Below are 123106 nucleotides of genomic sequence, written 5' to 3'. Positions count from 1 at the left end.
AGTCCATTTGTGCACTAGGGATAAATACTGCTTCTACTGCCAAAGACTTCAGACTGCCCAGGCCTCCCAACTGACACCCATGTTCAGGGGCCCTGGTTCAATCTTATGCTGGTTCCCCAGCTGTCAGACTAGGGTCTGTGAACTTCCATTTGCTGAGGTCAGCTGTTTCTGTGGGTTTTCCCAGCATGGTCTTGACCCCTTTGCTTATCACTCCTTCCTCTCTACAACTGGATTTCAGGAGTTCGACTCAGGGCTTGGCTGTGAATCTGTGAATCTTCTGCTTCCATCAGCTACTGGATGAAGGCTCTAGGATGGCATTGAAGGTAGTCATCAATCTCATTTTAGGGGAAGGGTATTTAAGGCAGCCTCTCCACTATTGCTGAGATTCTTAGTTGGAGTCATCCTTGTGGATCCCTGAACATTTCCCCAGTGCCAGATTTCTCTTTAAACCTATTATGGCTCCCTCTATTAAGGCATCTATTTTCCTGCTCTTCTTCTCTCTTCTTCCCACAACTTGATCTTCCTGATCCCTCAAGTTCTCCTCTCCCCCTTTCCCCTCCTTTTTCTCCTACCTCCCTCCTCACTCCCCTCCCCCATGCTCTCAATTTTCTCAGGAGGTCTTGTCCTTTGCCCCTTCTTCAGGGGACATGTATTTCTCTCTTAGCGTCCTCCTTGTTTGCCAGTTTCTCTGGGGTTTTAGTTGTAGGCTGGTTATCCTTTGCTGTATGTCTAATATCCACTTATGAGTGAGCACATACCATGTTTTTTTTTTTCTGGGTCTGGGTTACATCACTCAGGATGGTTTCTTCTACTTCCATCCATTTGCCTTTGAATGTCAGGATATCATTGTTTTTGTTTTTGTTTTGTTTTTCCACTGATTAGTACTCCATTGTGCAAATGTACCACATTTTCTTTGTCAATTCTTCAGTTGAGGGACATCTAGATTGTTTCTAGGTTCTGGCTATTACAAATAATTCTGCTATGAACATCGTTGAACAGATGTCCTTGTGGTATGAATGTACATCCTTTGGGTATATGCCTAAGAGTGGAATTGCTGGATCTTGAGGTATACTGATTTCCTGAGAAACCGCCATACTGATTTCCAAAGTGGCTGTATGAGTTTGCACTTCCACGAGCAATGGAGAAGGGTTCTCCTTTCTCCACATCCTCTCCAGCATAAACTGTCATTGGTGTTTTTGATTTTAGCCATTCTGAGATGTGTAAGTTTTTTCCCAGATGTGTGAAGGCATGCCAAAATGCACAAAGTAACTCAATCTCAAAATCAGAAATGGACTCTAGACTCTGAAGCAAATAACTTCCACATAATCGTGATGATTAATCACCAACTTTGCCTGACTCATTAGGATGATGACCCAACTGGAAGATCTCTCATGAAGCAAAATGCCTTGGTTTTTGCACAATCAATGGCATTAGAAAAGTCTACAGGAGGAAGTAGGAACCTAGAGAGGAGGGTCTCCTTCACTAGGTCAGACCAAAGCTGATAAGAATCTGGACCAGGAAGCAACACCCAGTCAGCTTTCCACCACCTGAGACATGTTACAGAGTTCTTTCCCAAGACCATTGACTTTTCCTGCAGTGAAATTCTGGGGACTTCAGATCTAAAAAGAGATATTCTTTAGCTCTCTGTGACAAAGACTGACCTTTATTGAATGTGGGGACTTAGTAACAGAATCAGTGTCTAGACATGTTCTACTTTGCAAAGACTGATATGGGCTTATGTTCCTATGCTACTTTTATCCAGGAAGAAAATATGGTCTTAAAGAGCACTCTAAAAAGTTCTTTCCCCATCAAGTCCAGTTTTCCTTGGGAGTGGAGCCTGCCCTTATAGTGATGGGAGGATCAGAGAAAGATGAGGTGAGCATGTTCAGTGTTTTGAAAACTAATTGCAAGTTTTTTTTTTAAAGATCCATCCTCTATTTACATTTGACAATAATTCAGTACTATTAATTAGACAGAAATACTGCTTCCAGTTATAGAACACACACACACACACACACACACACACACACACACACACACACACCCCTTGCCCTCCCTAGGCACCTGGTGTTTGAAATCTGGCAAAAAGCCCTGGCACCCTGTTTATAAAGATTTTTTAGCAAGACATGAGAGATATGAATAAACTATTGTCAGAGCCACTGTTTAGTCAAATGACTACTTGTGATTCCAGGGAATTTGGCACACATAGGAAGCAACATCTACAGCTTGCCTACACCTGGGTGTAAACTTCCTGACTTAGGATGACTTTGCAGAAATGATTGGTGAATCTGGGGTGTAGCAAGCCTCACACAAAATCTCAGAAATTTTCCTGAAGTCTGATTTGCTTGTATTATTTCAGTTGCAGGTGACACATCTAAGTGACAATTAATTGATATCATTTCTTTTTCATTGGGGAAGTCTCTAAAGATTCCTATGTATAACTATATGAAATGCAGAGAAAATACCAAAGAAATGACTTAAGTATTAAGATGTTGGCAAGATATGTCGGGGTAGAGTCTCTGAGGATCCAAGTTAATCTGACAAGTTTCCCATACCCATTTATGTACTAGGTTAATGGGCATGCATATTAGAACAGACCTTAGACAATCAGTGGTAAACTGTAGAGGAAGGCCCTGTGCTGGGGATATAAAGCCTAGGAAACCACCATGTACCACTGCAGATCTTCACTGTATGAAGACTCCAGAGGAAGGTAGTTTGGATAAGCTGCTCACTCATACACCAATCACCAATGCTCAAGCCACAATCATGAGATAAGGTCACTACAATATCATGAGAATAACATTCTCCCAAGGATAGCATCATGAACACTGAATTTTACCTTAAACTGGAGCCAAGACAAAAGTCATTTAGACATTTGATCTTTGGAAATCATTACCTATCTTCAGTCATAGATTTTTATTTTAAAATAGTTTAAATAATTATTTTCTTGACTTTAAAAAATATATTTTATTCTTTGAAATTTTCATTTGATCAGATAATCCACCACTATGTCCCTCTGCTGTTCTCTAGGGCCTCCATTCTGTCATTCTCCCAACTTACTATCCTCCCCTTTTTGTTGTTGACAACCTGAGTCCACGTAGTGCTACATATGGGCGTTGGGCTACCCACTGGGACATGAGCAACCTACCATCAGCCATGTCCCCAAAGGAGATGGACTCCACCTCAACAGTCATCAACTGTCAATACCTCTAGGGGTGTGGCCTCAGGGGTCCTCCCCAGTGCACACTGGATTTTGACTGTCTCCATTGAGTACAGGTGACCGTAGCTACTGAGAGGTAACTTGTGAAATAGTTCTCATATTCTTTCTGCCCCTCTTCCATGTTTTCCCGTATCAGCTCTGGAAGACACCATTGCCATGGCATGTGTATTGCTCATAGCAAAGCTCCCTGATTATTTCACATACATTCAATTATTCTCGCCACTGTCCTCTCTCTTTCCCTTCCTCCCTCCCTCCCTCCCACTTAGTCTCTCTCCTCTCTCACTCTTCCTTCCCCATCCCTCTTGCTCTTACTCTAATCTACTTTTGCTCGTATATCACCATACCTTCTATATTAATATATTTTTGTAGTTTTATTTTAATTTTTACTAACACACATTAATTATAAATAATAATGGGTTTCACTGTATTTTCATATGTGTGTATATATGTAAAATGAAGTGTCTTAAGAATCCGCATGCAGTCATTAAGAATCTATATGCCTCTGGGGGAGGAAGAAAAAGAAAAACATTTTCTTCATTGGTGTACCCACTGGCAAGCTACCGTGTTCCTGTAAATAACCCCTCACATATGCTCCTGTAAATAAATCTAATTAAATTGATTTGTAAACAAAAAAAGGTATGAAAGGAGATTTTTTAAGTTCATTAAGCATCTTTTACTTTAATATATTTATTCAAAAGAGGGCATTCATAGGATGTGGACAAAGTGGGAGACATAGATTAAAATAAAGTACACTGAAAGTAAGCTAATAGGATCTGTCTGAAGCTAAAATAATGGCAGAAATAAAAGTGAAATCATGTTATAGAACACATCTGGTTTATGAAATATATGTTAAAAACCTTGATGAAAACGATCATTGCTGTTGATTCAGGAGCATACAGGCAGCAACCACTTTGAGCACTACCACAAACACCAGTCAGGTGACAGTTAGGGGACAGTCAGGTGACAGGGATTAGACTGCTTACTTCATCTCCTTGAGCTTCAGAGAACTTACTTTCTTTTGGGGGGGTGTTCAAAACTGGAATTCTCTCTGTATCCCTGGCTGTCCTATAACTTGCTCTGTAGATCAGGCAGGCCTTGAACTCACAGAGATTCACCTGCTTCTGCCTCCTGAGTGCTGGGATCAAAGGTGTGCACCACTGCCAGGCTCCAGAGAACTTTCTTTATGCTGTCACCCAGATCCTTGTGAAGCAAGTGCACATTCACACATCCTAGGTTTTTGATGCTATACTGTAATAGGGGACTCTGTCTCCCTGGAGTCAATTGTGTTTGAAGATTGATTCAGGGGCAGAGAATTTTGGTCTTCAGTTGAGTTCCAGGAGGGATTGTACTCTCCATAAATACAGCTTACATCCTGAGGGGCAGATACCATTGGCTTTCATTCTAAACACACTAGGAGTCACCCTATAATTGCTAAAGAAGGACCTATTTTTTAGAGTGAGATGAATGATGGTAATTTGCATGATCTCCTGGATCTAGATAGGTGTTGGCAAACTTTGGGTAAATGGTAGAGTTTAAGTAATACCCATGTTGCCATACAGCTTCCATGGCAACTATCTGACTCTGCTATTATGGTGAAAGTGTCCATACAAAAGAAAATGAATATGGCTGTGTTTCAATAAGACTTTATTTTTAAATATAGACAGTAGGCAAGATTTGTCCTATAGACTCTAATTGTCATAGCTTTTCTAGACTATGGAAGACAGTGGAGGGATAGCTGCTAATTGGAATTTGTGTCTCTTTTTAGAGAGATGGAAATGTTATGCAGTTAACAGTCATATGTAACATACTATACATTATTTATATATTGATAATTTGATATATGAGTACATATTTATATCATTTCTACCCATTCTTCTCCCCTCTTCAACATTTCCTGTGATCTATAATGATCCATCATCTAAATATACTTAGGTATAAGTTAGATATGTAAAGATACATGCTTTATGTGAATTGAAGTTTAATAAAGATCTTCAATAGGGTTTTGCATAATGTAGTCCTATTTTATAATATATTATTATTTGAATAGGAAGCATTCTGAATGACTTACATTCTCCTCTTAGGGTGTCTATTGCTGTGATAAAACACCATAGCCAAAAGAAATTTGGGGAGAAAATGATTTATTTAGTCCTACAACTCTCAGGTTATATATTTCCTTGCTATGAGAAACCAGAGCATGGACTCTGGAGGCATGAAGTAAAGCAGAGGTCAAAGAGAAAGGCTGTTTATTTGCTTGTATTTCACATCTTGTTTAGACTGCTTCTTATGCTATCCAGAACCAGCTGTCCAGAGTGACACCATGCCCAGTTAGCTGGGCCCACCTATATCAATTGTTAATGAAGAAAATGTACTACAAACTTTCCTATAGGTAAATCTTATAGAGGCATTTTCTCAATTGAGTGTTCTCCTTCCCAGATTACTTCAGCTTGTGTCAAGCTGACCTAAAACTAGTCAGCACATGTCTTGTTAGTGTGTCTCAGTTGTAAAATTACATTTTATTTATTTGATTTTCTACTGCTATCCATCCTGCCATTTATCTGACGGTATTCCTTGAGCACTCACACGGTAGCAGACCCTGTGCTTGGGGCTGTGTGAAACATCACTGTTCTCAATAAACCATGATCCATGCGAGCGAATCCTCGTGCTCAGTGCAGCTGAGGAGCTGACCCAAAGTCACACTTTCCGAGCTCTTGACCTCCCTGTTTTCTCTTCACTACTGTAGATTTCTTTCTCAGAAGGCTGTGCCTTGCCAAGAGTTACATGGCCTAGGGCTACTGGCATTTAACCAACGTCATGAGATTAGATGCTATAATGCAGCAAGAATGACAATGAGAATTGGGTTTTCTCCAGGCCAGTGCAGAGAGGAGACAGCTGAGGCTTCGCTATACTAGTCTTTCTCTACAGCTAACCAGAATCAATGGCTCTGAGACACTAAGGAACAAGAAGGTTGAAGCCCAAGTACCTTGACTGTGCCTGGACAAGAGAGGCTCTGTGCTCTATAGTTGTCTTTGGGATCCCTGTGAGAAGGAACTAAATGTCTGTTTTGAGTCACCATACATGTTTGGGTAGTAATCCCTGAAAACTGTTTGAACAGACTCCAAACAAGAGCAGTCATTTTCTGTGGTGGTGGGGGGCTTTGTCACTTTTGTCTCTAGTATCTACCTTGATGAGGTTCACAAATACTCACTACCACAGCCACTTTTATAGGATCTAGAATGAAAATGTAAGAGTAGATGTTAGTAGCTGTCCAATATCCTAGATTACACAACCCCGGTGTTCTTGGGTGACTGTCCCTTTCAGTAGCTCTCTCTACTTCAGGAATTTCCCTAAAGTGGAAAAATGTAATCACATTCATGACAGGTGGCAATTCTAGGGAATCCATAGTTCTCCAAGCACTGGAAAAATCCTTAATCAGTGATGATGCAACACAATATATAAGTATCTCAGTTTCCCATATCTCTGCTGGACTGACTTTGAATATACACATTATCTTCTCTGCATTTTTTCTTGGCATTGACTTTTATCACTCAGGATAGTAGCTGACATAAAATTTATCTCTGAATGGGATGATTTCCCATGACTGTTTCTCACATCTCCCAAAATGAACTTCTATTTGAGTCCGTGTGTCAACTGTATCTTTTGTAAAACCTAAGGAAAAATAAAGTTTCCATAGCTCTTTAGTTTCCCATGATTGCCGTGGCTTCACCTGACTATCCACTAGAACTAATTTGTTAAGAGTTCTAACCTTCAGACTTCCTAATAGGACTGTATTTACAGATAGGAGCTTTAAAGAAGTTATAAGGGAACAATAGGTCATTCTGCTAGGCACTAATCCAATCAAATCTAATTGAAGTCATCATCAGAGGAATGAATTTACAACAAATAAGATGACACCACTACAGAGTACCTACTACCTGTAAAGGCAAAATGGGGATACCCTATTAGAAAGAAACAAGACCTGAAAGAAAAGCAGCCATGCTAACAACTTGAACGTGGAGTATCAGGCTCTAGAAACAAATGGAAGAGGGTTTTGGTGTGTACCCAATCCTCCAATTTGTACTGTTGTTGTGGTCTATTGAAGTGGCTCCATTGCATGTTGACTTAAGGTCAGAGAGTTCCAACCTCTCCTTGCCTTTTCAAGAATAAAGGCCTAAGACCTAAAGTTCTAAGGTATGACTACTGAAGGATGGTTAGTCTGAGGTGTCATCATTGGATTTCTTATCCAGATTAAGAATACTTAATCAAAGGTGTGGTTACTAAATATCTTAATCTTCAAGGACACATAACAGGATGTTTAGCAATAGGGTGTGATTACTGGATGCTTTGAGAATTACAGAAGTAATTACTCTTGTTTGTTCTTTGTATCATTGGTAAGGAAGTCCTTTTATTTCTTGCCCCTTTTTGGGTGGTATATTAAGAACTTTGAGCAATAAACTTAGGGAGGATCCCAGTATTCACTGGATGCCCTCCTGACTCTGTCTTCTGTCTCTAGACTGTTTCTTTCCTCAATCTACATTCCCCTTCTCAGGTGCCAACCCACCTGGACCGAACATACAATGTTGTCATAGTAGCCTAAGAAGAGTGACATATGAGCTTAATTCAACATTGTTCTTGTTGCCTAGTGGAGTCTAATTCCCAGATATTCATAGAGGATGTGACATGACACAGCAACTCAATGGAAAAATAAGTGTCAGAATCTGAAACATAACTTTTACTTTATGGAGATTGGTATACACTTATTTTGTTAATTCAGCGGGAAGAGGTCTTCTTATCTGATGGCTTTATCATACAGCAAAAAGATTTGATTTTGTACACAATCATGGTGTCAGTTCTTGTTCCGTCAAAGATTGGGAAGGAAGGGCTGAAGGGTTAGGTGAACCACAAGCAGGGACATAGGGAGGTATGCCCTATTAGGAAGATGGTTTGATAAGTCTGTTATTGTATAGACCAGATTAAGGTTGATAACAGGAAAAGTTGGTCAGTAGCATCCAGGCTTCTCCTATTACTGCAGACACATTCATGTTCTTGTCCAAAGACAGAGTTTTTCCTGCTGTGAAATTTCTGGAGACCAGAATCTCAAAAATGTTTATCAGTACTCATGCTGACAAAGTGTGAGGCCCTATACTTCAGGAGAAGGCTGTAATGTCACAATCAGTTTCTGGAGATGATCTACTTTGCTGAAAAATAACCTGGGCTGGTGTTCTTCCCTTCAATGTATCCAGGGAGGAAATGTGACCTTTCAGAATGCCATAATAAAAGAGTGATCCCTATCTCTACCCATGTAGGCCAATCTGGGTATTCCTTCTAACAAGACAATAAAGCTGTTCCCAATTACTGAGTACAAAGACATACTTTCTCCCCACTAACTATCTTGAAACCTGCCTGACAGCCTTGACACCCAGCCCATGACATTGTATGACACATTTTCAAGAAAACACCCATCAACATATATAAAACATGACTTTGGAACTAAGAAGAATGAATTATTTCCCATCCACTGTTGAGCCACTAGACCACTTGCAATGCCATCCTATTAAGCAAGAAGCCACACCTGGAACTTTTCCGAACCTGGTTGTAGCCTTTAAAGCACTTGCTGGCCCATAGTCACCTTGTAGGAGTGATGGTGAATTTGGGGCCTATGAAGCCTCACACCAGACCTCAGGCCAGGCGGCTAACAAGTCTACTTCCCCTATGTCACTATAACTGTAGGTGTCACATCTTTAGGCTTATGTGTCAGGTGATGGAGATGCTTTCCCCTATGTGGAATCTTTCTGAATATGTGACAGGATGAGTAAAATCCTAGGAAGTGGCCTTAAGTTTCAAAAAGTTGGCATTACATGGCAAAGCAGCTATCTTTGCTGCCTGCAGATTAACTCCATAAGCCTCCCTATACCCACTACTTTATACAACATATTAGTGGTATGCCCTTAAGACTAAGGCTCAAACATGAGCAAGTTATGTACTACTACATCCTACACATAGCTTTACTTACAAGGCCTGGGGCTCATCAGGGCTAGGCCATGTGGAGAACACTAGCCTGGGGAGTCAGAAGACACAGGGAGACTACCTTTGTAGACCTTTTCTGAAAATACGGTATGAGGACAGAGGTATGAGGAAGGCGCTGCTTCATACACTCCCAACTGTGGCTTGTCACTCATTCAATCTAGTGTACAATAACATCTTCCAGTGAAGAGTACATTGCCATGCTTCTGGAGTCTCCACTTTTCTCATATTGTCACATTGTGGTCATTGTGAAAGCTACCTGTACCTAAATTCAGTCACTTGTGTCAAGCCTTAACACAAAGCAAAGTCAGTGGGATTTTAAGAAGGGAATGAAGTTCAATTTTACCTGATACCAAAAAGCATTGCAAGTGAGTCTGTCAAAACAACAGCCTTGTGCAAATGCTACAGTTACAGGCAAAAGAATTCCAAGAGGATGCTAGTCTGGGAACATCCACTCAAACATGGACCAGTGTTACCTTTGGAGCTCCTGTTACTGATCCCTGGAGTCAATGAAAGGTGTTTTAAAACAGCATGTTAACAGTAATCTGGTTGGTTGTGCCTTTAAGCTTGTCTTAGCTAGCCTTCACCATGACATTTTTTTATGTTCTTATTCTACATCACAATGTCCCATGTTTAATCCCAAATAAAAGCCAACATTCTTTAAGCATCTCTCTCCCTCTGTTTTTATTTAAAGGTTGATCCCGATGAACACATCATCTGTACTATTAGTGTCCTGTTAATGCATTGAGTCTTTTTACTATAACATGTTACTTCAATAAGGAGCTTTAATACTATTCCCGTAAATGGGAAAGATATATTAATTACAATAAATTGGAGGATGGCATTGGAAATGTGTCATTTTTTCAAAACCAAAATACTGGTAAAAAATAAAGAAAACCATAATATACAAAATGATGTCTTGTTTACAAAAGGATATATCCAAAAATAATGTATTTGGTATAGAAATTGAATCACTGATAGTCATTTAGTAAAGTGTGACCATCTTTTTTCTTCTCCATCACTGTGACGGACAGTTAGGCAACAAGGGTCATCATCAGTGTCATCTTCTCCGAGGGCTTCAGAGAATGCCTTCTGCTGATATTCAGCTCTTTAGATGGAGTTTGTTTTTGTTTACACCTTCTAGGCTCTATTTAAAAAATTTTTATTCATTTTACATACCAACCACAGTTCCCCCTCCCTCTCCCCCTCTCACTTCCCCAACACTTTCCACTGCCAAACCTTCCTCATCCACTGCTCAGACAGGCTAAGGCCTCCCATGGGGAGTAAACAAAGCCTGACATATTAAGCTGAGGTACTACCAAACCCCCTCCTCCTTCATCAAGATTGAGCAAGGCATCACATCATAGGGAATGTACTCCAAAAAGCCAGCTTTTGTACCAAGGATAGACCCTAGTCCCACTGCCAGGGGCCCCTCAAACTGCCCAAGCCACACAACTATCGCCAATGCAGACTCCTCAGCTGTAGGTCTAGAGTCCTCAGTGAGTTCCCACAAACTGTCTCTGCATTTCTCTTCGTTGTGTGTTGTAGATCAGGGGGCATTCCCCCTGGCATCAGTCTTGTCTAAGGCTGAGTGACAGAGTCCTTTATATATGGATAAGAACCACAAGGAGAGCTCCTCTTTCCATGAACACATGTGCTCAGAGAGTTACTCTTTCCATGAACACATGTGCTCATCTTGAGGGGCACAAAGCACAGGAGGAGATCACCCAAGGACTGATCAGAAAGAAGCTGTTGGTGGAACAAGGACCCCAGGGAACGGAGAGCAACCTAAAGGTCCTTCAGCTTTATAGAATCTCCATGACACAGAATAACATAAAAAGTCTGTAGAGTTCCTGGCAAAGCAACCTGGGAATAAATTTAACCTTGAAGTTGAGAGAATTATAAGCCACTCAAGAAGGAAATTAAAGGACACATTCGAAAATGCAAAGACCGCCAATGTTCACAGAGAAAATTTATATTGTTTGAATGGCCACACAATGCAGAAAGAAATATACAGATCCAAAGTAATACCCAACAAAATCCATATGACATTATTCATGGATCTACAAAGAGAAATTCTGAAGTTCATAAAAAATATAAGAGACACTGAATGGACAAAGCAACAAAGTAAAAACAGGAATGCTAGAGACATGACAAAGCATGATTTTCAAACACCATAGAGCCTTAGTACTGACATCAAAATTGATGCCTAGACCCAGGGAATAGAATGGGAGGACCCTGAAAAAATTCCAAACTGCTACAGACAATCAATTCTTGACAAAGCACAAAAACATACAATGGAGAAAGAAAATCTTCAAGTGGTTCTGGAGAAAATGGCTATTTGTATTTAGGAGGTAGAAATTAGTTGTCTGCCCCATTTATATAGAAGAATAGTTCTACTGAAATATATAAAACTGCAAGTGAAGACATGGGGAAGATACATCAGGTCTGTCTAAAAATATTTCTTAAATAGTACTTGGGAAATAAAAGCAAGAATTGGCACACAAGTTTATATCAAATTGCAAAGGTGTGTACAATAAAATATAGAACCAGCAGATACTAAACAACTCCTATACCTAAGGCCCAGGAACCACCAGGAAGAGGAGGCAGAATGACTGGCAGAGCCAGAGGACCAGGGAGTCTGCTGAGAAGTTGCCTCTCTTAGAAACAACAGGGAAGTACCCATGATACCTCAACAATATGGGTGCTAAAAGGAGGCCTGAACAATGATACTAGCAATAGATGTGCTAACCTGGAAGGGGGAAGTCAAAGGCCTCCAGCTCTAGAGAAAGAAATACAAGAAATTAATGACTGCTAAGAGATAAAGAATGAACTCCCAGGGATGAATTCCTAAGTGCTTATCCATTAGAAAGTTGTCAGTCTCAAATCATATACACACAAGACACACCTAAATGGACTCATGTGTGGGGGTTGTGTGTGTGTGTGTGTGAGAGAGAGAGAGAGAGAGAGAGAGAGAGAGAGAGAGAGAGAGAGACAGAGACAGAGAGAGGGAGAGAGGGAGGGAGGGAGAGACAGAGACAGAGACAGAGACAGAGAGGCACAGAACGAGATTGAGAGATCAGGAGAGAGAGAGAATGGGACAGGAGAGTTGGAGGGTAGGGAGAGAGAGAATAATTCAAAAAAGGCATTCACCAATATGGAAAGGAGGCAGAAGAGGGGTTGCAGGGAAGGGGTTATGATAGGGTTTGAGCAATGAAAGGAAAGGGGGAAGTGATGTAATTATATTCTAATTTTTAAAAGTTTAATGAAAAAAAAAAAAAAACACAGCAAAGACCATGAACAGAAAGTAGAAAATGATTGTCAGCCATTCACCTGATATAAGATAATCAAAGTTGTGATAGCTAATATCAGTTATCAACTTAATTAGCTTGAGAAGACACCAGATTAGTAAAGCACACTTCTGGCTGGGTCTGCAAAGGAAGTGACTCTCCCTGATTGTGGGTGGAACCATCCTGTAGGCTGGAGTCTCAGGTGGAATAAAATGGGAAGAAGGAAGAACCAACTTGGTCCTGACTGCCATGTGCTCCTCAGAAGGGCTTTGCACTCCCTACATAATGGACTGAGATGGAAAAATCATCAATCAAAATAAGAGCCCTTACTTCTAAGTTCTTTATGTATTTGTCATGGTGACAGAAAATCTGGCTAAAAGCATTCACACCAGGCATTGGGCTGTTGATATGACTATTGTATAAAGTCCACATGACTTTAAACAATTAGAGATTTGGAGTAGATGCTGTTGCAGGCAGAACCAGAATGCAGATAAGATTGTGGAGCCTTAGGTTTCATATGACAACGAGACTCCACTGGGAACTGAAGTGCCAGGTATCTAGCCGAGGATAACTGTGAATATGGCACAACAAAATTTTCAGCTTTCTTAAGGCATTGAGATTTTTGTTTTTGTTTGTTTGTTTGTTTGTTTGTTTGTTTGTTTGTTTTTGGTAGCCTGATAGCCTAGTTGTAGAGTGTGAACTCTGTAAATAATACCATATTTTTCTATTTTAATAAATTTTATTTAAATTAGGAACGATCTTATTTTACATATCAATCCCAGTTCCCTCTCCCTCCCATCTTCCCATGCCCCTCACTAACCACCCCAATCCCACTCCCCCATCTACTCCTCAGGGAGCGTGAGGCGTTCCATGAGGGATCATCAAAAATCTGTCAAGCCATTTGGGACAGGGCCTTTTAGGCTAAGAAGTCCATTTGTGCCATGTTTTAATATTAACACATTGGAAATGCCTAGGAGAGGTTACTTTTTAATTAATTACTCTATGTATTGCTTATTGGCAAGGAAGTGTTCACAGTATGAGACTTTGCTTGTGACTGAATTTAAAGGGATTTGATAAAGCTGGTGATGGAAACTTTCAACAGAACAGCATTCAGGCCTGGCTGGTTATTAGTAGATGCTGGTCGCTAGGCTTACAGTGAAACTTAGCATCAATATGCAATAAGATGTGCAGTTTGCTGGCAAAAACTCATTTGATGTTGGAGACAAGGAAATTGTGGTACATGTCCATATTAAAATCTTAAAAATAGGCCACAAATTTTCATCTGAAAAAGAAAAATACCTTGAGAGCATCATGGAAATTATTTAGTTCCTACCCATTGCTCTCAAGAACAAAAACATTTACTTTGAGAAGAGAATTATCCATGGTGTCCTATCACACAAGCCATGGGAGATTCTTCCTACATTCTGACATCTATCTAGGTCCTAAGGGTCTCCTACAACTGTATTCTAAGAGCCTGTGTACCCCACCATTTGGGGACAGACTTTGCCATCATCCATGATGGTGTTTCTGCAGGCACATAATGCAAACTGCTTGTTCATGGAAGCCTTGACATGGATTTCAAAGGAAAAACAGACAATGTATGCCACGGTCCAAATGGCCATCAGCAGCCTATACGAAGGCCATGAATGAAGTTATGAGGGTGAAACCTGAGTTGCTAAGGAGACCCTAGGAGGTCAGGAAAGAAAGGATGTGGAACCAATAACAGAGGACAGCTACAGACAGTGAGCAGGGCCAGTTCAGAAAGGCCATATTCACCATACCTGGCAGGCCTATAGAGTACATTCTAGCCTTCTGGTGCTCTCATATGAACATGATATGCCATAGGTGTAGGTCATGAATATAAAGGACCTAATGTTTGCCCCATTGTCTTTCAGTCTTTTTTATCTGCATTCCTACTCTATGTGCCCCAAATCTAGCATTTTGTAGTGGTAGTGTATATTTTATTCCCACTGTCTCTTACAGTTGTGTAAATTGTTCTTAATTTTGCAAGTGATCACTTGGGTAGAATCATTTCTCTGCTGTCATTCATTCCTGCGCTCTCTGGGATGAGTGGACCTTGTTTGTGTGTATCCAGGAAAAAAGTGGCACAACAAAAATCTCATCTCTTCCACAGCATGATCCTTTGCTTTAGGCAGCAGGACAGTCAATTATCCATTCATCCCCTGGGGAGGTGACATCTCATGATGCTGGATCTCTCTCCTTATGTCCCTTTCTAATGCCCATAGATTCATCTTGAAACAAAGATACACACTCTGGTTTGATTTCCTGGGGGAATGGTTTTGTGTTGTTAAAATGTGAGAGCAGTGACAAATGCCTTTAATCCCAGCAGAGACAGGCAGATCTCGGTGAGTTTGAGGCCAGCCTGGTCTACAGAGTGAGTTACAGGACAGCACCAAAGCTACAGAGTAACCCTGTCTCAAAACAAACAAACAAACAAACAAAAACAAAAAAATTGAGAGCATAAACTCAAACATTTCTCCTTATTGTGTTTGTATAGTGTGCTACACAATTCCATGTCTTTCCTTATTGTATGGCATGCCACATGATTATATGTCCTCAACAATAAGATGCTTTACTTTGGCAACAACTTCTGTGGTATATCCCTTTTCTTGGATCCAGGCTCTCAATCATGGCTGTGCCTCCTGATCAAAGCTCAACGTGTTTCCTCTGGGTTGGTCTCTCTGCAGGTTCCTTGGCTCTGAGCTCAGTCCAAAAGGCCACTTCCTTGTCTTTCAGCCTATGGGCTGCCTGTGTTGGGACTCCAATCTGCAGATAGCCTTCCTTCTGGTCATACTCTGGCCAATGGGGCAGCCCTTCCCCATTGGGATTCCTGTGAACAGAATAAAAAGGGAAAGTCAACAAATCAGCTGTGTTGTTTCCATGGTTCTTGGAGATGTGCAAGAATACCCTGGCTCATCTCTGCCAAGAAACCAGTAACTTGTTGCTGGATTTTCTTTCCTGCCAGCCTGCTCCTGCTGCTGTTTATATAGCCCCATATAAACACATGGACGCTATATTAGTGATAACTCTGTTGGCCAGTGGCTAGGGCTTCTTATTGACTAGCTCTGTCTTAATTATTAACCCATTTCTATTAATCTAAGTATTTCCACATGGTAGTCCCCCTGCCACTTCAGCCCCAAATGAACACAGAGACTTATATTAATTATAAAACTTTTGGCCAGTGGCTAGGGCTACTTATTGGCTAGCTCTGTCTTAATTATTAACCCATTTCTATTAATCTAAGTATTTCCACGTGGTCTTATCTTACCAGAGACGAGTCCGGACCTGTTACTCCTTTGGCAGCCTACATGGTGACTATTCTGGCAGGCCCTACCAGAATTCTGCCTACATTTCCCAGAATTCTTTTGTCTCTTAGTACCGTGTATCTTCCTGCCTCATTGACCAAAGAGTGTTTTATTCATTAACCAATAAGAGAAACATATATACAGAAGTACAACCCCCATCAGCAACCATCCACAGATGGACAGGTCTCTATCTCCTGAGACAATTTGCTTGCTCTCTCTCTCTCCCTGTCTGTCTCTGTCTCTGTCTCAAATCTTGTTATGAGTTAAATCTCAAATCCTCATGTGTATGGTCTGATACCAATCTGGAATCTAGTGGAATAGAGTGTGGAGCATAGTTGGAAAAAGCATATCATGAAGGCCTTAAACAGTGTTGGGATTTCACTCTTCACATCATGGCCTCCTGATGTGCTCCTACCAAGTGCCCCTATCATGATGTTTGACTTAAAAGTCCATGGGAAACTCAGAGCTTAGAGCTCAGTAAAACTTCAATCTTTTTTTTGTTTGTTTGTTTTTTCGAGACAGGGTTTCTCTGTGTAGCTTTGGAGTCTATCCTGGCACTCGCTCTGGAGACGAGGCTGGCCTCGAACTCACAGAGATCTGCCTGCCTCTGCCTCCCGAGTGCTGGGATTAAAGGCATGAGCCACCATCGCCCAGCTTAAACTTCAATTCTTTAAGATGATGAACATTAGTAATTTTGTCAAAGTGTTTGAAGGATAACACCTAAAACTTCCTGAGATGTGGATCACCCTGTGAGTAAATGGATGTTGTGGTTCGGAATACTTTTTAAAGGTTTTTGAAGAAATTTAGAAGTTTGGAGTATGGGCTCTATGGAACTCAGAGTTAGCAAGGGATTTTAGTAGGTTCTAAATGGAAAGAAGACACTGAAGCCAAGGTTATAACATTTCAGATGGGAATGGGCCTCTGTGGGAAATTTGACTAGAGATAATTAGTGTTCATTCTGTCTACATTTGTCCATGCCCAAAGCTTTTTTTGATACACTGATTTCAGAGATGGGGGGCTGTATAACTGATGGACTTGATCAAAAGTATCACAGTTTTCCAGGAAATGTCAGAGTAGTTTTTGTTGATTTTGATTACATTTACAGGGAGATTAAAGGGAAAAATCACAGCAAAAAGACTTGAAAGATTTAGTTTTTCATAATAAGCATCAGTGCCATAGGAAGATGCAAGTTTTCTAAAAGATAAAGAAGAAGTTATCTGAGGATGTCTCAGGAATCTGCAAGATGACCCATCACAAGGTTATCACTTGTTCTGAGACATTGCTTGAAGTATTAGCATTAGGTATCTCTTTGTCTACAGTATGGTATAAAAAGTTGATTCTTTAGGGCTTATTTCCCTGTGTTCAGATACCCAGAGGCTTTACAGCCAATAGCTCATGGTATCTAACTGCATCTCAAGTTACAGTTATATCTTGGCATTATCCTATAACACTGGTTTTGTAGATATGTAAAATACAAGGCTGATGGCATCACAAGGTTGCTACCTAGATTTCAAATGAAAGCATGTGAGGACATCACAGTATGTGGTTTGATATCCCAGGTAGCAAGCCTAAGAGCATGATCCAGGAATCTGTGAGAGTAAAGTGACATTTTGATGGAGATCCTAGCAAATTAGAAATGCCATGACTTGGAGCATCTGCCTAGGAAACATCCAGGACATGAGCAGTGCAAGTCTGTCTCAGTCATTTTTCTATTGCTGTGCAAGAGACACCATGGCCAATCATCTCTTATGAAATAACGCATTTAATCGGGGCCTTTTTTATAGTTTCAAGGATTTAGTCTATTATTATGGCAGTAGCATGGCAGCATGAATAGCACCAGAGTGGTAGGTGAAAAGCTGCACCCTGATCCACACATAGAGACATTGGGCCTGACATGTGCTTTTGAAACTTCAAAGACCTTGTTGGAGGAGTAACATGCTTCCTCCAGTAAGACCGCACCTCCAAATCCTTCTAATCCAAGCAAAGAGTTCCATTCCTTGGTGATTAAGCACTCAGCTATATGAGCCTATGGGGCATATTTTATACCCATATATTAATATGGGTATTATTTTATTTATTTATACACAGAAGCCAAGACAGGGTACAGGCAACAAGACTTTAGGAGAATGCATTTCCAAGCTTTTCAGAGCTCATGTCAGTCAACAGATTGCTGGATGTTTAAAAAGGAAATTTAGGATTTAAATTCTTCTCTATTTTGGATTCTGGACTTGCTTTGGTTTGATTTCTCATTGATATTTTTCTGTCCCTCCCTTTAGAATAGGAATGTTTGGCATCTTGGAATCTGTTACTTCTTTGTTTAAGTGGATTCTCATAGCAATGGTTCACCCGAGACTGGGAAGTCTTTGGACTTTAATATCAAAGCAATATTAAAAGTGGTAAGGCTGGGCATTGGTGGTGCATACCTTTAGTCCCAGCACTTGGGAGGCAGTGGCAGATGGATTTCTGTGAGTTTGAGGCCAGCCTAGCCTACAGAGCAAGTGCCAGGATAGGCTCCAAAGCTACACAGAAAAACCCTGTCTCAAAAAACAAAAACAAACAAACAAAAGTGGTAAGAAGTTGGGAATCTGTGGGGATGACTTTTTGAGATGGGCATGAGAAAGTTATAATTTAGAACTTAATATGGGGCAAGTTATAATTTAGAACTTAATATTATCCCCTCATGGACTGAGGCCTTGATCCCCACCTGATAGCACCATAGGAACGTGGCAGAAACGTAATAAAGAAGGACTTGTTGGAGGAGATGATCATGGGAGACTTGCCTCTGAGGATTGTGTTAGGATCCTGGTCCTTTCCCCCCACTTTACAAACAACAGGAGGTAAGGAATATTGACCTAACATATGCTCCCCACTTGATGTTCTGTTCTGACACAAGAGTTAATAGACACAATAGTCAAAACTTGAGATCTCTCAGTCTGAGTCAAAGTTCAGGTTGTCTACTCAAGCTGAAGTATCACACAAATATCACCACAACTACACACCAGATTAACCCAGCTCTCATTATGAGAATGTTAAGGCCACAGGACAGAAGGATGATCACTCAATCACTAGAAAACTACTCCTCCCTAGTAGGTCTGACCCACTGCACCACTTTAGGTCTGGCATCATTGCCACCAGACTCACCCATTCCGAGCAAAGTTGCCCCAGAATTTCATCACCATCTTGCTGAGATTGATCTCCTCTTCTGAAGCACCCTCTGTGGTGAAAATAACAATTTACCCACTTAAAATGTGGCTAATGAGCAGCAGCAACAGAATCTAAACACCTTTAATACATTTAGTCTTTTTTTTTTTTATGAACACATCATCCTGAAAGGGTCTGATCTACCCTGATTTCTGAAAAACAAATGGGGTCAGGCCTGGTTAATAATTGAAGGGGAGAAATGCACCCTTGGCTTTATTAAACACTCATTAAGCAAAACCTGCCTTTTTAAAAGATCTGGGTGAGTGTGCCCTCGATGTAAAGTTTAGAGGAATATTCCAGATGCTCTCTTCCTTTATCTCTCATGCTAACCTGCCTGGCATCCATCCCCCTTGGAGTCTAATGGCAACAAAAATCAGTTTCCTCATTTTGCTACCAGAGTTGCTGGCCCTTAGGTCTGTGGTCAACATCCTACACATACAGCTCTTCATAGAATCTGGAAACAATCAAAATTCTTAGACATGAGCGACATGCCAGAGGTCACACATTATATGCAATTGTTGAAAATAAGGTATTAAAGACCTCTGTGAAAGGTTCCCTAAGCATTGTATCACTAAGCACATTTAAATTGATGATACATAAGCCTTATTCAAGTTAAAACATTTTCTAACTCCTTGCTCATATTCTAATATTTATAGGAGGAAAAAAATCAAATACTGACACTCTTGTCATCATGTAGATCACGTGAGTGGCCTTCCAATTCTCTCATTAGTGTCAGGATTCTGAGAATGACTATGGCTGGGGACACATTAACACAATCCCATCACATGTACTGAAGAAGCAGAAAGGCTGGGCACTGTCCCATAGCTGAGCCCTGTTACAGAGAGTTGGGAAAGCCAGTTTAAAAGGAAAAATTCCTCAAGGCCATAAAGCCAAAACTCAAACATAGGCCTCAGATCACCAAGGACAAGCTGGTAGAGAGACATTACCTTTTAAAAATGGGGCTCCCCATACAGAGAAGAGATCATCGCCATGGTCTCCTTTCACAGTCTTGGGTCTCATGTCTGATACAAAGCTTGGGAGATATTGAAACTCATACATATAGGTGGGGGCTCCAGCATCTGAGGAGACATGGATTCACGCACAGTTCACATTTCCAGGTACATACCCGGATGGTGTTGATGCCTTATGCCCTGCAGTTGAAACCACTCTTGAGATTCATAGGGAATAGATTAGGAAGGCCCATTGACTTGCTGAGGCTGCGCAGCTGGTAGATGTGGACCCAGGATTTGAAGACGATGCTTACTCAATGAATGGTGAATGGATTCACACAGGCAGTGACTGCACAAGATGAGTGTCAGTCAGGACACCGTGCACCGATTCCAAGATCTAGAGCCTCACAGCTGTCTTTCATCCAGGCTATGTCTGGGCATTCCCAGGGTTTTTCTCAGCTCTCCAGAGAAGAGCAAAGGAAATGATGACACATTAATAAGAATCTTTGATGAGACAGAATGATCTGTTTTAGTTTCCTGTGTTTCATGATACCATAAACTATGAACTATGGTTCATAGTTCATCTCCAACTTCATTGTTAGCTGAGTACAAGTTCTTTTTTTGAAGATGTTTTTGGGACAATATATTCTGATCACAGTTTCCCTCCTACAACTCCACCCTGATCCTCCCCACCAAGTCAAATCCACAGCATCTTTTTCTCCCCCTCATTAGCAAACAAGCAACTGAGCAAACAAACCAGAGTAGGACAGAACAAACAAAAGAGTAGGAAAAAAGAAGATCCAAAGGAAAAGCACAAGGAACACATGCAGGCACAGAGGCACGTTCTCACACAGAAATTCCATGAAAACACAAAATTGAAAATAATAATATAAAAGCAAAAATGGCCAGACAAGTGGGCAGAACTAGAAAATGGGAAGGACTCTAGGGGATAAATGCATGGACCCCAGGAATGGACCTCCTGTGCTAATTGGGAGCATGAGGATAGGGGAGAGGGAGCTGTTAGAATGAGAGCAGGAGAAGAGGAGAGGAGGAAATGGAGGAGCAGAAATATTGAGTTGGGGGAAGAATAGAGGAGAGCAGGATGAGAGATACCATATTAGAGGGAGCCATTTTAGGTCCAAGGAGAGATCTGGCACTAGGGAGATTTCCAGAGACCTACAAGGATGACATGAATGGACAATCCAGGCAATGGTGGAGAGGATAACCTAAACGCCCTTCCCCTAAAATGAGATTGATGACTACTTTTTTAGGCCATCCTAGAGCCCTCATCCAGCGGCTGATGGAAGCAGAGGCAGACATCCACAGATATACACTGAACTGAGCTCTGGAACTTAGTTGCAGAGCCAAGGGGTCGGTACCAGGCTGGGGAAACCCACAGAAACAGCTGGCCTGAACAAGGGGGAACACAGATGCTGTCTGGGAGGCCAGTACAGGGCTGATCCAGACCCCTGAACATGGATGTCAATGAGGAGGCCTCTGCACTCTAGGGGTCCCCTGGTGGTGGATTAGTATTTTTCCCTGGTGTAAGAAAGGACTTTGAGAGCCCATCCCACTGAAGAGAGGCACTCTTGTCCTAGACACATGGAGAAGGGTCTAGGCCCAGCCCAGGATGATATGTTGGACTTTGTGGAGCCCCTGTGGAGAGCCCTACCCTGCCTGGGGAGTAGAGGGTGGATGGGGTGGGGTTAGGTCAGGGTGGGGTAGGTGGGGTGTAGGTGAGGGGAGGGAGAGGGAGAAGGGATTGACATGTGAAACAAGCTTGTTGCTAATTTGAACTAATAAAAAAAAAGGTGACAGAAAGCATTCAAGAGCCCTGATACAGGGAGAACTGCTGTGAAATCCTATCTTCTGGGAATGGCACAGCCATTGTAATTGTGTGCTCACAGCAGCTGCACTTTCGTGTCCTAGGACTTCAAAGGACACCCAATCCTGGAAGGGAAGGGTTTCATGAGGCAGAAAGTTATGTGATCCTTTTTCAATTTAAAATGTTGAAATTTCTAATGAAAAAAGAAAATAGGTATGTGAAAATTCTTATCTCATTACTGGATATTTGTAAGTATCCAAATCAAAAATCATGATGAAGGAAAAATAGAGAGGTAGACCAATGGAATCAAGTTGAAAACCCTGATATTAACACACACACACACACACACACACACACACACACACACACACCTACAAACACCTGATTTTTGACAAAGAAGCTAAAGCTATACAACGGAATAAAGGCAGCATCTTCAGCAAATGGTGCTGGCATAACTGGATGCTGGAGTGTAGAAGACTGCAGCTAGATCCATGTCTATCACCTTGCACAAAACATAAGTCCAAATGCATCAAAGACCTCAACATTAATTCAGCCACAGTGAGCTTGTTAGAAGAGAAAGTAGGAAATACCCTCAAATGAATTGTTACAGGAGACCGCTTCCTGAACATTACACCAGTAGCACAGACACTGAGATCAACAATTAATAAATGGGACCTCCTGAAACTGAGAAGCTTCTGTAAGGCTAAGGACATAGTCAACAAGACAAACGGCAGCCCACAGACTGGGAAAAGAAATTCACTAACCATATACCCGACAGAGGGCTGATCTCCAAAATTTACAAAGAAATCAAGAAGCTAGTCTCCAAAACACCAAATAATCCAATTAAAAAGTGGGGTACAGAACTAAATAGACAGTTCTCAATAGAGGAATCTAAAATGGCTGAAAGAAACTTAAGAAAATGATCAACATCCTTAGGCATCAGGGAAATGCAAATTAAAACAACTCTGAGGTACCATCTTACTCCCGTCAGAATGGCTAAACTATATGTATATAAAAGGGAATCCTTTAAATACTTTTGTGGTGGATGAACAGTGATGCGGGTCTCCTAAGAGAATGCAAGCAGAGCCACAATATGGCCCAGCAGTGCTACTACCACATGTTTACCTCCAATATTCAGGAGCAGTTTTCTGAGATATCTGCACCCTATGTTCATTGCAGCACCATGAACTACAATCAAGCTATGGAATCATCAGATGACAAGGAAAACACAGATGTGTAGACAGTGGACTTGTCTTTAACCATAAAAAGGAAACTGCTACGTTTATGGTGTGGGGTGAATGGGAGAACATCAAGCCATGTTAAATAGTTGAGCATAGAAAGATAAATGCCCTTGAGCTGGGCATGGGAGAGGGAGGATGGAGGTAGGAGAAAGAGGAGGGGAGAAAGGGAGGAGGGAGGAGAACATGAGGGATCAGGAAGGTCGAGTTGGGAGAGCAAGAAAAGAGATACCTTAATAGAGGAAGCCACTATAGGTTTAAAGAGAAATCTGGCACTAGGGAAATGTTCAGGGATCCACAGGATGACCCTAACTAAGAAACTAAGCAATAGTGGAGAGGCTACCTTAAATGCCCTTCCTCTAAAATGAGATTGATGACTATCTTAAATGCCATCATAGAGCCTTCACCAAGTAGCTGATGGAAGCAGAAGCAGAGATCCACAGCTAAGCACAGACCCAAACTTCTGGAATCCAGTTGTAGAGAAGGAGGAGTGATGAGCAAAGAGGTCAAGACTATTCTAGGGAAACCCAAAGAAACAGCTGACCTGAGCAAGTGGGAGCTTACTGACGCCAGACTGACATCTGGGGAAAGAGCATAGGACCAAACTAGGCCCCCTGAACGTAGGTGTCAGTTGGGGAGGCCTGGGAAGTCTATGGGGCCTCTGGCAGTGGAACCAGTGTTTATCTCTAGTGCATGAATGGGCTTTGGGAGCCCATTCCCTATGGAGGGATACTCTCTCAGCCTAGATACACATGGAAGGGCCTAGGTCTTGCCCCAAATTATGTGACAGCCTTTGATAATCCCCCATGGGTGGAGTGAATGGTGGTAGGACAGGTGAGGGGGGGTGTTGGTGGGGGAATGAGAGGACTGGAGGGAAAGGGAACTGGGATTGATATGTAGAATAAGATTCTTAAAATTTAAATAAAAAACAATTTTAAAAAGAAAACTAAATAAGTGCCATGTGTTGCTAGGCATTGTGGGATATAGATTTACTCAGAAGCACGCAGACAAAACTTGGGGTTCAGAGGTTGGAGGTCAAGAAATGAGAAAGATGAAGGAAAAGAGGAATAAAAATATCAGGCAGGAATTAATTCTTTCTCTTTTTAGTCTTCTAACCCACACTGCCATACTAGTGAATAATAAAATTATACATTTTAAAAATAGCTGAGAGGAAATTTCAAGTCTTTTCACTGTAGAAATTGTCGATTATTTGAAGCAATGTGCTAATCCGCTGATAATTATTAGGCATTGCATAATCAAGCATAAAATGTGTGCAGCATCAGTTGGCAAATGTGACTTATCAATTCTCAATTTAAGAAATGATAGGAAGTTTCTCTCTTATAAAATATTTCAATGTGCTATGTTCTCTGTACTTTCTTCACCCCTGCAGTTTCTCACAGATAACTGCAACTTCAGACAATAACTCTGGAAAGACATCTTAACCTCACAGAGGAGCAGTTTTGGCAGATGCAATCGGTGCCGTTGATAGTTGGTCCCAGCAATTTGGTTACGTTAAGAAATGCTTAGAAAACTAGTAAATCACTCTTTTGGGTTTATGAGAGTGTTTCCAGAGACAATTTGATCATTATGGCTAATATTTTATCTGTTGATGCATTCAAAGTTCTAGTACACCACAGAGTGGAAGTCACATTGTGCAAGGTGTGACCAGTTTATAGAAAGTAGGTCACTGAGGCTATACTCATATATAACCTGGGACCGTGTCTGCTGCTCCACACAGCTTCAGTACTTATCTGTCCCCATGATGTGAGGTGCTCAAACTCTCTCATAATTTTACAGGCTGAAAATTATGAGGTTCTGAACTAAAGTAAAGCTTCCTTCCCTGCAGTTTTGATGTTGTCTTTTTTTGTTAAGGAGTGAGAGAAGTAACAATTATACCTTCTTACTAATTGCATATGTTTCTGGGCAGGCCAGCCTGATGACCACATAAAACATCAACAGGACTTGCTGAGCCTTTTTCCAGTCACTAGAAACAACTGTGCTCATGTTTGCAACAGGCAAATATGTCATAAGCCTACCAATCCTTGTGGAAGAGCTCTTAGCCAATCAGAGGTGAGTATATGCAGCTCTTTTGCTGCTGAAAAAGAAAAGCCCTAAGAAAACCATAAGCTGTAGGGACACACTGTAGCCCTGACTCCTAGTAGCCCCTACAGGTGTGCCTGGCCACCCCTGTGAGGGCATGGTCAGGGGAGGTCAAAGATGATGCTAGGACAATTCTTAAGGGACCGCGCACACGTGGATGCCCCTTCTCTCTGGCCACACTAGCTTTCGGCCTCTGGGCATGCTCTGGCTTGCGTTTGGGCTGGTGTTTATCTGAATAAAGAAATCTTAGCCTTACGGACTAGGGATCATCTTTGAGTGCACACAGCAAGCAATACTCGATAATCATCAATAAGCTGCAATATCTAAGGTGGTCACTAGGTTGGCTTCTATCTTTGTTAAGTGTTCCTTTACCCCCTATAATGTTCTATGGGACTATCTCCTAGATTAAACTGCTTGCAAACACTTTTCTCATAGACTCCTCCTGGCAGAAGTGAAACTAAAGATTGCAGGTCATAGGGAACCATTTTTTGAGGCCTGACTTTCAGCAGTGGATGTGTTGGAGGCCTAGCTGGTGAGTCTGTATCTTCCTCCCAAACAACACCAGAGACTCACCTCTGTGGCCACGAGACACAATCACAGATGGTACACCAAACATTACATCTCCCATTAAGTCCAGGAGAAGGTCTTTCTTTCTGATGGGGTTGTCTGTCCCTGATAAATACTTCTCAATGGCTGCTGGAATCAGACTCTCAGAGATGTTCTAAAATGGACCAGAAAGTGATCAGAGAAAAGTATTTTAGGAAAGGGGATGGAAAAGACATGACTCATGAGATTTGCTTGTCAGTAACTTTTTCTTTAGCTTATCAGAGCCCAGAACATCCAGTGACTTACAGAAAGTAGCAGCCCATGTGTCAGAAGGCAATGCACCCCAAATTTGTAAAGATTGTGGTGCCTACCTGTCTGCTTTGCCTCCCAACAATTACCCACAGAACCCCTAGATATGCTGGTCTTTGCTGGGGATAGACTCCAACTTTTGCTAGCTTTCAAAAGGAATCTTTTTCTCAACAATACATCCTGGAAATACTGGAATTCTTAAGCAACAAGTGACAAATGAATTTTTTTCATTGTACTAAAGTATGCAAACCAGAAAACAGGAGCAGAAACACAGATATAAGTACTTTTAGCCACTGAGTTGGTGTGTTTGGAGGCAGGAACCCACAATTCTTTGTTTCTCAGACGAGTCCCATGATTCGCTAAATTCTTACAAGGATCGGGTAAGACTGCCAAAGAAGGGAAGTGGTCCTTTTCTGGTCCAGTTTGTCTTCAGAAAGTGGAAAGCCTATCATCTGTTAAATGCAAGGATTAACATTTGTGAATCATGTGAAATTAACAGGGGGAACCAAAAGTTCAAACAACCAAACTAATATAGAAGTAAGCTCCTTTACCAGGCCTTGTTAGATATGAAATTTCATATTTAAAGAGAATGCACATATCACATATATTATGTATATTAGCTATTATAGAGTGCCATCCATCTAGACTATATATAATTTATATAATACAAACTCACAATAATCTTTCAGAGAATGAGTGGTATTCAGGCTAGGATGGTGTTGGAAGTACTGGAAGGACACAATCCTTGACCTACATCTCAAGTATCTGTGGAAGCCAGAGTCAAGTCAACCATATGTCTGAGTTTCATTGATGACCTCTGCAATTCTTTTGCAGATAGAGCTGCAGAAACTTCTGTGTGTCTAGATCCTATCCAAATGTCTGTTCTTATAAACTTGATCCTATTCTTGTACAGCTTCCAGCAGCTAAAGGCCATCCAGAGCCCTAGCATGACACTAGTGTCTTCTCAGTGCCTACCTGGGAAAGCTCAGGAAACTCAACTGGAGTTAATCTGTCTCTAGCCTGAACTTAGTGATAGGTCGACTGGCCTGAGCCCTCTCTTGTGATCACCAATTCTTTCTCTGCCCCATGAGACAGAGTTTCCTCAGCAACAGTATTTTCTCAAGAACTTGAGAGAAAATTGGCTTGCAATACTTTAACCTTCTGAAAATGTGAACATTTGGACAGATAACACCTGATCTCCTTTTTAGTCACCATGGAAAATGTAGAACTCAATTTGGTGAGGCCCATACTTCAATTTACATCTTTGCATCCTAACATGAGAAGGGAATTTGTTCCTGGTAATTGATTGTGAATTAAATTCAGTAACTGCAGACACCAATTCACTGCTACCACAGTGTCTCTCGGAGCTTATCTCAGCCTTGAAATCTCCTTCAGGAATCTGAACTCACTGCAAAACTCTTTGAAATAATATGCATTTTACTGGTTTAGTCAATGTCTGAGTTTTCCTTTGAGAGAGGAAAAACACCAATCCTTCTTACCTTCTAGAGCCAACTTTAATTCAATCTGAAGTGACTTTTATGGCTCTCAATAATGAAGTACTGGGAACACCCATGGAAATCTATACAACCCAATAGTTCAGGTCCAAGGTGGAAGCTACAGTGCTTCATCTTGATTTTCCAGCTCCTTCTGTTCCCTAGATGCCCCTTGTTAGTCCATCTGCATCACTGTCATCTCTACAGACCCCCCCCCCAGCTTGGCAATTTTAGGATTCCTTAAGGAAAGATAGTATTTAGGGAGAAGGTTTTCCAGGGTCGTTCCCAGAGGACAGTTGGGCTATTCTGGAGAATGTTTCCATGGAAACATGACAGCGGTGACTTTCTCTGGGCTGGTTGGAGACTGTGACTAGAATGAATGCATAGAAACAAAGGTGGGTTGAATGGGCTGAGGCTGCATGGGTACCACTAAGAGACATGTATGTTCTCACCATTGGCATGCTCCAGCCAAACTCTTGCTTGTTGATGCCCACCATGTAGGGGACAGTGTTGAAGCTCTTCTCAGCCAGGATCTCTTCTGGTGTCTTTGGCAGCACCACTCCATCAATCACAGTGGGCAGGAAAGGGTAGCTCTATGGAAGAGAAAAGCACAATGTCTGTGATTACCCTTCTCCAGGTAACATCAGAATCCACTTTCTACTTGTATCAAAGCTTTGGCCAGAACACAGACTCACATGATTGTGGCCCCAGGAAGTCAGAGTCCTAAATTGGGGCGAGTCTATGAGTTGCTGAAAACAGAACTGTGACAGGGGAGCCAAAAACATTACTAGCAGGGGATGGGTATTGGTCTTAAGCAAAGTAAGGTGTGTGTGTGTGTGTGTGTGTGTGTGTGTGTGTGTGTGTGTGTAATAAATTATATGCAAGTTTGCATATGTATACAAATTACATATAATTTGTAATTATATATATTATAATTTGTAAATGATGTACAATTGTGTGTGGGTGGTTTAAGTGTTCTCTAATTGAATACTTTGTCTCCAGTTTGTGGCACTGTTTAGGGAGCTTTAAAAGTTGTGGCCTTGCTGAAGGGAGAACGTCAGCTGCAAGGAGATTTGAGAGCTTAAAGCCTCATCACTTCTAACACTATCTACTTCATGCTTGCATTTCAAGCTGTGAACTCTAAGCTTCAGGCTCCTGCTGCCATACCTACTGCTTATTGCTTCCATCCTGCCATGATCTGAGATAATATACCAGAATCCCTTGCCTATACTGTGGTCACACAGTGGCCACTAGCAGGTCTCAGGGCCTCTCCTGCCTTTCCTCTATAACCTATTGCCACAGGAATCAAAGGGATGTTTGCAAACTCAACACATGTTACTGCTCCATCCAGACCCTTTTGGATAACCCCCTCTCATGCTGAATCACAACCTGAGTCTTTCAACAGCCAACCCCATCTCATACCTCCCTAGATTCAAGCTTGTCTGTGCTGACTTCCTCTACTTCAAACACACTATCCTTCTGCAGCAGGCCTTTGCAGATATAGGGAAAGGTTTCTAGCTTTCAGATAGTTGCTTTTGTTTCCCTCCAGCAGGACTTGACTCTTCAAGCCATAACCTGCATGTGCTCTTTACACAACACACTCACCAACTCTCTCTCCTCTTCCACTGCCAGATACAAAACCCAATTTACTAATTTATTTTCCTGATACCATGTCCCACTAGAAGAAAAGTTTCTAAGAAAGTAGAAAATCTTGTGTATTTCACTGCCATGTCCCAGCTCCTAAACTCTTCCTTCTACATAGTAAGAACAGGGATTTCCCAGGAAGGGAACAGAAAAGACAAGGCTGGAGATGCTACATACCTAATGTCACCAGATCCTGGTCAGTGCTAGGAGGTGGAAGGACAGGGGGATAGGAGGAGCACTGATGGGGGATGTCCTTCTGTATATATGTTTCTCTTACTGGTTGATGAATAAAACACTGTTTGGCTAATAGAGGCAGGAAGATAGGTGGGACAAGGGCATGAAGAGGATTCTGGGAAAGGTAGGCAGAGAGAGACACTGCAAGGAGATACCATGTAGAGACTGGGATGTGCCAGGCATTCTCAGGTAAGATAAGGCCATGTAGAAATGCATAGATTAGTAATTATGGGTTAATAATTAAGAGAGAGCTAGCCAGCAAGAATCCTTAGCCATATGCTAATAGTTTAATACTTTATAGTGTCTCTGTGTGTTTATTTGGGGCTGAAGCAGCAGTGCGACCTGGTGGGACAAGAAATTCCAGCAACTGAGCACCACTAGTGCATTCTGGATGCTGGGAGGAGGGCAGTACTCTCAGCACTGGTCTACTCTCATGCATCAGGCCTTTGTCATCCCATGAAAATTGTGTTCTTCAGTGAAGGCTCCTGGACTCTAAGCGAGTCATCTCAGCCCTTTGAAAGGTCTGGTACATCTTTCTCTCACAGTGTCATATTAGAAGCAGGAAATGTCCGCTGGAGGGTGATAGGTGATTATAGGGGGCACAGTTGCTGATCAGATGCACTGAACTGGGAACCAGGCCACCCTGCCCCTGGTTGCCATGCCTGTATTACCCAAGCAAGTGACTTTCCCTTTCTGAGCCTGAACAGAATACATATAAGGAACAATAGGTTTCTACAAAGGCCAGTTCTTTCCTTGGGGTTCAATGGGGCCTTGCTTAAAATATATACCTTCAAAATAGATCACAGTAAAATTTGGAGCTTAAGAAAATAATTTTTAAATGTATGAAAGTATTGGTCAGACCCAATGTTTATAATATAGAAAGGAAAGGCCCTTACCTCTCTGGGGTCTCCAAGAAAATCAAGAGCACCAAACTTCTGTGGAGAAAACGTCAGAGAAATTGGGTGAGGAACTTCCCTTAAACAAAACTAGATCCTTTGAGTTTCACCCAAAGATAAGAGGTTCTTTCTCCTGATTCTTCACTGGCAGGACCCAGAATTAGAGGACCCTATGGTGGGTCCTCAGGGTCTGGGCAGAGGATGCAGCAGGCTGAGGGGCAGTTACAGTCAAGAGACAGGCCCACTCAGGGTCTCCAGAGCACGGGGAGGACACCTAGAGCCTCTGCCTATGCTTACCATCTCTTCCCCTCTCCCACTCATCTGTTCTTTCCAGATCAGCATGCTGATGTCTCCCCTGGAGTGTACAGTCATCAGGTCAAGGCAGTGGTAGGGGGTACCTAGTGCCCAGAGCAAAGCTAAGACTACAGCTGGGATGGGCAACAGAACAGCATTTTCCCCTCAGTTTCACCTGTACCTTTCTCCCTCTTCACTTCTGCCCCAGGAACTGCATTTGACTCAGAGCATTGTGGCCAGCAGATGCCTTGCCTGGATTAATGCAGTAATGCAACTTCCTAGTTGGTTTTTCTGCTCCTGACATATCCCCTCTCTACAGTTTGCCTCATGTAAATCAGAGTTCTTGGTAAAACTGAGTGGACCTTAAGAATTACTGCTAATTGTTTAGTACAGGTGCCTCCCAAGCATATAGAGTATTAGTCTAGAATTCTAAGGCCTTTAACCTTCTAAGCAAACTAGTTGACAGATAATGTTCCCACACCCTACCTCAAATAAAAACGGGAAGCTAAGGAATGGAGATACTTACATCCCCAACAGTACATCCAGAGCATCTAAATCCAGCCACATTCTAAGCCATTTGTTCCAGGGCATTTCAATTATGCAAAAATTCTGTACAACATATTTCTTTCCTTGAAGGCTGTTCTAATGTGAGATGAGAAAACCCCCAAAACTGCACACTCACTTTTAAACTCATTACACACTGAGAATTTCTTTTTTGTGATCAGAAAAGCATTTGGTTTATATTCTCATGTCTCCCTTCAGGTCCCCTCTGTTTGGACCATAAATGGATGGACACACAGACAGCAGATGGAAGTATAAATGTAGCTAACCAATACAAGATTAGTTTATTTAGTTAGATTCATTTAAAATGCAGATAAAAATAAGAGGTAGGTATAGAACAGGCTATTGTTTTGGAGGTCTGGATGAAGCTATATAGGTAGAGATTGAATGACTCATGGATAATGAATAGATTGAAAAGGGATTAATTGAAAATTTTATATGGATCTCTACTAGACTGATGATAAAGGTGAACAGGATTCACTTATAAAGATGAACAGAGAGTTCACAGATGAATTAGTAGGGAGATTGATGGAAATCCTAGAACTTTAATTATCTTGGGAAATCTAGAAAACTGCATTACGAGTATGCTGTGAATTTAGTCTCTACACCAACCAACATACATTATGTCACTTTCCTTAAACATCTTCTGTTGCATGTCTTATCCCCCAAAATTCAGGTTGATAGTTATACGTGGGAATAGGGAACACTGTATGTCTTAAAAATATGAAAATGATACCATTAAAATGTTATGATGTTTCAGACTTCAGCATAAATCTAGCCACACTGAACCTCTTAAAAGAGAAAGTAGGTGATATCCTGGAAAGAATTGGTACAGGAGACCACTTCCTGAATATAACACCAGTAGCATAGACACTCAGATCCACAATTAATAAATGGGACCTCTTGAAACTGAGACGCTTTTGTCAACAAAACAAAACGGCAGCCCACATAATGGGAAAAGATATTCACCAAACCCACATCTGACTGAGGGCTGATCTTCAAAATATACAAAGGACTCAAGAAGCTAGCCACCAAAACACCAACTAATCTGGGATATAGAACTAAATAGACAATTCTAAATGTAGAAATCTAAAATGGCTTAAATACACGTAAGAAAGTGCTCAACATCCTTGGTCCTCAGGGAAATGCAAATAAAAACAACTCTGAGATAAAATCTTACTCTTGTCAGAATGGCTAAAATCAGAAACACCAATGACAGTTTATGCTGGAGAGGATGTGGAGAAAGGAAAACATTCTATCACAAGATCCAGCAATTCCACTCTTAAGCATATACCCAAAAGATGCACATTCATACAACAAGGACATCTGTTCAACAATGTTCATAGAAGCATTATTTGTTATAGCCAGAACCTGGAAACAACCTAGATGCCCCTCAATTGAAGAATGGATAGAGAAAATGTGGTACATTTACACAGTGGAGTACTACTCAGCAGAAAAAACAATGGAATCTTGAAATTCACAGAAAATGGATGGAACTCGAAGAAACCATCCTGAGTGAGGTAACCCAGTTACAAAAAGACAAAAATGGTATGGACTCACTCATATATGGATTTTAGACATACAGCAAAGGATTACCAGCCTACAATCCACACTGCCAGAGAAGCTAGGAAACAAGGAGGGCCCTATGAGAGACATACATGGTCCCCCAGAGAAGGGGAAAGGGACAAGATCTCCTAAGCTAATTGGGAGCATCGGAGGAGGGGAGAAGGAACTAAAAAAAAGAGAAGGGGAGAAAAGGGGGGAAGAAGAGGACATGAAAGAGCAGGAAGATCTAGTCAGGGGAAGAATAGAGGAGAGCAAGAAAAGAGATACCATAATAGAAGGAGCCATTATAGGTTTAAAGAGAATTCTGGTATTAGGGAAATGTCCAGAGATCTACAAGTTTGACCCCAACTAACAATCTAAGCAATAGTTGAGAGGCTACCTTAAATGCCCTTCTCTGACAATGAGATTGATGACTACCTTATATGCCATCCTAGAGCCTTCATCCAGTAGCTGATGGAAATAACCAGACACCCACAGCTAAATACAGAGCTGAACTCTGGAATCCAGTTGCAGAGAGGGAGGAGTGATGAGCAAATGGGTCAAGACCAGGCTGGAGAGACCCTCAGAAACAGCTCACCTGAAGAAGAGGGAGCTCATGGACCCCACACTGATAGCTGGGAAACCAGCATAGGTGTGATCCAGACCCTCTGAACAAGGATGTCAGTTTGGAGGTCTGAGCAATCTATGGGCCTTCTGGTAGTGGATCAGTATTTATCGATAGTACACAAATGGACTTCAGGCACCCACTACACATAGAGGGTCACTCTCTCAGCCTAGACACATGGGGAATGGCCTAGGCCCTGCTCCAAATGATATGACAGACTTTGAAGATCCCCATGGAAGGCCTCACCCTCCCTGGGGAGCAGAAAGGGGTTGGGATAGGGGTTCAATGGGGAGCAGGGGAGGAGGGGAGGGAGAGGGAACTGGGGTTGACATGTAAAAGAAGCTTGTTTCTTATTTAAAATTGGTCTAATTACAATTATAAAAATAAAAAAGAAGCAACTGCAGAAAATTAAGTTAAAAGAAACAGCTACGAATCTATGTAAAGAATGACAAAGTTAGAAAACAAAGTATTATGGTGTTTTTTGAGAACATATTTTAATGCATCACCACACACAGCAATGTATACGAAAGAACTATGATGGCATTAACACAATGGAAGTAAACATGATCTACACCACTTGTAAGGTGTGTGCAGCAATCAGACTAGCTAGAAAGGAGTACACAGCCCAGTGGCCCCCACACATCATGTAAAGGTTATGTGATCAGAAGTTATGAACACATGGAGAGAATGAACATACCACATGCACACGGATTCTCCTCATTTTACTCAGCTCAAATTCTTGATCTACAACCACTTCTTGCCTAACACTTGACACAGGAAGATCCTAAATCAAATCACTGCAGTGTAAAATCACTAAATGTGAAAACCTCACGCAAACAAACCATTATGGTGCTTTCCATTTAACTGCAACAAATTCTTGAGCTCTATCCACTACCAACTACACTTGTGGTTAAGAATATGGTTAAGTTGTCCTTTCTTACCAATGGGAGGTGTGAAGACCACACTTAGAGTATAAGGAGTCAGTCACTCTCTAGTGAAAGGTGCTCTTGGCTCCAGACAGTCCCCATGGGCAGACTGGTCATTTGACCACTCCCACCTCCCAAAACCCTAACATCTCACTGGTTTTATTATAAACTGCACCCCTCCCAGAACCCAGCTCCAGGGTAAGTCAGTCTGGGATGTCTCACTTGTGAGTTCCTCACACAGTATGCCATTTCTCAAAATATTATGCTTTAATAAGCAGGGGAATCTGTCCTGTAATTTCTAATCATGTTATTATTGGACTTTTTTATATTGGAAGTATTTCATAACAAGAAAGCAATGAAAAATCTCAATGTAGACAGAAGGTTGACAGTTCTATGAGGCAAGAAATTGTTTAAGGGGATATAAAGCCAGAGCATAGTTGAACAAATGAAACCTTGAGCCAGTTATACAGTTATGCAGGACACACCTACCATTTTCTTTGTGATTTCCAAGAGTTCGTCCTCTGTCTTCTGGCGCAGGCAGTGAACCATGGCAGCTGAGGTGGTGGTTTTACAGCCAGCAAGAGCAGCCACTCTCTGTAAGACATCAGGGGGTCAAGAGCATATCCAGTCTCTCCCTCCATGTAGACAGTGGGTTCTTCCATTTCCTAAATCCTAAGGCAACAGATGGCTGCTGACAGTATTCTATACCCCCAAATCCAGGAGCTGAGTCCCAGAGTGTAACAACCCCTGTTACTGAGCAGAACATGGACTGGTTCTTATTATATAATCTCTATGCCTCTGGTGCCCGATCAAATGGATACAGTTTCTATCCCCAGGAACACAAGGAGGACTTCGTGTTCTCAAAGTCAAGTGTGGTTACAGAGGCTGTTTGGATTTCATTATTTGGTTTCAGAACCCAACTCTGACACATTGTTTTCTTAGACAAATCTTTCAACCTCTTCATGCCTTACTCTCTCCACCTGCAATTGAGGGTGATGATCAGGTGATAGGCACAGGAGAGAAAGGACCGTGTCTTCTATACACTAAAACGTGGGCAGAATGGCTGGAGGACTAAATAACATGAAGTGTAGTGGGTCCCTTAAAACAGTAGCCCTTCCCGCACAGCCATTCTCTCCTTCCGGGATCCTTTGAGCATCTCAGCTGAATCCCACAGCAAGAAAGACCCTTGAGATCTCGGGAGAACAGAGTAAAGGGCTCAGGAGCTAAGGTGACACATACCTCAGCTATGGGTCTGGCATCTCTTCCAAACAGGCAAGGATTAAGGATCACACTGCTCTGGGAAATGGCCCTGTGGAAGAGGTTCTTGGCCAGGGGAGATAACACCTGGGAGGACGAAAGTTTACGCACACAGACGAAGTCAGTAACTTACTTGCCCTTAGGGCTCTTTCACATGCTCCTTTTTGCCATTATTTTTTATTTTTTAACTTCATTTCACATTCCAACCACATTTCTCCCTCCCACACCTCCTCCTACCCCGTCTCACCTCCTCCCATTCTACCCCCAGGGTAAGGGCTCCCATGAAGAGTCAACATAGTCTGTCACAATATGTAGGGGAAATGTTAGCCACGCCCTCTTGGGGGCTGGCACAGGTGACACAGACCATGCACACTTGGGCATGGTCAGAGTGATGTAGCAAGACCTTAAATATGAGGGTCACACGCAGGTGGCTCTCTTTGTTCACTGACCTGCCTGGTGGTGCCAGACTGACTCCGTTGCGTGAGTACTTTGATAATAAGCATCTGCTCATCAAAATTTCTCTGACTCCATAGTGATCTGCATTTATTGTGTTTCACTTTAACAATAGGTTGGGGCAGGGCCAAGCCCCTCTCCCATGCATTAAAACTGAGCATGGCATCCCATCATTGGGAGTGAGCTCCAACAGGCTAGCTCATGTACCATGTTTATATCATGGTCCTACTGCCAGGGGCCCCTTTGCTAGTCCAAGCTGCACTACTGTCTCCCACATATGGAGGGCCTGGTTCGGTCCCTTGGAGTCTCCACAGTTGTAGGTCTAGAGTTCATAAGTTTCTACAAGCTTGGTTCACAATGCTCTTTTTTAAAAATCAACTTTTTTTTCATTTATTTTACATACTGACTGCAGTTTCCCCGCCCTCCTCTCTTCCCCCACCCCACTCACCTACTCCTGTCCCATCCACTCTTCTTCTGTCACCATTCAAAAAAGGGCAGATTTCCCATAGGCTTGAACAAAGCATGGCACATCGAGTTAAGGTAGGACCAAGCTCCTCCCTCTGTATCAGGGCTGGGCAAGGTAAACCAGCATAGCAAATAGGTTTCCAAAAGCCAACTAAGTGCCAGAGGCAGATCTTGATCTCACTTCTAGGAGCCTTACAAACAGTGCAAGCTATACAACTGTCACATGCAGAGGGCCATGGTCCGTCCCATGCAGGCTCCCTAACTCATGGTCCAGAGTCCATGAGTTTCCAAGTTCTCAGGTCAGCTGTGTCTGTGGGTTCCCTGTCATGTGCTCTTTTTAAGGCAGCCATTCACCTGGATTATCTGGTGCTCTATGGAGTTAGAAACACTTACAAGAACAGAGACACTTGCACCTCCTGCTGACTCTCCAAAGATGGTCACAGAGCCTGGGTCCCCTCCAAAATTGGCAATGTTGTCTTGAACCCAGTGCAGTGCAGCCACCTGGTCCAAATGACCCCAGTTTCCCCGGCTGTGTTCATCCTGTGTGCTGTAAGACAATGGTAAGTTGGAGCAGAGATGCCATGGCTGTGCTCTGAACACCAGAGGTAAACTAGAGCTCTTAGTGTGTTCTCTGAAATAAGGCTGGACTCGATGCTACCAACAGGAGCATTCACCCGCCACTCACCCTACAATGATGTTCTATAATGGTTCCTGCATTCATAATCCAGGTACTAGGTACTCAGATACCACCTTCTGTGCACACAACTTAGGTCTAAATGCTAAGGCTCATCTGAAAATAAACATATAAAATCCCTAACTGCAGCTGACTCCAGATGAAGTCCATAGACCAATAGAAGAAATGAATATGGGAAAAGCTAGTGTGAAAAATGAAATTAGGTCTAAAATAGGAGATGAGGTGGCAGGGTGGGACTGTAGCATGGTATTTCAGATTGCATAGCCAGAAAAGACCCCATGAGGCAGTGGAATTTAGTAGAGATCTGGATAAAATGAGCATGTGGTCTTGAAAGTATTGGAAGAGGGAGCTGCAGTAGGAGATGCATAGTTACAAAGGCCCCAGGGCCACAGGAACAGAAATGTGAGTGTAGCTGGTGTGGGAGCAGGTGGGATGGTGCTATGGGCACTGGCAAAGACTTTTACAAGTATCATTACAAGCAACACAGAAACATTGTGTAGAGGAATGTCTCACAGAGCATACTGAGCCCTGTGTATTAAAATAGTAAATCTAGACGAGATGGCTATAACAATATTAATCTAGACACATGGTTCTTTGACTAAGGTTGGAGAAGGATTTGTATTGATCATTAGGATTTGCAAATGGCTTGCCTACCAAAGGTTCAGTTCCCATGTCCTGGTCTATGTTGTAGCATTATTAGTCAGTGAAGGGACCTATGAAAGTTGAGGCTCAGTGTAAGGTTATTTGGTCACTGTAGATGCAGTCCTGGAAAGGAATTGATATAGTTCTCTTGTGACCCTGATTGTGCCCCAGAGAATGAGTTAATTTTCTGAAGGAACATTGGTCCCCTCTTTTGGATACTTACCCCACCATGTGAACTGTGACCTTTCTGATTGCTCAGCTTTCATATCTGTTTATGTACCATGTTGTGACACAGCCAAAGTCTCCCAACAATGTCTCATTTGATAAAAAACATACAATCTTGAGCTTGCAGCATCTCAAATTCAAAGCTAGGTGAGTTAGAATTCTATGTAATCCTTCATCCCATGCCTTTTGATACAGTAACAGAAGACAGACTGACACAGGGACTAATGTGTAAGTTACAATGTTGGGTACCTCACCTGAAGAAGCCCCAGATGCCCAGGCGATACTGAATGGTCACTACAACCACGTTTTCATGAGCTGAGAGGGGCAATCCATCATATGTGGATGCCCCATCCACCAGTCCACCTCCATGGATCCACACCATCACCTGGACAAGGAGAAAATAACTACATAAGTCGTAGGTAGCAAAGTGGGGAAGACCATAGAGTTCATTCAGTGTTGACACTGATGTTGAAGTTGTGGCTCAGGAAGGCATCACCCAAAGGACACCAGCACCCATCACACAGCCACAGGAAGGAATTCTTCTCTCCCTCTCTCCCTTCCAGTTTAGGCTCAGCTCAACTTTGGCCTACAAAAGGCAGCTTGTCCCATCACTGGCCTTTCATTTACATGGGAAATTCTAGCTCAGCACTTAACTAAAGACAATTACTGATGGAAATAATCTAAATTAAAAAAATCCAGCATTACTGGCAAAAGACAAAAGAGAGTGCTTATGAGATTGCCCCAGGGTGTTATTCTCACAGCGTTGTCACAGGCCAACAAAAATTGTCACATGTACTGTGGGTACAAAGATGACATTCCAACTGATTTCTAAAGTCAGTATCAAAGAGTACAGGTTTAAAGAACCATGCTATTGCCCGGTCTGTGCATTGTGTGTACTAGCTCCCTGCCTCAGTTTCTCTTATGGTAACTATTGCATGGGTTGAACACACAAACAGCACTAATTTGACTCAGTGCAATGTACTCATGACTTGTTACAGTCTTCTTGTTCAGGTGATGGTATGAACCCACAGAGGGGCACTTTTCATATGTATTATATATGAGGTGGAGCAAGATGTGGAAGAGGATTTGAGAAGACATCAAGGGGTGACTGGGTGTGAGTACAATAAAATACATTGTATCCATGCATGAAAGTCTCAAACAGTCAATCAATACATATTTTTAAAAGGGATCACATGAAAGGTGTTTTGAGACTTAAGAAAAATGCCTGATGTGTATCACATTACGAATCATATGAAGAGCTTGTGTTTCTGTATCAGAAAGCATAGAGCTGTGTGATATATACAATTCCTTACATGATACAAAGTACATTAAAGAAGCCTCACACCTCATGTTGTAGAAGGTACTGGAATATCACCTCTATGCATTGTATGCTTTAGCCAAAATTTTACTTTTTTCACCTGAATTTTCATCATTGCTTTTGAGTGAAAACATCCTAATTTTCTCACTTAGAACCACACTAAAAAGAGGATTTTCACTGCTAGACTGCTGTTTCTAGCTGTGTAATTGTTTGGAACACACTCCATTGTTTATAGGCTCATTTCATTCTAGAGTATGTGTGTGTGTGTGTGTGTGTGTGTAAAGGGAAGGGTTGTGTGAGTAAACGCAGGTGTCTAGAGAGGGAGTTACAGGCCTTCGTGAGCCTCCTGAGGTGGGTGCTGGGCTCCTGCTTCACATCTTCTGAAGAACAGTACATACTATGAACTGCTGAGCCACCTCTCCTGCCTCATTCGATGACTCTTACAAGGCAATGAAGAATCAGTGCCTAAGACAGTCTCTGGGGCTCCTGAAGGTAACCCCATGGTTCTATAGATGTCTTCTAACTCTAAACAGGGAGAACGAGCTTGCACTTCTTCCTGTCTCAGAGCCTTGGGATGTTCCAGGCTCAGGAATGATGTGCTCAAATTTAATGATAAAATTATGTTTTGTTTCTAATATAACATTAGAAACATATTAATCTGACTGTCATTACGAATCATTTCTTAATTGTCATATTTATCAAGAATTGCAAATTCTTGAAGATCAAAAAATTTTCTTTTCTTTGCACACTAACAGTATCTACCAAAGCCCCCTATGTATTAGGACTATATTGAATACGTAATTAAATCAAAGGGATCACATGGACTGATCAATTTTTTTCTTCACATTCAGCTTTGAGCCTCGTGAAAATTAACCTACACCTACTCTGGAGATCAAATTCTTATCATAACGATTCAGACTGATCATTATTACTAGTCACATTACTTTTAGTGTGAGAGAGCTTGGAAGATTAAGATGTATATCTCAAATGCAGGGCAACCGCCATCAAAGTCTGACATCTTTGGGCCTGTGACTCAGTCCTTGTCTGTAGTACTCCTGCCTGCAGCTTCTCTCATCCCCTTCCAGTGACACAGAACAGTTAGATGCTGGAACCCACACGTCTGGACCAGTGGTTTCCATGCTTACCGGCAGCCTGCTGCTCTTTGTCAAGTCGGCAGGAGTGTAAATATTCAGGTAGAGACAGTCTTCAGAAAACGTGAGAGGAATGGTCTCCTTTCTGTTGGTGAAGAGTGCTGAGAGCATCTGCCCTGCTGCTGGGTCTTGGGAGCACCTGGGAAGGAGAGAGAATACCCAAGTTATACCAGGTTGAAGCTGGACATGTTCTCTGAGGGTCAACCTTCCTTGGTATGTGAGTTTGCACTTGCTAATGAAGGATCAGTGCCTACAACAGTCTCTGGGGCTCCTGAAGGTAACCCCATGGTTCTATAGATGCCTTCTAACTGAACAGGGAGAATGAGCTTGCACTTCTTCCTATCTCAGAGAATCGGGGATGTTCTAGGCTCAGGAATGATATGCTTGTGTGCTGAACTTCCCTAAAAGAAGAGAGTTCCTATAGTCTCTAGACAGAATTCTTCTTTATTCTAGGCTTTGTAGAGTGGCGTGCAGGGTGTCCATGTTCTTCAATCAAGTCCTTTCTACACTTTCATCAACCAGAATAACAGGGTGACACAGGTGTCCCCTGACATGGTGGGAAGAGTACATCCAGCACCAATAATTGAGGAAGTTTCCCAAGACCACCAAGAACAAGAGGCATAATATTCATCAGACTAGGAAGAGAAATTCAGAGTTCCAAATGGGTGAAGAGATTAACTTTACTGGTATTTAGAGACATGCCAAGTCACATTTTTTATTGTGATTGCTACTGTGTTTGTTCAATAGACAAAATCATTCTTTCAGTACATTTAATACTTGGCAATGATTTTGGGGTGGCTTTTTTCATATTTCTATGGAAAGAAAATTTATATATATGGGAATTTCTAGAAATAAATTAAATGAAAGTTACATAGATATTCTGGCTCAGAAATGTCACTTCTTAGGATTTGTCCTAGGTCATTTTTCATTGTGTGTAATGATTTACCTATTACACTTTTATTAAAGCATCCTTTATGATGCTGAGATTAAAAAATAACTCAATGTCCACAAATAAGACACTAGATCAGTAAGTTACATACCCAATTAAATATAACTATTAATAAATATTGGGGTAATACTCAATTGTGTAGAGTAGCATTGTATTCATGATTCATTTTAAAGTTGAAGGTATACAACAGATAAAAATGGACATATATCAAAGTGAACAGCTAGGCTACTGAAATGTATGTGATTTTCATTTTTGCCTTTGCTTCCCTGAGTTTTTCTGAAATATGTCCATAGTATTTCATTTGCAATAAGAACATAAAAAGAGCAAATGTTTTAAAAAGAAAAGCAGGTAGGACCCTAAATCCTCAGAAGCATTGTTAAGGAGGAAATACCTGAACTGACACTTGTAGGTACCTTGGGTGCCCTGGAGGTGGCTATGGGACCACCTGTTTCCTTTAGGCTTCTATACTGAATATACTGACAAGGTCAATGCAGACATTGCCCAGGTTGTGTCATAGTAACTAGACACTTATTCTTTATACCCTTACATACTCTGCCCCCAAGTAACGCCATGGTTCAAGAATTAATAACATGAGGAGATATATCCCCTGCCTGATACAGTGAGCATTTATAAAACATTTAGCACATTCTATAATGATATACAATTGCTTTGTTAATTTATTTGCTGTGCCCATGAGAGTAGGAATCATTTTTTGTTTCCTGGTGGGGTTTGAGAATCTAGAATATATCTGGCTCAGTAAGAATCTTCTAAATAACAGGATCCAGAAGGCAGTGACAGTACTGGGATGCCTTTCAGGTACTAGAGTGTTCTTAAGGATGCCATGAGAAAGCACAGCCAAAGAACCTCCAAAGACGTTGTTGAGTTCATATAGGAGACAAAGACTCTCCAAAAGATGCCATTGATTGAGGTCTTCTTCATATATAGGTCCTGTAAGATTAAAATAAAATTTAAAAATCTCTGACAAAAACACTATGAGACAAAGAACCTTGAGTCCATTTGCTGCTGGCCATCTACTATGAGCATGGAGCCTACCCCTAAGACTGCTTTTTCATTTGTAAACAGCTAGTGATTGGAGATAGCTTCAGGGTTAGGGATGGGGTGTGTCCACTTCTCTCAACTGTAGGACCACATCTGGTGTAGGCCTGTTCAGGTCCTGTTCATGCTGCCACAATCTCTGTCAGTTCATATGTGTGTCAGTTTTTGAAAGCCTTGTAGCCTTGGTGTCCTCAGTTCTCTCTGGCTCTTCTACTTTTTCCACCTCCTCTTCCACAGAGTTCCCTGAGCTCTGAGGGGAAGGTTTTGATGGAGACATTCCATTTAGGGTTGAGTGTTCCAAAGTCTCTCACTCTCTGCAAATTGGCTGGCTGTAGGTCTCTGTATTTGTTCCTGTCTGCTACAGGAGGAAGCTTTGCTGATGATGGCTGAGCAAACAGCACTGATCTATGAGTACAACAGAATGCCATTAGGAATAATTTCACTGCTACATTCCTTTAATGGAACAGTAGTATTTGATTTTACCCTAAGTCCCTGGGCTATCTAGTCTCTGGTTCTTGGCCACCCAAGTAGTGTTGGCTATGGGTTCCATCTTATGAGTGAACATTAAATCAAATCAGACCTTGCTTATTCACTCCCACAAGCTTTGTGCCACCTTTGTACCAAAATATCCTGCAGGCAGATCACCACTGTATGGAAGCATTTGTAGCTGGGTTGGTGTTTACGTTTCTCCTTTGAGAGTGTGCAGAGCACCTTCCACTACCAGGAACACTAGTCTGAAAGGGTGTGAGGGCTCTATGTAGGCACCATCTCAACTTCTCCATGTTCAGTGAATTATGTGGGTATTGTGTTCAGCAATAGGGTCTTCTTATCAGCTTGTGGAGAGAAACAAATAGCCTGGGTTGCTTTGCAGTTCACATTGGACCTTTTAGAGAACAACTTGAGTAACTGTAACCTTCTTAGAACTGGAGTCTTTATTTGGTTATGAGAGATGTCTAGTTGGGCTCTGTCTCCCATTACGTGGCAATTTCATTTACATCCCCTTTATATATGTATATACTTTAGGAAGCTTCTGCTCTATTAGGTTTCCATACTACTGTTCAAATGAAATCATATTATAGCTTCCAGTTTTGTTTTTGTTGAATTCCTCTGTATGAACGCGTGTCTCTGTATCTATAGGTGCTACTCAGGTTTTTTCTTTGCCTTTTTTTATTATGTTTGTTTTGTCCTCTTCCAAATTGTTTGTTTCGGTTTTGTCTTACTGTACTTTGCTACTATTCCATAGATGTTTGTTTAGACAGAAAGGCTGTGCATCTAGAGGAAAAAGGAGATGAGGAGTAGCTAGGAGGACTCAGAATAGGGGAAACCATAATCAGAATATATTGAATCAAAATCTATTTTCAATAATAGAAAACTGATTAAAATTTAAAAAGAAAGTATAGCCAATCAGAAGATTGCTTTGAGTCATTCCTACACCACACTGAGAGAGACACCTCCAATTAAAGAGACTAAGGATCACCCCAGAGGCTTACATAGGAGGATAGGAGGTGGCATTCTTCACGAAGCTCCAGGGCTCTGCAGACTGTGGTGGAGCAAACCTCAGAGATCCAAGAGGAGGCTTGGCAAAGGGGACTCCAAGGAAGATGGCCACAGGCTGTGTGAATCCTTCTAAGCTCACATACTTCCCCAGGACTTTGCCATGAACCGTGTCCACTATGGGTGGTGAGGGTGGGTGCCCTGTGTAAGATGGAGAAAATGAGGCCACATCAGAAGAGAAAGGTCATTTCCAGGTAGGGTTTGTCACTTTCTAGGCATGTGACCTTGAATAAGTCAACTGAATCCTATAAGGTTCCATTTAATCTCATGTGAAATAAGGATAAGGACAACTTTTTACAATCATACTCTTTCCAAGTTGCTGACCACCATTGAACCAGTGAACAATCACAGATCTAGCCATTTCTTTCTTTAAGCGAACTGTAATACCATGTGTACTGTCCAAAGTTCTGCCTACTATGGAGATTTCCTTTCACTAGTATCTTTCAGGGTTGTCCCAGATAGGGGCTGTAATACGCTGCATCCGTCCACTTCTGGGTGGCACATGCATCATGTGCAGAACCATCAGTAAACCACGCCCTAGTCTTCTCTTCGTCACTCAACCACACAGGTGTGGATAAGGGAGGCATCACAAAGGCCCACTTCTAGCTGAGGCACCACTGGAAATTGATGACTGTTAGGAGAGGACTAGCCAGGTTTCTCTAGGAATGTGGGTCCTGAGAGGCTGCTACTCATGCTCCCATATATGGTCCTACACCCATGTATGTACTGACAGTAGTTAATGGGACCTAGTGAACTTATTCTTTTTTAGAAGTAAATGAGGCTGGGAAGAAAAATATTCATAGCATTAGAAGAGAAATTGGAAGAGAGGGGATAGGGAATGGAGTCTACCTAAATACCAAATGCATTATATGCATGTATGAAGACTCTCAAACAAAAAAATATGAGAGCCAGGAGGCCTCAACCCTATACAAACAACTACAGGAAACTATGGAATACTAAGAATGGGAGAAATAGTTTTCCCAAGGGAGAGGCACATCAATTGGTTATCAAATATCAAATAGTCAGCTCTAAAAACATACACAACAGTAATATTACACAGACTGATCTAGTTGTACTTATGTATGTAGGAGTGTGTGTGTGCGTGTGTGTGTGTGTGTGTGTGTGTGTGTGTGTGTGTGTGTGTGTGTGTGTGTAGAACAATTAACAAAAAAGAGATTATGAAATTGAAAAAGAACAAGGAGAGTTAAATAGTATGGTTTCAGGGAGGGAAGGGAGAAATTTTGTGATAATTATAATCTCAAAAAAATAAAAGAAATACTTTTAAATGAAATAAAATGGAACATGTGCATGCCTTAGTTTAGTAATAACAAACCTCATGCTTGTTCTCTTTGCTTTTAGGTCACCAGAGATACCTTTCCAGTCACTGAGATACCTTTCCTGTCAAGTGTTTGTGTTGAAATACCCATGGGTAGTAGCATTGCTATTTTGTGTGACTCCAACACATATATACTAGAATGCTATTTTATAATTAGGAAAGAATTATGAAGAGAGCTGGAGGCATTTCAGTACTGGAAAGTGGTCAGTGATGGGCACTTAGTTATCCACCTGAAAGTGAGAGTACGCATCATGGATGCATGCACCCTAGGGAACCAGTGTAGAAATGAAAAAGCTACTGTGAGACTAAGAACCATAGCAGAAGGAAGGACACAGCACTAGAGACACAAGGGAGAAGGGGAGAGAGGTTGCCAAGAATTCTGGAAAGGAGGGTAGAGTCTGAGCTACAGTCACTAGGTGTGGCCTATGTTAACTCAAGATCATTTGCCACCCACTTGAGGTGTGTGGAAACTAGATTGCCCTGAGTAGAAAAGTGGACATATGAGACAGAGGCATAAATGGGGCTGCAGAAGCTGCCAGCTATGTAATACGAAATGTGTGCATAGTGACCACCTAGTGTATAACAGATGTACCTTCCAAATCTTGTACAGTTTTTCTCACCAAAGCCTTGATAGATAGGGGGTCATCAATGCTTTGTTATAAATGAAAATCAGGAATTGTAAACAGCCTGGATGAACTTCCTGAAGATGGAAATGAGGTGGTCATTGCCAAGGAAAACAGCAGCACAGGAATGTTCAACTCTGACTTTGAACCCTTTCTCATTCTGCTTCACACTCTACTCCTAGCCTCTCAAAACGTCACACAACCAGAGAGAAGATAAAGTCTATACATGTCAGTACCTACCACTGCCCTTAATGGGAAAGCGTGCGGTAGATTCTGCAGGAGAGACAGAGCTGGGCATGATTCCAGAAGACGTTGGGTAAGTATATTCCCTTGGAAACCTCAGTCTCTCTCCATAGAGAAGCATAGATGGTTGCTGAAGCCCACATTGGACCCCTGTACCGACCATGGATGTGATTTCTATACCTGTTGCATTGACATTTGAAGCTCTGTTTACACATTGGTGCACCCTTTTCCTCAGTAATAAACCATCCTTTAATTGGCCTGTTGCTCTCAGTATGATTTTTTAATATCAAATTATCTACAAACACACTGCATTTTAAATCAGCCCTTTTCTACATCTCCTCTAGAGAAGGCTACACCCTGGGCTGCTATGGACACAACCACTCATTTCACTTTCATGAAGTTAAATGAGGACCACGTTGTTGTCATCTTTATTTTAGAAGCAGGCAAGTCTGGACACTACAAAATATAGTAGTACCTTTCCCAAGAACCGCACAGCTCAGGACATGGAGCTAGGATTCACCCCGGGAATTTTGTTACTACTGTTTATGCTGTCAATACTTTTGGCTAGTCTTCTCTCCATGCTCCGTGAGACCTAGACTAAGACTAGGAGATAAATTAACTCCGCCTGTAGGGGTAGGAAGTTATCTATGCCCTCCTCTGCCTCTGATCTGGAGTTGAAGGTCTCAGAATGTTGCTGCCCGCCCCGTCCCCCCCCCACCCCCGTACTACGAGGTTTGAAACAGAAAAGACAAACACCTCAGAGAAACTGGGCCTGTTTTGTCATTCCTCATATGCATCTTCATAAAACAGGGTCCAAGACAAAGAATTCAAATGTGTAACTAGTACTTTTATCCGAGCATACTCACCCTGAGTCAGGCAAGCAGTGAGAAAGGTCAGGACAAAAGTGCAGAGCCACATCATGAAAGGACAGCACCTCACTCTCCAGGGTACAGTGAAATGACAGAGCTTGGAGGGAATATGCAGATCCTATCCCACAGCTATAGACCAACCCCGGAAATCCTGCCTCCTCTGCCAATTTGCATAAAATAATCCGGTGAAAACCCCCTGCCAAGAGCTCTCTGGGTGTCTAGTGGGAGGGACCTGTAAGCCACACCCACCTTCTCTGCACTCTAATTTGCACAGTCATTGCCCAACTCTCAGATAACAGAGACCCATAAACTAATCCAAGGACTTCTTACATAAGGTTTGTCCCTGTGCCAGTCAAACCTCAGTGTTCTGTGAGCCTCCCAAAGGCAGAGAGAAGCATAGCAGGCAGATGCCTGCAGGCAGGGGAAGTTTTAATCTGGCATCCCCAGAAAAGGATGGGAGATTTTAGAACAAATCAAAGTCTACAAACATCTCAGCTCCAAAATTAGGATCTATCATGTAACATTCCTGCGTCTGTATTTCCTAGAGTTCTAAGTTCTCGTACTAAAGCAACCTTTTACTCTATCCTGTCTCCTTTGGTGTCTGAATTGCCTTTAATATTCCTGGCAAGAGCTCCTGTGTGCTACTGCACACCACCTCATGAGAGAACACACTACCTTGTAGAGCAGGCACTGGGGGAAGTGTTATTCTTTTGTTTAAAAAGAAGAAAAGAGAAATGCTGAGACATGAGACATAAGACTATAAGTTTATTATAAGGCCCGGCAGAATGGGGAGACTAAGAAGAGGAACAGGGTAAAGGGCTGACCGCCATGGCCGGTCCCCATAGAGAGACAGAGCGAGAGCATAGGTGGGGGACAGAGTAGCACAGAGAGCGGGAACAGAGAGCGGGACAGAGAGTCTAAATGGGCAGAGGCCTATCTTTAAAGGGGTCCTCTGCACCTTCCTGGAGACTTAGTTCCCATGGAACCTTGGGCTGACCAGGGTATTGCCTGTTTCACCAGGTAACAGGGGCAGGCCAGCATAATGCCTGAACCTTTCAGGAAGGGCTGTTCCCACCAGCTCCACCCCTCTAGTATTCTAATCACTCTCCACCCAATTATCCATTCATTCTTAAGCATTTGCTAAAATCTCTGGCATTTCTTTCCACAAGAAACGGGAAAGTAAAAACTACCTCTAGCTGCTGAGGTACCTGAGAGTTTAGTTTTCTTGAGTGGAAGATTGAACTTTTTCTGCTTTCCACGTCTATCAGTGAAAATAAATCAAGAAACACAGCACTATTTCTAATGCTTTAGCTGTTAAAAGCAAGCTTCTTGCTAAGAGTTCTAAGCTGTACAATGTCTTTTGAAAGACATTATTATTATTATTATTATTATTGCATTCCCCACCACCACCACCATGGAGTCACTTTTACTTTTTTATTTTAGAAGCACTCTTATTTACATATCCATCCCCCCATTCCCTTGCCCTACCATCCTCCCCTGCTCCCCACCAACCCCCAACCCTCCCTCCCCCCTCCCCAGGGATAGTGAGGCCCTCCACAGGGCCCCCAAAGTGCATCACATCATTTGGGGGAGGGCCCAAGCTTGAAAGACATTTTTATGCAATGGCATTTTCTTCCATGTGTCACTAGAGTGTCTTAGATGTGTCATTAGAACATCTTAGATGTGTCGCCCCCCCTTGCCCACTCTGTACTTCTTGCCCCACCCCTATAATCCCTATTAGTTCTCTAATTTTCCCAGCTAGTCTCCTCTTCTACTTTCATACTATATATATTCTACCATCCTGCCTCCCTGATGGTCTCTTCCTTAATCAGTGCACCATTTCCTCCCAAAATAGCAACAGATCTGTTATAGTCCTTTGGATATATAAACTCCTTGGGATATAGCCAAAATGTTCTACTACACAGACACATCCTCATTCATGTTCCTGGTTGCTTTATTCACAATAGCTAGGATGTAGAAACAGCTTATATGCCCATCAATTTTGAGTTGATAATGAAAATGAGGTACCTATATACAATGGAATTTTATTCAGCTATAAGAAAATGAAATTTGCAGGTAAATGAATAAAGCAGGAAATAATCATTTTGAGGGAAGTAACCCAGATCCAGAAAGACAAATGTCGCAGGTCGGCACTCATGTGCGTATCTTAGGGTGTTTACCTTGGACTACCTATAGAATTCAGAAAACTAGAAAAATACCCATTGGTGGGAGAGAGAAGGAAGATGGGAGAGGAGATGGTAAAACATAGGTGATATGGGTTGGGGAAGGGGGTAATGGAAGGGGATTAAGTGGGAGAAAAGAATGAGAGCTTAGGGCAGAGATAGGATTGGGAGTAGGGGTAATTAATACTAGACATTTATGGTTCACAGGAGGAAACTCATACCTGCTACTCTAAATCCGACCAAGAACCCATGATTGGGGAGCTCATAGGTTCCAAGGTTAAACCTATTACTATTATCTGATAAATGAAAATAGTATCAAACTGCCTTCTAAATTTTTCTTTGAGGGTTGTTCATTTTTATTTTGTATGTATAAGTTCGTTGTTGTTGTTGTTTTTAACCTGAATGCATTTCTGTGTATCACGTGTCTACAGTGCCTGTAGAGACCAGAAAAGGATATGAATTCTCTAGAACCAAAATTACTATTTTTTGTCACTATGTGGTTGCTGGGAACTGAACACAGGTCTTTTCAAGAGCAACAGGTGCAATGTAAAGAGAACGTGTGTCAGCAGAGTGCTCAGGAACAAATAGACATCAGTATCACCTCCCAAAGCTCAGGGATCATTGTGGAAGAAGAGGAGGGAGGATTGTAGACATATCAGGGAGGTCAGGGAGAAGTCAGCAAATGACTGATTTTGGGGAACCCCCATGGAGGGCCTTACCCTCCCTCAAGCAGAGGGGGGATGAGGTGGGGGGCTGTTGGGGGGTTGGGAGGGGAGGGAGAGGGAGAAGGGATTGACATGTGAAGCAACCTTGTTTCTAATTTGAACTAAAAAAAAAAAAAAAGAAAGAAAAAGAACCAATGCATTCAAGAAGTCACAACAGCTGTAGTTGCTTGCACAAGAACAAACCGGTCAACATTCTAGCATGGAGGGGAGGAATCATAAGCTCCACCACTAGCTTAGACCCTTTTGAAAGTTTTAATTGCTAGGGTAGGAATTGTCAGTTTAAGGGTGTGGTCACTGGCAGGTTGACTATACTCCAATGGATTGCCCACCGCCAGTATGAATTCCAAAACTATAATGGCCTCCTCGCTGGCAGGTAGTCCTATGCTCTATGTTTGGCTTCTAGGTTCCCCAAGGAATTCTGGGAAGGTTTTATGCCTTTGAGTGCTGATGGTTTCATCCTGCCATGAACAACACAGGGAGTATTCTGGGAAAGAGGATTGTCAGTCACAGTTGATGTCCCCTACTCCCCTTGCAGGTATGGCTGGTAGCATGTGGAAGAAGTTACTGTTGTAAGCTCCATAACAGCCACTCCAGGGAAGATGATATTTTTCTGGAATGTTTTATTTACTTCAGTTTTGTGCAGGAAGAAACTGGAAAAAGGTCTTAGAGTAGGTCTTACAAGGAGTATTTTGTGACCTCAGTTACTCTCTCCACTAGACTTCTAAAAGTAAACAATCTGTTCCGGAGGACAGATTGTTGCAAACTGGCAGTAAAACCCACCTGTCAATTTGAAAACAAATAGATTTTTCTAGATGTAACAGTGTCCATGTTTCACTTTTGAAATGTGGGGGATTGATCGTTATCTGAACTGTGTACATCTTTAATACAATAACGAATGTGAACAGAGTATGGTGCAGAGGACACAGGCTTCCAAAACAGATGCATACTCCCTTTCTTCCTTTCTTTCTTTTCTTTAATTGAAAAATAGATTATTTCCATACAGTATATTCTAATTATGAATTCTGACTATCCTCCAAGTTCCTCCCCACCTATGGGTGGGTAGAATTTTAAAGCTCTTCCTTTCTTCATTTGAAATATTTTTTTCTGCCAAAGCTATGGCAATCCCCCATCCCCATGCCCGTGGATAGAGAATCCTGTTTTTTCATGAAGACGGACTGTGAGGTGCTCTGTGTCTGAACTACAGAAATATTCTGTGTACCAGTCTTGCTACCCTGAATACTTGACAGACATCTACAGAGCAAAGCCTACGACGTGCATACATTCTTCTTGGAGTTTGTGCTTCTCAGGGGTTTTCTACTCTCTGGTTAAGGCTGCATTTGGTGTGTATCACTTTAATATAAAGTCTTTAGCCTATCTCCTCACATTCATCAAAACATCTTACACCTAAAGGGAGCAAGTGAGCCAGTGTCCAGAGATCTCTTTAAATGTAACATCGTAATCAGAACAGCTGTGATTACCTATAAAAGACTCACAAAATCCAGCTGTTCATGTTTCCTCATAGGTGATCCTTACCAGAGTCTAGCCACTCCCTTTGTCATCCCATCCTGGTTGTACAATATTCTGTCCAAGTTGTATGTCATCTGACAGTGTGCTAGCATAAACACAGGGTAAAGGGCTGAGGTTGGGGTTCCATCTCAGCAACTACAGGTAGTTGTCAACCATGCTCAGGTAAGACTTTTTCATGATGTAGCTACTTTCTCAGTGAACTGGTAAGAAACCCCCTCACTCATGTAAGTAAGGCCAATAAACTCACTAGTCCAGCAAGCTAGACTTTGGTGGAATCATTATTTTGATCTGTCATTCCTGCCCTATCTTGAATGAATAGCCTTGTTCAGGTTTCCCCAGGAAAAAGTGACACAACACCATCTCAGCTTAGTCTGCTTGTTTCCTTTATGATCCAGGACAGTCAATCATCTATCCACCACCTGTAGAAGTGGCATCTCACAATGCTAGATCTCTCTCCATACTTCCCTCTGGGAGGCACATGAATTCATCTTTATTCAAAGACACAGGCCCTGGTTTGATTTACAGTTATGATTTATACTGTTGCTAAGAACAAACAAAACAAAACAAAACAAACAAACAAAAAACAGAGAGCACAAAGACCAACATCTCCCTCTTATTGTTTGTATAATATATCAAAGAGTTTATATGCTCAATAGTAAGACGGCTAGTTTTGTAGAGTAAACAAACAAACAAACAAGCAAATGTTTCTGTGGAATAGCCCCTTCTTGGCTCCAGGCTTTCAAATCTGGCTGGACTTCCTGATCAGAGCTCAACATGGTCCCTCTGGGTGGGTGTTTTTGCTACTTCCTTAGCCCTGAGCTCAGTCCAAAAGGCAACTTCCTTGTCTTTCAGCTTATAGGCTGCCTGTGTTGGGACTCCAATCTGCAGGTAGCCTTCCTTCTGGTCATATTCTGGCCAATGGGGCAAGCCTTCCCCATTGGGATTCCTGTGAACAGAATAAAAAGAGAAATTCACCAAATCAGCTATGCTGTCCCCATGGTGTCTGGAAATGAGCAAGGATGTCCTAGCTCATCTCTGCCAAGAAACCAGTAACCAGATCGCTGTCTCCTGCCTGGGACAGCCTGTTCATTTTTCTTCCTTCCTTCCTTCCTTCCTTCCTTCCTTCCTTTCTTTCTTTCTTTCTTTCTTTCTTTCTTTCTTTCTTTTTCTTAGTTCAAATTAGGAACGAGCTTCCTTCACATGCCAATCCCTTCTCCCTTCCCTCTCCCTAGCCCCCCCACCAGCCTCCCACCCCCTCCCCCATCCACTCCCCAGGGAGGGAAGAGCCCTCCATGGGGACTCCCCAAAGTCTGCACATCATCCTGGGCTGGGCGTAGGCCCTTCCGCATGTGTCCAGGCCAAGAGTGCATCCCTTCACGTGGGATGGGCTGTCAAATCCCTTCTTACACCAGGGAAAAATACTGATCCACAGGGACATCCACGTTCAGGGGTCTGGATCAGTCCTGTGCTGGCCTCCCAGTCAGCAGTCTGGGGTCACTGTGTTCCCCCTTGTTCAGGCCAGCTGTTTCTGTGGGTTTCACCAGCCTGGTCCCAACCCATTTGATCATCATTCCTCCCTCTCTGCAACGGGGTTCCAGGTTCAGTTCAGTGTATAGCTGTGGGTGCCTGCCTCTGCTTCCATCAGCCACTCGATGAGGGCGCTAGGATCAGCCTGTTCATTTTAAGAACAATCATTTTGTGGTTTGGATATTAAATTTTCCTCATGTGATACTGGCTGATAACAAACTGGGCATAAGTGGAAACTTAAGCAAGTGGTACCTGGTTGGAGGAAGCAGGTCCCTGAAGGACTGGCCATGAGTAGCACCCCTCCCCCACCCTTCTATCTCACTGCTTCCTTCCTGTCAAGAGACAGGAGCTTTTTGCACAAACTTGTCCCTACCATGATGTTCTTCCTCAGCACAGGCCCCAAATAAAAAGTCCAAGTATAACTCAGAGCCTGAAATAAACATTCATCCTTTGAACTGATTGAAAGCTAATACTTGAAGTTGTTACTGAGATGCGGGGCATTATTTAATTTATCTGATGATACAGTTCAGAAGACTTTTTAATTGGCTTGTGACAGAGTTTGGAAATGTTATTGAGTGTGTTGCAGAATATCTAGAATGCAGTTATTAAGGCTTGCAGAATAGTCTAGTGGGAGCTAATGGGCAAAATACAGAGAAGTCAATCGTTCGATCACTCACATGGGAATGCGTCCTCTATAAGGAACTATATTGGAAGCCATCCATCTTCCTTTGTGGAAGTGAATTTATCTTTATTTTGCCCTGAAATTTTATGAGAGGCTGACTTCAGAGTTGATGCGCTGTTTAACTAGTGGGAGAAATTTAGGGAGCACATTATGAAGGCAGTGGCAATGGTATTTTCTGCTGATTGTAATCAGTTTACACTAAGATTTAGGAGCAAAAATTCACACCATAAAGGCTTGAAATTTGAAGTTTTGCCAAACAAGCAGCATGCTTAAAATTATGTACAAGGACAGTTCCGTTGCTCAAGGGATTAGTGCCATGGTATCAAGTCTGTTTTGTATATGAACAAAGGGGAGCTACTTCAAGGATAACTTAGGAAGCCTCCAATCAGCCCATTATAGGCTTTGGATACAAAATTGCTTTGAAGAATATGCTTTGAGAAGAGAACCCTGACCACCACAAAATGACCTAAGTAACTGATTCCCTTGAATTTATTTTCCCATGTTCAGAGAGTTGGAAGATGCTACAGTTAACATTTCATGGAGCCCTGCCAAATCTCAGGCCACAGTTGCATTTTAGCATTGTCTATGTGGTGCTGGTTTTGTAAACATGCAGAATACAAGAGTTACAGAGTCATCAAGGGTTCTTCCTGCTTTCAAATGAAGGTTTGGGAGGCCAGCCAGTGCGTGGAAGGTTTGAAGACCCTGCTGGCAACACTGAGAGAGTGATGCATTGACACTGTGAGAGTGAAGCTGATGGGGCTATGGAGACCCTAGTTAATTAGAACTGGCAGGGCCAGGAACATCTGCCTAGGAAAGGTTTAGGCTTTAAGCATAGCCAGTCCCAGAGAGGTCCTGCCGGTGGAGACATCAGGACCATAGAGGAGAAGTTTCCCAAGCCCATCATCTACCAACAGACTCCTGGATGCTGGACCCAGAGCTTCAACAATTAAGATTTTTCTCTTGTATTTTGGACTTGCTTTGGGACAATTCCTTGGTGCCACTTTCCTGTTCGTTCATGCGTGATAGGAATGTATGGACTTTGTCATTATATCTTGGAAATGTTACTGTTTTGCTGCAATGGAGACTCAAAACTAAGAATTTCTGTAAGACTATGGAAGTCTTTGACTTGGACTTCTAATTAATGTTGGAAATATTGAGATTGTGCGATGGGCATGAGCCTCTGAAGGTCACAGATTATGATTTAGAGCTTAAATTCTTCCAAAACATACATGCTGGTCTTAATTCCCATCTGATGGTGCTATTGGAAGTTGATGGAAAATTTAAGAGCATCCACCGGTTGGGGGAAGTTGGCTGTAGGGAACATGCCTATGAGGAGTATATTGGAACCTTGGTTCTATCCTTTATGTCTACGTCTACTCTCTTATCAGTGGAACATATGGAGCTTTGGTCTACCCTATTTCCCACCATGGTGTTCTGTATTGATGCAAGACCAGAGTGAACAGCCAAGTGCCCAAGAATTGAAACCTCTGTGAGCCAAATTTCACAATCCATCCTTTAAATTGAACTATCTCACAAATAAAGTCATGCCTACAAAACTGACTAACTTGGGTCTCCTTGTAAGAATGCTATGGTCATAGAGAAAAGAGGTCAATCACTCAAGCATTAGATAATACTCATTCCCAAAAGCCATGAGCCTTCACACCATATCTTCAACCTCACCCATTCCGAGCAAAGTTGGCCCAGAATTTCATCACTGTCTTGCTGAAGTTGATCTCTTCTTCTGAGGTGCCCCCTGTGGAGGATAAAGGAAGATGCTTTAACTATATAAGCCTTGGTTTACAAGGCAGAGCAGCAGCAGCACAGGGAGCCTGTAAGAAATACAGTTCTTTGCTTGGCCATAATGCCCTTGGTTCATCCTGTCTCTTCTGATCTTAGAAGCTAAGTGTGGTTGGGCCTGGTTAGTACTTGAATGAAAGAAATGAAAAGTCTTGGCTCTTATCACATAATTGTTGGGTCCAAATCTAATTTTTATGAAGATCCTGCTTGATCAGGCCCACACTTAAGTTCAAATGACTTAATTCCATAAGCTCTCTGCCTTCATCTTCCACATTCAGCTGCCTGGCACTTTCCTCTTGGGATACAATGGCAACAATAGTCCGTTACTTCTAACTTATCAGGGTTGGTGGCTTTTAGAGCTGTTATCACTCTTTTATTTTCACTCCTGTGCACAGACTGTGAAAATGATCAGAACTGCCGAGAGCCTATGGAGTCACATAGCTTGGGCACTCCCAGAGACAGTGATGCACTGTAAGAGATCACTAGTTACATGCAGCTCCTGAGAAATAAGGTGTTGAAGACCTCTGTGAAAGTTTCTCTTAAGCATCATATAATTAAAGATATAAAAGTATATGATGTGTTTTACATATATAGTGTGGCTGCCTGCACCACAACTAAGTCTAAGTATCAGGCGAAAGCCTGGAGATTTTGATGAATGACAAGTCCATTTTCTGAGAGAATGTCTCTCCTTTTATTGTGGAGCAGCCTTATATACAAACTTACAAAACCCCCAGGCGAAAGGGTTCACAACAGGATATCGATGCTAGTGGGGTGAGGTCAGGAAAACAGGGGTTACCTGTGGTTATGCTGGAAAACAACTCTTAGAGACTACATGGGAGCTGGGTATCAACAAATATAGATAGCCAGATAGGAAGAAACTCAATAGGCCATGTTAAGGTTAGCAAAATTTTTAAATTCCCTCCCTTGTTCCAATGTTCTCACAGGAGGAAAATCAAACCATGGAATGTTTGCCTTAAGCAAGGCCTATATGCAACCCATCAGATCTTTTCTGGTGTCACAGGTCAGGATTCTGAGAATGACTATGGTTGGGAACACATTAGCACAATCCTATCACATGTACTGAAGAAGCAGAGAGGCTGGATACTGTTCCATAGCTGAGCCCTGTTATAGAGATTCTGGAAAGCCAGTTTAGAAGGAGAAATTCCTCAAGGTCATAAAGCCAAAACCCAAACCCAGGCCTCAGATCACCAGGGGAAAGCCAGCAGAGAGACATTACCTTTTAAAAATGGGGCTCCCCATACAGAGAAGAGATCATCACCATGGTCTCCTTTCAAGGTCTTGGGTCTCATGTCTGATACAAAGCTTGGCTGATATTGAAACTCATACATGTAGGTGGGAGCGCCAGCATCTGAGGAGACATGGATTCATGCACAGTTCACATTTCCAGGCACATACCTGGATGATATCCAGGCCTTAGGCCCTGTGGTTGAACACACTCCTCGTGTGCAGAGGAGATAAACGCCATTTTAAGAAGGGTGTGACTTGCTTAGGGCTGCACATCTGGTTGATGTGGAATTAGGATCTGAACCAGGTGTTTATTGAATGAACAATTAATGTATCCCTGAATGCAACACACAGGATGTGTGTTAATGATGACATGGCTGCTCCTTGGTTCCAAGACGGTCTAGATCCTTGGGGTTGCCTTTCAGACAGACTGGCTTTGAGCATTCCTAGGAATTTTCTCAGCTCTACAGAGCAGGCTGAAGAAAATCCAGACTGCCTCTGAAAATTATGGTAGTTAGACTTTAAAAATCTATGCAGAAACTGGCAAATTCATATTTCATATCCAGCTGTGTGCTTGGCCCAAGTGTAATATCCTACTGTGAGAAAGTGATGGCAAGACAGAAGTGCCAAGGCAAGATGAACTGGAGTCTCCTCTAACCTCTCTCCCATCCTCTGCCTTCCACACTCACCAACAAAGTTCTGGATGTGAGTCAAATGCCACTTTTCTTACAACATCGGTGGAGCCACCAGTCCTTGCCCCTTATGATATAGCCCAGAAAGCCTCTGCACAGAAGCCTCCTAACTGTGCACTAGGAGTGATTTTAGGGAGGGAAGGGTGAGCATATCAGCCTGGTGGAGAAATTTTGCAACATTGTCCCCATGGATATAGTAAGAGAATTGAAATTTGCAGAAAAAGTAAAAATCAAAACAAAATTAAAATGTATGATTATATCACACAGAGAAGTTCCCACTGTTTTATAGCCTATGAATCTTATATAGATACACATTTATATGTACATATGTATGTATAAACCTTTATGCACTTATAATTTGGTTTTATCATGTATGTCATAAACATTTAAAATAATTTGGTGTATATTTAATACACTGTTGTCATTACTTCACATCATGATATATCCATGGACAGAACTTTCTAATGACATAAGAAGGATGAGGAAGAAAATCACCTTTCATATCTTCCCTTACAGTAACCTTGGCAACCATGTGATTCTGACAGCCATTTATGGAACAGATGCTTCAAGATAAGTAGAACTTGGTGGAAAGGGTTTGCCCTTGTCTCTGCCACTTGGCAATTTTAGAAGGGAACTCAGATCCTAGCTATGCAACAGAGATCTTTTGTGAACAAAAGAATGCATTTTACATAGAACACTGCCCAACATATTTTTATTACCTTTTGTTGAATCTCTGATATTTTTAAATTTCTTATAATCACAATGTGATATTTGGAAGGAAACTAAGACACACATTCTTAGTAGTTACAAGTTGTAAGAAAAACAAACAAACAAATAAACAAACAAAAACCCCCAAAAATGGAAGACAATTAAGTGCTGTCACCAGGCTAAACATTTGAACAAGAGGACTTGTAGAAGGAAGAAAACAGAAGGACGGGGGTTTATTTCAAGAGATTGTGGCTGAAAATGCTGGCCTTTTGGGATAAATTCCCAGCATTAGGTCAGGAAGCACAGCAGCCTCCAGGTGATTTTAGCCAAGAAACAAACAATCACAGCTTTGACAGTGAAAGAGAGGGGAGAACCCCAGGTACATCAGTGCTAAGAGCTCTACAATCAAGGAAGTGTCAAACATACAGCCAGTGTCTTAGAGGAAATCCCAGGGCCTGGGAGAGCTGGTGATCCAGGCAGTGTGCTGAAGGAAAGTAACCCAGCCTAGAGCACTGTGCTCAGGAAAGGGTCTTTCAGGGGTGAGGGAGACATAGCAGTTTTCCTAGACAGAGCTGTGGGACTTGCTGCCTCTGGACCTGCCTCATGGGAGTGGCTGAACAGTGCTTATTAAACCAAAACTTAAAGATAGTGATGAGTAACATGAGACATCAAAGCCATTGGTATGAAGCAAGCCACATGCAGGACACTCCAGAATTATAGTTGAGATGTGGACACACTTTTATTCTGTGTAGTGCAAAGAATCAATAGAAATTAATTACACCAATGATTATAGATGAGACAAATTAATCAACTAGATTTATGATAAGTTATGATGTCTGCCTAGATGATGTAAATCCTGATATCAGAAACATGAAGAAAGTGTGTGTTGAGGGACAGAGATATAGAGTTCTTATACTTAAAGTTACATTGTTATCATCTTGTTATAGATTTTTAGATTATACTACAGGATAGCAAGATGTCTCGGGAGAGAAAGAGCTTGTCACCAAGGCTGAAGACCTGAGTTCAGTTTCTAAAACTCTGTTTCTCAGCTGTAGGAGTTTTCTATCCCCTTTATCTCCTTTTGTTGTCTAATGGAGTCTTTAAGGTCTTTTATACACAGAATCTTATCACAGTAAGAACACTGCCTTCTTCCTCTGCTATTTGTATCCCCTGTATCTCCATCACTCATCTATTGCTTTGGCAAAGACTTCAAGTACTCGTTTAACAAGTTGAGAGGGATCCTACTTGACTTGTTCCCTTTAGGTGGAAATGCTTTGAATTTCTCTCTATTTAGAATAATGTTGGCTGTGGGCTTCCCGAATATTGCCTTTCTCATTTTAATATATGTCTCCTATATCCCTATACTCTCCAGGACTTTTATCATGAATGGATGGTGGATTTTGCCCAAGGCATTTTCTTCATCTAATAAGATGATAGTGTGGTTGCTATCCTTTAGTCTGTTTATGTGGAACATTATGTTTGTTTATTTGTGTATCAACATCCCAGCATCATAAGAGACTACTACAGACACACATATGCACAAGAAATGGATAATGGAAAAACTGTGTCATTTAAGGGGACTTACATGTACCTAGTATACTGGGAAAATTTTTAAGATGGTTAAAACCATCATCAGTGTCAATGATAAGTTCTGTTGGGTATTTTAGGCTCTCCTCTCAGTTTTCCTATCAATAAGCAAATATGGTGAAAGAGGAGCATCTTGACTCTCTAATGTACAACTGTTTGGGTCCTCTTTGCATCCAGGCTTCCTTGGGCTAAGCACCATATGCTATCATTAACCTACTTTAATGCTCACAGACTCTTTGAGACAACTATAGAGTGAGGACTGCTGAAAGCCCTGCTGTCACAACCCTTGGTGAACTCTAGATGATCTTATGGCCATTTCCACCCAGGTCAGAGGAGCGGCAGTTCCCTTGGCCATCTAGCAGATGGCTGCTGTGACTAGTGGTAAAGACACAAGACCTCTTCATGTGAATACCCCTCTTCTGGGTATAAGAAGACTGTTCAGGCTTATTTGATGGTATGACTGAGAGATACGTGCCTGTGTTCCCTCTTCTAGCACTGAAACATCAAGCTTAACATGAGACTTTGGAGTGTTCCTCTCTTGCCTAATTCAGTCATGCAGCCAGCATTGCAGCACAAAGAAAGTGACAATGGATAGCAGTAGCAATGGCAGAGGGAGTAGAACTGTTGACAGGCCAAGCTGCTGAAGTGGAAGCCACTGAACAATTTGAGAACAGCCCAGCCAGGAGGATAGTCAGTGGAAGGAGAGACAGCAGGCGATGGGGGGAACCTAGACTGAAGAAGGGTATAAGCAGTAAGGTGCTAGAAAAGGAAGACTGAAGATCCTGGTTGACAGAAGCTTTTGCAAAGGCTATGGAGTCCTTTCGGTCAAGGGTTTCAGATTAGACCTTGGATCCAGAGCTAGAGCTGTGACACTGACCAGTATTAAGGGCTAAGGAACTTTACACTCATGGGTTCACACAGGAGCTGCAGTACTGGTTGCTGTTAAAAACTAAGGAATGTGGATGGATATGCCCTACTGCTTTCTGCTTTTGCAGATGCTTCAGTGACAGCAGCAAAGGACTGGGGAATCCTGGCTTCCTGGGCCTACACAAGAGCTAAACTGTTTGCAGGACTAAGGACTGCATGTTTCACTTTGTTCCCCAACAGTGACTGGCTGTAAAATGAGAGGCTGCCCTCTACTGTTGACTCAACCTGCCTACACCCACAGTCAAGGGTGCCAAATAAAAGAGCTGCCAAAAATGCTTGAAGAATTTCTCCTTGATTAATATCTGGACAGAGCAAAGCACCACCAACCAGCCAACAATGACTAAAGCAGGTAAATAACTGTACTAGTAAGCTAAATGGAGACAGATACAAGAAGAAATAGTCAATCTGAACAGATCAGTATGGAGTAAGGAGACTGTAATAGTAATTAGAAGTCCCTCATTAATGAAAAAATCAGATTATTACAATTTCACTGATAAACAGAAACACAAATTAAAAGAAAGAGCTTGTGGTATTAATCCTTAGACTCTTTCCAAATATCTGTAAAATTCTTTTACTGAGAGCATCATTATCCTGATATTAAAATAGGACAGGGGCACTACAGGCAAATAAAATTACAGTTCAATATCCTTCATGAACATAGACATAAAAATCGTCAACAGCGTCTTTACCAAATATGATTCAACAACATATTAAAAGTGTAATCCCTGGGGCTATCTATAGATATAGCTTGGGGGACTGTGTACCAGGTTGGTCTCCAGGCCCTGTCTCTCTAGAGTGTTTGCTGGCACCACCTCCTTGACTAAATTGTGAGCCTTTTTCTAACCGATACTTACTGGCAGAAGCAATAGAGAACCTGCCTTTGAGACCTGACCTCAGCAAATTTTATATCTGTTTACACTGAAAGGCAGAGGTTAGAGATCTGTCTGGCTAATTCAAGTTCCTACTCCATTTCAAGACTCACCTCTGTGACTACGGGCCACAGTTACAGATGGGACGCCAAACATGACATCTGCAATCAAGTCCAGGAACAGGTCCTTCTTTTTGACAGGGTCGTCTGTCCCTCCTAAATATTTCTCAGTAGCTGCAGGAATCAGATTCTCAGAGACGTTCTGAAATGGACCAAAAAGTGACCACCTAACCTGCTGCAGTGGGGCCTCTCTAGGTGGTTGTCATGGATCCGTTGATCCTGAGCCACCTAAGTTCAAGGACAAATTCTCCTACTTCTGGTGGTGAGTGGACAAGAAGACAACATTTGGAGAAGAGTATGGCCCAGGGAACACTAATATAAACTGTTTGGATTTATTTGTTTTTTAATAGATTTAAGTTTAATTTTGGAGGTTAGACATCTCAGCAATGTATCATTATTGTCCCACTTGTGGCAAAAGTCCATGTGACTGAAGCCACCTAATGGCTTAAGGACTGCTTTCTAGTGGGTGATTTCTCCATCTCTATTCTGAAGGGAAGGTGCTTTTGCTCTACACACACACATACCCCTGGGTCCTCAAGGGAAAAGCAATTTTTGTTATCTTCCCTTGTTCTCTGGGAAAAGGCACCTTTAGTATCTAATAAATTAACCTCAAATAACATATTCCTGGGAAATGGAATTAAAGAAAAGATACAAATCATAAGATTTGCAGCTGCATAACTTTTCTTTAGCTTTACAGGGCACCCAGGGACCTGCAGCTGACAGTAGCCTATGTGCCAAAAAAGAAGAGAGCCCAAATTCTGTAACCACCCATGATGTCCCCTTCTGCCATGCCTCCTCATAGCAACCTACATAAGTCTTATGCCACCAGTCACTGCCTCCGTCCTATTTGGTTTATCAAGGTAAACTGTTTTCCCTAAGAGCTTGCTTGCAGTCACCAGCAGAGAAGGGTTGGGTTGCAAACCACAAATGTGAATTTCTTATGAGGATTTTGAAGGGAAAAGCAGAAATCTGGAGCTGAGCCCACATCTAAGCACTTTTCAGCCACTGGATACATGTGTGCTCAGGAAAAACATACAGACTTCTGTTTCTCGACCAATTTCCATGATTCCCTCAACTCTTACAAGGATGGAGTAGGCCTGTCGCATAAGGAAAGCAGCTGTCTTCTGGTCCAGTTTGTCTTCGGAGATTGGAAAGCCCTGAAACTGTTGAAGAAACGGTTATGAACATTCATGAATTATGGGGAAATGACAAGACTCAGAACAGCCAAACAATCAAATCAATACAGACGGAAACTTATTTACTGGGTCTTAATGGGTGTTCTTGAGAGTTTGTGTTTGAGAAAAGACCGATGAAATGAAAGAGTAGTAATTTGATGTGTGTGTATGTAATATGTAAAATATAATATGCATCATATACAATATAAATATATATGAATGTGTATTATGTATCTTTTATTTATATTAAATATACACTCACATACAGTATATATTATATACTATTATAACAGTATATATTGTATGTTCATTCATTATATACTGTATATATTAATATAGTATATATTTTATATACATACATATTAAAATATCTTTTTGTAAGGCCTATAGTCTATATATATCTGCCTATAGATACTTCAATATAAAGTGTGCATATATGTATTTACATATATATGCATATAACACATATGCAGCAGTCATCCAAATAGTGAAGTAACATCTAGATAAGAATAATAGAAAAGTTATTGGTCAGGGCAGAGGACTCAAGCCCTTGCCCACAACTTCAGGTGACTGAGGAAGCCAAAGTCAGTCATGTAACTATATACTTTTATGATCTCCAAAGTTCTCCAGAGAAGCTATAGAACCATCAGTATGTTCATACCTTGTTCAAACTTCTGCAGTCAGAGACTTGATACTACTCTAGCAGCTAATGGCCATGTCCTAGCATGGCACCAACTTATGACACTCAGTGGAAGTTACTCTATTTATCAGCATGAACTTGGTGATGGACAGATTGACCCCTGGGCCCTCTCTTTGAGAGTTAAACAGATTGCAGTTACCAGTTCTTTCTTTGTCCTAAGAGTTAATAACATCATGCCAGAATTGCTTTCTCAAGACTTTGTGAGAAAGACTTTGCTTGTGATATTTGGAATGTAAATATCTGGGAGAGATGATGCTTAATTTCTTTTCTGCCACCATGCAGGACAACAGACTCACTTTGGTAAGAGTTTTATTTCAACTTACAGCTTCCAGTCCTGGTGAGAGAGCATGAACTGAATTCAATATCCTTGTACCAGACTCACTAGTCCTTGAGCTCCCAGCCTTGAAACCTCTCTAGGTATTGGAAGTCAGGGACTTGAACTCAGGTCACACCTCTTTTCTGTATTTCAGCCATACTACTAAAAGTGGACTAAAAGTACCCAATTGTATTGCTTTGTGTCTGACTTTATGGCATAGTAAAATTTCAATCCTGTTTGGATTTCAGAACTAAGTCAATGACTTGCCTCTGACTCTTGGCAACAGGACACTTCAGAGACCTGTGGAGGTATATGGGGACCTGAGAGTTCAACTCCAAGGTGGAAGCTTCTGAGCTCCAGCCTGACCTCTGCTCTCTAGCTCCTTCTCCTTTTTAGATGTCCTTGGTTGCTCCATCTGCACAGGTATTATCTCTGGCCCTGCCAGCCTATGAATTTCAGGACTCCTTAAGGAAAGGTAGTGTTTGGGGGAAGGGGTGTCCAGGACTAAAATTGCCAGAGGATAGGTAGGTGGGCTTTCTGGGTAATGTTGCCATGGAAATACCCACTCAATGACAATAGGGACATCTGTTCTGGTCTCAAAGAAAACTCAAGGAGGAAGAAGGCATTTGAGCAACAGGGGGTTCCTGACTGCTGGGACTGTGAGTATACCTGTTTAAGAGGCCATATATTCTCACCATTGGAATGATCCAGCCAAACTCTTGCTTGTTGATGCCCACCATGTAGGGCACAGTGTTGAAATTCTTCTCAGCCAGGATCTCTTCTGGTGCCTTTGGCAGTAGCACTCCGTCAATCACAGTGGGCAGGAAGGGATAGCTCTGGAAAGATGGAAATGCAACGTCTGTGACTGTCCTTCCCAGGCCTGAGTGAGATACATATACCATCCTTGCCAAAGCTTAGGGAGCCTTGTAGAAGATGTTTCAGGAAGTATGGACTATTGGAAGACAGAGTGAAGGCATGGGAAACCACCTTCTCTAGACAACAATTTTTATTAATAATTTATAACCTGCACGAGGCAGGCCCTATCAGCAATAAGTTAAGGGAGTGGGAGGGGCTGACAGGGTCCTGCCCTTTTAACTCTGCATTTAGTTAATAGATGCTAGTGAGGAGGAGCCAGTGTCTTCTTGTACACAAACTGCTGAACCCACCAGGATCTAAGAGTTAGCTCCAAACACATGATTGCACAGAAAGCCATGAATAATCTAAGTGGGTTGCAAAGTAAGAAAATAGTTATGATTGCAAAAGAGAGATTTGTGGGAAGAAAAGGAGCTGGTTGGTTGTAGAGAGGTTAGAGGCAAAAATGGTTGGTATGCATCACATGCATGTACAACATTCAAAATTTTAAAAAACAAATTTAATTCATATTAATTAATTTTGTTAGAAAAATACCATAATGAGACTTAATGTATGCTAATTTAAGAAAATTATAACTGTCCCACCATACCATCCCTATCCCTACTTACCCCACATGCCTGGATCCAGCTTGGGGAAAGCATTCTTAGTACCATAAACCTGGTCAACTACTCACAGCTATAGAGGTCATAGACCTTAGAGGAGAACCTACTACTGATGGTTTCCTAAATCTAATTGCATTCTAAATAGCTATCCATTTACACAGAGGTAAGCGTAGCTCTCATTCCTCATCAAAGCAGCTTTTTTTTTTTTTTTTTTTTGCAGTAAATAGAAGCTACTGGTTGACACTTGGAGTCTAATTGCCTGACCCCATTCAGTGTATCTACAATGCATCACCTATCCCAAGACTCAGAGAAAAAGAAGCAGAAAGATTGTAATAGCTGGAGGATCAGGACACACGCGCGCGCGCGCGCGCACACACACACACACACACACACACACACACACACACACACACACACATGTGTGTGTGTTATACACAATATATAATAATACTTTTAGAAGATGAGATCAGAACTCAAGAAGAATTGGAGAGGGAGAGGATTTGCAGTAGGAGAGGGAGGGGTAGAGATGATATAAATACAGTATATTCATGTATAACATTCTAAAAAAATCCCATAAAAGGACATTTTAAAAACCAACAAATTACTGTTCTTAAAGGCAGCACTAAATAGTCAAAATTGAAGACACTTATGAGTTTGTGAGCATGAGCAAGAAGACAAAGTATTTCCTCTTTGAGCTCAGATGGAACCTGGGCATCACCTGCTTTACACTCACTGTGCAGATAACCAGAATGGTGTCATGCCTTGAGGGTCAGGAGTAATCACACCTCAGACCAGGTCTGTTGTTATTTAGAAAAGACACCTAAGGCCCATGGGATAGTTTAGGCTTCCAGAGATACTTTACTAAGTAAGTGAGTTCTGAAATGCAGAATCCACGATTACAGATGTGGATATGGTAGATGATATCTACCTATGCATATCTAAATTTGTACTGTTAAAAATATAATTAGCCTTAAGAAACACCTAACTTATGACCAAACTGTGACTTGATTCTGCATCTGAGAGATGCAGGTGAGGGCCAGACCCTCCTGGAATAGGTTGACAATGGAGACTAGGACCTACGAACAATTACTTCTGCCATAGAAAAACTGCGGTGTGGAGAAGCCGTCATGGGAGCAGATGGCAGAAGCAGCTTCTCTGAAGAAAAATAGTGCTGGCCACACACAGCAGTTGTATATGCTCTCTGTGAACCAACATTTCCCAAATGATGGGCAGGGAATGACCTTATTGTCGGTGTCCATAAGATGGCTGAGTTCCATCTTGGCTCAAGGGCACAGAGTTCAAAACTGTCCTCAGTAAGTCATAAGACCTAAAGGTCAAAGGCATGGCTACAGTAGAATGTTCGATCTTGGCCTTAGATGTCTTTTCTAAATAACAACAGACCTGGTCTGAGGTGTGATTACTCCTGATCCTCAAGGCCAGGTAGCGAGAAGTTGAATCTAAGGTGTGGTTACTGAATCCTTAGAGAAAAGAGGAAGAAAAGTCTGTTCTGTATATATGAAACCATGTTCCCCTTTTTGGTGAAGGTAAAAGTGGTGAAAAATAAACTTGTGGTGTTACAGTATTGACTGATTTGCCCTTCTGCTTTTATTCTGTGTCTCTGTCTCTTTTCCTTTAATGTCTTTAGCTAGCCTTTCTTCAGTCCACACTCCCCCTCTCAGGTACAAACCTTGAGCTGCTTGGCTGGCTCGGACTGCAGCCCTGCAAAGACAACTTCCAACACCTCATGGATAAAGTATCACTGCTCAGGGCTCTTTGTGAGACTTTCAAATAGTTCTGATTTGGAGGAATACTTAAGCACAGGATACAGGAAGCAAAGTGTGGAGCATATTGTCTGTATAATGTCTGGAACATCCCTGGTACTCAGCAATGTTTTATAGCACCAACTCCGTGGAGGGATATCCCTCTTAAAAGTCAGGAGTTTAAGATGGTGGGTCTCTCTTATTTTCATAAGAGTAAGTCTGGTGACAACAGAGTACATGGAGCTGAGAAGGGAAAACAGTAAAAGTGATGGACATGGAGAAATAACCCAGGTGGAACTGCATCTAAGAGGAGGTACCCCAGTAGTAACTGTGACACTGTGAGCAATTGCTACTGTCCCCTGGGATTCTGTTGCCTGCACTGTGGTGCTGTGTGCATTGCCTGCTTGGGTCCCTTCCTTTGTTTTTATCACACATCCACAGTAAGTCCTGCTCAGATATTCCTTCACAGTTTCCAGATCCAAAACAATATATTGCTGCCTCACTGCCCATGCCCTGGCATATTATAAGTACTATAAAAATGCAGTGCCTTATTGTTACACAGTGGCCTTCCAGCTGGTTTTCCATCTCCCTTCCTTCCTATAGTCTAGTATTATGCTATGGTTAGAGACATTAGTAAACTCACTCTTATTGCTCTCTTCATAGTCCTCCAAACAACTCCCCTCTCATGCTGAATCACAGTCCAAGCCTTTCATTGGCCAGCCCAACTCCTATTTCTACTACCCACCCTTTAATGCTACCTCCCAAAATATGCTAGGCTTCTTCAGCAGAGCCATGCAGAGGCTCTTCACTCTGCCAGGAGCACTTCATCCTCTAGGTTTCCAAATAGATGGTTTCTTTCCCTCCTCTAGAGTTCCACCCAGAGGCCACCAAGTCACCTCCTGACTCTTGTTCACATCAAACCATTGTGCAACTCTCCAACCCCCACTGCTTTTGCTTGGACTCTGTCTGTGGAAGCATAAACTATGTATGTGGTTTATTATTTTCCTGATTGTGAAGAAGAAGTCTCCTTCTTCACAGTATATTGGCCCTGTGTCCTTTCAGGAGACCTGTGCTCCCTACTGATGTCTCCTGAGCATGGAAGGTTCTGGTGTATCCTACTCCTACAGGATCATTTTAAAAGCAGGAAATTTCACTTAGAAGGGGTTAGGTGACTCTGGGGGACACCAAGTTGCTGAGTAGGAGGACTTCACTGGGAATAAAGTCCTCCTGGCCTGGCTCCTCCTGACTGTGTTACCCTCACAAGTAATTTCCCCTTTCTGGACCTCGGCAGTGCACACACAGATTCCTTATTTGTAAGGAATTATTCCTTACAATAATTATTAAAGTTATTCCTTAATTGTAAGTCTCAGTACCTATAATTCAGAAAGCAAAGGACTTTACCTCTCTGGGGTCTCCAAGAAAGTCAACAGTACCAAATTTCTGTGGAAACAAAGGTAGAGAAATTGGGTGAGAAAACTGTTTTGTCCAAAGCTGATCCTATGAGCTTGGCCTGATTCTGCCTTCGCTAGGTCCAAGGTTAAGAGAACCTTCTACTAGGTCTGTAATGGACAGCTTTAATTGTCAACTTGGCACCACCTAGAACTACCTGTGTGGAGAGAGTTTCAATTGGGTAGAGTCTACACTGAGTTGGGATGTGGGGTTGTCTGTTAGAAAGTGTCCTAAGAAATTTAATTGGTGTAAAAAGAACCAGACTACTGTAGGGGGCACCATTCCCTAGGCTGGTTGTAAGATTGTATAACTGAGCACAAGCAAACAAAAGAGCATGTATCCACTGGTTTATTTCTGCTCTTGACTGAGGATGTGATACTACTAGCTGCTTCAATCACCTGCCACTTTGGCTTCCTCACAATGTTGGACTATAGCCAGGAACTGTAAACTAAGATAAACACTTTCTCCCCTGAGTTGCTTTTTTCAACATATTTTATTATAGAAACTAACATGAAACAGGGTCAGAGTCCTCTGGACGTGGGCACAGGTAGGATCCAGATGATGCAGGGGGTAGTGGCAGAAAAGGGACAGGTTTTGGGAACCACTCAAGGTCTTAGGAACTGTGGAAAGGATGTCTTCTGCCTATTCCCACGCTCCTAATCTCAATTCTTCTCACTGGTGACTGTATCCCAATGTCTCCTCTGCAGAGTAGTGGAATTAGGTCAAGGTGGTGGTAGAAGGCATACAGAGGCCAAGTGGGGGCATAAGCCAACAGTTGGGATAGACTAGCAGGAAGGCTCTCCACCATTTTTCCCCTTTCCTTATTCCTGCTTAATGAATTCAGACAACTACACATGATCTAGAGTACCATGTCCTTCAGTATGAGGAGCAGTTAAGGAAGAGTCCAGATTCTAACCTCATCCAACCTTCACTTCTCAAGTACAATCCACAAGGGCCCTTGCATGGTTTAATGCAGCACCATGTCTTCTTCTCAAGTGATGTTTGGGCATCTAACCTGCCTCCACTACAGTTTGCTTCCATGTAAGTCAGAAATCTTGGCTAAACCATGCCATTTCACCTTAGTTTACACTAAGCCTGTGGTTTAAATTAAGGAAAATGCCTTCTAATATATAGGGTATGACTCTGGTATTCTGGGAAAAGAAAAGAACAGAAAACCGAGTAATAGAGTTGGTGCATTCCCAAGTATCTTCAGAACAACTGGATATAGCCATGGGCTAGACCTTTTGTTTCAGAACATTTCAGTGCTGAATGCTTCTATTACAATGCATTCCTTTTTATGCTCAAGGGACACTGAAGAGTGTTGTCATCTGGGCTCAGAAAAATGACACCTCCAAGATCTCTGGAACTCATTGTAATGTGTGTTTTTCTTTGTTGTAAGGATGGCAGTGATTATATCACTGCACTCTAGCTAACTGGGCTCACTTGCATGGGGAAGCAACCATTACAATTCCTCCATTGTGCATTGTAGTCCTACCATCCAAGAGTGTGCTATCTGTGTGTGCACATTCATGCATAAGAGTACATGTACATGCATGCTGGGACCAATATATAATCACTGAATACATCTACAAGAACCTAAGCCTGACAGTGAAAATCCTATGTCTGCACTGGCTCAATCCATGGACAAGCAGAAATAGCAAAGTGCCAGAGAGCTTCTATGGTCTCTAGAGGAATCCATTGTTTTGAGGGTCTGTGTGAAGGCACATAGATACAGGTTGGCTGGATAATTAATAGAGATGAAAAAATTGCAAATAAAAGAATTAAACATTTTAGATGATTTCTACTAGATTAATGAAAAATATTAATAGAATTAGTTAAATGGATGAATAAATAGACAGTAGATGGTTGGAGAAATATATGGTGTACTGGGTAGTTATTGTCGACTTGACACAAACTAGAGTACCTAAGATGGGGGAATGTCAATTGTAGAATTGCCTCTGTTAGACTGGACTGTGGGCACATCTGTGGGAAATTTTCTTGATAAATGATTGATGTGAGAGGGCCCAGTTCACTGTGGGCCTTGCCCTCTGTGGACAGATGGTCCTAGATTATATAGGACACTTTCCTTAGAAGCCTTGTATTGCATGCCCTCACCCATTCAGTTTGGTGTTTATGTGTAGAAATATAACATAAAATATACCCTAAAATAAGAATACCATGCTATTAATCTGAGGATTGTCATGCAATTTCTTATAATGTTCTTACTGAGCAGTTTTACATTCATCTATTTATTTATTTCATGTTAGGGAAGCAGTGCGAATCAATTTTCATCACAAGATTGACACTATCCTGAGAGGGGATAGCTATTTTAGAAGACAGATGAATGAGTCAAGTCTTGAGCCAAGTATATAGCATGGAGACACGAGGATGTGTACACCTACCATTTTCAGAGAGACCTCCAAGAGCTCATCCTCTGTCTTCTGGCGCAAGCAGTGAACCATGGCAGCTGAGGTGGTGGTTTTACAACCAGCAAGAACAGCTACTTTCTGTAAGACACCAGGGGTCAAGAGCATATCCTGTCTCTTCCTCCATGCATTCAGTGGCTTCTAGCCTGTGTCTTTTAAAGATGGTAGAGGGTTGCTGAAAGTAGTCTAAAGGAACAAGTATGGGGGATGGGTAGCAGAGAGTAACTTTTATTACTGACTAGATCAGTGGTTAGAGTTGGTTACACAACTATCTATGTCTCTGTTAACTTGTCCTGATAAAAATGAGCACAATGTCCATTTCCAGGACCACTAAAGGGATGAGGGCTATTCTCAAAGTGAAATATTTCTTAAGAAGCTTTTGGAGATTAAAGGTTTAAAATCCAGAATTTCACTGTCTGGTTTTAAGCCTCACCTCTACCACTTGCCATGCCATTCAATCTTTCTGTGTTTCACTTTCCATCATCCACAGATGGGGATGGTGACTGATGTGACATGCACAGGAAGCGATCATGTCTCCCATACACTAAACTGTGTGCAGAATTGCTGGAGGCCTGGACAGCATATTCAACAGGGAACCTTTAACAAGTGTAGAAGATGGCTTAGATGTGGGTAATAAACCAGCCCTTTCTGTTCATTCATTCTATTTCAGGCATCCCTTGAGCACCTCAGCTGAATCTTGCAGCAAGGAAGACTGGTAAGGATCCAAGGTGGTAGATTAAAGGGTACAGTAGCTGACCTGGATGACACCTACCTTAGCTATGGGCCTAGCATCTCTTCCAAACAGGCAAGGATTGAAGATGACACTGCTCTGAGAGATGGCCCTGTGGAAGAGGTTCTTGGCCAGTGGTGTCAACACCTGTCAGGGGAGAGAAGAAGAGAGTTTGCACTCAAAAGAGTGATCTGAGGCTCACTTGCTCTTTAAGGCTATGTCTGTCTGTTCTGCTGCCATGACCATTCATCTGGGGACCCTGGTGATCTGTGGACAGAAAAGTATCCTGTTCCTAGGATCACCATGGAACCACCTCCTCCAACAGACATTTAGCACAGTAAAGGCAGAGCCCAAAATAAGAACTGAACAAAACACAGCAAGAGCCTTTCTCTATAATCAAACCACTGCAAAGACAATTTGACACTCTTAGTCATAAATTCTGCTTCAGGATTATTTTACTCAGAATAACCCAAGAAAAGTGATCACAGAGGCTCATAAAAATAAGTGTGCTCATCATATTAAAGTTAAAATTATAATATTAAATTAATATTAAAATCATAAACAGTCCAAGTTTCTAACGTGATTGGGTGAACATTTTCATTGAGGAATACTTTGCAATTATCAAAAAAGACAATAGTACAGAAAACTGCTTCTCCTTTAAGGAAACACTTGTTGCCAAATAGCCCAGAATGAGCAAGAATTAGTTCTTTAGTCAAGGTTGACCTTGATATTGTACCCTTTAAACCTCAGCTTTCTGAGTGTTAGGACTATAGACATGTACCACCAGCTTCTCAGAGTTTATTTATCTTTTCCTTTAACTCTACTTTGAAAAGTATGAATGTTTCATTTGACAAACAAAATATGAAATTAATGCATTTGAAAATACAGTAATTGTGCCGATTCTCTCTTCAACTCTGAGGGAGCTAGAGTGGCCCTAGAAGTCACCAGTGCCCCAAATAGCTCCCCTCAATGCCCTCCAGATCTATGTCCCACATTCCACCATATAACTCAGTCCCAGAGACTGCCACCTTCCCTTCTGGGCATGGAAAAACCATCTGATGACACACCTGCCTCTTTTGGGTGCCCAAGATCCTTCACTGTGTAGACCCAGGATGCTAGGTTCCTGAATACTTTCACTGGGTAGACCCAGGCTGCTGGGTGCCCTAGTCTCTTCACTGTCTAGACCCAGGCTATAACAAATTACACTCATGCTCTTACCCTTCCTATTTGAAGTTTACATACAACACTTCTTGATAGAAATCAACCCTAATGTTACTCTAATTAACAAAGAGAATTCAAATAAGTCAAAAGAGGAAAAGTGGCATTGTGCAGTATACAATTGGTATTTGTTATGGCCCATGATACAAAGCTGAGCCCTGAGCTCCTCAGGAGCTCAGGAAATTTAGTCTTTATCATCCTCTATCTGATGCTGATAGATAAGTAGAGTCAATCTGATTCCAAGTTATGAGAGCAAAAATCCCAAGGCTGGACTGACTGGTCTGTAAGTGATCTCATCAACAGACATCCAATCTGGATGTGAGGCCTGATATCAGAAACACTTACAAGAACAGAGACACTTTCACCTCCTGCTGACTCTCCAAAGATGGTCACAGAGCCTGGATTGCCCCCAAAGTTGACAATGTTGTCCTGGATCCAGCGCAGTGCAGCTACCTGGTCCAAGTGACCCCAGTTCCCCCGGCTGTGTTCATCCCCTGTGCTATAAGACAATAGTTGGTAGAGTTAGGAATACTATGACTATGTTCTGAGGGCTAGAGAGAGACTAGAACTCTTCCTGAGTTTTCTGGAATGAGGTCAGCGCCACATCACTGACAAGAGTGTTCACCTACTGTTCATCCCTACATCAATGTTCAGAGTCAGGCTTTATACTCGCTGTCCAGAAACCAGGTAGTGAGGATCCACCCTGCTTATAACCAGGGTTTAAAATGTACAGCTCATCTGAGAAGAAAACACATGAAACTTCTATCTACACTTGGCTCTTACTGTACACTACAGGCCAAAAGATGGAAACAGAATATAATGGCAGAGGGTGGAAAAACATGATTGAGTAAAGAAAATACAGCAGAAAGACTGAGGGTTGGTGCTTTAGATTGCATAGTAAGGAAAGATGGCATCAAGGCAGCATCACTTATGGGAAACCTGAATAAACCATATAAATGGTCATGGTGGTTCTTGTTGCCAACTTAACATAGTCTAGAACCATCTGAGAAGAGGGGAACTCAACTGATGACTGTCTCAGACTATTGGCCTGTGGCTATGTCTGTGAGGTTGTTTGACTGATGATTAATGTAGGAGAGCCCAGCCTCCAATGGATAGCACCGTCCCTAATTACGTGGGTCTGGGCTACATAAGAAAGATGGTTGAGTATGAGGATGTAGAAAGTCAGGAATCAGCACACCTCCTGGATTTTATTTTAGTTCCTGCTTGATTTCCTGCTCTGACTTTCGTCAATGATATTCTAGGACCTGGAAACATAAACCAAATAAACCCTTTCTTTCCCCAAGTTACTTTTGGTCAGTGTTTTTTTCATAGCAACAGAAAGTAAATTAGGGCATGTGTTTGTGCATCTGAAGAAGAGAACTGCAGTTAGGAGGCACAGTAGACACAAAGGCCTCAAGGTCATAGGGACTAAAGTGTAAGTGTACCTGGTATGAGATGCAGTCAGAATGAGTACTATGGGCCTTGGCAAGGACATCTGTATCATTGTAAATAACACAGAAAGATTGTGTAGAGAAACAAAACTACTTAATCAGTCTCAGAGAACATTCTGGCCCAAAGGCTCTCACCAATGGCTCATTGATGCAACCACACAGTCTTGGACTCTCAACATCTCAAATCTAAGCTAAATAAATGATTTTGAACTCTATACAATGTCACAGTGTCACTCTTCTTGTTAACATAACAGAAACAGACCTATTGCAGAACTAGTATGTAGAGAGAAATACTATGTATCACCTGAAGAATCCCCAGATGCCCAGGCGATACTGAATGACCACTACCACCACATTTTCGTGAACAGCAAGGGGCAGTCCATCATAGGTTGATGCTCCATCTATCACCAGTCCACCTCCATGGATCCACACCATCACCTGAACAAAACATAAACACATAGGTCATAGGTAGCAGAATGTCAAAGCCTGCAGAAGTCATCTGGTTTGGTCACCTGCATCTAGGCTGTGACTTAAGGACATCACTCCAAACACCTCAATATTCAGAAAGACTGCAATAGGCAGTCACTCTCCTCTCCAATTATATCAGATCATCCTAAAATGCCTTAACACTGAATATCCCCATCTTTCTCATTTCCATCCTTCAGTGATTTCAAATTGAGAAAACCATCATGAGAACAGCAAGAACTAAGGATGTTGTCTTCTCTCCCACAATCCCATGACCTCATGCCTGGACTGTTCAGCCAACTGAACATAGAAAAAAGAGGAAGCTCTTGGACTGCCACTTCATTTCATACCACTAAGCTTTCAGTGGTAAGTTAAACTTCTGTTGGGAAGTAATTATCTGATGAGGAGCATACCAGCCTGATGGTATTGCTTCTACAGTGCCTCCTCAACACACCCAAATCCTCTCACCCTGCTAAGCCTAGCTCACTGCTACTTCCTCTGGGATGTCTTTAGTACTTTGGCTAACATTATTTAAGAAACTACTGTGTACCAAAGATTGATAAAACTTAAAGGTAAAAGGATGCAAAAATTTGCAATTTGTGTGTGTGTGTGTGTGTGTGTGTGTGTGTTAACCTATAGAGCAGAGGAAAAATGAGAGTTTACAAAATCCTATTTGTTTAAAAGAAATCATAATGTATATTATAAACCAAGAATTGCACTAAGCAGAAGAAATAACATTTACATGGAGTAGAGAATAATTTTCCAGCATCGGCTAAGAAACAAGAGTACTTTGCCTGCTGGAATTCGATAGCTAATAAGATATAATAGCATGGTTTGCCCAAGCCACATGGCCCAACACTGTACACTGAACTCCAAATCCCTGCTACCTATGGCCACAGCATAGTGAGCCAGCAGTTGGAGCAGGAGACAAAGGCAGGATCTGAATTAAACCCCAGACCATAATTTTGGCTCTTGGACCTCTGTCATAAGTAGAGATTCTCCTGCTTCTAGGTTCCCAGAGCCCCTACTCCCTTGTTCACACAACCAAGTTCTTTGCCAGCTCCAGTAGCAAGTAAGTCAAGGCCATCTCATAATGAAAGCTGGAGGCAAGGGCTTGTGAGCAATGGCACACTGAGCAGATTGTAAGACTATGATGGTGAGATGGCCAGGTCCTTCAAGACAGGCTGGGTGAGAATGACATGTCCCTGCTTTCCCTAACTGCATTATGGCTGTGTTTGGAGCACTGCATACAAAAGAAATGGGTGAAGAAATCAGAGTTTGAGTGAAAGAACTTTTGTGTCCACTTTCCTGTACTCTGAAAAGCATGAGTAGGGTCTAATATTACTCCCAATTTCAAAATCTCTTCTCCCCTGTCATGTCCATGGAGACTGACAGAGAGTTGGCATTTGAATTGTTACACCCCAGGGATCGACTCTTTCCCAAAGAGCCCTTTGCCCAAACACTGGCTGACAAACGGCAGCCTGTCCCAACTCAGGTCCCATCATTTATGTGGGAAATGCTGACTCACTGCATCATCAGCCCATGCCAAAGGCAGTTACTGATAACAATGATACAATAAAAACAAGGATTACTGACAAGAGGCAAAAGAGGGCGCTTCTAATTGCCCCCAGCTCCTCCTCTCGCACCTTTGTCACAGGCCAATGTAAATTAACACAGCCACTATGGATAGAAAAGTGACATTCCAGCTACCTTTGCTACTTCTTATGAAACAGCAGTTTTTTTGTTTGTTTTGTTTTGTGTTTTAAAGGTCGAAAAACCCATGCTATTGCCCTGCCTACCCACTGTGGGCCCTAGCTCCCTCCACCAGAACATCAGTTTCTCTCGAGTAAACTATTACATGGAATATTTAAAAATCAAGGTTTTTTTTTTTCAGCTTAAGTTTATTGAAATTACATCTTAGCTGCTCTGGGATCAGGTTCTCACTCTAGTAGCTAACATTTGACATCATTGTCCTTGTTAACGTGAGAGAGCTTGGAAGAATACGATGTGTTCTCTCAGATGCTGGGCAACTGAGGGTCGGGATGTACTCCGACAGACTGGCAAGGAACCTTTGCTTTTCTGGTGGTTAACGGAAGGTTTGGATTCAGTCCTAGACTGTGGTGTTCTTGCTCCCAGATGCCCTCATCCCCTTCCAGTGGTCCCCATGCTTACTGGCAACCTGCTGCTCTTGGTCAAGTCGGCAGGAGTGTAAATATTTAGGTAGAGACAGTCTTCAGAAAACTTGTGAGGAATGGTCTCCTTTCTGTTGGTGAAGTGCTCTGCAATCATCTGTGCTGCCTCTGGGTTTTGGGAGCACCTGCGAGGGAGAGAACACCTGAGTTCCCTTCAACCTTGCACTAGGAGGTTTACACTTGTTAATGAAGCTGGCACCCATGTGTAAGAAAGTCTGTGCTTCCTGGAGTAACTTCTAGATTCTCTAGTGCCTTCGAACTCTGCAGAGTGAGAAGAACTTGACACCTTTCTCCTTCCCTGAGCCTTTGGATATCCTAGGCCCAGGAGAGAAGAGCTCACATGCTGGCCTGTCCTTGAATATATCATCGCCTGCCTGGACCGATGTCATGTTTAAGCCTCTATTGGGCTTCATACATTGGTTGAAGGGTGACATGGCACTCCATGAGGTAAACATCTTCTGATCCTTGGGGCACTTTTATCAACCAATGGTACTACTTCTAATGACAAATACATACACTGTACAGGTCAGGAACTGTGTTTTATGAGTACACTTAGGGAAACTACATGGTTGTGCTTCTTCAATCACTAATATGCTGGGTGACATTAGGTAAATTATTTCCTCCAGTAGGACTCAAAATGCCAGGTCCAGGGAACGGTATTGACTCTAAGGGTCCTACTGCCCTGGCCTGCTAAGATTCTGCCTTTTTCATAGCCCAACAATCACTGTGGCTCCCCTGAAAAGAAAGCTCAAAGGCTCAATGCAGAGTTAAACTGATGGCAATTCTGGAGTCCTTCAAGCATGCAAGCACTTACTCTTTATTGATAAAAGTCATTTAAGGGCCACAACCCAAGACATCTATTATTGTCCCCATTCATAGAATAAAAACCTGAGGCACAGATACTAGACAATCTGTCAGTGTGGTGGTTTAAATGAGAATGGCCCCCATATGTTCACACATTTGAATGCTTGATACCCAGTTATTAAAACTGTTTGGGAAGGACTAGGATGTGTGGCCTTGTTGGAGGGGGTGTGTCTCTGAAGACAGGCTTGAGGTTTCAAAAGCCCACACCATTCCCAGTTAGCTCCCCAGCTCTGCTCTGTGGTTGTTGTTTTAAGATATGAACATTCAGCACTATTCCTGTTGGAGTGCTACCATGTTCCTTGTCATGATGATCATGGACTCATCCTCAGAAACTGTAATCCCTAATAAACTTTTTCTCCTGTGGTAGCCTTGGTCATGATGTCTACACAGCAAACAAAGAGGGAGATAAGACAGTTGGAAAGATATTGCTCATATTTACAAGGACAATGTCCATAAATAGGGCCCCAGTGTCTTACAAAGGAGGGTAGGAGGTGGCATTCTTCACAGAATTCCAGGGCTCTGCAGGCTGTGGTGGAGCAAACCTCAGGGATCCAAGAGGAGGCTTGGCAAAGGGGACTCCCAGGAAGACGGCCACTGGCTGTGAGAATCCTTCTAAGCGGACGTACTCCCCCAGGACTTTACCATGAACAGTGTCCACCACAGGTGGTGAGGACGGGTGTCCTGATGACCATGGGGGAAAATGAGGACAGATTAGAAAAGAAAGGCTGGACTTGGATTCCAGGCAGGCTTTGTCACTTTCTAGGTCTATGGCCTTGAATAAGTCACCTCAACCCTCTAAACAATGGTTTTGTTGCATGTAAAATAAAGAAAATATGAACTGCATGCTGGATGAGACAATGAATGAGGGTGACCATATCCTTGGGAGTCTGACATCATAAGAAAGACAAAGGCACTTAAGTTGGGTAAGAAAAACATTGTAATTTGCGAGAGGGATAGGAAGGAAGTACTAAAATTAGAAGCAACGAGGGAAGGGTATTAAGCAAGATGAAACATTAAGTGCAGAGGCTTGGAGACAGCATAACACAGGACATTTCTGAGACGAGAAGATGGCTTATGAATACCACCAAGTGTAGCTGAAAGGGAGTAGAAAATAGTCTTGTATTATTGGATGCACATCAGGAAGGACATTGAATCTGGCCACAGGGATTTAATTAGTAGACAAATAAATAGAATAAAATAGCTATGGGAGTGAGAACATGACAAGGGTTCTAGAACATCCATTTCGTAACTTTAAGCATGATCATTCAGAGAGAGAAAGATGGGGCATCAGGCTTCTGCACACTCATTGATTCCATCTTGCCCAGCACAGTCCTTCCCCATCTACTTCTTAAATTCTCATTTGTCCTCTTTGTATCCACCAAGGATCTCCAACTTAAGATGTTTTGATTTGTGATACTTTACCTTCAATATCAATAGAATAAGCCTGTCATAACTTTGGGAGCATCTGCTATCAAGAATAGCCAACAGCCAAGAATGCTGAAACTCTATGGAGAATCACACTATAAAATCATGTCCATGCATTGGTTTAGTAAGAGAAAAATCCCTGTCTTGTTCCCTTTGCTTTTAGGTCACTAGTTCCACTGAGATATCTTTCCTGAGCAGCAAGCTTGTTAAAATGTCCATGGGTAGCAGAATTATTATTTCCTGTGAATTCCCAGGGTCTATACTAGAATAAAGTGTTCTATAATCAGGGAACTTAGTTACACAGAAATCTGCAGATGTATATGGGGAACATTAAAAGGCAGACTTGATCCATGACTAGCTATGGGCCCTAAAGAGAAAGAAAACAGAAGAACAAGTGAGTGTTGCTGGCTCCCTATAAAGTAGGTACAGTTGGAGGACCTCTGAGCAGGAAGATGCTGACAGACATGGGAATTTTAATGCTGGAAGAAGGTCAGTGAGGGATGATAGGTGGAATTCATTACCTGAACATGAGGATACACATTGTGGAATATATATATATATATATATATATATATATATATATATATATATTGTAAAAAGCAAGAATGAAGCTCAAGGACAGCTGGGGCTGAGTGAGAACACATAGCAGGGTGGTGGTAGATGGAAGGCCATGTGGAAGGGATGTAGGGACTAGTAAGAGTCCTAAGGAGAGGGAGAAACCAGACAGAAACCACTAGGTGAAGCCTATATAACTCAATGAGTATTTTCTACCCAAATGAAGTGAGAAAAAATCTAGATTGCTTTGGGTAGAAAATAGGATGGATGGGATGGAAGTTCGAACAAAAATATAGCTGTTGCTTAAATAATATAGGATTTGCACATATGGATCACGTACTGTGTGCTACAAGTACATACCAATGCTCCTTTTAAAAAGCCTTGCTAAGGAGGAGTTATCAAGGCTATATTAAAGATGAAGAAACAGCAGTTGCAAGCACACTGGATGAACTTCTTGAAGATAGAATTTAGGTGGTCATTGGGAGGTGCTTGGGCAATCAGCAGCATAGACATGTTCTACTCCAAATTTGAACCCTTTCTCATTCTGCTCATACTGTGTCACTGCCTCTCACAGAGTCACACAGCCAAACAGAAGGAAAGTCTAGAAATTTCAGCAAGACCATGACCCTGAGTGGGGAAAGCACTGCTGTAGATTCTGGAGATAGAGATAGAGAAAGGTATGATTCCAGGAGGCCTTGGGTGAGTACATTCCCCTGAAAGCCTTGGTCTCCCTCCTTCAAGTGACACAGATGGGTAGTAAGGTCCCAGGTTGTCCCCTTGTACTAGCCATGGATCTGTTTCTTATACCTGTTGCTTTGACCCTGTTCATCCCCTAGGGTCCAACAACCCCAGAACCATATCCTCAGAAACCCACTTACCTGGGTACCCTAGCCTGTGCCTCCACTAACCCATCTTGACCACACAAAATTAGGTACAATTAAAATAGACACAGCTTGTAAATCCTCAAATTCCCTGAAACTGCACCAACTATTGAAGGTTACACCACTTTCCCTTGCCTCCTCTCTTCTTGGGGCGGTAAACCATGACAAAGACCCTTCCCATAGCTTCCATCCGGTCTCAGCCTTCTAAATGATCCCGGTGCTTCCTTTTCTATCCTGCTTCAGTGATGTACTCCTTTTCAGGGGAACTCTAAAAAAAATCATCCTTTCAAATGCAGCTCTTTGATGATTCTTTATGTCAAATTTTCTATGGACATGCTCTATTTTAACCCCCCCTTTCTATACTTCCTCTAGACCAACCACCACTCAGAATGCTACAGACACAATTATTCATTTCACACCAACTGCAGCCCAATGGAGAAGGAGCTGCCACTGAGAAGTTAAATTCCTCACTCAAGGACACAAAGCTCCAGGGCACTGTGCTTAGATTCACTCACACTTTCTGTCCATGTCCAAAGGGCAAATACCGCTAAGAAATGGGGCCTGTTTTTCAATTCCCTGCATGAGCCTGCACTCACCAAGGCCTAGGAAAAAGAATTTCAAATATGTACTCATAAGTACTCACCCTGAGTTAGGCAAGCAGTGAAAGAGATCAGGACCAAGGCACAGGGCCACATCATGGAAGGGCAACACTTCTGGGGTCTAGTGAGGTGCCTGGTGCTTGGAGGGAGTGCACTGAACCAGTCTCACAGCTACTGACCAACCCCTGAAATCCTGCCCACTCTGCCAATTTGCTTAAGATAGCCAGCTGAAAATCCCCTGCCAAGAGCTCTCTGGGTGTCTAGTGGGAAGGACCTGTAAGCCACACCCACCTACTCTGCACTCTAATTTGCACAGTCATTGCCCAACTCTCAGATAACAGAGACCCATAAACTAATCCAAGGACTTCTTACATAAGGTTTGTCCCTGTGCCAGTCAAACTTCAGTGTTCTGTGGGCCTCCCAAAGGCAGAGACTAGCATAGCAGGCAGATGCCTTTAGGCAGGGAAAGCTTTGATCTGGCATCCCCGGAAAAAGATGGGAGATTTTAGAACAACTCAAGGCTTCTAAACATCTCTGTTCCAAGATTTGGACACATCTCTCAGCATTGCTGGGCCTGTGCTTCCTAGAGTTCTAGGCCCATATTTGGAACCAACCTTATTTACACTTTATCCAGTGCCCCTAATGTCTACATACTGCCTTTGCAATACTCCTGTTAAATGTTCAACCTCTGTTGGCCTTTAAAGTCAGAGAGATCACTACTTTGAAGGAGACAGACCCTTTCTACAGTAATTATCCCTCCATAGTCTAATTCTGCCTACCCATTATCCATTCATTCTTTGAACATTTACCTAAATGTCTGGCATTTCCTTCTACAGGAATGAAATTAGGAAAGAAACCTTCAGGCCTAGGCCCCAGGTGCCTGTGAGCTTAGTCTTTTCAGGTGAGAGGCTGAACTCTTCCCCACTGCTAACATGTAATGAAGGTGACATATGTATCATTACTTCCTAATTTAACTATTGGCTAAGGCTTCTGTTCTGCCTAAGGGTCTATCTTTAAAAAACTGATTTGTAGAAAGCATATTTCATCTGGCATTTTCACAAATACAGCATTATACATTTTTCTTTTTCATCCATTTCCTACTCTGTCCTCACATTCCCATCTTGCATGTTCTCATGATCCTCCAGCTAGTTCATCCCTGTGCTTTCATGTCACTTGGGTTCCTGAACTGGACCATTAGGTCATTCTTGAGTGACAGGGTCCTGAGGAGGAAGGTCCAGGGGTATCAGAGTTAGGACATAAAAAAGGTGGGTTCAAGATGTCTTACATAAGCTATAACTTATGCCAAGCAAGTTTATTAAGAAGTACAGCATTTTGCTGGGCATTGGTGGCACACGCCTTTAATCCCAGCACTCGGGAGGCAGGGGCAGGCGGATCTCTGTGAGTTCGAGGCCAGCCCGGTCTCCAGAGCGAGTTCCAGGATAGGTTCCAAAGCTACACAGAGGAAACCTGTCTCGAAACTCGCCCCCCCCCCCTGCAAAAAGTACAGCATTTTATGTACTATTTCTAGGAGAGGAATGGAACAGAGCTGACAGAAACTATCATAAAATGAGAAGAAGTTAATTGGAAGTCAATCAAGCAATGTTGCATAAGAGGAACACAGGGTGTCTCAAGAGCTTTATAGATCAAGCACACAGCAGCCTTGGGACTGATAATTATAGCCCTGTGTCGTGGGAAGAGCTGGGTTCCCAGGATCTGAAGCTACAGCTCCCCTGAGGGCCTAGCTCCAGAACATTACTGGCTCTGCTAAGAGTGTTCCTGGTTTTAGATAAGTAACTGTGTTCATTCTCCTGCAAGACAGCCTCAGGGAAAAGCTCCCAAGGTCCTGGATTCAGGCTATTACTGGCTCTGCCAAACACACCCCTGGTTTAGAGAAAGAGTGTCCTAGCTATAGTTTCTCTTCCTGCAACAAAACACCGTGACCAACAAGCAAGTTGGGGAGGAAAGGGTCTATTTGGCTTACACTTCCAGATCATAGTCTATCATTGGGGAAGTCAGGACAGGAACTCAAGCATGGCTAGAACCTGAAGGCAGGAGCTGATGCAGAGGCCATGAAGGGGAGCTACTTAATGGCTGCCTTCCTAGCTTGCTCAGCCTGCTTTCTTATGGAACCCAGGACTGCCAACACAGAGATAGCACCACCCACCATGGGCTGGGCCTTCCACCATTGATCACTAATTGAGAAAATGCCTTATAGCTGGATGTCATGGAGGAATTTCTTCAACTGAGGAATTTCTTCAACAGAAAGGAATTTCTCCTTCCTTTCTGATGACTCATGCTTGTTAATTTGAAACACAAAACCAGCCAGTACAAAGAGCTCTGCTTCTTGTGCATACATCATGCCTAAGAGAAAACCTTGGGTCAGTCCAGGTCACAGGATGTTCTATTAGCTCATCTTTCTGAGGATCTCTTCCTTATTTATCATGGTCCCATATCTACTGTTACTGTCATCTCTCTCTCTCTCTCTCTCTCTCTCTCTCTCTCTCTCTCTCTCTCTCTCACACACACACACATACACACACACACACATTCATGCACACACACTCATGCACATACATACAAAGGCATGTGCAAACAAACAAATCTGGATTCCACACATGAGAGAAAATAACAGTTCTGCATTGTCTTAGGACCAACAGTCCCAGAACTGTGGAAGAGAGAAACCTGTTTTCACTTAGGAGATGTTCTCTCTGCTAGAGTCTGCTAGTGTGGTTTGCTTCTAAAAGTCTTTATTCCATTTTTGTAATGTAACCAGACTGTTTAAAAGCAAAGATGCAACTAAGTCATTTTGAGAGCAGGGGAATAGTATTACCCAGGGAAGAGCACAACATTTGGCTATCCAGACCAAATGATCAGCCCTGAAAACAAAGGAGTAACATTACACAGTCTGAGCAAGTTGTGTTTATGCATTTAGGTATAGGCATATGTGCATATGTATGTAACAAAAATTAATGAAACAAAGGCCATGAATTGGAAAGACATAAGGGAGGCATATATGGAGAAGTTGGAGGCAAGAATGAAAAGGGGGAAACGATATAATTACATTATAATCTAAAAAGATTAAAAGACTTCAGGACATAGAAAAAAAGCCCACTAAAAGCTTACAAAAGAAAGTGTCTACTTACTTAACAAGGCAAACTCATCAAAATTATACCACTCCTCTTAACAGACACTCTGGAAATAAAAAATAAATAAATAAAAATAAACAAGTGAACAAATAAAATAAAAAGCATAGAATGGTATAACTTAAACCCTGAAGCAAATAATTGCTACCTAGGCTTGCCAAATTATCTTTAAAAATTGATGGAGACCCAAAGCCTTCCATAACAAACACAAACTTAAATCATGACAACTATGACAACACTGAAGATCCTGAGAGCAATTCTACACACAGAGGAAGGAAAGGCAGTAAACAAATAAAGCTTTGAGGCATCTCCTCTACATCTCCCAGGGGTTATCACTATTCTAGCATGTTTCTGCAAGGGCTGGTTTCTAGAGAGTTGCCTTGATGTCTTTCTCAACCCTCAACTTCAGACCTGCTCTTCATAGAGGTCTTCTGACTTGATAATTAATATCTGATCACTTAGAGGTGGTACCCAAGAATGGTTGATATAGTGTTAGTCTGACTAAGGAGGGTGTGTTCCTAAATATCAAACATATGGATTTCTCAGTGAATTTGCTCTTCTTTAACAGAGATTGTTTACCATCTCTGCCTAGGACAGTTTCTTACCACTCTCCCATGGGTATAGAAGATGGACATAGATTTTTCTTGTCTTCTCAAGCCACAGTAGCTCTTCACCAGGGCCCTGAAGTAGAGAATGATGTAGTTTCTCCAGTGGTTGAAGGACTGCATTCATCAGAGTACGTGTCTAAGCAGGGCTGCATGTCTACACAGCTGGAGATGGGCTTTCTACAGTCCTAAAACCCGCCTCCAGTATTTCCATGAGCATCTGACAAACACCCATAGAGAAGTTAATGGTGGGAATAAACTCCTCCTTAGGTGTGTGGTTAAACTCTCATGCTAGCCACATATCACCTCTAACAGTTTAGTAAACTCTCATGTGTCCTCCTCCTGGGTTTGATGATGTCTCCCAGCTGGAGGTGGAAAAGGAGCCAAAGCTCACATTTTATTCTTCTTGAAAAATATTTCCTCCACATCTGGAGGTAAGCACTTGTCAAGCCACACCCCTACCTGGAGGCATCTTCCTATGATAATCTCTTTCTATTTGCCTTTCTCAATCTAATGTAGGTGGAGATACAGACACTGAGTTGAACTTAGAATGAATATTTATTCTCCAAATTGAGGCCACAGATTCAACCATTACCCTCCTCATCCCCATAACAAAATTCTCCAATCTTCTCGAGGACTCTCATCTTTGGCCATGAAACATCTTCTATGGGGTAGCTTTATCTTGACTTTGCTGGTCTCCTGAGGCTGGAAGAGCTTCCTATTCATAGCTCAGTATGTGCTCTGTCTGTGGTGGCTTCTTGGCCCTGAGCTTAGTCCAGAAAGTCACTTCCTTATCTTTCAGTCTCTGGGCTTGCTGGGTGGTGACACTAATCTGCAGATAGCCTTCCTTCTTGTCATACTTTGGCCAATAGGGCAGCCCTTTTCCATTGGGGTTCCTGGGAAGAGAATCAACCAGAATTTCTTAAAGTTGTTGTGTGGTCCCACATTCATATGACATTTATAGTGATTTCTAGTTTATCTCTGCCAAAAGCTTGTGCACAACAAGAAATTGGAGCACACCATTGACAGGCCACTGTGGTCACAGGGTGGGATTTGATCACTTATAGCTAAAATCCACCCCTTCCCCATGGTCCCACCTTGCCCAATGCCTTGGCAATGTCAATTGTACTGCTCTCACCCATTCCTGGCAAAGTTGGCCCAGAATTTCATCATCATCTTGCTGAGGTTCACCTCCTCTTCTGAGGTATGACCTGTAGGAAATAGGAAATATATATATATATATATATATATATATATATATATATATATATTCACAAACCACCAATAGCTTGCTATAAATACAGAATATGAGTTCTAACTCAAAAATTACTGTATGTAATTATTCATTGCAAGAAGGTCATAGTTAGCTGGTGTGCACAGTTGATTTGAGAATGAATGATCCAGGACTCAACAATAGTCATGCAGTTCATTTCTAGCTGTCTGGCTTTGTTTTTCCATACCCAGCATCCAGTTTTTCCCTACTGTGAATAAGGATGCTGCAGCTCAGTGATGTCCTTATAGGAAAGTATGTAGGGTATGTGTGTCTTTTTCAAGCTCCTCTTCAAAACTGTATATTCACAGTTTGAAAAAATATTAGAATTGCACATATCTTAAAACATACCTAATTGGGAAATGCTCAGAGTATGTAATCACCAGCTATTGAAATGGACCAAATCACATGAACTGTTGAAAATGAAGGTAACAAAGATGTTCATCAAATGGTTTAAAAAATATTGTACTATTAACTATAAGTAAAAATACAACTTTTAGATAAATAGATATGCATACAGATAGATGGATGCAAATGACATCTGGTTGACAGTCAGCAACAGCTTGAACTCTTCTTAACTCACATTCAGATATGTCATTTTGGGTGGGAAATCAAGCAGTACAATTCTTATCTTCAGGTGGGGGAACTTGGGGGCTGCATTTCTCTTACCACTATTATATTATATTACCACTATTATATTAGTGGTCAGCATCCTGATGGAAAGCATTGCTGGCTTCCCATGAGTATATGCCTTTCCTAGTGTGTGCTGGAGCGGGAGAAAGCTAGCTCATTCCTGTTACCCTGAGTTGGGGAAATAATTATTAAGATCACAGGCAAAAAAGCACCATTACCTCTTAAAATTGGGGCACCGAAGACAGAGTAGACTTCATCTGCATGGTCTCCAATCACCGTCTTGGGTTTCATTTCTGATGAGAAGCTTGGACGATATTGAAATTCATACATGTAGGTGGGGGCTCCAGCATCTGGGAAGAGAGTTCATGTTATCAGGTATGTACTTGGATGGTAACAAAAGTCTCTATGTATGAAGGAACCCATGGTTGTCAGCAAAGCAGACAAACTCTGATAATTCATCACCTGGATGTCCTTGGGCTGTTTAGAAGGGAAAGTGGAGGTGGTACTTGAATCAGGCATCCATGAACTCTAAAAATAATGAATAAGATGCAACACCCCTTCCCCCCAAAGCAGATAGATGTTCATGGTAATGCTCTGGTGAACATTCATTCCAAGAAGATCTACAACCTACTAAGCATCTTCTATTCAGACTGGTGTTGAGCATTTCCCCATGTTTTCTCACTCATTTTCAGGAGTGTGAAGAAAATACAAATGCTTGCCTAAAAGTGTTATTTATGTGTTTAATTACTATCTTAAGTTAGTGAAAAAATAATGGGTTTCATTATAATATTTCATCATACATATTTTGTTTTATTTGTTTCCTTACCCCACTGCCCTTCATGCCCATTCCACCCAGTTGCTGTGCCTTTCCTTCTAACAATAGCCCTTATTCTACTTTTTGGACACATGCATAACATTTTTCCTCTACCTGCTCCCTGAAGATCTCCTCTTTTCTCATTGTTTTTTTTTCTAGTTTCTCTCCTCCATGCCCATATACATTCAAATTTACATCTAGACTCCACAGATGAGGGGATACACATAATATTTATTGTCCCAAATCAAGTTTATTTTACTTAAACAGGATGATATTCTTGCACATATCATAAGTAATTTCTATACAAAGTCCCACTTTGTAGAACCACAGCTTATTCACAGCATTCATCCATTTGTGAACTTAGCTGGTTCTACTTCTTCACCGTTGTGAATAGTGTGGTAATATTAGAACATGGGTATGCAAGAATCTTTGTGGTAGAATTTATTAAAATTTAAATATATGCAGACAGGGAATAATCATTCTTTCAAGTCTCAGGAATACCACAGCATATAAAGGTACCACTCAAAAATAAAAGAACTAAACAAAAACACATGGAATTGAGCACCAGTAGACATATCTTATAGAAATTAGAGGAGTTTTAAGATGAAGTAAAGAGATACTAATAAACAACATGAAACCCGTTAGCACAAATGTCAAAGATATAAATAGAATTTAGGACACTCCAGGGCTGTAATGATCATACATGTGGCAAGTGGATTCCAAGTCCTAAATTTAAAAGACAAAAATAGCACTAACAACTATAACTAAAACAATTATTCTATGGCTAAAATGAAGTGTCCTTACAAAAGATGTGATTTCTGATATAAAAGACATAAAGTATGAGGAGAACAGACCAAGCCTAAAGCTAGAGAAGAGAGAAAATGAAGGTCACTGAGAGATGACTAGTGAGGGCTGGGAATGCAGCACAGTGGCAGAATTCAAACAAGATTGGTTTGGAACTCAATTAAATAGCCAGGGAGAAAAGTGAGGGTGAGAGAGAGAGAGAGAGAGAGAGAGAGAGAGAGAGAGAGAGAGAGAGAGAGAGATGTGAGAGTATAAAGGCATAAAAATTTTGAGGATAAAGATTATCAACAAAATTTATCTAGATCCAATAGGAAACAAATCAATAAATAATCAAATAGATAAAATCATAAATGAAAGATCTTATACTAGAAGCCACAGAAATTCAAAGGCTCATAAGAGATTATTATAAACAACTGTATGAATGCAGATTAGACCACCTGGAAGAAGGAAATGACTATTAGTCCAATTAATTCTACCAAAGATGAACTACGAAGAAACAGGACCATCCTGAGGTCAATAGTGAGTGAACTTGAGTTAGTGATTAAAGATTTCATCCAAGAAAAGTGACGATTTTCCTGAAGAATCACAACTAATATTTAAAGAACTGGGAACCATATATCTCAAATTCTTGCCAGATTTCCTCAAAATCAAATGGAACATCTCTAGTTTTTCTCCCATGAGGACAGTCACACAGATATGAACATAAGATGAGATGCTACAAGAAAAGAAAACCACATCAAAGTCCTTTATGAACACGGATGGAAAAATACTCAACAGAACACCAGAAAACCAATCCAATGTCATATTGGGTTATTGGGCAGATAATTTATCATGGTCAAACAGGACTTACATTTGTCATTCATAGCAGTTTAAAACACATGGGGACTATGCTATATCATGTTACAGGTAAAGAACAGAAACAGTCATCTTGTTATATCCAGAAACATTATTTGATAAAATTCAACTTTTATGATGTCCTGAGGTGGGTACCCGAGCCTCAGGTGAGTCTGGGAGCTGTTCTGCACCCCAACCTCCCCAATCAACCCCTGCTTGCTTCTGCCTGAGACCCCCCTGCCCAGATAAGAGTGGACCTGCCGAGACCAGAAGGCCCACCCTGAGTCTGGATATACCTCACCCCTGTCCACATTCTGCCCTCTGTCCTGTGGCTGGCGCCGGAGCCTCAGGTGGTCTGGGCTCTGCTCTGCCCCACCAACCTTCCCCATCAACCCCTGCTCGCTTCTGCCTGAGCCCACCCGGACAAGAGTGGACCTGCTCAGACCGGAAGGCCCATCCTGAGTCTGGACACACCTTACCCCTGTCTACACTCTGCCCTCTGTCCTGTAGCGGGTACCCTAGCCTCAGGTTCATCTGGGCGCTACTCTACACCCCAAACCTCTCCCATCAACCCTTGCTCACTTCTGCCTGAAACCACCCCTCCTCAGACGAAAGTGGACCTGCCCAGATGGAAGGCCCAAACTGAGTATGGACACATCTCACCCCTGTCTACACTCTGCCCTCTGTCCTGAAGTGGGTACCTGAGCCTCAGGTGAGTCTGGTCATCGCTCTGCCCCCCCCACCTCCCCCATCAACCCCTGCTTGCTTCTGCCTGAGTCCACCTGGACAAGGTGGACCTGCCCAGACCAGGAAGTCCCACCCTGAGTCTGAGCACACCTCACCCTTGTCCACGCACCACCCTAGGCAATCCAGCTGCTGCCAGAGGCTGAGCCCTCTGCCTGCCACCAGAGAGAGGGAGAGACCCCACCTGCACTCACTGGAAGAAGGCATAGGAAGAAGACAGAGTAAGAACACACTCAACAACAGAAAAACCAATATGACACCAACAGAATCTAGGGAATCCACACCAGCAAGATCTGAAAAGCCCAACACAGAGGATGAAGAAGAGATAGACCTCAAAAATGATCTTAGGAAGGTGATAGAGACCTTTAAAGAGGAAACAAGAAAATCCTTTAAAGGAATAGAAGAAAAAACAAGCAAAAATGTACATGAAATGGAGGAAAAGACAAACCAAAAAATTCAAGAAGAAAACAAATCTCTTAAAAATGTAAAGAAAGCCAAGAAATAAACAACCAAACAAGTGAAGGAAGCACTCGAAACAGTTCAAGGCATGAAAGCTGAAATAGACACAGTAAAGAAAACACAGAATGAGGCAATGCTGGAAATAGAAAGGCTGCATAAACGATCAGGAACTAAAGATGTGAGTATAACCAATATAATATAAGAGATGAAAGAGAGAAATTCAGTTGTTGAAGATTCTCTAGAGGATATACAGACATCAACCAAAGAAAATCTCAAGACCAACAAATCCTTAACACAAAATATCCAAGAAATATGGGACACTGTGAAAAGGCCAAACCTAAGAATAATAGGTATAGAAGAAGGTGAAGAAATACAGCTCAAAGTACAGAAAACATATTCAACAAAATCATAGAAGAAAACTTCCCCAACCTACACAAGGATATACCTATGAAAGTACAAGAAGCTTACAGAACACCAAACAGACTGGACCGCAAAAAGAAGTCCCCTCGACACCTAATAATCAAAACACCAAAACTACAGAATAAAGAGAAAATATTAAGAGCAACAAAGGAAAAAGGCCAAGTAACATATAAAGGAAGACCTATCAGAATCACACCTGACTTCTCAATGGAAACTTTGAAAGCCAGAAGGTCCTGGATAGATATCCTACAAACACTAAGGGAGCATGGATGCCAACCCAGACTACTGTACCCAGCAAAATTTTCAATCACTATAGATGGAGAAAACAAGATATTCCATGACAAAACCAGACTTAAACAATACATATCCACACATCCAACACTACAGAAAGTTCTGGAAGGAAAACTCCAACCCAATGAAGATAACTACACTCACAAAAACATAGGCAATAGATAATCCAATTGTACCAAACATGAAAAGAAACAGGAGGGCAAAATCCACACGGAATGATACAAACAACAATTAAACCAAAACAAACAAGAACCAACAATCATTGGGCATTAATATCCCTCAGTGTCAATGGTCTTAACCTGCCCATAAAAAGATACAGGCTAACAGAATGGATAAGAAGACAGAATTCATCCTTTTGCTGTATACAAGAAACACACCTCAACTTCAAAGACAGGCGTTACCTCAGAGTAAAGGGTTGGGAAAAGATTTTCCAGTCCAATGGGCCCAAGAAACAAGCTGATGTAGTAATCCTAATATCTACCAAATTAGATGTCAAACTAAAATCCATCAAAAGAGATGAAGGGCATTTCATACTCATCACAGGAAAAGTCCATCAAGATGAAATCTCAATCCTGAACATATATGCCCCAAATTCAAAGGCAACCACATTTGTAAGAGAAACATTACTAAAGCTCAAACCACACACACTTATAGTAGGAGACTTCAACACCCTGCTCTCACTACTAGACAGGACCACCAGACAGACACTTAACAAAGAAACAAAGGATCTAACAGAAGTTATGACCCAACTGGGTTTAACAGATATCTATAGAACATTCCGTCCAAACACCAAAGAATATACCTTCTTCTCTGCACCACAGGGAACCTTCTCTAAAATTGACCACATAGTTAGCAACAAAGCAAACCTCCACAGATACAAAAGAATTGAAATAACCCCCTGTATCTTATCAGATCACCATGCTTTAAAGTTAGAATTCAACAGTAATACAAACTGCAGAAAACCTATAAACTTGTGGAAATGGAATAACATCCAATTGCACCATTCCTGGGTTGAGGAAGGAGTAAAAAAAGAAACTAAAGACTTCCTAGAATTTAATGAGAATGTAGACATATCATACCCAAACTTATGGTACACTCTGAAGGCAGTGCTAAGAAGAAAGTTCATAGCACCACATGAAGAAACTGGAGAAAAGTCACACTAGAGAATTGACAGAACACCTGAAAGCTTTAGAGCAAAAAGAAGCAAACTCAATACGGAGGAGTAGACTCCAAGAAATAATCAATCTGAGGGCTGAAATCAATAAAGTAGAAACTAGGAAAACATTACAAAGAATCAATGAAACAAAGAGTTTAAACCAAGAACAGATTAAACAAATTAAACCAAGAACAGATAAGCAGTTTAAATCAACTTATAACCCCTAATGAAATAGAAGCAGTCATTAAAAGTCTTCCAACTTAAAAAAAAAAATCCCAGGGCCAAATGGCAGAATTCTACCAGAAATTCAAACAAGAGCTAATACCAGTACTCCTGAAATTGTTCCACAAAATGGAAGCAGAAGGGACATTGCCAAACTCTTTTGACAAGGCTACAATCACTTTGATACCCAAGTCACACAAAGATACAAATAAAAAAGAGAACTACAGACCAATATCCCTCATGAACATCGATGCAAAAATACTCAACAAAATATTGCCGAATCGAATCCAAGAACACATCAGAAAAATCATCCACTATGATCAAGTAGGCTTCATCCCAGGGATGCAAGGATGGTTCAACATAGAGAAAATCCATCAATGCAATCCACCATATTAACAAACTGAAAAAGAAAAACCACATGATCATCTCACTAGATTCTGAAAAAGCCTTTGACAAAATCCAATACCCCTTCATGATAAAGAACTTGGAGAGAACAGGAATAATAGGAACATATCTAAACATGATAGAAGCAATATACACCAAACCAACAACCAATATCAAAATAAATGGAGAGAAACTCAAAGGATTCCTCTAAAATCAGGAACAAGACAAGGATGTCCACTCTTTCCATATCTCTTCAATACTGTACTTGAAGTTCTAGCTAGACAATAAGACAACAAAAGGAGATTAAAGGGATACAAATTGGAAAGGAAGAAGTCAAACTTTCAATGTGTGCAGATGATATGACAGTCTACAAAAGTGACCCAAAAAATTCTAGCAGGGAACTCATACAGCTGATAAACACGTTCAGCAGAGAGGCAGGATACAAAATTAACTGAAAAAATCTTTAGCCCTATATACAGATGATTACTGCAATGAGAAAGTAATCAGCGAAACGTCACCCTTCACAATATCCACAAGCAACATAAAATATCTTGGGGTAACATTAACCAAAAAAAAAGTGAAAGACCTGTACAGTAAGAACTTTGAGTCTTTAAAGAAAGAAGTTAAAAAGATACCAGAAAATGGAAAGATCGCCCATGCTCTTGGATAGGTAGAATCAACATAGTAAAAATGGCAATCTTGCCAAAAGTAAATCTACAGATTCAACACAATCCCCATCAAAATCCCAACACAGTTCTTCACAGACCTTGAAGGAACAATACTCAACTTTATATGGAATAATAAACAAACAAATAACCAGGATAGCCAAAACAACTCTGTACAATAAAGGATCTTCTGGAGGCATCACCATCCTTGACTTCAAGCTCTATTACAGAGCCATAGTTCTGAAAACAGCTTGGTATTGGCACAAAAATAGACAGACTAAAGGAATCAAATTTAAAACACTGATATTAACCCACACATGTGTGAACACCTTATTTTTGACAAAGATGCTAAATCTAGACAATGGAAGAAAGACAGCATCTTCAACAAATGGTGCTGGCCCAACTGGATTTAGACATGCAGAAGATTGCAGATAGATACATATCCTTCACCATGCACAAAACTTAAATGCAAATGGATCAAAGATCTGAACATAAATCCAGCCACTCTGAATCTTCTAGAAGGGAAAGTGAGAGACACCCTTGAACTAATTGGCACAGGACACCGCTTCCTGAACATTACACCAGTAGCACAGACATGGAGATCTTCAGTTAATGAATGGGACCTCCTGAAGCTAAGAAGTAAGTCAGTCAGACAAAATGACAGCCCACAGAATGGGAAAATATCTTCACCAACCCCACATCAGACAGAGGGCTGATTTCCAAAATATACAATGAACTCAAGAAACTAGCCACGAAAACACAAAACAAGGAAATAAAAAAGTGCGGTGCAGAACTAAATAGAGAATTCTCAACAGTGGAATCTGAAAATGGCTGAAAGACACTTAAGAAAGTGCTCAAAATCATTGACCATCTGAGAAATGCAACTCAAAACAACTCTGAGATACCATCTTACACCAGCCAGAATGGCTAAAATCAAAAACACTAATGACAGTCTATGCTGGAGAGGATGTGGAGAAAAAGGAACACTCCTCCATTGCTGGTGGGAGTGCAAACTTGTAAGACAACTTTGGAAATCAGTATGGTGGTTGTTCAGATATTTGGAATCATTCTACCTCAAGATGCAGCAATTCCTCTCTTGGGCATATACCCACAAAATGCACTTTCATACAAGGACATATGTTCAATCATGTTCATAGCAGCATTGATTGTAATAGTCAGAACCTGGAAGCAACCTAGATGCCACTCAACTGAAGAATGGATAGAGAAAATGTGGTACATTCATACAATGGAGTACTCCTGAGCAGAAAAAAGCAATGGAATCTTGAAATTCTCAGGCAAATGGATGGAACTAGAAGAAACCATCCTCAGTGAGGTAACCCAGTCACAAAAAGACAAACATGGTATGTACTCACTCATTCATGAATTTTAGACAGAGAGCAAAGGATTACCAGCCTACAATCCTCTTCACCAAAGAAACTAGGAAACAAGAAGGACTCTAAGGGAAAAATGCCTGGATCCCAGGAATGGGAAGGGGCAGGAACTCCTAAGCTAATTGGGAGCATGAGGGGAGAGGGAGCTGCCAGAATGAGAGGAGGAGAAGAGGAGAGGAGAGGAGGAAATGGAGAAGCAGAAATATTGAGTTGGGGGAAGAATAGAGGACAGAAGGATGAGAGATACCATAACAGAGGGAGCCATTATAGGTCGAGGAGAGATCTGGCATAGGGAGATTTCCAGAGACCTACAAGGACGAGGTGAACTGACAATCTAGGCAATGGTGGAGAGGATAACCTAAATGCCCTTCCTCTATAATGAGACTAATGATGACTAATTTTTCATGCCATCCTAGAGCCCTCATCCAGTGGCTGATGGAAGCAGAGGCAGACACCTACAGATATACACTGAACTGAACTCTGGAACTTCGTTGCATAGAGGGAGGAATGAAGACCAAAGGGGTTGGTACCAGGCTGGTGAAACCCACAGAAACAGCTGGCCTGAACAAAGGGGAGTACATGGACTCCTGACTGCTGTCTGGGAGGCCAGTAGAGGACTGATCCTGATCTCTTAACATGGATTTCAATTAGGAGGCCTCCACACTCCAGGGGGACCCTGGTAGTGGATTAATATTTTTCCCTGGTGTAAGAAGGGACTTTGAGAGCCCATCCAAAGTGAAGGGATGCACTCTTGCCCTGGACACATGGGGGAGGGCCCAGGCACGGCCCAGGATGATGTGGTGGACTTTGGGGAGCCCCCATCAAGGGCCCTACCCTGCCTGGGGAGTGAAGGGGGGATGGGGAGGACTGGGGGAGGGGAGGGAGAGGGAGAAGGGATTGACATGTGAAGCAAGCTTGTTCCTAATTTGAACTAATAAAAAAAAATTTAAAATTTTTGAAGGACTCAAACTGAAATAAAATTTGAAAAAAGTAAAAAAAAAATCAACTTTTATGAGTAAAAAGATGACCAAATAAGACATAGGTTATGTGTGTGTGTGTGTGTGTGTGTGTGTGTGCTCATGTGTTTGTCAGACAAGGTTTCTCTGTGTAGTTAGCTCTGTCTGTCCTGGAAGTCACTCTGTAGATTGTTGGGAGCTGAATCTCAGGGCTTGGCATGAGATCCTATACCATGCTTGGCAGGACACATAGTTAACCTTTACATAGCAGCTCCTTAGAACCTCAGCTCAAGAAAAGAAACAACATAATGCAGTCCTCCACCCACAGGCTCAGTCACCTAGGCAACTCCTTCCTGGCCCTCTTACTCATGAACTCTTTACCTTGCCAAACATCCTCTTTGTAGTTTCCTAATATCCTGCATATATATATATATAAATTATATAATAATATAATATCTGCCTATACTAACACCTGGTGCACAAACAACCCATTCTGCCCCTCCCCATATCCTGACTATATAAGCTAGCCTGAGAAAAGTAAAGTTTGCCACTTGATCAGAATCCTGTCTTGTGGTTGTTCTTTCTGTGTCTCTTGTCCCTATTCCCTATCCCTGACTCTCTTGCCCCAGGTTGATGTCCTGCAGGTCAAGACAGTGGATCAGGTTGCCTTTGAACTCACAAAGCTCTGCCTGCCTCTGTCACCCTGAGTGCTTGCATTAAAGGTGTCTACCACCACCACCTGGTGTGAGATGGAGTGTATTTTGACATAATATAGGAACAGCATCAACACTGTCCACAAGAGGGAAACTCTTTTCCTCTAAAACTAGGAACAAGACAAAATTACATCACACACTGCTTTGATTCAGTATAGTGTTGGAAGTCTTTGCCAGAACCATTTGACAAAAGAAAATGAAGGCATCCAAACAGGAAAGTTACACATGCAACAATGTTCATGGACAGCATGTTCCTAGAGAGAGAAACCATATAGACTCCCCAAATACTTACAAATACAAAGTAAATACAACAAAATTACAGCAGAGGAAATCAACAAATGAAAATCAAACAATGTTTTCTCATACAAAAAATAAATCCTGTCCCTAAGAGAGATACCATTCCTGACCCCTTCCTGCACTTTTCTCCTTGTATGCCATGAAGTGAGCATCTTTGCTCCACCATGCTCCCCAAAATGATGAATCTCACCTCAAGGACACAACAGTAGACTCTACTCACCACATACAGAATCCATAACCCAAATAAGTCTCTCTTCCCTCACAATGTTTATGGCAGCCTTCTTGTCTAGATAAAGGAGCTTGACTTCTACCTCAAGTACTGGTAACATTAAGAGCCCTTATGCCTCAGGGTTTTCTCTGGTCACTATAAACTTTTTCCCCATGTGCATTGGATCAAAGCACATGAATGACAAATGAGCTGAGGTGGATAAATATCCTCACTTCTTTCTCAGATGCAATAACCCTAAGACCACTCATCTGATTTTCTCAGAGTTTTGGAGCTCCATCTGTCCACAGTAGGCATGTGCTTAGCTGTGCATCATTAACTGGCCTCTGCCTCCTTCCTGTGTCACTCTTCATCTCCCTCAGTGATGTTGCCTGGGATGAACTCAAAAATTAACTGCTTACATTTGCATCCTGCCCATAGAGCTTGCCACTGCCAGGACCTAAACAGAACAGAGCTCTTCCTGCACTAACTTTGAGGCCTCGCCATAACGAGCTTCCACATCTGTCTATCCTAGGAGGTCAGAAAGTTAGACACCAAAGCTGGTCAGTCACCTGTTGGACTCACCTCTGTGACCACGAGACACAATCACAGATGGCACACCAAACATCACATCTGTGATCAACTCTAGGAGCAGGGCTCTATTTCTGACTGGGTCATCTGTGTTTATTGAATACTTCTCAATGGCAGCTGGAATCCCATCCTCTGGTATATTCTGCAATGGATGAACAAAGTGATCACCTCCAGCTGAGCAGTGTGGCTTTTCCAGCCAATTGAGATGGATTCATCGATTGAGAGTTTTCTGTGCCCTATATAAATCCCCCCTGAGGTGATAAAATTAGAAAGCTGGGAAACATGGGCACAGAGCCTGAGTCTCAGTCTTTCTCTGGTGAGGCTGGAGTGACAATCAGGGACCCTGTAGGGGTCTGAGCTAGGTCCTCTGCATATACAGGGTGATTGTTTGACTTGAGGCTCCTGTGGGACTCCCAACAGTGGGAGCCAGTGTGTCTCTGACTCCTTTGCCTGCTCTTGGGACCCTTTTCTCCTACTGTGTTGCCTTATCCAGCCTGATATGAGGGTTTGTGCCTAGTCTTGTTCTAATTTGTTACACCATATGTGCTTGATACCCCAGTGAAGGCCAAGGCCTGATATTTTTTTGAATGGAAATGGAAGAGGAATGGATATGGTGGGGGTTGCTGGGAGGAGTGGAAGAAAGGGAAACTGCAGTTAGGATTTAATGTATGAGAGTAGAATAAAAAAATAGAAAGAGAAATGATTGGTAATTTAGGCCACTCCCTCATCCAGTACCAGGGATTATAAGATTCTTACAAAGAAATACGCAGACTTCTTCAGGAGCGATGTGACCGTCTCCTTGTCCAGTTTTACGTCAGTTGGTGGAAATTCCATTAGCTGTTTAAAAAATAGTTCAGTAATTATGAATGCTCAGAAATGAACAGGAAGAGACAACCAGGAAAACCATCCTGCCTATTGTGGGATGAAGACTCTAGCTTCTCATTGAAGACTCCTGGGTATGGATCTCCCATGAGTTTAACAAAAATCAACAAAACAATTGGATTTGTATATAGAAATTGAAGGAGTCAGATGAAGATATTTATATACTTATTTATCAGGCTAGAGGAACTATGTTCCCCTAGGCGTTTGGAGAACATTTAGACAAGGGCAAGTTAGAAGCAGAGAGACCAAGATAGAGGAACAGGCTGGGCACTTACAGACACTGCTGACTGAGGAAGTCACCATTTCAACCATTAAGGCTGTGTTCTTTGATGACATCTGAAGTCCCCCAGTGACAGTTATGTAACTTTCAGCATGTACTCATCCTATCAGGAATTCTACTCTTAGAACCCTGATTTTAGCATTGTTTCAGCAACTTAAGACCCTATGAGCTCTTTCTATGCCTGCCTGACAAAGCCCAATGCTTTCAAGCAAAAATTACACTTTCCCTATGGACAACCAACTGATGGCAAGACTTGTCCCTGGCATTTCTTTTACATAAGTCACTATAGAAACTGGCAATTATGTGTTGTCAAACCAAAAACATCCCTACCCTTGGTGTCAAGGATTTGAGTCCAGGTCATGTTTAATCTTTACCTCCCAGTTAATTATATTACTGGGTAAACCCTGCCCTGTTTTAACCACTGTTGGTGAGTTCTGTAATCACTAAAGAAGAAAACCTCTTCTTACCCATTAGAAACAAGTCAGTCAGATCACCTTTGTGAACATTGTCCTTGAGACACTGAGAGAACCCATAGGACCCGTGAGACTTGATGGGCCAAGTACAAATGTGTCTTTCTGTGACCCAGCCTGATGCTCTCAACTCCTTTCTTGAATTTTTTTGGTTATTTCATCTCACAATTATGGTCTCTACAGGCCCAGAATCCTCGGAATTCCAGAATTCATTAAGGAAAAGATGACATGTTCCCAGGCAACATTTCTCAGGTTACAGGTTAGGTTATTCCTAACAAGGGTTTCCATGAAAGAATCAACACATAACAATAGGGAGAGCTGCCCTGGACACCAAGCAAGACTTGAACAAAGAGCTTATGGGTGCAGAGTTGGATGAGTAATTTGTAGGAGGAGGGGCACCTGTCAAACAGTTCCATTTATGCTCACATTTGGCAGGATCCAGCCAAAGTCTTGCTTGTTGATTCCCACTAAAAAGGGGACAGTGTTGAAATTCTTTTCATCCAGAATCCTTTCTGGAGCCTTGGGCAGCACCACTCCATCAATCACAGTAGGCATAAAGGGATAGAGCTGGAGAAAAGAGCAGAACAGTGTCAGTGATCATTGGCATCTCCTTCTCTCCCTGTCCAAGGGGCAGCTGGAGCATAGACCCCATGACTGCAGCTGGAAAATAGACCCTATGACTGAAGCTGGAACATAGACCCTATGATTGCAGCTGGAACATAGAACCCATGACTGTAGACAGAAACTCAGGGTGTCTTAGATGGGAGCTGAAGGTCTAGAGTCACAAAGACCTGATTATGGACATCTTTCTATAGCAAGGTAATGGTGGCAAGGAAGAAGGGGATACTTAACTCAAATTTAACATGTGTCACGTATGATATATTTCATTTGTAGCACATCACCTACAATTAACCCTCACTATTCCTTACACTATTATAGTGAGTTATTCCTCCCTATACCTTAGATCTGCAAGGTTATCATGAACATTGAATTAGTGATCCTAAGCCATTACTTCAGGGGAAATGCAGAATGCCTGTCACCACAATGGCAGCACCTTTATATTATGTGTGAAGTCCTAGTTAAAGACACAATATATTACGTAGATTTTTAAAAATAATTAATTGACCTAGGATTTAGTAAACCACCAAGTGGGCAGAACTCACTATTTCTCTCCTTTCCCTACCCCATAACAAGACACTACATTTCTTCAGCTTCACAATCATGCTCTATGATATGAACTTTTCAAATTCATTATCCTTGTGTGAAGTTTAACCACATACTTCTACAAGATTAGATGGTTCCTTACCTTTTCCAAAGTCTTGTCACAAAATGTAGGTACCACATGATCACACCGCAGAATGACCTCATCCTCTGACAGGCAAACATCCTCCCCCTATTTTGGATGCTGTTTCATTAACACTGACTTCATGCAGGTCTAATCCCAGGACTGTCTGGGCCATGGGGTAGAACACCATAGAGTAGGAATCCTGATACCATCTTCCACTTTCTCTTTTATCTTAACAATGACCAAGACCCGAAATATAGATCAAAAGTTTTTCTTCAGGATGGAATTCCTCAAGAGGGACAGATAATTTGCTGTATAGCAGCTCATATCTTTCCACATAATGAATACTTCCTTAAACTTTGCCAAATGGTTAAAGTCTCATTTTGGCCTCTCAGACATTTAGGGGAAATGATGGGATCATCAGGGAGGAAGTGAAAAGCAGAAGTGTAGGAGGCTGCATAACTGATTTTTCCACTCTGGTCACTGCTGGGAGGTAGGTGCAAGGATGGAAGGAACAAGATGGAGGGTTCTGTTGGAGTTTCCCTGGCATAAGATACAATGTGGTAGCCTCAGGATTGACATCTCAGGCCCCTCCCTACAAACCTCCTGAGCCCTGTGTCATCTTGAGAGGTTTGTGCTCAACAATGGCTCCCAAGACTTTTTGCTAGCAATCTCCTCATTTTGATAGTGAAAAGTTATAATGTCATCTCTTCTCACAGGACTAGTTTTTGAGCAAGAAATGCAAATAAGAAAAGGATAAAGAATTGCTGATTTGGATCACTGAACTGGCCGTCAGGGCAGCAGGGCCAGCCATGACTCTGGTTTCCTTGGTTGTGTTAAATTTGCTGCTCCAGGCCTCAACAGTACCCATAGGAAATTAGTATGATTCCACCATGGGGAATCCAACCAACTGTAGTTAGTTGAAGACTAACACTGGATAGCTGCAAACCATAAACCATCCTTACCTTTTTGGTATCTCCTTGTAAATCAAGCTTAAAGAGGTTCTGTGGAAACAAAGAGACATTATGGTGGTCAATGTTCCTGGTATAAAATCTGATCATTTGGGCTGTGCTCTTAGTTTCTCCTTGGCTGAAGTAAGAGAACCCCACATGGGGTCATCTCTTCATGGTACAAGGAGGAGCATGGCTTGGAGGGGAGCAGCAGAGAGTGTGTGCTTCATAGGGAAGCCACAGAATGGAAACGTAGGTGTGGATTTTCAGGGATATCTTCTGAGCACCCAGATCCAGAAACATACTAAGATATTAGTTTTTAAGGATTCTTTTTCAACCCATCCCTTTTCCTGTTGAAGGCTTCAAAGAATGTGTGCTCTCACAACAGAAAACTGACTCCTAGAAGCTCATTTCTAGCACACACACACACACACACACACACACACACACACACACACACACACACACACACACCAATAATTAAAAAGGAGAGGTCAAGAATTTGAAAGAAAGCAAGAGGGGCATGAAGGAGGAAAGGAAAGGCAGAAATGATGCAATTGTATTTAATTTACAAAACTAAAAATTATTTTAAAAAAGTAAGCACAAAAAATGCATTTGGCACACTCCCCCCAATAGGTAAAAATAAAAAAATAAATATATTTTTTTAAAAAAAAAAGAAAATTCCAGCCTGCATCACTTTAGTGTCAGATGACAGAAGACTGAATGAAGCCTGGGTCTAAGCTTGGAGAGCAAGTTCACTAGACTACACACCCACCATTTTCTGCATGACCTCCAAGAGCTCGTCCTCTGTCTTCTGTCGAAGGCAGTGAACAATGACAGCAGATGTGGTTGTTTTGCACCCAGCAATAACAGCAATTTTCTGCATGAGATAACAGGCAACAGCAGAGGTCGTGAGCAGCATTAGTATCCACCATTTGTGTAGACAGTGGGTTTTGTCCTAAGCCCCATCACTAAAGGCAGGAAAGCCTTCCTGAAAACACTCTAGACAAGCCGGTGTGGTTTCTGGAACCCATGAATTATTGTTTTGTTTTAATTATAATTCTGACATTAGATATCAATGAGCCACTTACATATCTGATTGTTTCCTTATAACTTTAAAAATGAACAAAATATCAAAATATCTCAAGAGAAGCCATGCACAGACAAGTGAGAGCCAGGATTCATGATCTCACTGTTTAGTTCAGATCCATTTGCTCACTTTCAGGTCATTTGACTTCAGCTTCCAGCACACAGTGTATGAGAACCAATATAGATGGCATGCACCCATTTCAGCACGCAACCTGTCCAGAACTGCAAGTCATCTGAGTAACATGACTCAGAGGAAGACAGGTGAGGTACCAGCAGAATGTGGCTTAGATGAGACCATAAAAGCCCTTCCGGTTCAGCCACTCTTACTTCAGGAATCCCTTGAGTTGAATCTCACAAGTAGTAAGACACCCCCACCTGCACCCCTGTCTAGGCCTCAGGAAATCAGACAAAAGGACACAGGAGTTGTCCAAGTTGGGGCTTACTTCAGTCAATGAAGTGACATCCTCCATGAATAAACCAGAAGTGAAAACCACACCACTCTCAGAAATGGCTCTGTGGAAGAGTTTCTTGGCCAGAGGAGACAACACCTGGAGGGAAGGAGAAGAGGAGGAAAGAATTTCTATGCACAAAATGGCCAGCTTACCCTTTTTATAATAATTTTTGATTATAGTTGTGTAATTTACCCCTTCCCAATCCTCCATCCCACCTCTCCCACATACCAACTCCTTGCTGAATTCTCAAATCCATGGTTTCTATTTCTTATTGCCATTTAAGATTCCTTCTACCCTCTCCCCTACCCCACTCATTCACCTAGGGACTGCAGTGATCTCTGGAAATAAGGGAACTTGTCATTCTTGGCCTGGTTCTGAGACCTGGGATCTGAGATCCCCACAGATCCTCAGTGTAGTGGAACCAGAATATACAAAACAGAAAGTGTATGGCAAGTGCCATCATGATGATCTAAACTACCTGAAAGATAGTTTTGGCAATTCCTAGCCACAAATTCTGCGATGGAATATTTATTACTCAGAACTTACCAGAAGAATAGGGGTCATGATAAAAATGGCTGAGGATAGAGCTTATGGGACAGCAACAGGAAATTGAAAGAGAGGAAGCAGGGAAGCAGGAAGGGTGAGGGGAAGTGTGAAATGGTCAGAGGTACAGAAGATATTTAATATTGTGTTTTTTATGGTGGAAACAATTGGAATACTTCAATATCCATATATTAGGATATTGAGTAAACAAGCAATTTCTCAATGTGGAATTTTGTACAATTATAAATCATAGTGTTATGTAATAATGCTTTGTTTAGTGAGATATTTGTAACACAGTACATTATTAAGGAAAATTACACTGAAACAATGGAATTTAATTAAGACTATATGGAATCAGATAATGGAAGGAGACATGACAAAGAAATGATGAAAGATGGATCAATAGATTATAGATAGATGCATAGATCAATGGACAGATGCTAGATGTATAGATGGATGCTATAGATAGGTGATATCAATAGATAATACAAGGTTCTTAGATGATCAGTAGATGCAACTGGATCATAGGTTGTCAGATTTATACACTGATTCAGAGAGGGAAGTGTGTGTGTGTGTGTGTGTGTGTGTGTGTGTGTGTGTGTGTGAGAGAGAGAGAGAGAGAGAGAGAGAGAGAGAGAGAGAGAGAGAGAGAGAGAGAATAGCAATAGATACCTTTGCTCAAGTGTGAGTTAGCACTTAGTAGTGTTTTATGGGCCACAAAATTTTTCTATTTCTTAGCTTCTCTTAGAATTTCCCTAAGTTCCATTCTCCACATCAGCAAGGCATTTATATCTCCATGCATTTGTGTCTCACATCCGCTGCTAGGGCTTGCCCATCTTACTTCTATCCATTCCTCTTCTTGTCCATACGCCAAGCAAACCTCATCCCCCTGCTCCAGAGTCAGCTGCCCTCCCTCTAGGGTATTGGCAAGTCAAAAGAACGTCTCAGAGTTCCCTGCTGGCTTTCAGCATGTGGGGCCTTAGCATGTAGATCTGCATATGAGCCTAGAAATACTTCTTCCTGTTTGTGGTTTATACTCAACTCTACTTACAATTAGAAGTGGTGAGTCTTGATGCTAAATATTTAACAAGGGGGAAATTAACCAAGTGAGAATACTAGAATTGTCATTGTCCCAAGCTGTAACTGGACATGCTTATGGCTCTAGAAAACAAACCTGGAGAGTGAACTTTCTAGAAGCCAAAGTGTTAGTTTGTTCCTTAACTCCTCCACATCTACTGTCCTGCAATAAATAGATTCCTGAGCTTCTGTATTCAAAGTAAAGATGCCTGTGTTCCTTGGAGATGACTGGTCTCCAAAGGTCCCATCAGCAAATTCACCAAAACTAGGCATGTATTGCCTGGGACACTCACAAGAACAGAGACGCTTTCACCTCCTGCTGACTCTCCAAAGATGGTCACAGAGCCTGGGTCTCCTCCAAAATTGGCAATGTTGTCTTGAACCCAGCGCAGTGCAGCCACCTGGTCCAAATGACCCCAGTTTCCCCGGCTGTGTTCATCCCCTGTGCTGCAAGAAATTATAAGAAGACATGAATAGCAAGGGTCTCAGGTCCTCAGATGGACTGGGGTTCCTCAATGAACATTCTAGAACCAGGCTACACTTTAATGGCTGACACAGAACTTCATCTGCCTCTCATCCCTACATTGATCTTCATGGGGCTCTCGCTATTTCTTTCAGCAACTATGTATGAGTATCCATCATCCATCCATCCAACTGCACTTTTGGGACACCAGAAGACAAAATCTGACTGCATTCATTTCACACCGTAGACCACAAACCAACAGATTAAAAGGGAGTATCATTCCACTGGAAAAAGAAAGTCACAAGAAAGAGGGAAAAGTAAAATAATGAGGTAGTATTGAGGTCTCATGACTAGGGAAGGTCTCACTGAGACAGTGGCATTTGGTATAGACCTAAGTAAAATTAATATGGGTCTTATTAGCATCCACTGCTACACCCAATCCAGTAGATTCTGTGTGACAAGTTCCACAGACTGAGGTGATAACTTTAAAAGAAGGAGGTTTCCTGGAAACAGTTGTGGAACTCAGCCTGAGAAAAATATTGTGCTGTGATTCTTGTGGCAATTTCTGTTTGTTCTTCTATTCCTTTTTTTCACATTAACGAAATGTTCCTAAAAGTCTATGCTGACATTTCAAAGAAAAGAAATAGATAAGAAACATCCCCTGAAATGTGGTCACTAGCCATGGCCTCATCTCAGGAATAACCAGTGCTTTCCAAATCATTCATGTCATTCACATAAGCACAAATAGTAAGAACTTTCCCAACAGTAAAATTCCATATGGCTATACATATGTCATCGAGAGTGGGCTTAAGTATCTGGTAAAGAAAAATTTTAATAAGAGTTTTAATAATAATAATTTATTAATAAGAATTAATTTATTAATAATTTATTAATTTAATAATAATTTTAATAATAGTTAAAATAGCTCAATATTTTCAAAAACTCACAAGAACTAGGCATAGATGTTAAACAATAACTGACCATAAATATACTAATTTGATTTAAAAAATATGAGGTTAGCCTTGTATAATCCTATGTTAATCAAGGAAAGTCCTATGTTTTGATTAACCAAGGACAATTTTGTGTTTTGATTAGCCCTGAATGATCCTATGTTTTGGATTTCTGTGTCACTGTCCCAAGTAACAATAATGTCATATGTTTGGGTTTGCTTAACAAAAACATCCCCTGAGAAAATTTATCTATTAAAAAAAGCCTTGTTTGAGAATTGAAAAATACACTCAGATTCAAACTACCTCTGTGTTTGTTTCTGTTTGTCACAGCCAAATCCTTACCCAACCTTCTTCGAGGACCCTCATCCCGGGACTCCTATAGATGGCTGGGGTGGTCCATGGCATAGAACATCAGTTTTCAAAATGTGGGTCATAACGCTTTTGCTGGTCACAAATCAGATATTTATATTATGATTCATAATAGTAGCAAAATTGTAGTTATGAAGTAGTAATGAAAATATTTATAAGTTACAAAATCCCTAGGGATAACAGTGTGAGGGTGGTTGTCATGAAATGCAGGTAGAACCAGACTGGGAGACTTGGCTAGAGTTCATGTGTTATTGTAAATAATGGGGACATTGTGCAGAGGACTGACATGACTCAGTCATTGCCCAGAGCATTATGGACACTATGTAGAACACCCTCACAGTAAATTAACAGGTTTATATAAACTAAGGATTTATAACAGGCTAAGACTTAGGGCTTTCATAAGTAAATAAAGAGAATGGACGCTGGATGTGGGCTAGGAGAAAATGAGGAGTCCTAAAGCCTTTTAGTCCAGATCACCCAGGAAGTTGGAGCTGTGAGAGCTATGCAGAGGATCTTATGGGAAACAAGCAAGGTCTTTGTTGTAGGGAACAATTACTTGTTGACAAAGGTCTTATGAAGTAGGATGGGCCCTGCACACAACCAGAGGGGAGATGAGGTGTTAGCAACAGAGGAGCACCTGGGGTTCAAAGGAAAGGTGAAGACTACAAACAGGGAATTGTGTTAAGTAATTCTGGGGCCATTCGCAGCTAGTAAAGAGGGAGACACATAGAGCCTGACCACAGAGTAGGGAAGGACTACCTGAGAGGGAGCCACCAGCCAAAGCCATGAATGGGAGCATCTTAAAGAGGCCAGAATAGATTGTCTGTGGCTGATGCAGTGAGCCACATGAGCTTGGGATGAGCACTCATAGAGGTCATAGTTGGCCTTGACAACAGCCTGGCAGTGTGGGTAGTAAAAAACTTGCCTGCAGCACCACTAACTGAGTTCCCTCTTCTTCCATATTTTCCTATGAGAAGATGTCAAACATTCAAGGGCAATGCTGGTGCTGATGCTGTCACAGAGGAATGCAGTGAGCTGCGCTGCACAGGCAAAAATGGATGAGTACTAAAACAACAGCAATGGCAGCGTGAAGAGTTGGTCTCCCAAGGCAAGCACAAGTTTGGTGAGTAGAATAAACATCCTGAAAGGGAGCCCAGGAGGAAGAGGACCCGTGTGGCTGGGGAATGAAGAAGGATATTATCCAAGAAAGACAGAACTGTGAACATCTTGGAGAAACTTAGCAAACATCTTCATGAAGAAGGACATCACTAATGCCTTTTTGATTTTGCTGTTTTGATAGTTTGGATATGATTGATGTGACAACAGTTCATGTGCTGGGGGGTTGGTCCCTAAGAAGACAACAGCATTATGCAGTGTTAGAATTTGTAGAAGGTGAGGCCCAGTGAAAGGTAATTAGGTCATTGGACACACTGAATTCTTTTAGGGTCTGTGTGTTCGGGGAATCAGGTTTCTTCTTGAGACAGTGAGCTTGTACCTGTGTAAGTATATGAGTGCTAATAATTTCTTTGTCAACCTGAAACAAGCTAGAATCACCTGGAAAAAGAGAATAATAATTGACAAAATGCCTCCACTCCATTAACCTGTAGGCAAGCTGCTGGAGGCATTATCTTAACTAATGACAATGGATGGGTCGACCCAGTCTACTGTGTGTTGTCCTCCAATATATGAAAAGTAAGATGGGTGAACCTTGAAAGCTAGCCAGTAAGCGCATTCCTCCATAGTCTCTGCTTTAGTTCTTTTCAAAAATTTCTGCCCTAACTTCCCTCAGTGATCAGCTATGATTCAGAGGTATAAGCCAAAAACCCCTTTCTTTCCTAAGCTGCTCTTGGTTTTGATATTTTATCACAGCAATAAAAAGAAATCTAAGATGTTTACCTGTCCCTCCCTTCTCCCCAGCTTATTGTCTTCCCATGTGCTTTGCCCTTTATCCTACAGACTAAAGTTCTTTTCCTCAACTGCTGCATTGTAAGGCAGAGCCTTTCACCATCCAACTCTGCTGCAATAGCCCAGTCTGTTTGGTGACTGTGGGCACTCAGATTCTATGCCTAATAAACATGTCTTCTTTATCATCAATCAATTTCAGATATGTTGCTATTTAAAAAAAAAGACTAATGCAGGTCTAATAAGGCAGATACAAGTGTCCAAAACCCTACCTGAAGAATCCCCAGATGCTCAGGCGATACTGAATGGCCACCACCACCACATTTTCATGGGCAGAGAGGGCCAGTCCATCATAGGTGGATGCTCCACCCACTACCAGTCCTCCTCCATGGATCCACACCATTACCTGCACAACAAGAAAAGAACCATCCTGGTCATAGGAAGTAGAATTGAGAAGGAGCTCAGGTTTTCTGGTTTGGTTTTCTTGTTCAGACCCTGGCTGGAAAAGACCACCACTTAAATTCAAGGAGTGGAAGCAGGTTGGAAAAAGGTAGTCTCTGTCCTCATCTTGCCTGGCTAGGCCCTGGAGGTTATCATAGTCATCTTCCTCTACTTTTCCCAATGGATCCTCCCTGTTCAGTGTCTATTCAGGTCTTTTCAATGTAAGAAGCCTTATCAGGGCTGGAGAGATGGCTGGGTAGTTAAGAACACTGGCTGCTCTTTCTGAGGCCCTGAATTCAATTCCCACCAGCCACATGATGGCTCACAACCATCTGTAATAAGATGTAGTGCCCTCTTCTGGCCTGTAGGGAAATATTAAGGCAAATACTGTATATATAGTAAATAAATCTTTGCAAAAAAAGAAGCATTATTATGGGAAACAAGGGAGCCAGAATATCACGTGCTCTCTACCACTGTACCATCTTGATGTCTGAAAATAAGCCAGAGGCAATATTCAAATTTTACTTTCAGCACTGTTAATACTAATGTACCTGATGTATTAAGTTCCACACACATCCTCAATGACATCCCTTCCCAATGGTCCCTCTCTCTGTAGCCTCTGCACACTCAAGTTCCCCCCATCCTGAAAATCCCTTTTCACATCCACATCCTCTATAAAGTCTTCAATCATTTCACTACATGAGTACCTAGAACTCATCCATGGTGAATAGACTTGAGACCAAGGGAGCACACAAAAGCCTCTAATTCATGACTCCTGTATTTTAATATTCATGTTTTATACAACTGAGAGAGGATAAAGTTATAATGTTACATAATGTTATATATATATATATATGTATATATATAATTTATTTATATAACATTACTAATAAAAATAACAAAATATTCAGTGAGAGTATTCTGAGTAATTTAAAATGATTATCTAACCACAATGTAGATACTTATACTGTCCACCTTGACAGATAGGAAAATAGGTTAGGTAAGCATGAAATGCCACCCTAATGAAAGCTGGAGATAGGACCTGACTCAGCCATCTGGCCCCAGTGGCTTCACACTGATTGCCCATCTCTTGCCATGGCTCATGGCCACAATTCAGTAAGCTGATGCTGGATGGGAATTGGAACCCCTACAGCTCTAAGGCATTAACAAAGAGTCTGACTACAATCCTTTCTTTCTGGTGCATTGCTGCTGCTGTCCTGCCTACTGAACCAGGACTGGCTTGGTAGTCACCCTCAAGTGTTCACACAGCTGAGAAGGTAAACCATGGTTTGGCCCTTCAGCAATGAAATGTAGACCAAGAATTCAAACCCAGACCCTGTGGTCAAGGCTTGTGGGCATTGCTAGGGAGTGTCCTACCCCCAGGCTCACTATTTCTAGTCCTATAGGACTGATTATATCCAAGGAAAGACTGAGTCAAGTTCATCTTGAGTAAAGACTGAACTCAAGGGCTGGTTGGCATTGACAGCTGAAAAAGTTGTGATGTGTGTGCAGACCACATGACAAGGCCCTGGCAGCAAATGCTCTCTGCAATGGTCTATGTTCCTATTTCCTCTGACCCAGAGTGTCTGTGTAGCCACACTGAGTCCAAAACAGAGGCAAATGAATGAGTGGGAATGAGATATTTTATCACCTCCTTGTGCAAACTATGCATGTTTAGGACCAAATACTATTCTCGAGATCACAGCCTCCTCCTTCATTTTGAGTTCTATCCTAGTGGATGCTCAGATATTGTGTGGGTTCTCACAACCTGTATTATTCCACTTCAAGGATCATCTCTTTTATAGTAGTCCTCCTTAAGACTCTGGCCTAGGGCTTGGGAGATGGCTCAGCCTTTAAAGTTTAGGCTCACAACCAAAAATATAAGACTCTGACCTATAACTGGCAACATATCCTACTTCTGCCTCTTAATTTCTATGGGAAATGCTGATTCACCTGGCTATCAGTACATGCCGAAGGCAACTAGGGAGTGGAAGGAGCTACAATAAAATCACAGATAGTTGGCAACAGACATGAGAAGTGCTTATGAGATTGCCCCAGACTCCTCCCTCCACACAGCTATCATGGACCATGAGAGTTTCCACCTGGCAGTTGCCACAGGTAATGTGGGGAGAAAAGCACCACGCATCCCCCTTGCCAGCTCCTGCCTAGGAGCACAAGTGCAAAAACAGAAGACTTTGGCTCTTGTCCAGGGATCCCTTCCTTCGGTGCCCTCCCTTCCCCACCTGAATCTCAGTTTCTCTATCTGTATAGAAAGGCTTGGTCTGTACATTTTTCTCTAAGATTCCTTCTGGCACCAACATCATTGTAAATTGTGTCTTGGCTGCTCTGGGGTCAGATCCTAACGTAATAACTGAAAGCTGAAAGCAGCCCTTTTCCTTTTAGTAGCATAAGAGGGCATGCAAATGAGGGTGTAATTCCAGGTGCTCAGCAAATCTGATATTGATGGGCAACCATGAAACAAGGACAGGTGTGGTCAGAGGAAACCTTCACTCAATCTGCCCATGCTGCCCTGTGCCCAGCTGCTGCTGTTGTCTTCTAGTTGCACAAAGATCTAGATGCTGGAACTCAGAAGTCTGAGTCACTGGGCTCCACACTTACTGGCAGCCTGTTTCTATTCTTCCTTAAGTCAGCAGGAGTGTAAATATTCAGGTAGAGACAGTCTTCAGAAAACTGCAGGTGAATTTTCTCCTTGTTGTTTATTAGGAGGTCATTGACCATTTGACCTTCAGCTGCATCTTGGGAGCACCTAGGAGGAGATAAAAAAAAAAAAAAGTAATAGTAGATGCTCCTCCAGAACAAAGCTGAAAAGGTCACCTTGAAGGCTTGACACTGTGAATAGAGCTATTTTCACTGGACCAGAATTAGATGTAATTGCTAAGAGGGTATCTAAGAATACTAGTGGGAACTGGGACTCTAATGGTCTCTCAACTCCGAATATGGAGATCAACTTGATGCCTCACCCTTTCCAGAGAGCCTCTGGGAAGCTCTGAACCAAAGACAGAAGTACTCATATAGTGCACTGCTCTGGGAGATGATAGCTCAGATGTGCTTTGTACAGTGGGCTGCAGGATATCTGTGCTCCTCCATACTCTACCTCTTTGGAGACTTCTATTAACCAGAAGGGCTACCTCCAATGACAACCTGCTGCAGGACAGGAGTGATAGCTTTGTGGAATAAACTCATAAGAACTGCTTTCTATCCTGCTATAGCCACTGATGAGGTGGATGACCTTGGGTGAATTCAAGCTTTGCTCTGGGTCCCAAACTTCCTGGTCCATGTGAGCTGAGTGCTTAAGGGGTGGAATATCAGGCTTTATATCATCTTTTTATCCCAGAAATCACTGCTGTACTCTGTGATGACAGATTACAGGGGTAAAAAGGTAGTAATTGTGTCTGGCACTGATTTAAACTTTCCTAATGTACAAACAGCAAAGCATCCCTACACATGGATTCTATTTTTACTCTCAGATTGTGGATGAGGAAACAAAGAGAGGGAAGTTTGAGAGTCTGCCTAATGTCACACAGCTAGGATGATCTAGGCTGTGAAATGCTTTTAATTTAAGTAAGTAGCATTATCCAATCTTATGTGACACAGATGAAAGTCACACTGGCCACTGTATGTCTAAGTGAGGCTCTCAGCGCCCAGATGATGAAGTTGCCTTGAGGCTAAAGTGAAACCAGAAAATGTATGTCTAGTCCCTTGTTCTCTGGAGGCTTTATTAAGTCAACAAAAGCAATAATTCAAATTAATTCAAAAGTAATAATTCAATCTATTAAAATGATAGAAATTCAATTTCACTAATATTCAAATAAATTCCACAACAATAAAATCAAATTTATTGTTGTTCTAGGTATTATATTTTATCTTGTTTGCCCAAGAGTCACAGGTTATTCATTTTTTATTTATACATATGTGTATGTATATATGAGGGTATACACACTGTGTAATACTGCCCGTCAGGTCTGAAGAATGCATTGGATGATCTGGAGCAGGATTTATAGGCAGTTGTAAACCACCTAATGTTGCTGATGGGAACTAAACTCTGGTCCTTTACAAGCTCAACAACTGCTCTTAATTGCTGAGTCCTCTTTCCAGTACCCACAAATTATCCTTTTAATAGGTCCAAGCACTGGCAGGTGTCTATGAATGAATGTTCTTATATGTCCATGGAGGAAGCTGACAGACTTAGATATTCTTGGAGTAACACTTAACAAAAGGCTCTTACTCATTCCTCAGAAATTTCTTGGAACTGACCCTAAAACAGACACCAATATGTACAATTATTAGCCAAAATATTATAGCATCATTTATACCACCAAGAACACCAAAGACAATTTCAGGACACCAAATTAGAGACTGAGTAGATATATTTCAGTTCCCTGTTGGCTTTTGTGTTGCTATTAAATATCAGGCTATGATAATTAGTGACAGAGTGGCACTGATGGCAACTATAAGCCTGGAGGCAACCTAAGCTATCTGAGTGTATGAATCATTTTCTGAGAAATAGACAACAGGTAAATGACTGAAAAGTAATATTAATGTTATAATAGCAGTTCTCTTGTGATATGGATATTGCATGTGGTTTTTGTTTTCTTAAATTTACTTCTGCATGTTTCTGGACTTGCTTGCAGTACATGAGTACATTTGGGATCAAAACTTAAAAACAATATATATGATATCAGAAAAGAAGGCAGCCAGAGGAGGAACCTTGGGTAGCCTCATATGTCCCTTACTTAGGAGAGAAACATTAGAAGTGATATTTGTGAATGTCTTGGGTTCTCTGGGGGTGGCTATGAGTCAATATAGAACTGTAATTTTTCAGGATAGTTGGGCACAGAAACCACTGTTCAAATTGTTAGTGGGCAGCTAGACACATCTGGGAGGGGATTCTCTTCTTCATGTCCCCTCCAGCTTTCAGCAAAGAAGAGATTTCACTAGGATAGATAACACTGGAATATCTCATTTCCTTACTTATATTCTAATGTATTGAATTATTTATTTATTAATGTCTGTGCTTTCTCTAGTCTCTTCCTTGTACTAAAACACAGCTCAATGATTCTAGGAGTTTGAGTTTGGCTCAATAGTGTGTCTTGATACTGGAGCACACCTGGTTCAAGATGGGCACTCAATGCACAGGTGCTGTACAGGGGACTCCAGAAAGCTATTGTGGTTCAGAAATTATTCTATAGTATTCATGAAGGACTCCAAAACAATGTATAGCAGATCAGAGAATTGATTTGATTCCTTTCTGATTCATTCAGAGATTTATTTCCTAACTGCAAGAGTGGCTTACATAGGAGGGTAGGAGGTGACATTCTTCACAAAGTTCCAGGGCTCTGGAGACTGTGGTGGAGAAAACCTCAGGGATCCAAGAGGGGGCTTGGCAAAGGGAACTCCCAGAAAGACGGCCACAGGCTGTGAAAATCCTTCTAAGTTCACATACTTCCCCAGGACTTTGCCATGAACGGTGTTCACCACAGGTGCTGAGGATGGGTGTCCTGCCATACAAAGAGATGACACATAAATTCATCTGAAGAAAAAGGTCAGATCTGTGTTCTAGGCAGGTTTGGGCACTTTCAAAATGTGGCATTGAATAAATCACATGAACTTTTATAAGTCTCATTTCCTTCTGACATAAAAGGACTAAGAGGAAAACTACTCTCATTTGAGAACACCAAATGGAAAAGCAAGCTGAAATTGAAACTAGAAAAGCATCTATCAAAAGGTCACTGCAAAGCAAGGATAGTCTGAGGTAAACAAGACTTTGGTTTCCCTCTTAGAAGCCTGTGGAGACTCTTATCCAATAAGATCTTGGGGAGAGACTCATATTGGATGATGGAACAAACAAGAATTTATCCCTCATGTCACAATGGCTGAGCAAATTCTGAGATGAAAGAGGTACATCCTGTGAAAAGAACCAGGTAGATGCCATAGGAATTAGAAGAACGAAAAAGCCCTTCTGAATGGTGTCACCACATTAGAACTGGTACTTGAGGAAGTTAGGAAAGATGAAAGGCTAAGGGATAACCAAGCAAGAAGAAATAAGAGTAAGACAGATTTAACACAGGGCATGGCTATGAAAGAAGGTTAACATATCACTGCTGTCAGAATTCTGTAGGAAGGGTAAGATAATTTAGGATGAACAGGTGCAAGTTAGGAATGAGGATAATATTAGGTTTCATGCCATGGAGTAGTATGCAGCAGTAACAGTTTTGGTCCCAAGAACACAGTGGTCTTCTAAAATACTCTGGTGCCTCTGTGTAGGGCCATCTAAAGGTAAAGGGCACTAGATGTCAGGCCCTGTCTGAACCATTGGCTCCATTCTTGCTATGCAGGCATCTTTCCTCATGGCCTTGCATCTTCCTCATCTGTCTTCCTTCTAACTTCTGTGGGATCTGAAGATACCAACCTGGTCTTCCATCAAGAGACTACACCTCACCATCAACAACCCTGATGTTTCATCATTTGCTTACTGGTCATGTTGTTAGAGTATCACTGTATACAAATGCTGTGAGTGAAAAGCACATGTCCTTAAAATGTGTACCCAAAAGAAAATTCCAGACTCTTATCAAATAGAAAAAATAGTGTGTGGCACTGGGGAGTCTTCACGGGAAAGTAGCTTATAAATTGGTATCCATGACACATGGTTAAGAGAGCCAACCCCATAGTGTGTACATTTGGGTTATTTTTCCTTGTTTCTGATTCTAATTCTAATTTATTAATAAATAAAATCAAGAAAAGATTGGAGTAGAGATGAGCATTTGATGCCCAAGTTAAGATGTTTTGATTTAATGGCATTTAACTGATGATGTATGTTTTTACTTTAAGATCATTAAATTAGTGGGACATAATCCCACCCAAAGTCTAAGATGAGCTTTATAGATATGAGAGCCATTAACACTGTAAACTCCCTGGCAAAATCCAAGTTACAAGCTTTGAGCCATGCAAATGTCATTAGAAGCCAATCCTTCATTTTTCTCCTTTTGAATTTTTTTTTTTTTTGCCATGTCACCAGATCCTGGACATGAGGAGATCCACAGATGGTAGCACTGCAGGTTGATGTTTTTCATGAACTGAAGACTTTTTTTTCTGAGGATTGGACCCATTTATAAATAGGAAGAAACTTCTCAGGAGAAAATAGGAGAAATACATGAGGAATGGAGAGTTGTTATCCTCCCTGATGTGGGACTAAAGTAAGGTTTAAAAATATACTAAAGTGTGAGTGAGTGACGCTGGCTCCTTCTGACATGATCACAGTGAGTGAAATATCTTGGTAAAAGATGCCACTATCCAGGGGTGATGGGACATGCTTGTGACTGAGACTGAGGTCCAAGGATCACCCCAAGTTTAGGCTAGCTTGGCATAAATAGACAAACTGAAGCAACAAAGAAAAGAAAATGTCACTGGGTTTGGTCATCTCAATACTAGAAGAAGGTCAGGAAGAATGACCCACTTGAAGTGAGAGTACACAGTGTGTGTACATTGACTCTATGGTAGGGAGAGGAAGTGTAAATGAAGAGAGATCCAAAGATGCAAAGCACGCATGGATACAGCTTAGAGCGAGAGCAGCCACCAGAGTGGTGTCAGGAGGACATGCACCATGGAAGCCTGGGCAGTGGGAGAGGAGGGGTTGGCAAAATTGTTGAGTGTCAGGATACAAATCACTTAGGTATGGAGGGGGATTAGTTTAGCGATGAACTTTCAAGTGTATTTGGTTATAATGAGGCTGGGTGACAAGAATATTACCAACACTTGATACCACTTACATTGTATGGAATGGTCACATACTGGAATCTCCTGTAAGCCAAATTTACATTTCAATTCTTTTAATATTCCCCAAAGTCTTGCTTGGTACTGTTAGTATGCCCATTTAACAGTTTGGAAGCATTGGGTAACCAGCAGCACTGAAGGATTCTTCTCCATATTCCTTTCTTACTGTTACTCAGTCTAGGCCTTTCTTAGTATCTTATGTGCACAGCAAATATAAGCTCAAGAAAAGATGAGGCTGGATTCCTGGGCCAGCAGGAGATCAGAGCATGAATTTCTAGATAACTTTGGGGAAGAGTATACGTTCTTGTGAGTCTAAATTCTCAGCTGATGAATGGAAGGACTCTATGTTGAGACTCAATGCTACACCACGTATTAACTGTAATTGAAATCTGGGTGGCTGACGATTTCACTTTTAGGACCCCATTACCCAGTAGGAACTATCACTCTTAGCATCTATCTAATCAAGAGTCTGTATCCTTGCCAATTCTTTTATCCAGACCTCATAGCATGTGACAGTCTCAGTCACAAGCATGTCCCATCACCCCTGGATAGTGGCATCTTTTACCAAGATATTTCACTCACTGTGATCATGTCAGAAGGAGCCAGCGTCACTCACTCATACTTTAGTATATTTTTAAACCTTACTTTAGTCCCACATCAGGGAGGATAACAACTCTCTATTCCTCATGTATTTCTCCTATTTTCTCCTTTTGCCTTCAACCCTTGAGCCTTACACCACAGAATCAAAACAGGTAGCATTCCCTAGTTTCCCTTGCAATCCAAACAAATCCTACACCTACTTACACTGCTTTGCCTCTGCATTCAGTAGAGATCCTAAAGAACACCTTGTCAAGACTCCCTACTCTTGTGTTTTCTGACTGAACCTGGTTCTTCTTCTTTGTTCTTCACCCAGTTCTATACCCATTCCTTTAAGAATTCCTAATAACAAATGCCTTTCCAATGGTCATCAGATCCTGGTGCATTGATCTGACCATATATTTTCTTTTAATCTACTCCATTTGGGATCTATCCTTATTTATCATCCATTTCTTACACTTTTTTCAACAACCACCATGCTACACACTTCACAAACAATCTATCTAATCTACCCTACAGTCCATTAAAGTAAGAAAACTGAGATGTCAGAGTTATTAGACTTTCCTAATTCCACTGTGTTCAGATCCAGGGAAACCCTGGTCTGGGTCACTCCAAAAAGGAATCCAGGTTGAGAGAGCAAAAACCCTACCAAATTAGGTCTGTCTTGCCTTTGTTATATACACATCTCTGTCTACCTACACCTGGAACAAATATTTTGACATGTATTTAAAAGAACTCACCCAATGCCACACAGGCTGATAGAGACACCAGAATCAGAGCACAAAGGCACATCTTGGAAAAGCAGGCTTGCAATCCAGTGAAGTCTTCAACTCTGGTCTGCAATAAGCGAGAATGTACTCACTGCTGGAGTACAGACCTCAATGCTGTGCTACAGACCCACCCAGAAATCTTGGCCATTAAGCACAATTATAAAATCCTTGATGACAGAAACTCCCTCCCTCTTTTAAGATGCTCCCAGGGCTATTCCTGAGATCTCTAAGCTACACCTCTTGCTAATTCTGCTTAACCTGGGTATTCACACACCCAGAGTTTGCCCTCTTTTGTTTGAATAGTCACAACCCAACTCTCAGATTATATATAGATGGCCAGAAATTGTTCCAGTAACTTTTTATTCACACATTTCTCCTACAACGCTCTCACCTCAGTGCTCTGTGACCTTCCCCAAGCCTGAACAATGCCTTCAGAAGAGTAAATCTTTAGTTGGGGGGGGGGTGTCCTCACAATAGATTAGGAATCATTAGAGCTCATCACAACCCCAGAGCTGCTCATTGCGTAGTTTAGAACATACCTCTTAGTTCTGTAGCCTGATATTTTCATGGTGTCCCAAGTGTGGTGGTGATCTTAAATTTGATCACCTTATCAAGCCTCCTTATCGAAGTCTAAATTAGCTTTGAAATATTTCTGCCAATTGGCCCCGCCTGATGTCACACACAACCAAGGTCAGGGAACTCACTAGCTTTAAGAGCGGGCATTATATTAGAATTAATTCCCTTAGAGTATGTGAACCACATTTCCCCAAATCCTTGGCTCCAATTATCTGTCTATCCATTATTTCATATCCATTATAAATAGTTACCATAATAAGTGACCCTTGAGAACTGTTGTGGATGGGAAGATGATTCCAAGACATAGACCCTTTTCCTCAAGCAACTCTCTGAACAGAAGTGCATCTGAGAGCTCCACCCTAGAGGGGTACAGTGTGAGGGTGCACCTGAGAGGGTCTGCTTTACAAGGTGCCAATGATTGAGGGAAGTGGCTCTAGTCTTCTTTCATGATGATTCTAAATGCCCTATCAGAGGATTTATTTCAAATAGTCTAGTAAACCTGACCCTTCACTCAAAGTGGAGATGAAAATCTCTAGGTACTGGCATGGAAATACAGACTTGTATCCTGAAGGGAAAATACAAGTCATAGATTATCGTGGTTGTTTGGGACATAGTCTGTTAGTTCTCCAAGAACTCAATGTAGAGTTTTCCCACAGGATGCAAAAACTCCAGGCCTAGGCATGTACTCAAGATAACTAAAAATGCCAGCCATACAAAAACTTCTACACAAATAACACTGTTATTTATAACAGTCTCAAAGTGGAGCTATCTTAAATGAGTAACTAAATAAAAACATCATCCTGGGTGCTAGGAGCTAAGGAAAAGAAACAATGATGATTAACTGCCAATGTGTAGTAACCTGTCTTTAAGGGACTTCAGTCAGATCCAGCTCTGACTTGTCTCATTCATACCTGATATGGGGAGTGGGGATTGAGAAAGGGCAGGTAAAAATACAAAGGAAAAGATAGAGACACAGAATACAGTCAGGAGGGCAATCCAGTGAAAACTGAATGCCCCAAGTTTATTCTTCAACATTCTTAAATACCTTAACCAAAAAGGGGAAAATGGTAAAAGATTTCTTTATCAAGATACAAGGAAGAAACAGACTTTCTTCCTTAATTCTCCAAACATTTGGTAGTCACACCTTAAACTAAATATCTCCTTATCTGGCCTTGAGGGTTAAGAGTAACCACACCTCAGACCCAGTTTCTTGTTGTTAAGATAAGACATCCACACCTAACACCAAACATTCTACAGTAGCCATGCCTCAGACCTTTCCGTCGTATTACTTTGACCTTGGAAGAAGCAGAATAGTTTTGAAGTCAAGATGAAGCAAAGCCATTTTTGTTGTTTGATTTTAATCTTTTTCTTTCATTGAGGAAAACATGCTGGGATAAAATGGTGATGAATATAAAGTACACTATGCATCTTTAAAATACACCTTAGTAGTTTTTTACAACTTCACACGTGTGTTGTGATCATATTCATCCCCACCTCTCCCTATCGCTCCTCCCAGGTCCACTCCCACCTTTTTCCTTCTTCAACTTCATGCCCTCTTCATTTATTTCAAATAACCCATAAAGTCCAGTTGTGCTGCCCATATACCCCTGAGTATGACACTATCCCCTGTAGTCATACCCTTAAAGAAACTGACTCTTTATCCCCCAGAAGCCATCAGCTGCCCAAAGACTTTCACTTAGGGGTGGAATCCCCACTGTCCCCTCTGCATTCATGAGAGAGTGTTGACTGCCTTTAGCTTGTACATGTCTTATGCAGGCATGCTGTGAGTTCGTGAGCGTGACAATGCCGTCATCTGCAGGATAAAGTGTTTCACTTTGGTTCTCCTCAATCTCTGACTCTTATATCTGAAAGGGGTAAACTAAACTCAAAGGCTTCACTTCTAATAAATTAGAAATAAAGGGACCAGACCCTCACTCAGCCCCTGCTTTACCAACCATGACAGGCTACACAAAAGACAAAGACATAGAAACCACAGAATGTTCCCTCTCAGCACTGACCAATGAGAATACCTGGTACAAAGGTATTTCATGCCAAAATATGACTCTGAGAAATTGTCCTGATTGTTCCTAAATGTCAACCAATCAGAAACCCAACCCGTACCTACTGATGTAATCCTGTAACTTTCCTCTTTAAAACCTTGCAGTCGACGGGGAACTTCACCCCCTCTGGCGGCTGCTGCATCAGCTTGCTAGACAGAGTCCCTCCCATGGTAGGATGGACAATTTAATAAACCTTGAGCATTCACATCAGTGGTCTGTCACCCTGGTCTCTTTGGGGATCCTTGTAACCTGGGCACAACAATAACACCCCCCCCCATGCAATGGTTCATGAATCTTGAATTATATAATTTAAAGGGAAAACTCATGAACTAGAGACTTGTAGACACAATATGTATAATCTGACCATGTTTTAATAGCAGCAAACATCTATAATTGTACAGCAAACATTCTGGATTCTTTGTATCTAATTATTCAAACAACTATGTTTTGACTCTAACATTGGCTTTTTATTTATTTACATTTACCATTTTTATCCATCCTTACATTCTTTTGCCAAATATTTCTTGAGAGCCAGCAGTATGGACAACCGTGTGCTCAGTGTTCTGTGTGCAGGACAGCAGTGTTCAGAATAACCCCATGATTCACCCTAGAGGATCCTGCACACTTTTCATAAGGCAAAATGCTTTAATTCCATGCACAATCACATTGACTGTTCTGTAGCCAAAGATAAGGATGGAAGGGCTGAGGGGTTAGGCAAGGAGAAAGCAGGGGCCAAATGAGGTGTGTTTTCTTCCTCAGATCAACCAATATTGAAGAGTTAGAATCAGTTTCCAGAGTGATCTACCCTACAAACACTGGCTGGGCAGGGTTTCTCTTTTACTTTTATCTGCCAAAGAAACTGTGGGGGTACTCTTTCCCTTTGGGCCTATTGGGCACCTGGTAGAAGAGGGAAAGAGGCAGGAGGGGAGACACAAAGCTTTGTTTGCAGTCCATGCGCACAGACAGACAGCTCTCTGGAAGGACAGACTTCAGTGAATCAGCTCAACTTTATTTCAGAGTAAAAGGAATGAATACACAGGATTGGGGAGCCTGGAGACAAATCCTAATTTGCATTAAGAGGCACACTCCTAGCATAAGGGTTAGTATGTGGCAGTAGGGTCTTTATGGCAGAACTCCCAGAGCAAGTCTTCTTAGCAGTGATTTGTACCCAGGGTCAAGCTAAAGATGAATCAGGTGTCTGGTTTAGAGACATCTTTCAGATAACATCAGTCCTCCAGGCCCAAGGGCATTCTCCAGATAAGGGAAGGTAGAGCAGAAGCTTTTCTGGGGAGGGAGTTCCATATTGCTGGGTTTAGAGAAAAACCTGCTAAGCTTGACACAGAGTGTGTCCTCTACCTAGCCAGCAATGTGTTCCAACAGGAAATTTGGTCTTAAAGAGTGTGTTAATAAGTATTCCCCCATCTCAATGCACAAACAACAATCTGTGTCAGTCTCTTGTTTGGACAACAAGGCTATTTCAAAGTGTGTGCACAATTCATTGGTACAGGGGACAGTATTTTGTTTGCCCTAGACAACTGGTCTTTGAAACCAAGAAACAGCCTTGGCACTCAATTTATGAAGATTATGCAGTCATTTCCCAACAATACATAAGAGATGCACATGGACTATTCTCACATCACAGGTGCATTTGTGACTCCAGAGGATTTGGAAAACACTGGTGGCCCCATCTAAAGCTTACCTGCATTTTAGTGTAGCCTTTGTGTCTTGATGACTTGGCAAAAATCATGGACAAAGTATGGATTCCCCACATCTCACACCATAGCACAAAGTTTCCATCATGTCTAATTTTTCTGTGTCACTTTGGCCAGAGTTGACACATCTCTTTCCCCTTAAGTGTGAGTTACTCTGTATTAATGCCTTTTCCCTGAGGTACTGTTTACAATTTCCTGTATGCAACTATGTGATCTTAGTAGAAAAATCCTAGGAAATGATCTGGAATTCTAAAACTTTTGAAGATCATGATAGCATGGATGTCTCTGGAAGCTCTTAACCCTACAAGCTTTCACATCATATCTATTAGTTTATTCAGATTAAGAGTTTTCAGGCTAGAATAGATAGGAGAATAGCCTGATACAAGAGCAAACCATGCATGCAACTTTGCTTACTATGCCTCTGATTCATTATGGGTGGACTATAATGGAGGACACTGTTCTAGGAGCTCTGAAGTCTGGGAATAAAATCTGGACCATTGCA

The 123106-nt window shown here is 41.8% G+C and overlaps 3 protein-coding genes across 5 annotated transcripts; all 3 read right to left on the bottom strand.

Annotated features, from left to right (window-relative positions):
- Positions 1-13502: 13502 nt before the first annotated feature.
- Positions 13503-47233, bottom strand: LOC100769432 (liver carboxylesterase 1). Of its 3 annotated transcripts, XR_003483399.2 has the most exons (15): positions 47077-47233; positions 43945-44149; positions 40444-40588; positions 38235-38365; positions 36813-36966; positions 35484-35588; positions 34734-34838; positions 30294-30332; positions 27972-28112; positions 26398-26478; positions 25745-25892; positions 20006-20137; positions 19738-19890; positions 18999-19071; positions 15319-15382 (listed from the first exon to the last, which is right to left on the bottom strand). XR_003483399.2 is itself a non-coding variant. In XM_027405609.2 (14 exons), the coding sequence occupies exons 1-14, from the start codon at positions 47129-47131 to the stop codon at positions 15199-15201; spliced, it is 1698 nt and encodes a 565-aa protein (XP_027261410.1). In that variant the 5' UTR covers positions 47132-47233; the 3' UTR covers positions 13503-15198. The 3 variants fall into 3 exon arrangements, 2 of the variants coding, with proteins under 2 accessions (XP_027261410.1, XP_027261411.1); XM_027405609.2 differs by lacking the exon at positions 19738-19890 and having other exon boundaries at positions 13503-15382; XM_027405610.2 differs by lacking the exons at positions 19738-19890; positions 30294-30332 and having other exon boundaries at positions 13503-15382.
- A 4676-nt stretch (positions 47234-51909) lies between these two features.
- On the bottom strand, positions 51910-79204 carry LOC100769715 (liver carboxylesterase 1). The gene is made up of 14 exons (XM_035441683.1): positions 79192-79204; positions 78365-78569; positions 77005-77149; positions 74672-74805; positions 73262-73415; positions 71741-71845; positions 70945-71049; positions 68495-68533; positions 64554-64694; positions 62750-62830; positions 61662-61809; positions 56758-56889; positions 55404-55476; positions 51910-52460 (listed from the first exon to the last, which is right to left on the bottom strand). The coding sequence occupies exons 1-14, from the start codon at positions 79202-79204 to the stop codon at positions 52277-52279; spliced, it is 1659 nt and encodes a 552-aa protein (XP_035297574.1). The 3' UTR covers positions 51910-52276.
- A 4553-nt stretch (positions 79205-83757) lies between these two features.
- Positions 83758-118278, bottom strand: LOC100770294 (carboxylesterase 1E-like). The gene is made up of 15 exons (XM_027405607.2): positions 118227-118278; positions 114413-114617; positions 111718-111865; positions 108930-109063; positions 105267-105420; positions 103345-103449; positions 102588-102692; positions 101828-101866; positions 100004-100144; positions 98702-98782; positions 97940-98087; positions 87218-87349; positions 86235-86307; positions 85852-85992; positions 83758-83773 (listed from the first exon to the last, which is right to left on the bottom strand). The coding sequence occupies exons 1-15, from the start codon at positions 118276-118278 to the stop codon at positions 83758-83760; spliced, it is 1674 nt and encodes a 557-aa protein (XP_027261408.2).
- Between the last annotated feature and the right edge of the window lie 4828 nt (positions 118279-123106).

Source organism: Cricetulus griseus, chromosome 3, assembly GCF_003668045.3.
Source record: "Cricetulus griseus strain 17A/GY chromosome 3, alternate assembly CriGri-PICRH-1.0, whole genome shotgun sequence".
In the NCBI taxonomy this organism is placed as follows: domain Eukaryota; kingdom Metazoa; phylum Chordata; class Mammalia; order Rodentia; family Cricetidae; genus Cricetulus; species Cricetulus griseus.
This window is presented reverse-complemented; position numbering and strand designations above follow the sequence as displayed.

Excerpts from the sequence above, each read along its gene's own strand:
- LOC100770294 (XM_027405607.2), bottom strand. The coding sequence starts at position 118,278 with ATGTGCCTTTGTGCTCTGATTCTGGTGTCTCTATCAGCCTGTGTGGCA. Across the intron at positions 109,064-111,717 it reads AGAATAGAAACAGGCTGCCA|GTAATGGTGTGGATCCATGG; the intron begins GTAAGTGTGGAG and ends CTTGTTGTGCAG. Across the intron at positions 98,088-98,701 it reads AGAAGTCTGCGTATTTCTTT|AATATACCAGAGGATGGGAT; the intron begins GTAAGAATCTTA and ends CATCCATTGCAG.
- LOC100769715 (XM_035441683.1), bottom strand. Across the intron at positions 73,416-74,671 it reads GGCATCTGGGGATTCTTCAG|CACAGGGGATGAACACAGCC; the intron begins GTGATACATAGT and ends ATTGTCTTATAG. Across the intron at positions 71,050-71,740 it reads ATGCTAGGCCCATAGCTAAG|AAAGTAGCTGTTCTTGCTGG; the intron begins GTAGGTGTCATC and ends GGTGTCTTACAG.
- LOC100769432 (XM_027405609.2), bottom strand. The coding sequence starts at position 47,131 with ATGATGTGGCTCTGCACTTTTGTCCTGACCTTTCTCACTGCTTGCCTG. Across the intron at positions 28,113-30,293 it reads TTCTTGGAGACCCCAGAGAG|AGCTACCCTTTCCTGCCCAC; the intron begins GTAAGGGCCTTT and ends TCTCTTCCATAG. Across the intron at positions 25,893-26,397 it reads GGCAGTCTTACCCGATCCTT|AACATCTCTGAGAGTCTGAT; the intron begins GTAAGAATTTAG and ends GGTCCATTTTAG.